At 41.0% G+C, this 144,179-nt stretch overlaps 7 protein-coding genes across 12 annotated transcripts; 3 read left to right on the top strand and 4 right to left on the bottom strand.

Moving 5' to 3' along the window:
* Positions 1–3,475: 3,475 nt before the first annotated feature.
* Positions 3,476–6,607, top strand: hmox2a (heme oxygenase 2a). Its single transcript, XM_026169272.1, has 7 exons — positions 3,476–3,589; positions 4,141–4,252; positions 4,370–4,487; positions 4,878–5,045; positions 5,192–5,515; positions 5,629–5,761; positions 6,061–6,607. Exons 2-7 carry the CDS (start codon positions 4,161–4,163, stop codon positions 6,186–6,188), a joined length of 963 nt encoding a protein of 320 aa, XP_026025057.1. The 5' UTR covers positions 3,476–3,589; positions 4,141–4,160; the 3' UTR covers positions 6,189–6,607.
* Positions 6,608–8,789: 2,182 nt separating this feature from the next.
* On the bottom strand, positions 8,790–10,850 carry tmem186 (transmembrane protein 186). Its single transcript, XM_026170312.1, has 2 exons — positions 10,753–10,850; positions 8,790–10,005 (listed from the first exon to the last, which is right to left on the bottom strand). Exons 1-2 carry the CDS (start codon positions 10,753–10,755, stop codon positions 9,340–9,342), a joined length of 669 nt encoding a protein of 222 aa, XP_026026097.1. The 5' UTR covers positions 10,756–10,850; the 3' UTR covers positions 8,790–9,339.
* A 47-nt stretch (positions 10,851–10,897) lies between these two features.
* On the top strand, positions 10,898–19,372 carry gde1 (glycerophosphodiester phosphodiesterase 1). 2 transcript variants are annotated; one of them, XM_026170311.1, is made up of 7 exons: positions 10,898–11,114; positions 11,232–11,551; positions 12,295–12,470; positions 14,109–14,214; positions 14,979–15,071; positions 17,243–17,454; positions 17,776–19,372. In XM_026170311.1, the coding sequence occupies exons 2-7, from the start codon at positions 11,282–11,284 to the stop codon at positions 17,921–17,923; spliced, it is 1,005 nt and encodes a 334-aa protein (XP_026026096.1). In that variant the 5' UTR covers positions 10,898–11,114; positions 11,232–11,281; the 3' UTR covers positions 17,924–19,372. The 2 variants fall into 2 exon arrangements, with proteins under 2 accessions (XP_026026096.1, XP_026026095.1); XM_026170310.1 differs by having other exon boundaries at positions 10,898–11,551.
* A 1,892-nt stretch (positions 19,373–21,264) lies between these two features.
* On the top strand, positions 21,265–26,281 carry mcrip2 (MAPK regulated corepressor interacting protein 2). Its single transcript, XM_026170308.1, has 5 exons — positions 21,265–21,856; positions 22,018–22,087; positions 22,888–23,021; positions 24,561–24,668; positions 25,354–26,281. The coding sequence occupies exons 1-5, from the start codon at positions 21,802–21,804 to the stop codon at positions 25,422–25,424; spliced, it is 438 nt and encodes a 145-aa protein (XP_026026093.1). The 5' UTR covers positions 21,265–21,801; the 3' UTR covers positions 25,425–26,281.
* Positions 26,282–26,508: 227 nt separating this feature from the next.
* Positions 26,509–40,294, bottom strand: slx4 (SLX4 structure-specific endonuclease subunit homolog (S. cerevisiae)). The gene is made up of 14 exons (XM_026170307.1): positions 40,108–40,294; positions 39,377–39,888; positions 38,051–38,258; positions 37,374–37,604; positions 37,074–37,300; positions 36,072–36,367; positions 35,558–35,804; positions 35,033–35,202; positions 33,874–34,020; positions 33,322–33,491; positions 30,264–32,539; positions 29,099–29,198; positions 28,569–28,871; positions 26,509–27,054 (listed from the first exon to the last, which is right to left on the bottom strand). The coding sequence occupies exons 2-14, from the start codon at positions 39,843–39,845 to the stop codon at positions 26,715–26,717; spliced, it is 5,184 nt and encodes a 1,727-aa protein (XP_026026092.1). The 5' UTR covers positions 39,846–39,888; positions 40,108–40,294; the 3' UTR covers positions 26,509–26,714.
* Positions 40,295–44,418: 4,124 nt separating this feature from the next.
* crebbpa (CREB binding lysine acetyltransferase a) lies at positions 44,419–90,425 on the bottom strand. Of its 4 annotated transcripts, none has more exons than XM_026170303.1 (31): positions 89,496–90,425; positions 76,792–77,510; positions 66,546–66,722; positions 66,091–66,361; positions 62,183–62,296; positions 60,670–60,939; positions 60,458–60,557; positions 60,133–60,270; positions 59,869–59,986; positions 59,514–59,685; positions 58,345–58,407; positions 57,937–58,058; positions 57,562–57,774; positions 56,948–57,256; positions 56,409–56,588; positions 55,833–56,004; positions 55,271–55,389; positions 54,881–55,120; positions 54,463–54,551; positions 53,527–53,607; positions 52,911–52,967; positions 51,886–51,963; positions 51,713–51,780; positions 51,208–51,358; positions 50,426–50,572; positions 50,201–50,314; positions 49,901–50,066; positions 48,269–48,436; positions 47,757–47,918; positions 47,308–47,589; positions 44,419–47,103 (listed from the first exon to the last, which is right to left on the bottom strand). In XM_026170303.1, the coding sequence occupies exons 1-31, from the start codon at positions 89,581–89,583 to the stop codon at positions 44,830–44,832; spliced, it is 7,422 nt and encodes a 2,473-aa protein (XP_026026088.1). In that variant the 5' UTR covers positions 89,584–90,425; the 3' UTR covers positions 44,419–44,829. The 4 variants fall into 4 exon arrangements, with proteins under 4 accessions (XP_026026088.1, XP_026026089.1, XP_026026090.1 ...); XM_026170304.1 differs by having other exon boundaries at positions 56,948–57,253; XM_026170305.1 differs by having other exon boundaries at positions 66,091–66,358.
* Positions 90,426–91,193: 768 nt separating this feature from the next.
* LOC113023877 (adenylate cyclase 9) lies at positions 91,194–140,952 on the bottom strand. 2 transcript variants are annotated; one of them, XM_026170301.1, is made up of 11 exons: positions 136,899–140,952; positions 113,258–113,457; positions 110,412–110,519; positions 109,970–110,208; positions 109,442–109,544; positions 108,154–108,362; positions 107,041–107,200; positions 101,960–102,111; positions 98,802–98,831; positions 96,412–96,679; positions 91,194–96,105 (listed from the first exon to the last, which is right to left on the bottom strand). In XM_026170301.1, the coding sequence occupies exons 1-11, from the start codon at positions 138,736–138,738 to the stop codon at positions 95,068–95,070; spliced, it is 4,347 nt and encodes a 1,448-aa protein (XP_026026086.1). In that variant the 5' UTR covers positions 138,739–140,952; the 3' UTR covers positions 91,194–95,067. The 2 variants fall into 2 exon arrangements, with proteins under 2 accessions (XP_026026086.1, XP_026026087.1); XM_026170302.1 differs by lacking the exon at positions 98,802–98,831.
* Positions 140,953–144,179: the final 3,227 nt, after the last annotated feature.

The following is a 144,179-nucleotide window of genomic DNA, read 5'->3' as shown; positions in this document are numbered from 1 at the left end:
GTTTCCATGCATGGTTAAATATATAATCCAATAAAGCATTGCACCTATTTCCAGTTTTCCTAGCGAGATATAAAGGTTGAGGGGTTACTCAAGACATTTGCACAGAATTGTATTTAGAGGAATGTCACAACAGCAGGAAGGAATGCCAGTTTGTGTTAGTCAGAAAATGTCAAGGGACTGTTGTTGTTGTTATCCCCAAACAGTATTTGAAATAAACAACATCTAAAATGTGATTCAAGCCAAAATGAATCCAGCTCTGGATTATTTTAGCTTGAGTCTTTTCATTATTCAAAATAAGAGGAAATCCTTCAGAGACAGGAAGGTTTCCCTTTTGTGTAATAAAGATCCAAAATGTTATGCCAAAAACAATCTGGAATGTGGTAAACAATATAGGGGCACGCACTACCCGCATGACACACGTGTGACTACGGGGTCTTGGCGTGGCTGGAAGTTCATCATAGTAGAGTCATGCAAACCCCAGGGAGCGATGGGCTTAGTTTAGCACCTACAGGGAGTTGTACAAACACGATAGTATCCAGGTTGCACTGTGGTAAATGCCTGCCTGGCACAACACAAGCCCCATTTGGCATACTCAGGCGTATTACACATCAGTTCAAAAAAGCTGTGCATGCCTTCCTATATATTGTTAATGACTAACGAATCAGAGAAAAGCAGCCAAAATATTCATAAACACAGGAAATTGTATTCAATCTAACAACAAAATCACTTGGGAGGCAATGGAGTCGAGGTCAGTGTAATATTGTTGATCATAGGAAGCTCGTCTCAGAGTGTTAACAATGACCAAACAAACAGAGGTGGGTCTGCAGTTGGACGCTTCGGATCAGGACAGCAACAAGTACAAGTGGGGCTTTCCTACAATCGAGTGGAGCTCCGGGGCCTGCTTCAAAACATGAAACAAGCGCTTCGAGCTGCCAGAATCCTTTTCAATACCCTGAGGTTTTTGCAAAGGAAAAAATTCCAATCGAGTATACCTTTGTTCCTTTGTTCATGTTCTCAAGTGTTCTTCTGGGAGCCCATAGGTGAACTGAGGGTGTTCTTTATCCAGGGTGTGACTGCAACCACAAAAGGTAGTTCCCATCTTAGACACATGTATAGATTATCAAAACAGCAAATTAACCCAGCCAGAAGAGGAATATGACAAAAGCATGTTAACAATACATTTCCCATGGAATGTCGGGTGATGCAAGAGATGTGTTTATGACTTTGCATCTCTCAAATCCTGAAGAAGCAATAAAATAAGTAAATAGAATATTAAATAGTATAAAGCATAAAACTAACACTGGGGTTAGATATACTAAATTGAATTATAGTGTTTACATTCATAGTTTTTCACTGATGGATTTCGACATATTGTGCTGTTTTAGGAGCGTCTTTTGGCATTCTCTAGTTTTTTCTTGATTAGCCGCCCAGAGACAATAGGACATTTATTTTAAATCATGTTCTTCTAAAGTGAATCTTAATCTTAATTGATTTATTTCAAAAGAACACAACTTGATTAAAAGATCACACCGAGCTGTTCTATCAGTACAGAGCTGCTTAATTCATTTCCGGGAACACCAGAGAGGCGTCACATGGAGTCTAGTGACACCTGGCGGTGTAGACAATACACTACACTACACAAAAGGCTAGTGGTAAGTGGAGTTACATGTGCTCTTAGCAGAGGGGTTATGCTATGAAGGAACCTTTGCACAGCCAGGTTTTCTTTGCCTAAACTGGCTCGACAAAACTTCGAAGTCCAGTTGGAGATACGGTATCACCGTTATGAACTTTCTCTGTTAAGAAAGACTTTCTGTTGCATTTTTTTTTTTCATTGGGGCAGAAAAAGATTAATGCTGCCTAAAATACTTAATCTTTGGATTTACCTAGGGGTAAAATAAACAGTTTAATTCAAATTATGTTATTCTCAATGCTGTTGTTTATTTTAAGGAGATTGCTGCACATTGCAGCTCTGAAACTTCAAATTTATACATTCAAACATCGCTGTTAATATAGTTTAATAAAGGAGATGTGGAAACTGCTTCAATTTGTCGCCATATGAAGATGAAATTGATTTTACTGATTGAACAGGTGTTCTTTGTGTGTTCTGTATTAACAAAGAAAAAGAAAGAGAGGAGGATGGATGGAGGACAGCTGGAGTCTGGAATCTGGAAGTACAGAGAATTACCACGGAGGAAATGAGGGCAGCTAAGAAGAGCTATGAGGATGAAGAGAGGAAAACTTGTTGGTACAGATGACAGAACTATAGAGGTATGGGAGATGTCTAGGAGAGAGGGCAGCTGGCTTTATAATGGAGTGAAGTGTGGTGCTGATTTTCAAGAACAAGGGTGATGTGCTGTAGGAATTACAAAGGGATAAAGTTGTTAAGGACTTTGCTGATAACAGAGGCTTGCAAAGAACACAACAGATGTGATGTTTGTTTAAGAGTGTTGATGGGGAAGTACAGGAGTTTGCTCCAAGTCAGGAGTTTCACTACAAATCTAGATATCAAAGATATTGTGACAAAGGAGGGATTGTGGTACTGTATGACAAAGTCAGGAGTGGCAGAGACATATTTGAGGGTGGTGCAGGCCATGTAAGAGAACAACAAGACACTAATGAGGTGTGTGGTAGGACTGAGAAATGGGTTCAAGGTGGGAGTGGGATTACTTGTCCACAAGTAAGGAGGAGAGTGCAACCACGGTGGTTTGGGTGGAAATAAATGTCAGGGCTGATATGTGACAAGGAAGATTTACAAGACGATGGATCATCTGCCTCGAGGCAGATGATGTTCTCCACAGCTTGTCCAGATGCTTTCACATCTTTCACAGGTGCTCAGGGTGTACCTGCTGTCATCTGTGAAAAGCACAGTGGTGCCAGTGGTGGATCTAACAATCCCACTGTTCTATGGCAAATTCCAATCAGGCTCAGGCTCTTGAGACTGCACTGGAAGACACAGCGAACCTTCTGGAACGTGTCATATTAATGTGTCATCCTGGAGGAGTTGGACTACCTGTGCAACCTTTGCAATTCCAAGTATCGCCTTATGCTACCAGTAGTTACAGATGAAGACGGTAAAGAAAAAAAATGTCAGTGACCTCCACTTGTCAAACCATTCCTGTTTTGGGCATTGTCTGTTTGTTGCTGCTCTAATGCATCTGCTTTGAATTTCATTAACACCAAAGCAGCTGAAACTGCTAGTCTGCTATTTAGCTGACCAGATGAGTATCACAGAGGTTTAATTGACTGTATGCATTTTTGAACAGTGTATAAGTAGGCTAGAGTGTAAGTGCCATCATATACACCTATCTTCAATTAAACCACAACCCACAGGAGCTAAACAAACAAATAACCGAAATACGTGACTAATACGTGACTAAATTTAAGCCGTTGTACATCAATAAGGATAAATACCAATCAAGAGTATCAAAACAACAAACGAACCTTTGATTGGTGTATAAGCTGAGGACTTAACCAATCAGAATGCACCTCAACTAAAGGGAACCCACCGATTGGTTTGTTGTCACGCGTGCCCCGTGAACGTTGAATCCTGCTGTTTGGGGACGAGCAGTGCAGGCGGTGTTGTGACAAGGTGAGTTAGCTTTTCATTGTCGTATCCCTAAAACATTGTAATAACACGCTGTTTGTGTTTGTGTTCACACACACAGAGCGGGTCTTTAACGTGTGAGCAGCACAGTGTAACTATAACGGTAGCTACTTACGAAACACACGTACGTGCAGCGTCAGTTTTGTAACTGTTCCCTTCAGATGTCAGCTGTGGCTATCGGCCTCTGTCTGTGAAATATTTCTCCCAAAACTAAGGTTTTTAAGAAGATGCGTTAAAGGGATAACACAGTAATTCCTTCACCTGGCGCTTGATCAGCTAACAGGGAAATGTGGTGCATTAAAGGACACAAACTGCTTTTGCTGTCACGTTAGAAAGTGATATTGTAACCTTGTAAACAGGCTGTTTAACCGTAACCGTATTAGGCTACACAAGCATATATATTTTTTACTTTAAATAAATAATTTTAACTGGTGACAAGTTGTTTATTTTGATGATTTAAATCTTTTCTTTTATTTCCTGCTCGTATTTGTTTTTCCTGTACATTTTTCTTTAAATATCTGCCTTTTCTTATTAAGGGCAAAATATAACCAGTATAATGGAAAACGAATTCCCACCAGAGCCCAACAGTGCCAAAAAAGGAAGGGCAATGATTGCTTTGGACGATGACAATGATGATGAAGTTCTCAGGTATGAAGAAAACAAAGTAAATAAGCAGCAATTTATCTTTGCTGCTATTTTGTCATTCAGATAAACGGCTAAGTGTTCTTTTGTGTTGCCCTTCCTGTCCGTTTCTGCTTCACCAAGTCCAACAGACCTGTCTGAGCTGTTGGCCGAGGGGACCAAGGAGGCCCACGACAGAGCAGAGAACTGCCAGTTTGTAAAAGATTTCCTCAGGGGACGCATTAAAAGAGAGCTGTTTAAGGTTTGATTTTTCACTATATAAAGGCAAGAATTAAGGCAGCTAAAGTTGTGAACCAGTGAAAGTAATGAACTACTGCACACAGGAGAGCGTCACACAAAGGTCTTCAGTTTGACCCTGTATATTGAAAGTGCTTAGAGACATAGGCCTACATTTGGTGTTGTCAGTGTGATAAAGTCTCGATCTATGCTTTGCCTTGGTTCTAAGGCATGATCAGAAAAATGCTGCCAAAGAAACTGGCAAAATGTGAGCTGTCTGGAACATCAGTTTATCAAATAAAATCATATTTCACCATTTAACTGTATATTATGTCTAACAGTTTCTGCTAGATGAAACACTTTATGTCTGACTCTGACCCACTTATTCTCCCCTCTTTCCTCCCTCTGCTGTCAGAGAGGCACAGCAGCTCTATATTTTGTCTACTCGGCTATGGAGGAGGAGATTGAGAAGAACAAAGACCATCATCATATCGCTCCAATCTATTTCCCCGTAGAGCTGCACCGGCGTGAGGCCCTGGCCCAGGACCTTGAGTATTTCTATGGAGAAGACTGGGAAAACCAGGTCAGTAGGAAGCATATGGAGGATAAATATGTCAGTCCCAGAGAATGCTGGTCTTTTCTGGCACTTAAGTTATGATTATACAGGTATCATCATCCCAAAAGCTGTATTTAATCAACTGGACTTTCACAGTTGTTCTCTCTCTTCAGATTAGCCTCTCTGCAGGCACCAAGCCTTATGTGGACCGCATCCATGAGGTGGGGGAGAAGGACCCAGTGTTGTTAGTGGCCCACTCCTACACCCGCTACATGGGTGATCTCTCAGGTGGACAGATCCTTAAGAAAGTGGCACAGAGGGCTTTAAAGCTCCCCTCAACAGGAGAAGGTCTCAATTTCTACCAGTTTGAGGGAATCCACAGTCACAAAGGCTTCAAGCAGCTTTACCGAAGCAGGATGAATGAGCTGGAACTGGACGCTGAGACCAAAGACAGGATTGTGGAAGAATCTAATCAGGCTTTTGGCTTCAACATGATGGTGAGGAAACTGCTTATAGGAATTATACAATGTACAGCAATTTGCAAAAAGGTGCATTGTTTGAAAGATAAATTTAAAGTTAATAAATATTTAATTTTATTATTTACAAAAAGGTATTCACAGAACTTGAAGAGCTTGGAAAGACTATCAAAGAGGAGGTCCAAGATGCAGGGTTTGGACACAGTCATGCAGAGATGATGGAGGGTGGAGATATCAACAAGTGTCCATATTATGCAGCTAAAATGGGTAAGAAATGCATCCCCTTTACTGTATTTATGAAATTTTGTTTCTTGCATTTCATTCTGCAGATAGAAAGTTAAAAATTTGGTGCTCAGTTTGATAATAGTTTATAGACTTGCCTTTAAAAGATTGGACAGTGTCATCATGGACTTCAGTTAAAAGGGATCCTTTTAACTGTGGGATGTCTGAGTGCAAAGTGTCAGACCATTCATAGCTACAAAGTTACATGAAGTACCTAATTCAATTATCCTGTTTTTTTTCCCTCCTTTTTTCTGTGTTCTCATCTTCATGTCTCCTCTGAACAGCTGTTAGTGGAAATCCTACGCATGCGTGCCAGTTAGCCATGACACTTCTCAGACATCCGCCCTGCCAGGTGGTTCTGGCTGCCTGGATGGCCGCCCTGGCTGGGTTTACTGCCTGGTACTTTATGTGACACAGCTTTCTACTTCAGAAACAGCTTATGTCGGTGAAAGAGCTTTTGCAGTGATGCAGTTGTTTGAAAAGCTATTTTATGATGCATGCACTTTGAGTTAAGCGACACTTTATGGATGTAGAAATATTAAATGCATACTCTTCTGTTATGTTATTAAAATGTTTTTGAACAGTTTTAGTGTTAAGGACTCTTATGAGAGTTGAACACTTGAGGCAAAGTAACCAACCAAGAGAGGACCTTGGTCAGGGAGGACTGTAAATATGCAATAGATTCTAAAAACATGTTTCCACTTTGTTATGGTGGAGTTTTTATTGTATACATTTAAAGATAAATACAGTAAGGTGTGCAAAGACAAAGGAAGAAAAATCTGTTTGAATTCCTTCTGAAGCAACTCAACATTAAAATATTTTGTGAACTAATTCTGTTCTTTGACTTTTTATTGGTCAATTGAAATGTTTAAAGATTTTTTTCTTTCTAATATAAATCGTTTCTTCAACATTTGCATCTGCTATGTTAAAATTCACCAATACTTTGTATGGATCAATTTCAAATCATGTTCTGTGACATGAAAAACATGAAGGAAGAGAAACAAACAAACAAACAAATGTATAAAAGCAAGAGAAAGCCAACAATCCACCCCAGAGGCACATACTGATGAGTCAGATTAAACTGAGTGAGTGCTTATAAATCACGTATTGCGAGTGTTTCTATTGAGTTGATAGGATTGCTGCTGATGTGTAGAATTCACTGGAAACATCTCTGCAGAGTTTTAGGCTGAGAAAGTTCTTACAAATGAGTGTAACTGAAGACATTTGGATTTGAAGTGGACACAAATTTTAATGTTCATGTTTTTTTTACCTGAAACACCTGTTGTCAAAACGATCTCTACACACTTAACAGCTTTTGTGGAGCGTTCACTAACTGTGTATCAGGTGCACAAGAAGCCTTCATTAAGCAGGATGTAACTAAGCTTTGAGCTCAATCGTCATGGTCAAACTGACGGGAATGTTTTTGGAGTTTTGAAGGTTTTTGATGCAAAAAGATCCCTAAAGTTCAAACAATTCATTTTGCACACACCATGAATTTTTAAACCGTTTTTGGAAATTTGTTTCCCCCTTACACAATGAGAAATGAATTCAGCATATGCATTATTTCAGTTTTCATTAAAGATCTTGAGTTCTTGCAAGCACGAGACACACTTCTCCAAACTTTTCTGAAGTCAGCGATTTTAAAGGATTGCATTTTTGTCATTTCATTTCACCCTGAGACTGAAGCAGATTGGTCTGCTTGCTTCAGTGCAAACATAGTGTCATAAATAGCACTTAAATAGACATGGAAAAAAATAAAAGTAGGGATAAGAATTAAAAGTGCTACGTGGAAAGATATGTGCATGAGATATACATGAGATATATACATGAGAATAAGAATTATGAGTGCTACGTAGAAAGATATATACATGAGTGCAGGTGGTGATCAGTGCCAAACATGGAATGATGCAGTGACACAGCGTAGGGTCATGTGTTAGTGGTGGGAACAGTCATATGGTTATTGTTCATGTGTCCAACAGCAGAGGGGAAGAAACTGTTCTTATGGCGAGAGGTTCTGGTGTGAATGGACCGGAGCCTCCTGCCTGAGGGGAGCAGGTCAAACAGACTGTGTCCAGGGTGAGAAGGGTCAGCTGAGATCCGAGCTGCACGCCCCAGTGTCCTGGAGGTGTACAGGTCCTGCAAAGATGGGAGTCTGCAGCCAATCACCTTCTCAGCAGAGCGCACAACACGCTGCAGTCTCTACCAATATCCATTTACTTTGTCTACATTTAGTCCTTCTGAAACACAAAACATGTCGTGTTTTTCATCCACCATCACATTCACCAGACAAACCGTGCCTCTCTTCTGCTCTGTTCTAATATTATGAATACAATCGTTATCCAAATGATTTGCAAATTTCATGATTGTTTAATTTTTGTCACAGTACAAAAAATAATCCAATCAATCTGGAACTGTCAAGATATGTCAGTCTGGACCGAAGTGGTTAACCAACGTTACATTCACAGACCTCCACATGTGGCTAGCTCTGTTAACGCTGCAATTTTGAACTTCTAGACAAACTAAAATCGGTCCAGGTCCATAATAACAGCGTGAAAGCTGTTCTTTCATGAGACACGTAGAGTCACATGTTTTTTGTTTTGTCTTTTTCAAAGAGGAAATAAAAAGCTTTGTGAAGCTGTGGCCATATGTGGCAATATGTCCATGATACATGTTTGTGCAGTGCTTTTCTACTGTTTCTGAGAACTCGGAAAACATTTATAAAAGCTCTTTATCTATGATACACACGCCTTCATATTTGCAAATCACTTTGACATGAGCCAAGAAACCTGGATCAAATCACCAGCTGGTAGTTAACCCGCTCTACTTCTATTTCTGGATGTCAGAAAACATCTTAACCAAGATAGAACTGAAAACTCACAGGTTCTTAAAAACTCAGCAAGAGAAACTGGTCCCAAAGTGACATTTCTTTGAACCAAACCTGAGGCAAAATGTGTGAATAATTCCCTGTTTCTACAGCCAGGATGCCCCAACCCTAGCCCAGTCAAAAACAATGTTGAAGAATACTTTCTTTAATGCATTTTACACAATAACAGAGTTTTTAGGTTTACACTTTAACCTAACACACAAAAAAAATCAACATCAGGAGGGGATAAATTCTTTGGAGCTTGCAGCAAAAAGGACATGTGGTGTCTGACCTGTGGAGCTATCCTATCATGGTCTGATGATGCAACATGACTATTCGGACAATGTTAGGCCAATCTCACCTGATCTTTTATTTCAGCTGCATACATAGTCACCATTTAGTAAACAACTGTTAACCTACCACAGACCAGATTTTTTTTTTTTAATGCAATCTTAGTTCTCAACCTTAATTAAGATTAAAAAAATAATAATAATAATAAACCAGTAATTTATCAACTGTGGATGATTCAGATCTATGTCAGCTAAAATATCTTAGATATAAAATATAACAGCAAGCGTCCTCCACTGTATAATGTGTTTTCATTTAGAATATTGTTCATGGACAATAGATGCATCTCTTAATATGTTATGTTTTCATAATACTATTCAGAATACCTCACATTTTTTTTCTAAACAAATAATCATTTTAAACTTCCAAACACCTTTTTAAAAGCCTGTTCATCCACCACACGTCCAAAATGAGTAGAGAAATACAGAGTCTCCTGACTGCTGTATCTCTTAAATTTCAGTATGGTCTCATTTACGGAGTCCCCTGTGTCTCCAATGGTCATGACATCTGACACCGGCAGGTACATATCGTGGCGCTTTCCCCAGAAAGTGAGGTGGGACACTTTGAGGGTGGTCTGAGACGGATCCAGATACATCATTCCCACCACCCTTCTGAAGAAGTAACTGGCAGTATACAGCATAGCACCAGCAAACAGAGCTATCCCTGTCGTGTAGCTGACAAGAAAGGTGGAGGCAGCTCCCTGAAAGTAGAGGACGTACACCGGGGGCAAGATGACCACAGTTATTGCAGTTTGGAGGAGTTTGAGCCTGGACACAGCTCTAAGGAGCTTAATGTATGGCAGGGTGTAAATCATAGTGTACTTCTCTGTGGACACATCCGAGTATTTAACAAAGGCTGTGATTTTGGGGATAACAGGTCCATGTAGGTGTTGCTGAATTGGCCTGAGACTTTGTGAACAAGGCTGCAAACTGGAAGGTGTTCGAGCTGCGGGCAGACTTGATCCTCTGGTGAAGGACAGGACGTGGGGAGTTAATCTGCACCGGAGAAGTGACCTGATCTGTAGATAGATAAATGACATCAAACAGATAAATTCAACATGACATGTTTGGAGACAAAACTGTTATTATGTTGATGATATAGAATATAGAATATTTGATTAGCTAACATCTATGAGAACAAACTGACTACACCACTTAATAAAATAACTCCTGGATCAGCCAACTGATGCATCAAAAATTAACTTTAACACAAACCAAGACAAAACGTACACAAACACCTTAGACTAGATCCCCGTTAACAAAATAACTTTAAAAAAACTGCAAATTCTCTGTCAGTATTTCCTAACATAGTTCATCAATACTGTACATATGGTCTTTAACAATAAAGCTGGCTTTGATCTTGCAAACCTTCCCCGTCACTCTTGCTGCTATCCTCCCGTCATATATCACCTCTGGCCTTCATCTCCACCCACTCCACCCTGTCTGTACTCTCTACTTCACTTATTTTGTGCACTGTACGTTGTTATTGCAGTAATATACAAAATATAATATTGTGCAGTTGCTTAAAAAAATACAAGTGGTATACCCAGACGAACACTTGCAGTATATGTACAGCAGCTGTTGTGTAGCCGCTGTGTGGAATAAAACAACCTGAAGGTGCACATGTCTTGACTGAGCTGTCACCAATGACTGTAGAAAACACACAGCCCTGGCACAGCACTAATGACCTTCTGTGGCTAAAAATTAATCTTACTGATAATAAAAGTCAATGCTGGATAAGAGTTTGGATATAAAACGAGGCTTACCATGATCAGAGACCGGCTAAATGAAAGAAAAATGCAAAAACAAGAAAGATGGATCACCAAATGATATGAATGGGAGCTAACAGGAAGCAGTTATGCGGTGCAACCCGGATGTGCTCACCTTTAACGTCTCGGGGGTTTTTTGTTAATGTTTATTTAACTTTTTTTTTTTATGTTGTTCCGAGACATCCTGTGAGAAAGCTGTCAATCATCGCTCTGTGACAGCTCAGTAAGAATAATAATTACAATTTTATTATAATTTTGAATACATCAAATTCATTTTGAGGATGTTAGCTTAAATGCGGAAGCATCCACCGGGAAGCGTAAATCAGCAGTTCTCTTCGAGTCACGGGGACTGTCTCTTGGTAATGAGTGTTTTATCGCTGGGCAAAACATGTTCTTATCTCATTTAGGTCGTTTAAAGAAACTAAAATTAGGACAGTAAACGTCCCACACCTTAAATGCGGAACATTTCCTGCCAGGTGCTATCTTCTGCTGTGGGACAGGTGGAGAAGACAAAAAGAGGACAACGATGCTCCAGCTAGGAGATGAAGCCACGCTGTACTCCCTTATCTTCGTGGGGATCCTGCTGGGGACCCGAAGCCCGGTGTGGACAGTGATCATCACCGCCTCCCTCTGTCTCTTTCTAGCAATGTTCCGCTTCCCACAGGTACCGTCCAGCCGAACCCAGAAGGTACTCCACCCAGTCAAGGGCACGGCGGGCACGGGCAAGGTGTCGGTGATCGCTCACCGGGGCGGCGGGCACGATGCACCGGAGAACACGATAGCATCTATCTTAGAGGTGAGAGAATGAGGTGGGGAGGGTTTTGGAGCGATTATCCTTCATTTGCCCTTTTTTTGTTATGGCCGTGGTTGCAAGGGGAACTACTGCGACGTCTTTAACTTCTGGTATTCACGCCCAGTTTGTATCTGGACAACTTACCAGCACAGAGAACATGCATTTTAAGGCCACCACTCTTCCAGCAGCACCTTGTATCACAATGTTATCAGCCAGTTCCCAACTAGCCAGCCTCGTTTAACTAATCTGCATGTTGAGATAAAGTAAAGATGTGTGAGTAATAATTAATCTAATAGCATCTGGATATGAGTAGTCCCATGTATTGGTTTTTAATTTATACAAATAAAGATACCGAATACAGACCACATGTTTATATCAGGTGTATATGAGGTGCGAGTGTTCTGAGCCAGAAATTTGCAAGTCAAAAATACACCTGCTAGTGCTTTTTAGTGTACAGACTTTGTTGCAATGGTGTACACTTTCGAAGAGTATTTCTTAACTGTGATATACCCCCATTTATAGGTCAACACATAGAGAACAGATATACTCAGTTTGCTAGTCAAGTAAAATTTTCTTCAGATGGATCATGGCTTTATGGCTAATTTTGTTGTATAGTAGTTGCAAATTAAGCTGCAAAGTTCATAAGGAAGGTAGGAATGACTTTTGGGTTTTAGGGCAGATTTGTGATCACCAACTCCATCTGAAAAAACATCAAGTGCAGACAAAAATTGTCTGTTCTGTTGTAGGCCAGTAAGAATGGGGCGACTGGTGTGGAATTGGACCTGGAGTTCTCAGCAGATGGCGTCCCAATACTGATGCATGATGAGACCGTGGACCGAACCACCAGTGGGTCAGGATTCCTCAGCAAGATGAAAATGTCAGAGCTGGCTAAACTGGATGCAGCTGCTAAACATCGACTCAGGTAAGAAAGAAGCGTATAGTCAGGAAGGCGCAAACAAAGCACACGGTAGTGAGGTGCTTTAATGTGATACAGGTTCTTCCACACTAATATACTAGCAGGTTTAAACATCCACTGAAATAAGGTAATTTTCCCCTCGAAGGGAGGACGTATGTAATCCGCTCAGTTTGTCTGTTTGTTAGCGGTCTAGCGTACACAGAAGCCACAACACAAGATTTAATTTTTAATTTTATTTTGATCAATTTGAGGTTACAAGGTTACACCAAATGTGAAATTCAGTAAAAACTTTGTTATCCACAATTTATAATCTGTCTTTAAACTTTAAAGCAATATACAAGGCATTGTTAGAAATGAGTACCTAGGTGGTCGAGCATTTCACCTTGGCCTTCACTGCGCATGGAGAGAGCTGTACAACACAGTTTTTTTTTTTCAATGTGACGCCATATGATGTCACAATGACGGCATAAAGTTTTGCAAAATCACACACTGGATGATTATATCTTATCTTAAAGTTGTTACAGCTTATCAATGCCAAAGCTTTCAGCCAGTTCTGCTCCAATCATATGGGTAAAGATAACAAAATACACAGATTCTAGTGTGTAATGTTTCAAGGTCAAAAGTCAGGGTCACACAAATAAGAAAATATTTCAGTTTCTACTGGATCATATCCAACGTTTAAAGTAATATATTAGTCACTGGGGGGCGTATGCATTTTTTAAACTTTAACTTAAATGACTTTACAATAACACAGAAATATAAAAATTATATACTACCATATTAACAATGCTCACTATTCCAACCAATTTGTGCACTGTACCACTGGCAGCAAAACACCCCCGGAGCATGATGCTACCTACCACCATGCTTGACAGATAGTACAGTGTTCTTAGGTTTGAAAGCTTCTCCGTCACTCCTACAAACACATCTCTTGGCATTGTAACCAAAGAGCTCAATCTTTGTCTAATCAGACCATAAAACTTTTGTTTTGAAGGCTTTTGGTTTATCCATGTGGACAGCTGCAAATTGCAGTTGAGCTTGAAGGTGTCAATTTTGGAGCAGTGTCTTCTTTCTTAGTCAGCTCCCTCTCAGTCTATGCTTCACTGTGACACTGGTATTCCAGCAGTTTCCAGTTCATGACAGGTTTGAGCCTCAGTGGTTCCTGGGTTATTTCCTCTCATCTAAGATGGACTGTGTGTGTCTTTGTCCAGACCTTGGCAAAGTGGTTACACATCTGAATAATTCATGCTTATGTATAAGCGTTTTAAACGAATAATTTCAGACTCTTAACAAGAAGTTCATAGGTTTTTGCTTACACAAACCCCAAATTAACCCATTTACACACATGTTCAAATAATACTTTCTCTATGACAGTTTGATTGTGCTGTGTTAGATAAACACTATTTTGCCCGAGGACGGCATGTAGATTGGATGTGCCAAGGATCAAATATCTAACTGAAAGATATAGCCCAGGGAAATATCGGAGCAGGTAAACGGCGGAGAACCGGAAACTTATGCTAGATAAGAGTGAACGAGTATATAAGTGACTTTGGCAAACTGTGTAGTGAGACGTATGAAAGATCACTGGCACAATATAAAAAGAAATCCAGTTAAAACGAGCCTTACTTGTTTTATTTCCACCAGGGACAAGTTTGCAGGAGAGAAGATCCCCACCCTGGAGGAGGCAGTGGAGGAATGCATCAAACTGCAGCTAACCATCTACTTTGATGTCAAAGGTCATCCAGATGAGGTAACGCCAACAAAACTGCCTGCATAACTGAGAGATTGCACATCATCATCGTCACAGTTTGCCCGTGTTGATTTTAGTGATGGCTTGATACAAACTGATCACAAGTCTGCCATTTCTACTTTTTTATTCATTACCAATAGAATGGCACTATAATACATGTCACCACTCTATTAGTTACACAAAACTAATCATTAAAATTAGTTGTGGCAAGCCAGAGTCATACCGGGGAATATCCAGAGAAGAGAAACACTACTAACGCTGACGCACTTTAAGACGTCCAGAACACATGTTCCAGGTTTGTCTGTACTCAAACAAATAACAAACCCCTAAAACGCACACGGACACACACACAGCTTCTCACAGATTGAGGACAGCACCACTGATAAGCAATGTTTTGTTTGTGTGGTAACATTGTGCATGCTGTTAGACGTTCCTTGTTTGTTTGCTCTTTAACAACCAAATGTAACTTTGTTTGTGTTGGCAACATAAAAACTGAGCCAGGGGCAGTAGTCTCTTAGCTTAAAGTTAGGGTATTCACTCAACTCCTTAAGTGCAGCATTTGCACGTTTTTAAGGAAGGGAAAGCTGCAGTTGTGGTTGGAGGCTCACGTACTGACATTTATGATTTGCGGGCCCGTATGCCTGTGCATACACAGCTGCTAGTTACCACCTAGTGGTCGGAGAGGAACACCCACAAGCAAAAACATTAAATCTGCAAACAGCTGAATGACCTACGATAACCATTTGTTTCTTCTTCCTACTCAGGCAGCCGCAGCTCTAAAGGAATTGTATAAGAAATATCCGGTCCTCTACAACAGCAGCATTGTCTGCTCCTTCGAGCCCAAAGTCATCTACAGGGTAAGACGGCTCATATCTGAAGAGTTTAAAGCTTAGTTCATGTCAGTAAACACACTATTTTTTCAGGGGGGATTTTTCTCTGTGGTTTTCTTCATACGATCTAGTCCAACTAGAGGAAAATTACAATTTAGAAGAAAATACACCGAGGTAAACTAATATGTAGTATAAAGAATCAAATTCCAGACATGAAGAGTTTCTGGTGACTGTCAGGTCACGTAGCACCGTTTGTTCCCAAAGGGGTAATTTCAACGCTGCAATTACACACCCTTAAAAAGTACAAAAGATAAAGATGCACAAAGTTCAGACAGTTTGGCTGCACACAGTGAAACAAAAAAAACACAAGAAGAAATGTAGAAACAAGTTTGTGTGGGTCAGCTTATCTTATTTATCCTACATTAATTAACTTCTGCTATAAACTAGAAGTTCAAAGTTCTCTATGCATGATTATGAACCCTGACCACTTTCAGAACTTTTTTTTTATTTTATTTTTTTTAAACTTGCAGCACATTGGCAACGTGGTTAACGCTGTTGCCTCATAGTATGAAGGTCCTGGGTCCAAATCAAGCATTTGGCCCGGGCCTTTCTGTGTGGAGTTGGCATTTTCTTCCCATGTCTCTGTGGGTTCTCTCTGAGTACTCTGGCTTCCTACCATAGTTTTTGGGGTAGGTTAATTGCTGATTCTAAATTGGCCGTAGGTGTGGATGTAAGTATTCCTCTGTGTTAGCAGTGCGACAGGCTGGAGACCTGTCCAGGGTGTGCAGGGTGGCAGCCGTTACAGGCTCCAGCCGCTCCGCAACCCTGAGTAGGATAAGCGGATATCTGTGTGTTACACTTTGCACCTCCTAGACACATTTAGGTGATGGATTTTTTTTTTTTTTTCTTTTATTAGTAATATAAACATACAAACAAAATGCACCATATATTACAGATTCAGAGAATAAACATTTCTTACATATTAGCAACTTTCATATATAGTGAAAATAAAATATAAAGATGGGGTCACATTTACCAGATTATTAACTCACTAAATCAAAATCTTCTACAAAGGAAACAAAAAAAGCAGCCTTTTTCTTTTTAACTAAAGTCAAAGATTTAACCAACAGGTTTAGGTCGTTTTTCCAGTGAGCCAGTGTTGGTTTAATCTTAAAAAAGCGACATTTATGTATAAAATACTTACACAAGATTAATAACACATTAACACCATAATTAGCTTTCTTTTCTTTCAAAAACACTCCAAACATTATCATATTTAAGGTAAATGGGGTAATTTGAATCCCACTGGAATAAAGCCAGGTATGAAAATCCAACCAAAATATTTGTATAAAATTGCACAAAAAGAATAGATGGTCCAAATCCTCCTCTTCTGTTTCACAAAATACACAATTACCCGTTTCTATTTTGAATCTATCACTAAGGAGTCTATTTGTCGGGTAAATTTTATTCAAGATTTTAAATTGGACTTCTTTCCCTTTAGGAGGGATAGGGAAGGTGATATAATCAGTTCTTATTTTTTCAATTTCTTCCCTTTGGAAATCTTTTAATATGTAATTACGTCTAAGTAAATTTGGAGAATAAAGACTCCTTAATGAAGATCTAAGAAACTTATTGTTGCATTTAACATCACAAAATCGAATACCATCTATATATAATTGCCTTAACTTGGGGGAGATGTCAGAATATATTATATCATTTACAACTATGTTTTTAAGTGACAATGGAATGGATTTTATAACCCGATTAAATTTACTTTTAGAACATTGGATATTAAACTTTTGGCAAAAATCTTGATGTCCTAGAACATGTCCTTCCTCATCTACAAAATGGGCAATTGCCCAAACACCTTTTGATAACCAATCTTGAATAAATTTAGGTGATGGATTACAAGACTAATTAAACAGTATGAGCACACAGCTCTTAGTGCCTTAGCTCTTGGTTCCTATTTTCATTCATTTGTTACCAATTAAAGTGAACGCTAAGATGACCTGACATCAGCTGACATGTGGCTCAAAGTAGTTTACAGTTTTAATTGTAGTTATTTTTGCACAGTCTAAGAGTTAAGTTAAAAACGTATTGTAATAAATAGTGTTGACTCAGAAAGAGTGGGGAAACAAATACACAAATTGCTTTCTAACAAAACAGCATGCTAATGTTCACCAACACTTTGTGTCTAGATGAGACAGAGTGACCCAGATGTGGTCACGGCACTGACCCACCGGCCTTGGAGCCTGAGCCGGTTCGGGGACGGTGCCCCACGTTTTTCATCGCTGTGGAAACATCACTGGATGACTGTCATGGACATCTTGTTGGACTGGGCACACCATAATGTTTTGTGGAAGCTCTGTGGCGTTTCGGCGTTCCTGATACAGAAGAACTTTGTCTCACAGTGAGTTTTGTAGCTGGAACATACAGTGATATATTCTATATATGCGTTAGATTTCATTAGAATACAGATGTGTTAGAGGTACATTTCAATGGCACTGCTAACTGTCTTATTCCATGCTCGGGTTTATTGTTGTGGATCATCAATAGGAGGAAATCTAAACATTACATATATTTGTATATATTAAGTATCTCACTTTTACATTTATTTTTTTTAAGTTATACCAAAAAAGTTATCGTTGCTTTGTACTCATCCTTAAAAAGTTCTTTTTGGGTCATTCAGACCAGATGAACATCACTCACCGATTGTGTGTCCTGTCTGCAGGGACTATGTGCAGTACTGGGCCCAGAGGGGTGTCGAGGTTGTAGCCTGGACCGTCAACACACAAGTAGAGAAGGAGTATTACCAGGAGGTGCTAAAAGTCAACTACATCACAGACAGCATGGTGGAAGACTGTGACCCTCATTACTGACGTACACATAAATCCACTCCACAAAATGTTGGCATTTATTAAAGATAAAAGAAACTGTCACCCATATGTAAGCTCAAGCAAGAGATCATATACTCCTTTTATTTCCAAGAAGACTGTTTTTCTATGGGTGTATGTTTCCTGAAGAATTTTAACTGGGCGCCATAACAAAATACAAAGTAACAGATTTTATTACGACTAAATCACTTTAATAATGAATAATGATGAACTCGCCTGTTATATTTACAGACTTGTTAATGCAAGGTGCTGGTAATATGTGTCTATAATAGACCTGCAGCAACATGATGTATTCATCCACTCAGGACTACATTGGGGGTTTTGGGGGGGGGGGTTTGTTTGTTTGTTTGTTTGTTTTTTGTATGTTTGTCATGTTAGTTGTGTTTATACAGTCTTTCAGATAATGCAGAGCACTGTGTGCACTTTTTACTCACTAAAATCTGAAGAAATCTACCTTGAGATGATTTTTTTTTTTTGTCATTTATGACATGTGAATACTACTTATTAAAGAAACATACATAAATGCTTTATAGAGCAGCATAGACAAACTAATAATAAGTAGGCTTGGTGATTACTTATGTTGTTAATGTATGGAGAAAACAAACTTTTGTACTGTACTGTATATGAAACCACAAGGACATTTATGAGGGATCAATTGTGGCACAAATACACGAATGGAGTTAATGCATGGCTTTGTGTAAGGCTCGAGTGTTACCAATAACACAGTGCCTGTTTTTAAAGAGTAAACCATTTTTTAGCAGTATGACAGTTTTGTAACTGCTTTACTTGAATGGGTAAAAACTAAAGTTAGACGTTGCTTGATGTTGCTGTTTGTCTGGAAAATCAACCTCGTGCTTTTGCATTTCATATATGCTGAATGTAAAGTAAGCTGGCTTTACTTTTTTTCATCCCTAAACTTGAGTGTAGAATTTCAAAATGTAAATTACACAATTTGGTGTTGCCGTAAGGCTTTAAATGACTTTAATAAGCCTGACTGATTCTAGATTTTTGGGGCTAATGACTGCCAGATTTTGGTGGTCACCACATTCTAGTATCTGATGATATCATTATATCTATACACTGTAGATATTACTTTACAACAGAGGTGGACAATTAATTTTCCTAGGTGGACATATTAGAAACTGGAACGGTTTTGGAGGTAAAATAGATATAAAATTTTTACTCAACCATAAAATCTATTTTTACTAATCAAATTGCTCCAAATAACAGGAAAATGCATCAACAGTTTAAAGTAAGGTGACACGGACTCTCTTGTGAATAACTACTTGATTTTTTATTTTTATTTCTTTGTAATAGTTGTGGGAATGTAGAGCTGCTTGGCAGACTGAAAATGTTGGTCTGTCATGTTCTGTGTCGTTATGTGACGGCTCTGGACACTAAAATGGATCAATAAAGGTGAACGGTTTGAGCTGATATCTTGCATCGCATCATTCAGTAAACACAAAAACCTGGACATACTGTCTCAGGAGAACATAAAACTGTTCAGGTGTAGTGTAAAAGCTCATGCATTCACTGTTTGGCCCTGCTGTTAATGCTAAGCTTGTGTAGTGGGGACTGTTGATTATTAGCTTTTGGGCCTGCAGAGTCAGACGATTGACCCAGATAGCGCAGATGAATGGGGGTTGAGTGAGAAGTGTAGTGTTGGATATCACCCTGGTTAAGCCTGTCTGAGCCGCTTCTTGTCCCGGCTGATCTTCAGTTGCTAAATGCAGAATTTCAGCTCAGGCAGTTTGGAGGCACTCAGCTAATTTTTATCTGAGCAAAAGAATCAGTTTACCTGCGTGTTTAAAAAAAAAGAAAAAGAAAGAAATGTTAGATTTCAGGTAGAAATTATCAAAGGATAACAATGACGATAAGTCCCCAGAGAGATTATGGTGAGTGCCAAAAGCTGATTTAAAAACTAAAGCCCTATCCTTGTTAATAGAGGTTTTTTTTAATGCTCACAATTGGTCAAACATTCGTAATAATTGTCTAATAAATATTTTTGAAGTGTGTAACCAAACCTTCAAACTGCACCAAAATGTAAGTTTCCTGTCAGCTTTCTTTATTACTGTCAAAGCGCCTGGAGATCTGCGAATTTGGTTTAATAGGTGAAAGGTGAGCGCTTCGCGGCTCCTAAAACCCGGCCTGAGGGGCGTTTAGTGACGTCACGCACAGGCGGACTAACCAGAAGTAAATAGAAACAACGCGACCGGAAACACAGCAGCTCCGACTTCAAAATAAAAGGCTTTTCAAAGTGTGGAAAAATTTTAAGATCCCTAGAAATAAATGCAATTAATTAATCGCAAGGTTAGGAAACAGTATGTAAATATTAAGTTTAACACAACAAAAATATACTTAAAATAGCATGAAGCTCAGTGAACTAGAAAACAATGAAAAAAAAATCTTAAAAAGGTCAAACCTAATCTGAAATAACTATACAATAAAGTAAAAGTATACTAAAGAATAAAGTATAAGTATAATAAGTATAGTAAAAGTCTAATATACATGTACATTTAAACTCTAAATTCACCATTAAATAATAATGGACTATGTAATAAAAAAGTGAATAATAAAAATAATGGAAAGGTGTTGTTGTGTGTAAATCTTAACTATGTATAATTTATGTTGTTATTATAACTAATTCCAACTTAATTAAAACTATTAATTAATTTAAACTATGATACGTTTTATTCATTTTGTTAAAGTAATACAAAAGAGAATAATTAAATGGAAAATCTAAAATAAAATACAGTGCTGTGCAAAACTTTATTTTACTTCCAAGGACCCAGGTTTTCTTGTAATTATTATTTACAATTTGTGTCTTTTTTCTTTTTCTTTTGTGGTCCTGAGCAATACTTCTCGGGGCTTTTTTAGATCTTTTCTTTGGATAGTGGCACCTCCTTGACTCATTTTCAGTGAATAACCAATTCTAGAGGGATGTTTGATGAGAAGAAGACAAAACGCAAACAGAAACACTTGAAAACAACTGCTTATGGAACATGACAAGAAGCCCAATGACCACAAGAAGTCAGACACTAGAGGAGTATATCCCTAGAAGTCCATGCTCTGTTTGGTCCAGATCTTTACAACATTAGGCTGGGTTTTTAATGTTGTGGCTAATCAGTGTTTAAGTGCATAGTATTTGTAGCTGCATGATAATCAATAGTATATAACTGTGTAGTTTTTAATGTGATATAAAAGTACATATGGTGTCACCTCAAGATTGTGCTTATCATATTTTAAATGGTGCTTCAGTTTAAAGTAGCTGTAGGCTTGTATACTCCAAAATTAGTTTTATTTTGAAATGTTCAGGCGGAAGCTCTGTTCTGCATTTGGACTTGCTTGACGCTAGCCCAGCATGCTCGCTTTCAGTCCTGAAGAGAATAAAGTGTGCAGTGCCCTTGTAACCTGTCAGAAATCAGAGGTGGTACAGTCGGTTCCGGAGCACCAGCAGATGAGAGAGGGTAGGAGTGTCCGGCTTAGAGTGTCACAATTCAGGGACGTCAGGAAGCTTGCCCCCGGCTCCCATTAATGATCCCCGGCATGTGGAACTGCGTTCTCCTTGAATGACCTACACACAACCTATTGCACGAGTCCTGGACGTCGTTTCATCTCAGTTGAACCACCTGCCGGAGAGGAGCTGCAGCGGGCGGTCTACACAGCGGGCAACAAGTCGAAGCGAGTCTCTGGCAGGCCTCGAGCTGACTGTGGAGCAGCTGACCTGGACAACAATCATTTCGGGGGGCAGCCTCAGAAGGACCGGACAAGAGCTACAAGTTTCAGAGTCAGCGTTCAATGCTTGAGGCCGACAATTAAGGAGAAGGGGCAGTGCAGAATTTCTCGAGGGTATCGGCGTTCACATGATGTACACAATCACCAGAGGTCCCAGCAAACTCGTTACACAACGGAGGACAGGTGAGTGAATGTGGCCATTACCTAACGCGTGATGCAATGTAACGTCAGGCTGCTTTTGGCTCAAGAAAGCGAAAGTTTCGGGGTTGTTTCGTAAGGTGACATGTTTGAGTGCTGGGTTACATCGAGTCTACAAACGCGTAATTTTTCCGTTTTTGCCCCAGGTAACACTCAGCAGGTCGAGAGCAAGTTCGGCGACTTGAAACTGAAGCCGACGTCCTGGATCACGTCAAAGTGAGTATGTTTACTTTGTGTTTTTATTTAATGTTTACCTTTTTTTTTTTTTTTTTTTTTTTTTTTTGAGGGTTGCTTTGGGCGTGCTGCTGTTTGAGCAGCGCGAGCTCAAAATACTTTCCACGTGGACCGCGAGCGCGATCATATAACACGTAGGCGTGGCTTGGTTCCATTATCGGACACAACTTCTCTGGCGGCCCGTCAGTTTCTCGGGCCAATCAGAGGCGCCATTAGTTGAGGTGTGACACTGCATGGTGTAGCCGAGAGCTCTGCTACCTGAGGGGCCAACCCACCTCGCCTGCTGTGATTTATTAAGGTGTAGAAATATAAAGAAAATAATATAAAGAAAATAATATAAAGAAAAGCCTAAATCTAGCCTTGATTGAAACTTACAAATGGCAAAACTAACTTAATGTACTGAGATAGTTAAGGTGGACTAACCAATACAAAGCTGCAGTCTCCAAAATGTCCAGGAAAAAATTGACCACTCTAAGAAAACCTTCTTGTGTGAAAGTGTGCAAGACTTAGATTTACACTTAGATTTGCACTAATATATAACACCCCACCTTCAAGAAAACACCAAGTAGGTAATGGATGCCCTTTTCAGCTCATGTTCACCCTGCCCATGAAGAACCAAGTCAGTCTGTCCTGTCATAATCAAAGTGGCCACACCTTCACCAAGTAATCCAAGCTGCTAAATGAACATAAGACTTTTACTCTCACTTTGTAACGTGACTCCTGTGACTGTCTTCATCCAAAAAGCCGCTCCTCTGCAATTAGCTCTTGTGTTTTCTCCTTAGCTCTCCTCCTCCAAAGATCGTGTTCAATCGCCTCAACGGGAAACGGTACCACAGTGCGGCCGCACAGAAGTCTGAAAGCCCAGTGGAGGGATTCACTCCTGCACACGAGGAGAATGTCCGATTTGTATACGAAGGTGAGGATAAGGGGACCAATAGATGGGTGGTGATGTAAGTCAGAGTGCAAAGTGAGCCCTCCAAGACAAAAAGTCAGATCTTTATCTGAAAGGGGAGGTGGTATTAGTTACTAGAGTAGCTTTACATGATTCATAGTTTATAATGAGCCTTTTCAACCTGTTCTGGGTACTAGTGTAGCCCTTCAGTTCATCTCTTAAACCATTGTAGCTCCAGTTCCTCTTCTTTTTAAGACCTCTTAATACTTCCTATTGGCAGCCTCTCACAAAAGTTTGCACAGCAAGTGGTGGACCTGCGGTGCTCAGAGGCAGAGCTGTCTGCCTGAGGGGATCATACTGGGGCTTTCCACTCTGTCTGAAACCAAGCAGTTTAGAGCCCAAGCTTTTTGGTACTTGTACAATCAGTGATCTCACTTTTTTGACACTTTGGTCATCTTTAATAAGCGTCTTTAATAGGCTGATGATAATTTGGAAATCAGATGATCTTCTGCAATACACGTCCTCCTCTGCATAAGAAGCTTTGGATATACAGATGTGCAAAATTGTAATATTTACTGTTTGTATTTTTACCGTGTTGGTAAATTTCTCTTCATATGCTTAGGTTCAGAATTTATATCCTTTTATATCCTAAGGTAGTTTTCAGTAATGTTGGGTGTTGTTTTGCAAACTAATAACCCTTTTTTTTTTTTTTTTTTTTTTTTTTTTAATGACAAATACCTGGACTACTGCAAAAAATTCAACTAGTTGTCAGTAGGTCTCAGACGAGTGCTGCTTCTAGTCAGTAAACCCTAACAATGAGTTAAGTCCAGGCCCTGCAACATTCACCCCCGTCTTGGAAGATTGTCCAGCATACCTCAGCGCCGGCCAGTATTTCATGCCGTGCTCGGATTGAATGATTTGTGGAGCTGAATCGGCATGAGCCAGCTATCTGTGTTACTCTTGGGCTGCTGCCAGTAAAGACTGCTCTGTGGCGTCCTTTTGTGACCACAAAGTTCAGCGCTTCACTTTTGTTCTCTGCTCAGACACAAGGAGGAACCGCTCTCACGCTCTGTCGAGTTGTTCGAAGAGAGAAAACCTCCTGCGGTTTATTCCAGTTGAACATGTTCACACAAAAAAGATAAAAATTGTAACAAATGTAACCTGCAGACATGATTAGAAAGCGTTTTACCCATCCTTAAAGCCGTTAGACATTAAATGTTTGGCTGACTATTGGAGCTCCAAGTAAGCAGAAGACATGTCCACAGAAACTAAACCTTGAGATTTATCTTGATTATTAAATGGAAAAACCTTCACCCTCAGCTGATAAACACAATCCGCCTACCAGACCAGTCCTCTCAAGGTTTGCAGCCTTCAAATGAATTTAGATAAATAGTGGTCAGAGCTGTGTAGATGTGCCCTTGAGCTCAGCTGCTGGTTGAAGATTTATTTTTATTTTTAGTGTCTTTTTGTATGAGTTCAAAGATTACAGGAAAAAATACACCAGTGTATCCATCCAACATCCAAATGGTAATTACAACTCCACGCGTGTGTGACTGTTTGCAGTGTGGCAGGAGGTGGAGCAGAAGCTGGAGGACGGCGGCAGAGGGGAGCTGGCTGGCAGCCAAGGGCCCGTTCAGTACTCCGAGAAGACCCCGAGTGCTGCGATGAAGAGTAAGTTCCCATGACTTTTAAAATGCCTCCAGTCATTTAGAAACTAACGTGACCACACTCATTTAATGTAATCTTACCGTATGTCTTTATGGCATCCTAACAGATAAACCTCTTCCTACTCATTAAGCTGCTCAGCTTTTGAACCTGTAATCTATGCATTTATTATGTCTGGGCCTTTAAACCCCTGAACCGATTGGCTATTTTCATCTCTCTGAATGAACAGCATGCAAGGCAGAGGGCAACTGTTGTAATAGTATTGCTTTAATTTTTAACCTCCTTTAATTTGAGAACCTGGCTATTCCAGATAAACCAGCCGTGACGACCAAATGTAGAGCACACACCTACCTGCCTCTTCCGCTTTCCTTTGTGTATCGCTACCCCGAAAAGCTTAAACCAAACCGGTTTCTAATCCTGAATTCTTTAGAATGTGAAGAAAAAAATATTATTATATATTTTTTATTTTTAAGAAGACCGAAAGCTTTTCAAATCTGAGAAATTAACAACATGACAAAAGGAGCTCTCCATTCAAGTGAAGGACAATGAATCGATTAAAGAGGCAGGCTGGAATTCTTCAGCTGTTAATGTAACATTTTGTTCACGTGTAGAAAACGTACTTGCTCATTTGATTCAATCTGAAGTTAAGCTTTCGTCTCTTGTCTCTCCTGCCGTCCTCCCCTCTGTGCAGACTTTGTGCCCATAGACCTGGAGGAGTGGTGGGCTCAGCGCTTCCTTGCCAACATTGCCAACCTCTCATGACTGTGATGAGGCATCGAGCCGGGACGAGGAGATGCACCGCGCTGATGCATCCAGAACTTGCCACACGGGTGGAAAGGAGGCGAGCCCGTCTTTGGGATCTGTAGCGTTGTGTCTAATTTGGAATGTGATTTGATGCCTCGTGCTTCACAACTGCTGTCGAGAAACCTGAGTGCACAACGATGCAAACACAGCGACCTGACTGGGAACTCTTGACAGCATTGACTTTATGTTGTGCTGCTCTAACGGATCTCTCTCTCTCTCTCCCCCCCTCTCTCTCTACTTGAATGATGTATCAGAAGCTATGAGATCTTCCCCTTGTTCAACAACCTGCTTCCTTTCTCAAGTGTGTTCAGCTCTGCGAGCATCTTGGTTAATCTTTGGATAAGGAAAAACAAAAAAAACCACACAAAATGCCTTTTCAACAACTTCTGTGAGATTGCATTTCTTTGCGCTTAACTGGCTCATATTTTGTTGTTGCAACACATAACACCTGACTGTTGTGCAATACAACACACTGAAGATTAACTTTGTATCACTGGGCGGACAAAGTGTAATATCAACTTTATTACATCAAGTGGTTTTGCTGTTTTGAAATTTTTAAATCAAAAGCCCTTTTCAGATATAACTTTACTGGCTGTTAAAGTGACAGTTTGGTCATTCAGACAGACATGTGACAGTATTGGAAAGACTGACTATAATCAGTATAAACTTAGTGGATGGCAACTTTTTAATGTTAGTGACAATGGAGAGGAGAACAAAGAGCAGGGTGTACGTGACATGTTGTGCTGTTCAGGCTGTTCTTCTTTGGGCTGATGTGTAAATGTTACTCTTTCTTAAAATTCCTGTCATGACTTTTATGGAAAAAGTGACCCAGGTGCTCATTTCGGACACCTTGTAAGGTGCAACAGGAGTGCATGTCTGAAGGGGGCTAAAGCAGCCATTTGTCAACCCCACACTACAGCCGTCATTAATCTGATTTATTTTCTTAATAAATGCAACATTGGGGGGGGGGGGAAACAAAAAAAAAAAACAGTTAAAATACACCCGGTCCTGGAAAAACGGTGTCAATAATTACATAGTTATAAACCTGTTTTTACTAAAGATTTTCTCACCTGGGAATAATCAGTCTTTGTCTTGATCACTTAGATTTTCTTGTGGCCTTTTCAGTTATCAGACAAACGTTCCAAGCACAGAAATAAAATCTGCTATCTTTAAGTTTCTACATAAAAACATTCTTGCAGTGAGTTTAAAAGTGCGACTGTAATGCCTCCTTCCTCGCTTGCCTCTCTTTCACCTACTTTTGCCCGCCTTGCCTGTCCTCTTGACCCGCCTGCGGCTCGGTGCGGCGCGGCCTGGCTTGGCTGTGGTGAAGGTGATGCACTGAGAGTCCAGGTAGTCCATGAGCTTGGCGGCCCCCAGGCGTATCCCCGCTGCTTTGAGTTGCTCCTGAAGCTGAGACAGAACCAGAGGCTTATACTGGAGGATCTGACTGTAAAGCTTGGAGTCGGACAAGATGAAGGAGCGCACGGCTTTGAGTCGATCCTGGAGCCGGGACGCTGCTTGAGAGGCAGAAATCCCGCCATCGCTGTCGGAGTCGCCGTCGGACGAGATGCATAATTCTGGATTGGACCTGATGAGAAGGAAGCGGTTAATTTTATAGACTCTACTAAGTGTCTGATTTTTAAAATGAGTGTCAGGTATCTAACTTGTATATCTGAGGGTCAAACGTGCACACACTAAGCAACAGCTGGAACTGGAAAGCTACTTCAATGGTTCCAAAATGTCTCCAATCAGCCACATGTCAGTAGTTGTGTGGTCGTGTGACCCCAGCCAGGCGTGTAAGGGGTCATGTTGGCACCAAATGATCAATCACAAAACATGAATGAAATCAAGTTTTAACCTCCCAAATATGAGGAATTGTACCTGTAAAATGGGCTAAAAGCAACTCCTGATATTGGCTAAATTATCTGATCCAGAAACTCAGTTGATGGATGTGTGCAGATTGTTTTCTCTCTCTGTCCTGCATTACTGGAGCTGCTGCTGTTCTTTCTGTGCAACACTGTAATTGTGTTAAAAGAAGCCAAAGGTCCCTGAATACTATTGCCCTGCTAATCCAACCACCAAGCGTCACTACAGTAATCCCATTTTCCAGGAGAACTGAGCGGGTGAGTAGTGGTGCTTTTCTACACACCGATCTGTTACCTGTTACAAAAACAGCATTCAGGCAAGTTACCTTAAATTCTAGTTCATATCAGCGCCATCAGCTCATGATACAGAATATCTGTGTGTGAATTTGAATTAATGCTTCATAGTATATAAAAGCAATTTACAGTAGCGTTCAACACATTTGCTGATAAAGTTTATATCACATATAATCAGCATCATTTTGAACTTTTTCCCCATTCTGTGCATTTTAAGCTCTTTCTCTCAGGAGCACTAACATCACAAGTCTTTGACTCATCGTTATATGGCTGTTATCTCCACTCTGTTAATGTAATTTTAGATAGTGGACATAATTAGATGAAGTATTTTAAATCACAAAATGGCATTTTTATACATTTCAAATTTCCCCCAAAGAATCTCATTCATAAAGGTTGTTTATCTTGACTTTATAGCTGTGCAGTCACTACTGACTAAATTCATTGTTGTTTTCCCAGGTAGGAACAAAAAACAACATTCTAGAGCTCAATTAATAAAAACACTAAAAATGTAAGCACCCTCTGTATAGCTGTGGGTTGTGATGTACACAGGTGAACACTTTGGTGTCATTCTGAGGCAACAGCACAGCAAATTACACACAATGACCATAGCAGGTTACAAACTGGTGCTATTCAGCTGTGAAGGAGGGCAATGGTGTCTAACATCCTCCTCTTCACAATCCTCATGCATTGTGTCGACTCTTGATGGACTTCACATCTTTAAACTAAGACATTATCTTCTGAATGTTCACGACTGCCAAGAGATGACTTGGTGTGAACCTTTGATGTCATTTGATTTGTTACCAACACTAGTACAGGTGCACACAGGCAAGCAACTCTGAATCCATCAGAAACATGGCTCCTGGAGAACACAGGCCACTGACTGAGTCTATAGTCAAGCGCTCTGTTATGTAACACCTAAGATGATCTACACGCTGCGGAGTACCTTTCCGATTCTTCACTGGCTCCAGCTGAGGAGGTGTTGGAGCCCTGTGAGTTGGACAGAGGCTCCGCCACCTCATCACCGTTGTGCTTCACAGGGCACACATCAGCAGGTGCTCGGGGTTCTTTAAACTTCACAGTCTGGGCGCAGGACACTGGCCTGCTGGCAGGGGGCTTCATCTGAGCTGTGGCTCCTGAGACTGAGGCCTCATCCTCAGAGTCTGAGCTGACCAGCTGGTGTGTGTATTGGTGGATCTCCTTCAGTTTTAGGATCATCTGGCGCTTCGGTAAAGGCCGAACGCCAAACCTGCACAGAGGCGAAAGTTAAAGGCATTTGCGAGGCACAGACGGACTAACAGATGGACAGAAGGAAAACAGCCTGACAGCGAGCAGAGCCAGACAGACTGCGTTGACAGTGACACCAGGGGAGCTAATCGGATAGATACCTCACTTAATCGCTGTGATTAGTTAGAAAAAAAAAAACTTGGCCTTGTATCTAATCTTTAACGAGAGGATGAGAGTGAACCAACTGACCTGTTGAGCTTGTTCTTGAGTTCCGGCGTGTCCATGTCAGAGTAGTGGGGCATGGGAGTGATGGGCACCAAGGTGCGCTGCCTTTTGCTGTGAGACGACACTGATGAAACACAAGAAGAAGACACTGTTTAGACACAAAGTCTAATTTCTACACTAGAAGTTCATAAATAGAAGACAAGTGCGTGCAGTCCTTTAAAAAATCCCAACTAATTATTTATTCAACAGAAATTAAGCAATATATCTGTAATAGCCCGCAATCATATCTTAAGTTATACTAATTGTAAAGCATTTGAATGAATTGGTGATATTAAACAATATAGATAAAATGAACCTGATAAAGCAATAAGCCCCCAAACAACACATTATTCCTTGTTTTCCACTTGAATTTAATCAATACTTCAAACTTTTACCAGTCAATTTGGTTTTAACCTTGAAATGAGGCTCAGATATAACATTCTTTCACAATTAACAAGTTCGTGCTTATTAAAGTTAACGAGCACAACATTAATTAATGTTGCAGAGTCTCGACTTTAAAATATAAAGTGCCTTGAGATGCCTATTTTTTTTGTTTGGTGCTTTTTAAATAAAAACAAACTGAATTAATTGTGGAGGCTGTTTGAGAACTTGTGGTCGATAATAATAATTATCTGTCTTTTTGTGATTTTATTGCTCTGGGATGTGTCGCTTGCTTATGTATATAGCACTACTTTGTCTATATTTCTCTTGCTATAAGAGCTGTGTAACACTAAAATTTCTAATTTTGGGGATAATAAAGGTTTATTCTATTCTATTCTATTCTATTCTTTCTGTCTTGGTGGAGAAGAGCATGTTTTTAAGCCTGTCACTCGATTTTTATAGTATGTGTAGCCCTGTGCAGGCTTGTCGTCCCAACCACAAAGGTACAGCATGTACAACCCTGTGAATACAAACAATAACTTTCTACTTCAGGCACAGGTTGTCTGGTAGAGTGAAGAATCTGATTAGATTTTGAAGCAACTCTAGTATAAATTATGTATTAGAGGAAAAATACTTCTTGATATTTAATAAAAATTAAGACCTGTTGATACATATTGGGATGGTTTTTATAATTTAGGCTAAAACAAATATTATTTAGTAATATGCAGTTTATATTTATGCTGGCAAATTACACAATAGAAATACTTACCTGGGGTCTTATGATAGGTTGAGGGGTTCACCCTCTTAGAGAGAGGAAGGTGTTCCTCCTCCTCTTCTTCTTCTTCCCAGCTGTCCCATATTTTGGAGTCCAGGAGGCCGTTGTCAATCTCTGGTGTGGTCAGCAATTTGGCTTTAGGTGGGGACGTGGTGATGGAGGGACCTGCGTGCACCTGAGAGCTGTGACATTTAGGTGTGGAAGGGGTAGTCACGCCACCACAGCGGTTTAAAGACTCGCTGCTGTGTCTGGACGATTCAGGTCGACTGGTGGGAGAGGTTAACGACTGGGCTGTTTCTCGCTGCCCGCTGTCCTCCAGCCTCAGACTGAAGCATCCTGGATCAGCGTCTACACACACATCGAGTCCCCATGAATCATTGAACGCTATGGGAGGCTCATCCATGGCCATGAAACTCTGCTGAAAACTAGATTCTTCAACATCTGCCTCTATTTTTATTTCTCCCTCCTGTCCTTCATTGAACATTTCTTCAGTATGATCGGAATCTGCCTCTCTTCCTTCCTTCTCATTCCTTAACCTCTTTTCATAAATGCTGGAATTAAGAGAACATCGACTCTGACTAGAAGACACGGTGAGCCTCGGTGAACTTTCTAAACTATGAGAAGACGAAGCGCGTGGGCCTGAAGGGTCAGACAAAGGGGAGAGGTGAAAGCTCCCCAGGTCTGTTTTCTCTGGGCTATCTGATGGTGCTCTCTCCCTTTTCTGACCCATTGAGTTCTGCTTACTGGGATGAGTGTGAAGCAGGGAGGAAGCAAGACGCATAGGGGAATGGTGGAGCTCCGTTTGTAAGGGAGTACTGCTGTAAGGTTGGGGGTGGCGCTGAAGAGGAATATCACGCTTTGAAGAAGCTTGGAGAGAATCAAGGTGAGTCGAGCTTGAGAGATTTGACAGTTTAGGCTGAGGCAGGGGAACTTTGAATCGCTCTCCATCGTTCCTTGAATCATCACTATTCTCTCTTTTTGGAGAAAAGCTGAAGTTCCTTTCTATCTTCAACCTGGAGACACTGCCCTTCATTTGGTCGGTGTCGGCAGAATCCTTGGTTTCACTGTTGGAGGGGTGAAGGGTGCTCTTAAGAGTAGGAGAAGAAAAAACAGAGGGTGATGATGGGGATGTTTGACTTCTCCGAAACAGCTGCGTCCTGCACATGCTGCTTCTGGTCTGAGTGGAGCTGCTCCTGGTGCTGCTGCCAGGACGGACAGGTGTGGACGGGATCAGCCAGGAAACTTCTGGAGAACAGTCTAATTGATCACCAGCACTGTGCCCCAAACTACTGGCCTCTTTATTCAAAGCTGGTTCATTGGGTGCTGAGTTGTGCCTGGATTTGATTTCTGTATAACCGGGAGAACGTGGTAAGGGGCTACGGGAACTAAGAACAGCAACATCCCCCTCAAGCTCCTCACTGGAGTCTGACAAAACTATGAGCTCAGGTTCGTCTTTTTTCTGGGCTGAATCAGGAGAATGAGGGGTGCAAATACTATAAGGACCTTGGCTTTCTCGCTTCATGTCTTCCAATAGATCTTTCTTGGGCATTTTCAATTCAACTGGATTTTTTCCCTTGTCTCCACTGCCACCCATGTCACCTACTTGTCCAGGGGACACACCTGGAACTGGCAAGTTGGATGTCCCTGGTGGAGGACTGATGGAAGGATCACTAACTACACTTGCTGAAGACTGAAGCAAAGCTCTCCCTGAAAATTCATATGATGGTTTACAAGGGGACTGCTGAGAAAGGTGCACCTTTGGCAGACCAGAGGTAGAAGCTAAGGAGGAAGGCTCTGCTTCCTCGTACACCCCCCACGAATCTGAAAAGAGACGGCTGTAGCTGCGATCCAGGCTGGGGTCGGGCTCACGTTGAAAGTCAGGTTGCAGCTTTTTGTCACTTAAGCTTTTTTTAGTTTCTCCATCTTCTTCTTCATCTAGCGCCTCCTCCTCCTCCTCCTCCCTCTTTCTCTGCGTGGACGCAAACTCATAGATCTCCTCCAACTCTTCCTCATTCACTTTCTCTTCGTGAATCTCTCTATCGCCTGACGTGACCTCATCAGCTTGATGATCCACTTCCAGGCCTTCATCTCTTCCTCTGTCTGAATCTTCCCCGTCGTCACCGTCAGCATCGTCTTCGTTCCACATGGAGCGGAGGAGCTCGATGAAGGCCTGGTCTGTTTCCTCCTCCTGGGTTAAGTAGTTGCCCTCGTCTCTCAGAGTCTCCTCTTGCCCAAGATGACAAAGCTGTTGTAGCTCCTGCAAGTCAAACCTGAAACAGGAAAGAGAAACGAAAGAAAGAAGCTTTCACAACAGCGTCAAATTTTAAGAGTTCTTACATGAAATTCAGAAAATATCAAAAAGAATAATACTTTTTTAAGTATTGTTTTTTATATGATTTTAATGTTTTATTTAAAAAAATGAAAACTCTTAACAGAAGTTCTTTTCACACATGCATTAGAGCCCTGAACCTTTCTCAGCTTATCTAAAGCAGCTGTATGAGAGAAGTCAATTATCTGACTCAGTCACATCACAGTCAAACCTGCCGTCTGTACGCCGTCTCCTCGTGTGTCCTACATGTGAGAAAGAATAACTGCGAACCACATCCTGACTGCATTCTCCAGATGTTTCCCATGTGTATATGTTTAAAAACATCTGGGCTTCTAATTTAAGTGCAATTACGAGAACCAGCTCTGTTTAATAAAGAACAAAGCTAGACAACAAACAAGATCCTGGTTTATAGGATGAAATATCGACTGTTTAAGGCATTTGAGCTTTTTGGTGGGAGCAGACATCCACTCTAGTTTTAGGTTTTGCCATTAAAACTTCCCTCTTTAATAAGACATACTGTAATTGCTGGTTCAGGTGACCCTGAACCGCCCCATCGTTGTGACACTATTGCCCCGGGCTACTAGGGGAACTCCGAGCGGCATTCTTTTTTTTGTTTTGTTTCTCTCTCATTTTCAGTCTGCATGTATTTATGCCACTGCTGCACGCATAAACTTTTGCTTTGTATTTTGTGCTTTGGACTTTACATCCTCCATCTCCTAGTACCTTTGTGCCAGCTCCAGCACATGAGGCTGCAGCGATGCCGGTAAGGAGAAGTGGGCTGTGTAGAGATACTGTAGAAGAGCAAACACTGCTTGGGCCGGGACGTCGCTGATCAACACCCTCTGAGCAGGAGGCACGCCTTCCTCCTGCACCCCAAAACCACTTTCATGCATCTGTGACGCGAGCAGAAGAGCAAATCGACTCTGAAAAAGCTGAATTAATTCATAAGAAACTAAAGAAACAACTTTAAACAAAACAAAATTCCCAATTTGTTTTTAAAGCATTGAAATAAAATCACATTCACACGGCTTATTCTTTCAAGCAAAATGAAATCTCAACCTGGAGCATCGCACACTACAGTATGCATCAGTGTAGATGCATACTGTACCTCTTACAATCATACTATTATTATTTATACTACTTGCGTCAATTTTTACACTAATTAGATTATATTTCATACTTGCAAAACATGACAGAACAATATGCATAATAATGCATCCCTGGTGTTGCACATCAGCAGAGCTTTGATGTGCAACACAGTAATAACTGATTTACCATTTCTGCCAGCAGGGGGCAGCGAGCATACACCATGAAGGAATGTGCAAAGAAGACTTCTCCACTGTCCACCTGGAGCTGGACATCACTGAGCTGAGGGTTGTTCACCATGCTGCTCAGGTCTGACGCCAATGTGGACAGCGCTAGCTACAGGGGGAAAACCATCATAATACAATGACGTATGTTAACATGTTATTTAGGTCCTGATATTTATTTTATTATAATTATTGCTTTAAAAGAACACAATGAATTAAGGTGATTTAGAAACTGTGTCATCACAAAGTTAGCCTGCAGCATGCAGAACGGTTTGCATCACAGCTGGGCAGATGGATGTTGAGCCAAACTGTGCATTGCTGGAAAGCTTATAAAAGATGACATCGTTTATAAACATGACATCATGAGTCATGTTATAGGACTCTGTGCAACCATATGAAAAAACGAATTACACCCCATGATTCAGTAGGCTGTAGAAGCATATCTACCAGTGATCAACTGAAATAATTCTTTTATATGTGTGACTGTATCAGTGTCTCTGTCTCGCATCACTGTGGAGGAATTTTGTCCCACTTTTCTTTACAACATTGCTTCTGTTCATTAAGGTTTGTGGGAATTAGTTGGCAAGTTCCCGCCACAGCACTTAAATCAGGTTGAGATTTGAATTTTGGGCCAACTGCAACACCTTGACTCTATTTTTTTTTTTTTTTTAGCAGATTTGCATCACTGTCCTGCTGCATGACCCAGTTTGAGCGAGAGAGGTGGGCTCAAATTTGACTCTACAAATACTTTGTTATTCAGATGAGTTTATGGTCAAATCAATGACTGCAAGGTGCCCAGGTCGTGTGGCTGCTCTTCACCAGCACAGCGGCTCGTACCAGCGTATGAGGTATCTTTATTGGACAACTTACTGACAAGTAGCCGTATGACTGTTCACTCAAATAAAATATCTGGAGGCGACTCTTTATATTTGGCAGCTTTTTACAACAAACCCTTGTTTATACTCCAGAACAAGAGGGCCAGATTAAACTTGGCCTGAAAACATCTAGGGACCTTACTACAGATCTAACTGAAAGAAAATAAAGCGGTCCTACAAAAATAGTACTTAAAAGATTTGGATAGATGAAATTAATGAACATAATGGAAATGTTAAGAAACATCTTACTGATAGGTGGCTGTCTCCAACTTTTTCCCTTGGTTGCTCAGCTGCTGTCATCGCTTGGCTATGTCTTTCCTCAGCATGAGTGTGGGCCCTTTCTGGCAGGAAGCCACTGGCACAGAGGTCAGCCTGCTCCTCTGATTCCTCCTGGATGAAGCCGCTCTCGCTGGCGTTGTCTGCAAAAAAAGGTTAAATAGTTTAGCCTCATGTTTAGCACGATGTTAAAATGTTTATAAAACTTATATAACCAACACCCACAGTTTTAGTTTTTCTTCAACATACACAGCAAGAACAGAAGACAGTGAACAAAGGTGTGTATGTGATGTGTTCACCATATTTTAGGCGCTTTGCCTTTTATTTAAATGTTCAAATTAAACTCTACAGGTAATAACATCATCATTTTATATCATATAAAATATCAAACTGTCAGTTAACTTATTGGTACAATTTTCACATTAGGTAAGGCTTTAATGCTGCTCCACTTTAAATAAAAAAATGTTTTAGGACATAATTTCTGTCCGCGTGTTTTACCTTTGGCTGTGTATCCATACTGTGTGAGTGTCATGCCTTCGTCAGCCAGGTCCATCAGGTCTTGAAGAACCTGACTGCTCACTGAGAGCTGCCCTGTACCGGGCGTGGAGGGAGCCGGGGAGCAGGAAGCCGTCTTGGCAGAGGATGGTAGGATGGAGGTCCTGAACCCAGTGGTGGGAGTTCCTTTGGCCACAGGTTGAACACAAGACTCGGGCTTGTCGCTGGAGCCTTCTGAGGCTGCATCAGTCTAGAAGTGGAGGAGTTTTTGGTCAGATATTGTAAGACATGCAAGATCACACTCTTCTCAGTATGAAGATCCACTGGGACCCATTAGTGATTCCAAAACACAACATTTTTCTCTCAACAGTTTTATCTGTGCTTAAAGTTGCATCTGATTAAAACAAATGATCAAAAGAGGTGCTTCCATTCAATCGAATTGATTAAATCCTCCATTTAGTTGAAAACTGACGCAATAACACAATAAAAAAATAAACATGTCTTAGGTCTCACTCACCATTGCTGATACCCAGGGTGAGAAGAACTCCCTGAGCTCCGGAACGTAGAAATCAGACAGACAGCTGGAGTCTCCGTCAAGCAGTCGGCTTTTCTCCCAGAGGGGGGCAGCACCGCTCCAGCTATGCAGAGTGCTGGGGCTGCGAGGCGGGGTTGGGGGACAGTCTGGAGGGCTGCGCAGGAGAAGAGCAGAAACACGTTCCTGCAACCTCCTCAGTGCCCCCTCAGCATCCTGAATGAGAAGTAATGGAGCAGGGCGAGGGGCGACTCCTTTTTTTCTCTTTCCACGCCCTTTACCTGCACGAGGGGAGCAGAGGATTTAGGTCCTGCCGATATTTGAAAACTTCCTCATTAAATTTGAGTAAAAAACAACTTAATGTAACCTTTTAGTTATTAAATATCTAATAGACAGTCACATATACACTGCTGCAGGGCTTTAAAACAGCAACAGGTATGCAAACCCACAATCTACCAACTGTACTGTTAAATATTTGTTACTCATTGACAAAAACAGGACGAAAACCTTCCTTGTTAAACCTTTTCTTTGCTCACGTTTGCTCTTGAGCTGTTACTGGTATTTATTCTGACTTGGTTTGATAACTGAGAAATGACCGGTCCTGATCAGCTATCATTATTAGAGACAAAGCTAAACCAAGATCAAAGGCAGGGTATCCTGGCTGCAGGGTGTGTTGATAATTAAATATTAAACTAAAGCTCAAATGTCAAATTAATAAACCACACCTAAGTTTCTGACTTTGAAAACTGAGTTGGGAATTCAGTAAATGTAAATGTGTTTTATCTCTTCTGTACTTTGGGCTTTTCCTCCTGTGACCTTGCTTAATGCAGGCATTTCTGTCTCTGGAGCTGCAGGTTTCTGAGGTGTGACAGAATAAGAAGCTGGAACAAGAAATTGTTGTAGGAGAAGATTTGAATTTGGTACTCGAGTTTTATCTATCTTTATTTATCTTCTCCCCTCTCCCTGCTTTTTGAAAAACACAGATACCTGCGTCTGGCCTCCACTTCAGATCTTGAGTCACTGACGTGTGAGAAGTGCCAGTCTTTGTGTGATACTGCCTCTCTTCCTCTTTCTTTTGTTCCAGCAGGGAGGAGGACAGAGCCAAAGCCACCATGGTCTCTTCATCCAGGGCTTCGGGCTTTTTCTTGGGCTTCTTCCGTGCCTGCAGGCCTGGCTTGGTTGGGCCTTTCCTTTTGGTGCCCACAGCTTGAATGCTGAAGAAGAAAATGGCTAGAGTTAGATGTCATCTATCTTTTAGTTATGCAACAAAGTTATCGTCTGACTTACAGTAAATTAGCAGTGGCAGCACTCTGGGTTTCCTCAGCTTGTCTCTGCAGAGCCTGTATCAGCACAGCCGGTGAGACGTCCATATCTGAAGAACAGCGCTTCAAGTGGACCGAGCGGCTCTTCTGGGACTTGAACTTCTTACCACAGATGGGACAATCAGGAACACCAGAAGGTGGTGGAGGAGGAGGTGCAGGAGCCGCAGGGCCACTCTTTTCACTCTCATCCAAACACCTGTACAGAGAGATTTTTGACAAAAATGAAAAAATATATATATTCTGATTATTCAGAGAGACACTTTAGATAAGAGTTCATGTATCTGCAAAGAAATCAAACATTTTGTAAAACACAGAAACTGAGGATGATTTTTTTTTATTTGTGGAAAACTCTTATAACCCCAGGATTTCATTATTTTAATCAGATGTTTGTCATTATACTTTATGAAGTTATGACCTGAAAATTAGAAAAGGTATTGTTTTATTTTCCAACAAATCATTTAAATGCAACTTGGTGCACTCAATGAGTGGAATCCTTGAACTCCACATGGAGGCTACTTGTCCAATAAACACTCTCTTACAGTGCTGTAACAGTGAAGACAAACTTTTTAATGTCATTTAGCCTCCCTGTGTGTCCACTAGTATGTAAAGCTATCATCTAAAATGCAATCAAAATCCTCAGACCTGTTAAGATGCTGTGTGCGACCCTCTGCTGTCATGTGTGTTAAGTCTCTGTGGCAAATCTGACAGAAGAAAAGCCCTCCATCCTCCAAGTCCACAATCTGGGCCTGCGCTGCCTCTCTGTCCAGCTCCTGCTGCAGCTGCAGAGCAAGAGCCTCATCGTTGTCTTGAGGCTCTGGAGGAAGAGCAGAGCTGAAGGTATCTGGAGTATCTGCGAACAGCCCGGAGACAGAAATATACGGGTTAAAGTGAGGGATAGCAAGAATAACACAGCAACATTTCAGAAAACAGGATTTCAAAATAAGGAAAAGGTATGGGCCACATTTCCTATTTTTCAACGATAGAACTCAGTCCCTGGGTAACAGGTTGTTAGTAGTTTGTCAACAGTCAAGGTAAATTCTATGTGGCATATACTGAAATATAATGATGCAAATTTAAAGTGTAAAATTTGGGAAAAAATATGTCTCGGATCAATACAGACACAGAAAACCCTACATAAAATATTACAGTGTTTATAAGGTCTACCTTTGTCTTCATAATGTTGCTGCTTTTGCCATGTTTAGACTGTCAGGCAGATTAATACTATCCTTGTGTCACAAATCACCCCTGACACTCACCATCAAACACTCCATCCTGTCAACACTGTCTTCTTCAGCTCTTTTGTGCACTGCTCATTGCTTTTAATGGTTGAACTCAGGTATTTAAACTCATTCACCATTACTACCTCTACTGTTCAAGGTGTAGCCCGTCTCTCACCCTATAACAGCTGGAAACAGCTTCAACCCTATAAACCTGAACTGGATAAGCATAAGAAAGAAGGTGTATGCTTATTATAGTTAAGTAAACTAAACTAAACTGAACTAAAAGCTAAAACTTGGTGTGCAAAAAAACTTTTAATTATGTAATATAAAAATAAAATCTAAACTAAGTAAAATAAAATAAGAATGTAAAGCAAATGTCTTTAGATTTTGTCAGTTTGATCAAATTTGTTATTGCAGTCAGTTTGATCAGACTCTTGTGCATCTGTTAATCCAGAGAGCAGAGATTCATATTTTTATATTGTTGTATTTCTCTACTGTGCAGTTCTGAGCCTGGCAATTCTTGCCCCTGACAAATACCACCCATTAGATAACAAAGGAAAACTGAATATAATAAAAACCAAAGCTAAACATTTTAACTATAAAAACTAAACCACTCTAAACTGCCTGAACCTAAATTGAACACAAACACAACACAAACAAAACTAATGAAAAAACAAAAACTGAGCAGGAAAAGAGAGCACATCAAAGTAAGGGAGGCAGTAGACTGGAGAGGATTCTGTCATCTCACCCTGATTTTTTTGCTGTGTAAAAGGAGTAGAGTTGTTCTCGTGGTTTGCTGGTTGGATGTGAGTTTTGTGCACCATCTTCTGTGGACTATCTCTCTTGAACTGCTTCATCCTCAGGAGCACTTTGTCTTTCGCTCTTAGGCCGCTTTGAGGACTTGGCCCTGCTTCCTTTAAAGGCTCAGCTGATGGCCAAGCAACCCCTGACTGATGTCCAGCCTCTCCATTGACCACACGCGTTTCTCCTCCACCATCATCGCCAGCACCAGCAGCAGAAGCAGGCTGCGTCCAAGATAGCCTTTTGATAGAGTTAAGAGCTTTTTTGTTATTTCTCCTTCTCTTATCCTCTTCGCTTGCTTGACTGGAGGTCTGCTTATCTGCTTTCCTCGCCTGTCTGGCTTCACCTGGTTTCTTGCGGACTCGTCTTAGATGCTTCGAGCTGAAATCTTCAAAATCCTGGTCCGAGTCATCCATTATAATGTATTTTTTTTCGCAATAAGAGGCTTTTACGATCACCCTGCAAAAAGACAACTAGTTTAAGCTGGATCCACTGATGTGAAACGATGGAGGGAAAAGGTTTAATTTGCATCTAAGTAAATTTTGCGCGGGTAATTCTGTATTCAAATAAAAACAGCGATGCTATAATTACATGCACACTGAGACAAATGGAAATAGTTATATGTGGCACAGATGTTTGACAACAGCTAGCTACTTATGCTAGCACCTCTATACTTACCCATATTTGAAGAATTAACTGTTTAATTTTCTGCCTCATTGTTTACAGAGGCCGCCGAAGAGTTTATTTTCATTCATTTAAAACCATATGTAATTCTATAGAGTTTTTTTATTAACTAAAAAGCGTAGAAGACAGCAAACAACACTTGTTTTCATTTCAAAGCTACGCCCCAAACCGCTTCATTTAAAACTTCCGGTCATGTGACGGTGAAAGCAACGAATAACTGGCTGCTGTCGAGGTCATGTGACTAAAGCGAGCGACTTTGGACGGAATCCGTAAATAACAGTTTAATATAATCATTTATAAACGCTTTATTAAAGATTTCCAACACTTTTTTAATTGTTTTAAACTAAATAATGATTTTTTAAAAACCAGTTTAAGACCCAGGCTTGATCAACATGTTCCTTAAAGCAATCACACTGCAGCAACTCAATGAATTTACACATGTCAACATGGTCAAGATGACCTGAAGCTCAAACCATACCACCACAATGGGAAAGAAAGGTGATTTTAAGTGACTTGGCATGCGACATGATTGCTAGCGCCAGACGGAATGGTCTGAGTATGTAGAAACGGCTGAGCTGCTGAGATTTTCCAAAACAACCATCTCTATGGTTTATAGAGAATGGGCCGAGAAAGAGAAAATATCCAGTTAGTGGTAGTTCTCTGGAACTTGTTGATGTCAGCGGAGGATGGCCAGACTGTTCCAGCTGATAGGAAGGCAACAATGACTCAAACAGCTGTTGCAACCGAGGGAAGTGGATCTCTGCACGCATGACACCTTGAAGCAGATTAGCTAATGGAGAAGTTCACAAAGCCTACCTGAGCACTGTTGCTGATCATGTCCATCACTTTATGACCACAGTGTAAAGATTTTATCCATATCGGATGGATAAGTTCTTTGTACTCAAATAGCCTCCACAGTCACCAGAGTTTGGGGATGTGGTGGAACAAGAAATTCACATCGTGGATGTGCAACCGATAAATCTGCGGCTACTGTGCGATGCTGTCATCATAAATATGGACCTAAATCTCGAAGGAAACTCTGCTGGGAAGAATTAAGGTAGTTCTGAAGGCATAGGGGTCAAAACAGGTACTAGCAAGGTATGACTTATAAAGCGACTGGTGAGTGGATAGGCTTTGATGAATACTGTTAGAATGTGAAGGCATGTAGGAAGCAAGCAAATTCAGATACATCTTATAAATCTGCAGTAAGATTTACTATACACAGAGGAGTTTATAGTTTACTTCTTTGTGTCTAAGTGTACTTCTGTGCCTGTAGTTTACACAGAGGGACAGACACCGACTCAGACATCATAGACTTTTTAAAGAAAAAGACTCCAGTAATACACACTTAAAAGATCTTTCCAAACCTCATGACTTGAATTTGAGACAGAGACTAAATGATGTTACCTGACTGAAAATTTCATTACACTTTCACTTCTTAATGCAATTTATATATTTTGTAAATGAACATTCAGATTCTAACTGGCTGCTATATGAGTGTGACTTCACCAACTGGGCATCACAGCATATTTCCCACAGCCATTCAAGTGGCAGAGACTCAGTGCAAGACTTTTGCAACCAGGATGATCTCCAGAAGATCAGAAACATTTGTATGGAGTGCCAAACAAGCTGTCTTTTAAGAGAAAGAACCAGAACTCATATTTGTGCAGCTGTGTGGATGTGATTATGCTGCACCGGCAGACACACAGACAACTGCTAAATCATTACCTGCTCTGATGAGTCTTGATGCTGCCACATTCAGATTGTAAGGTCACATCTGGGACTGAAAAATTAACCTAAACACGAAGTGCCAAAAATTGTAGTTCCTCCACCAGCCACAAGGCCATCTACACTGCAATCGTGCAATCGTGAGTCAGTTCCCCTTATATCAAAATCGCACCCTACAGATTTCTACACTCTTTCATAAGGACTGTTTTTTTTTTTTAATAACTTACTTTTTTAAAAAGTTTAACATCTAAAATTATGGGTGTAGCCACATACAGCTATATCCATTAAGTCTGACTCCTCCACTAATGATTACTTTGAGCCACTAAGCGGCACTGGCCTTTTAGGGTATTAATTTGCACCCACCTGCAATCCATCATTCCACCACTTCTGTTTCCAAAGAACAAATAAGGTGGTAGCCAAAACACAAACAAATGGGTAAAATCAGTGTCTGGATTCCCCTTTTATGGGCATTGTAACAACTCTCGATGCTGATGGTGGTTGAATGGTGTGGTGGATGTCTTATTGGACTGCTAAGCACCAATCACCCATTATTTATATGGTACAGCCAACCTGAACTACTGTTGCTCGTTATGTCCATGTCTTTATGACCAGTGTTTCCGTCTTCTAATGGCTATTTTAGCAGGTTAATGCACATTATAAAGCTCTTATAATTTGAGACTATTTTCTTCTAAATGACAATTACTTTAGTGCACTAAAATGTACTTAACAGGTTTCACAGACCATTGTGAATGTGCTGCACAATGCCGTCATGTACCAAATGTCTCTGAGGAATGTTTCCAGCAACTTGTTCAATCTAAAACACTAAAAAAATTAGCAAATGTGTACCTGACATAGTGGTTAAAATGAGTATTTTCTGTAATCGCACAGGTTCTCACTAGACTTTTTGTAGAGCCTAGCAGGTTACTTATTAATGCTTTGCACTTCGACTGAAAGAAGGGGGTCTTACATTCCTGCTAATAATAAAACCAAGTGCCAATTTTTGCTGACAATAGTCTGGCTTTGGTGGAAATGCATGAATCCGGTTCTAGCTCAGGCACCAGATTCACATGGGTGGAAAAGAGGCATCGGACGGTCACTATTTGTAAAGTGCTGCATTGATACATATCATTTTACTAAACACAACAATTCAACTCCATCTTTTTAAAAGTTCAGGATGAGGACTAAAGTTAAAATAAATGTTATTTTAGGTGACATGAAAACCGAACAGTCGTTGCTGGTAATGTAACACCGGAAACAAATGAATACACACCAACAGGAGGAAGTGATGCCTCATTATTTAGTCAACAGAGTACTGGAGTTCTTCTGTTGCACACAGTTTATTTAACAATATGGTATATAAGTAAGAAATGAGTCTTTTACCAGTTTATACAGTGATTTCATTTGCTCTTCCTTATATCTATAGTATTTTGCTTAACTTGATTTACAATAGGAGAAAAAGTAAATCCCCCTAATTCAAGTTTTTTTTTGTGAGAGGAATGAGGGTTGATGACATTTAGTTCTCCTCCAGGTGAATCTCAAATGTGCCCTTCATCCCCTGATAGCACACAACTTAGTGTAAAATTTGGAGAACTGGGCAGCATCAGAGACATTGCCTACAAACAACCACTGCTCATTCCACCTCAGCTTAGGGGGCTGGTCTCTTTCTCACAATCTCTTTACACTTTACAACATTTGTATGACAAAAAGTATGACAAATTCTTTTTAATGTCAAAGCAACAACTTTCTACACCTGCAAGACGTTTCCAAATTCCAGGCCACTGAGTTGTAGGCTGCAGTCCTTATTGGTGAACCAATCAGCTGTATATCTCTTAAGCCGCGTGTCCACCCAAAAGTACCCGGAAGTCGTAGTCACAGAAATTTTTGTTTCCAAGGAAATAAAAAAATGTTTAAAAGGCCCGTGAAAATTAAGCAAAAGAAAAAAATTTAAAGAAAAATCCGCTGACATAATAAAAAGAGACGGCTGCTTTTACACCCTGGAGTTGGTGGTAAAGACGGGTACTCCAATCAGAAATGTTCAGCGCTTCAAAACCACCCAAAGCAGGGACCTTTTTGGTGGGGGGTTAAATAATTACCCCAAACGTAACTGAAAGTATGGTCCCTAGTCCCTGGTAAAAGTTCCTGTGGTGGAAACGCGGCTTTAGTGACGGTGAGGGTTTGTGTCAGTGTCTTCATGTGCTCCTGCATACATGCCTGTTTACACAAACTGCTGCAGGCCATTTCCTACTTTAATACAAATAAGTGCTCTTCATACACACAAAAAGAATGGGAGCGGTCATTGTCCCTGAACGCATCTTCTTGCAGTAATAGTACAACACTAGATTACAATTGCCAGGAATGACAGCTTGTGAAGATAACAAAAACCTGGCCCAATTCAGAGACAAAATATTTTACAGTTTCCAAAAAAAGAGAAAAAAAAGAAAAAAAAATTCTCAAAAAGGTACAAAATAAAGATATGAATAATATAATGCAACTTTACATTTTTTGTAAAAAAAAAAAAAAAAAAAAAAAAGAAGAAAAAAGAAAGAAAGGCATGAACCCATAAACAAACAACCCCCCCCAAAAAACAAGAAATCAAACAAACAAAAATTTTTTTTTAAAAATGAGTACTGAACACATTTGGTCTCAACCAAAAAAATATATTCTTTGTGACTTTAATTTCATTTTAAGAAGCAACTTGCAAATCCCTCAACATCCCAAGGAAGAAATACCTACCATTTAGGGTTAGGAAACAATTACATTCCCTAAAGGTTTTGAATTTTTTATTTTTTATTTTAAATGAACCAAATTTTCTTGTTTTGTTGCAACGTTTGAAACTTTTTACATGTCAGTACAAAAACCGTTGTCAGCCTTACAAAGAACAAACAAAGCCCTCTAACGGAATAAAGAGTTTGAGGGAAAACGAGGAAGAGGAGTGGGAGGACAGGTCCGTGGGAGTGACAATATGTTCTTTAGTTCCCAGCAGAAATGCTACAATCCCTCCACAAACTTCTCCAGAGTGTCCCCTGTAGCATCTCCTACCATCCCCAAGTCATTGCTCAGCCCTCCTCTGTTGGGCGTATTAAGCTGCGGTAGCATGGCGCTTTGTTCTGGTGTCCCCAAGTGTCCTTGCTCCATCGACTGCAGTGGGCCCCCAAGCCCTGTGTGGGGTGAACCCGAGTGGGGTGGGTGCTGAGGTGAGGGTTGGGGCTGGTTCTGGACCTGCGGCGAAGGACTGGAATGTGGGGGCTGCTGCGAGGGTGGACAAGGGGACTGGACTGGTGCTGGGGAGCGGACCTGGTTGCTGAGGGCGTTGGCTAAAGCAGGTTGGCTGGGGAGGTGGGCTCCGCCTTGAGTCTGCCCAGCCAGGAGGTGGGTTTGAGGGCTCATGGGGCTTGGTTGGCCAGGGGAGCCCATCTGCTGCTTTAGGACAGCCTGCTGCTGGGGAAGTTGCTGCTGCTGCTGAAGCAGTCGTTGATGCAGTAAATTTTGGGTCGAGTCCATCCCCATGCCAGACTGGGCCATCTGAGCCATTGGTGGGAGCTGACCCATGGGGCCCCCAGGTGCCCCTGCCTGCATTTGCATTTGCTGCTGTTGTTGCTGTTGCATTCGGAGCTGGGAGTAGGTGGGTGTTGTACCCTGCGACTGAGCAGCAAACTGACCCGGGTGGCTCTGTGGTAACACTCCCTGCTGTTGCTGCTGCTGCTGCTGCTGTTGCTGCTGCTGCAATAAGAGTTGCCTGCGGAAAATCTCCTGGATCTGGGGGTTTGCATTGTGCGCGGTGTTCAGCTGCCCTTGAGTCCCTAATGCAGCCATGCCCTGCACTTGAGGCTGCTGTGGTTGCTGTGGTGGCATCCCCGTCCTTTGCACTGCCCCTCCAGACATAGCCATATTCTGCATTGCTGGCATGCCAGGCTGCTGTTGTTGGCCTGCTTGTTGCTGCTGTTGCGGTTGTTGCTGCTGCGGCTGGTTGGCATGGTACTTGGCTGTTCGCTGTTTAATGAACGCAGCCATTAGCTGAGGGTTTGATTTGAGGATGTTTAGAACTTGCTGCTGCTGCTGGGGTGAGCTGGGAGACTTTAGGGTGCGGAGGAGGTCCTGCAGAGCATTTGGAGGTATAGCTCCAGCTCTCTGGGGAGTCTGTGGCCGGGCACCGGGCTGCTGTGGTATCAGCATCCTCTGGCTTTGCTGGGGTTGCTGCCCTGGTGGCATCATGGCTCGCTGCATGGTCATGGGCTGCTGTGGGGACTGGCCTGGAACAAGACCTGGTTGTTGAGTTTGACCTGGCTGGATGGGGCCTGAAGCTCCACCCCACTGTCCAGTGGCCATACCAGGTTGCATGACTGGTGGTCCCCGGGGCCCAGGCACCATCTGCATTGCTGGCTGCATTGGTGCCGTCATGCGCTGTTGTGGCTGCTGGGGATTCATGGGCAAACCATTCACATTGACACGGTAGTTCCGTTGGTTCTGCTGGGCCTGCGCCATCATTTCGATGCGCTGTGCCATCTTGACTGCAGCGATGGGAGGTGGCTGCTGAGATAGCTGCTGTGATGGTTGGGGGGGCTGAGGGAGAGGGGACTGCTGCTGGTGTAGAGGGGAGGCCTGGGGCCCAGGTTTGCCCTGAGACACCGGTGCCTGAGCTTGGGCAGTGCGAGGTGCATTGGAGAAAGACGGCGACATGACGCCTGCTGAGTTGGGGGTCTGCGGCTGGTTGGAAAGAGGCTGCTGGGGTGTTTGGGGAGTGCTGGGCTGAGTGTGGGAAGTGGGAGTGCTAGGGGCAGCTGATGGCGGTGGGGATGGTAGCGGCATGGTTCTGCATTGCATGGTGGCCATTCTTCTCCTCATCAACTGGGCCTGCTGGAGCCTGTGCTGCAGCTGCTGCTGGCGAAGCTTGTGCTTGATGTTCAGGCAGAACGGGACAGGACACTTGTTCTCCTGGCAGTGCTTTGCGTGATAACAGCATAAAGCAATAAGCTGCTTACATACAGGACAGCCACCGTTGGTTTTGCGTTTGCAACCCTTGGTGTGCTGTACCACTCGCTTCATCTTCTGGCAGGACGGCAGAGAGCAGTTGGCATTGCGACACTGACAAGCATGGACCAGCGACTGAATGCACCGTTGAATACTTAAACGCCGGCTCTCCTGTGGGCTCTTGGAGGCCTCCCCACTCTGGCTGTTGTTATCATCATCCAGGCCAAGACCCCACTTGACCATCTGGTGCTCATGGCCCTTTGTGTTGTAGCAATTAATGCAAAGATCAAAGTCCTAAGAGGGAAAAAAGAAGAAAAGGGGACATAGTAATTAAAGTCCAACCAAAGATGGTAAACTAAAAAGTTTACTCAGTTCATGTACGTCATTCCACGTATCTGACAGATTTCCACTTCCAATCATCCTTTTTTTCCTCTCTCCCTAGTTCCAAACTGACACAAAATAATCGAGTGTAAAAACAACAGTGCAGTGGAAACTAACCTCGCACACAGTGCAATGGTAGCGTGTCTCCACGTGGTGCTTGCACTCGTTACAAGTATAGACAAAACGATCCTGTCCCTGGTTGTGCAGTTCAACGAGCATGCACATGGTGCTCCACTTGCACCTCCTGAGGGAGCTGAACTCCCAGTGCTTGTCCCTTGCCAGAGTCAGGAAGGCATCACGGCCATCCATCAGGTCACAGGAGAGCAATGGGTCGGGGTCCACGATGGGCGGCAAAGTGTTGACCATGGGCCCAGAATGAAGGTGAATCACGAAGAACACCTTAAGCAAAGGAGAGGGGGGAAAAAAATCAAAATAAAGTATGACTTACTTTCGTTATTCGGACTGTTTCCCACTAGTTAACCTTTTGATCACATCCATAAAATTATTGTTCATCACCTCCCAATTTTCACTACCACAAAAAAAAAAAAACAAGAAACAAGTCTGACCTCTTTATGCTTCTCCATGGTGGCGTACAACTTCTGAGACAAATCATTAGCTACATTTGGCATCCCAGGCTTCTTCTTATTGGCTCGGCTCACGCTGCTCTTGTTTTTATTGGTCTTCTTGTTGTTCTTCTTCTTAGCGTTTTTACTGTCACTTGGTGTTCCCTAAAAAATATATTAAAGAAAACATGTTATGTATGAATTATTCCATCATTATATATTCTCACTGTTTCCAGTGCTAAAACTTAGCACAGAGTGCACAAATTTTCACAGTTCATTAGTTACTCTCTGCCTTGGTTTGATGTCACCTTAATCTCATTAAATTCCACTGAAATTATTTTGATTCAAATATCCCTATGTTTAAGGTAGTAGTACATAAAAATACATTTTTTAATTCTTTAAACTCCTTATATCGAATCATTCACCTGCAATGGAAAGACAAAGATAGTAACACAATACAAGATAGTGGAGTTTCTGGTGCTCTACTACATCAAACCTTCATATAATAATCATACCTCTGGAGTTTCAGAGGCAGCTGTGTTCTCCTCCTTCTTCCGCTCTTCTTCCTCCTGCTCCAGCTCCTTGATGCTCTCTTCAAGCACATTAGGCCAGAAGTCACCTTCAAAGTAAGGCAGCTCATTGGCGCTGGTCAGTCGGTCTTCAGTTGCCTGTTTGAAGATATCCTGAGAGACGGATGGAAAACACTGGGTTAATCCCAACAACAGCTAGTGAGACATCTGATTAATATAACAAAGACCTCAGTAGTCAATAACATTATCATCTGCCCTTTACAATTTGGTCACTTTAGCTTTTATGTGGTAATAATTAGAGATGGACCGATCCGATACTACGTATCGGTCCGATACTGACGTAAATTACTGGATCGGATATCGGAGAGAAATAAAAAATGTAACCCGATCCATTAAATATCAAAAAAGCACCTCACAAAACTTGCAACATGGCGTAACTCGGCTCATAACCGTAGCACGTCGCAGCAGTATGCATCACGTGATAGAGCGGCTGTGTGTATTTGTAGCCTTGCTACCAAGCCAGCATTTCATCTCAGAGGAAGTTATCCCCGGGGAGAAGTAAAGCAAGTGTGTAAGTTCATCTCTGAATGTTTGTAAAGCATTCCCGCGTTAAGCTTAACAACCGATATATGGAGCGACTGCCTCTCTCCCTCTCCTGCTGCTACTTCAATCGTGAAACTGATCAATGATCAGCTGATCGGCTATTTTGTCGCGAGTCCGTCTCTCTTCTTTGTTTTTGGCCCACTTTGCACCAGAAAGAAGAAACCAGCGGCTGAACAACAGCAGCACGTTTAACCTTGATAAGCTGTTGTTAGAATTTATTTATTATTACTTTCTACACCAGGATCTTTTTCTACGCAGCTGACAGCTGGTAACTGTGCAGGGGCAGATCTAGCAAAGTTTAGCCAGGGGGGGCCGATAGGGCATTAACAGGGAAAAGGGGGCACAAAGACATACTTTTCTTTCTTATTCTCATTTAAAATGTCTAGCTTTTAATAAATAATTATCCGAATCTTACACCCAAAGTTTTAATCTGATGTAAAATGTATAGAAGTCCATTACTGTATATAGTAACTATTAAGTCTAATATACCCTAGTAAGCTATAGTACTTTTTCCTTTGGGAAGATACCATCTGTGCAGTCTGCAATTTTGTAGAAGAAAGATGTTGAATCTAGTTAATTATTCTTGAAAAATAATTTCTGGGCATTTTTTTCACACTGCATCAAATTGAAGTTGATTACGTCAATTAAGCATCATGAGGTGGGGAGTGGTTCCTTATTATTATTTTTGCTGGGAGTTTTAGAACTCTATTACTTAGGTTGCTTACTCTTTAAAATACCAGAATAGGGAGGATGGAGTAGGTTTAAGTTTAATAGATTGATCAGTGTTGCTGAACTATAAAATATTTTGGGTGCAGTGTAGTTTTTGTTTGGTTTGTTTTATTTATTTATATATATATATATATATATATATATATATATATATATATATATATATCTATATCTATCTATATCTATATCTATATCTATCTATATCTATATCTATCTATATCTATATATATATATATCTCTGACATCTCTAGTAATAATATGCAGTCCTTCATTCTGCCTTGTTACCTTGTAGTCATGCAGGATCCTCTCAGCAAAAGCCTTGTCCAACATCTTCCTGTACCACTCCTGCAGTCTTTTAGGCTTGGGGATCTTCTGGTCAGGAGGATGGCAGTGAAAGATATAGTCGTCACCTTCACTGGGAGGACATGCCCAGATGTGGGCCTGGGCATATCTGTGAACACACGTGAACAGTAAGTCAGGCCAAAGAGAAAGTGATGACGTTACCCCGAGACCTGGATCTACTGAGGCTTCTGCCAGTTGTGCAAGTCGTCAGGAAGAACAGACAAAGAATAGAGTGAGCCTTACCCAAGTTTCTTGACATATTCTAGATAGCCAATAAGGATCTCATGGTAAACGGCTGTTCGTAGAATCCGAGGTCTGAAGAAGTGAATACTGTCAAGGTATGATATGTAGACCCGTCTGCAAAGGTTAAAAAGAAAGAAGACAAGTTAAATCTTACGTGAACCACAGAAAACCGCAAAGAAAAGTTAATATTATTTATTGCTGTGTGACATAATTGAATGCACAGACCTAGTGTTGGGGAATGGGCACTCAGAGCCATACTCCTGTACGTGCATGCCGAAGAAGCACACGTCTACACCATCAATTTCCTCAAATGCGAAAAGTGCTTTGGTTCTATAAGGAAAGGCCTCTGGCATTTCACCTGTATCTACAAACCTGTTGAAACCAACAAAAGGAAATATTAAAATGTATAGCCATGAAAATATGACTTGAATCGTCCCACTGTGTTCTTCACATCTGCTAAAATCAGTGACAGACGTGGAAAGCCAGTAGCTTTCAGCAGATGTGAAGAACACAATGGGACGATTCAAGTCAAGTTGCCTTTAGTCAATAAAAAGCTAAAAGCCTTAAATCATTTAACTTTAAGATAACAGGCTCTTGGAGTAGGGACTCCTCCCTACAAAGATAGGACACGCATTGTTGACTTTGATCCCATGGTGAATCTAACAACACCGTAAGGCCTCCTAGGAGGGTGTGCACGACATCTCATCAAACAGGCATGTTTCACAATTACGCTGAGTGGGTGTAAAATCTTTATAGAGGACATTGCATTCTTTATGGCAATTAAAATAAGCTAGGGAAAAACACAAGCCTTGCCAGCTTATCTACAAATTAAGGAGGTTTGGCTACCCTCACCCAAACTGTTGACTCTTTGGTTGTTCATTTATTTGACTAAGGCAACCCTAGTAGACAAGTACAAAATATGTTACTTTCAATGGAAAACATTGTTTTTAAAATTCTAATATCCAAACATCCTATCCCACTTTCTCCTCTGTTAATGATGGTCTTACCTAGCTTTCATGCCTGGTTTAATCTCCACCGTTTTATCAGAGCTTGCCACCACTCGTACAAACACTTCCCCAGCCTCTGGGTGGTTTTGTCGCTTCAAGTATTTATTCACACGGTCCTCTATGTACGTTCCCAGTCGTGTTGCTTGCAGCCCTACAACAGACAAGCACAAGGCAGAAGTTTGAAAAGGGTCAAATCTGTTTCCTGAAGCAGGAGCTTCATTTTTCCAGGAAAAAGTACACAACCTGCAGCATGGAGAGAACAACAACATTAGGACACTATCGATGGTCTATGTTAGACTATAAAACTTCAGATCACCAATATGTCACCAACATATTCCATCAAAGTCAGATATGGTCCTCCAGGCCTAAACTGATAATTAAACTACAAGGCTAACACCACACTGAGATGTATGCAGACCATGGGCACATTCTGAAAAATCCACAAATAAATAGCCGTGAAAGATGAACCAAAGACTTCACATCTGAAACAGGAAGGAGTACTAACTTCTTGCTGAGAACTTGTTTTCCTTTCGTGTTTTTCCACTTTTCTTCAAACAGTTGTCACAGATAAATCTGAGGAAAAAACAACATATCATACAGAGGGAGGTTAAACACACTGTTAGCGGAAATACAAATTTGCAAAAATGTACAAAAAGCAATGGCGGTCAAAATTCTCACCCAGATGGCCAAATGACCTCGTAGTGTAAGACGCATATTTGGTGCATCTTCCGTCCACAATCTTTACATTCAACAAACCTTAAAAAAAGAAAACATACAAAAAAATCGTTAATATTCATCATCATCAGTGGGGCTGTAGCTTATTCCAGCTGTCACGGGGCACAAGGTGGGCTTAACGCTGGACACATCACTAGTCTGTTGCAGGGAATCACAAAGAGATGGAAAACCGTTTGTGGATTCTCATCGACAGCTAATTCTGAATCACCACTTTCACATCCCCAACGAACCCAACACATATCTTTGGACTTTGGGAGGAAGCCAGAGTACAGAGAGAGAACCCTCTGTGTGGAGTTAGCATGGGATGCTTTCACTTTTCAAATTTAAAACCAAAGAAAATGCAAATACAAAAAAAGAAACGCACACAAAATTTAACAGAACTAAAATATCACTCAGTTCTCACACATCGTTACAAAATACACACTATTCCAGTCGTGTTTCCCCGTGGTTATCATTTGTATGAATGTTGATATCTTTACTGCTCGGGCAGCAAGCAACAGAGATCGTCATTCACGTCAATGTTCCTCCAGTCGTTACGCTCGTGCAAGCCAGCCAATACAAGAGCGCCTTTGTGGGAGGTTTAGCATAACATTTGTGCAACATATCTAAAAATCACAGTGACCAATCTAAAAGACAGCTACTTTATGACCTGTGCTCTCTAATCCAAGCCCTCACTAGAAAGAGAGAACTTCGACATCAAGTTACACTCAGCAGGTGGTGCTGCTGAGCTGCCCTTGGGCTTCACTGAAACCAAAGAGATTGATCAGAGAGAAAATATGCAGACTGTGCAGAAAAAAAACACACCAAAACAAAGCCAGATGTGGGTGGCAGGGGAAAAAACTGTTTAAAGATGTGATCAGCAACACATGAACAGAAAAAGGCATCAGAGATTAACTCTGGGAAAAGAAGCAAAGACCGACCATTCTGAGTTCCTTTCACTGAAGGGTGTGTGGTTTGTGTTGACTTACGGTTCAGGGTCGAGGACATCGTTCTTCTTCCGCTCAAACTGGTCTTTCGATATCCTCCTAAAGTGTGGGCAAAACGACCAGAAAAAGTTAACCAAGTAATACCGTGACTATAAAATAGTAGATAAATAACACAGATATTGAATAGTAAAATCTTTTTTCAAGCAATGTGTTCACATTAAGATGGTTTTAAAGTTAGAGATGTCAATATTTCAGTGGATGTTCGCATCTTAACTATGAAGCAATTCTGCTGAAACAAATTGTTAACTTCACTTTTTTTTAATTTTGAGAGCAAAAATATTATGATCTTGGATTGCAGTTGTTTTCTGTGGTTTGACCAAGGTGTGTGCAACAAACTGGATGTATCCAAACAGGAAATATTGGAGTCTGGAAACATTATGTGGGATTACACTGTGCCGATTCCCAAGTTGGAAACACTGAACATCAGACAAAATCTCCCTCTTATGCATGTCTGGTACAGATTTCAACCATGAAGCAAAATCTTGATGTTGATTTAGTTTCTGTATTTTAAGAGACATTTTAAGGGATTGTTTTTCTATTAGAATGAATTTAGTGTTGTAGGATTTTAAAGATCTGCAGAAGCCAGTGTTTTACTTACGTCTGTGGTTGTGCAGGATCATCTCCTAACGTCACATTATCCCCCTGGATCTCATTGAAACATTTTTCACAGAAATGATACCTGCAAGAAAAAAAACCAAACAAACACAAATTCAGCACGTTAAAAATGATAAAGATACCAGGATACAAGATTATCGTTGTATTCAAATGTGAGTCATATTGCAAAAGTTGATGTTACGCTATAGGATTGAGTGTGCCCAGGCAAATTGTACAAAATAACACTAGATTTTTATATAGAGCGGGGATTCCCTGAACTCCTATTGAGAGTGTAAATGGACTGCGCTGCAGGAGTCTCATGCCGTGCTGCTGCGCTGCTCAAAAACGCTGCAGTTCCACAGTTTATACAGGAGGGGGTGCAAGGTACACTGTGTAAAGCAATGTGCTGAATTCTACTGAGAAGAGAAGTCAATGATGGGGAAGGCAGCTTGTGGCCTAAACTAAAGCGTTATATTTTCAGTCATCACGCAACACAGGGGGCAGCGACAATGAATTCACATAGTCCCCTTGACAGATGCCGAGAGAAAAAAAACAATTAACACATGGCTTGTTTTTCTTTTTGTCTGATGGTCATTTGGGTGTTTCTTCTAATGTATGACGCTGGAATCTAACAGTTAATAAATGCGAGCAAAACCATTTTGAAGTCTCATACTGTGCCAGGACTTGAAGGCAGAGCCATTAAAACCGTAACTGGTATGACAGCGATCCCACTACAGCTACAGATGAGCAGAACCCGGGCTCAAAGGGGATGCGCAACAGTTCAAATAGCTGCAATTTTGGTCCATCAAAACTGTGCATGCAAATGTGCAATGCAAATGAGATTCCTCGGTGAGATTAAGCATGTGCTCACCCAACATTTGTTTTTTGACCTAGTTGAACAAAACACACACTTTAAGTACATTTATTCATAAAAAGGTACCTGTTCTGGTAACTGTAGTATGTGCCTCCAGTAGGTATGGTGCAGAGCTGCTTGCCATAACAACAGAGGGTTTGAGGGGAGAACTCGTACTGTAAACACAAGTGAGACAACAAGAAAGGTCAAGAAGGTCCAAATAAAACTGTTCAAGAAAAAAGTGAGTCTGAAGATTAGAATTTAGAGTTTGGGCTTTGGTTTGGAAAATCTTTGCCAAATTTCAGTGAGAACTCAAAATGTGGGCAGGTAAAACTTGGGCTCATCCTAATGAAACATTAATTTAAACCGAGAGCAGAAGCAGAGTTTAACACTACATTTATAATATAAACAATATCCAAACAGTTATTTATAGAAGACAAAGAATATTATCCTGAAATAAAACTGCAGGCATTCAATAATCTATTGTCCACCCACTCGATCTCACCTTTCTCCCACAGCAGTAGCCCAGGCCCTGCATGACAGGGTCAATCTCGGACTCAAACACCTCAGCCAGCTTAGAGCAGTACTTGTAGACACGGGATGTTTTGCGGTTGTAGAGCCAGGCGTTGTTGAACATCAGCCAGACATCATCCACATATTGCCAGGGCTCCTGGTACTGGCCTGTGTCAAGCTTGCGCTTTATTGTGGACAAGTCTATTGGATTCTTCACAATGTCAAAGTAATCCTAAAGAGAGAAGAAAGAGGAAAGTTTTACACGATTAAGAGTTAAGATGGTGCATCTCAATTATCTGTTCACACCAGAAGTACAAGCAACACTTTGAAACACCTACAAGTGCTGCTGTGTTTAAGCAGCCAGCTGTTGTTTGCTACATACCGGGATACCCAAGAGCATAGGGTCTACTGGTTGTCTAAAGGGCAGGGACTCGGGGTCCTGCCTGTACAGACTCTCCAGAGTTGGCATCAGAGCCTGGCGCAACTCCTCGGGTTTAAAAACTGAAAAATATACAATGGAAAGCCAAGGTAAGGGGAAATTTTGGGTAAAGGTGAAGAGAAAAAAAGGAAACAAAAATGTTTCTATATTGTACGTTTAGTTACTTGACACTACCCCAAATTATTTGCCTGTAAGGGAAAACTACTTCTTTCCAAATTATAACCAATAGCATAACAATTTTCCCCCCACTGTACCAGAGTTCTACAATTTCATTTACATTTCCCAGCACTTCTGCTCTTTGTAGGTTTCTATATTACAAAGTTTATTATTAAAGTTCAAAGTATCGCAAAAGTATCTGGACATAATTCTGTCAGCGCAACTAATGATGGTATTTTGACTTTATCATTGTATACATTAACAGCAATAACTAAAACCCTCCCTGATTACTGAGGAAACCTCAGTCAGAGTTTACGCAGAGTTTTTCATTCCCTGGCCCTAGACTCACTTTTCCGCCGTGACTGAGATGGGGATGAGGTGGTTGTGCTGTTAGCTCCACCCTCTTCCTCTTCTTTGGGTTCCGTCTTAATTTCCAGCTTCTTCTCCTCCACCTCCATGGGCTCCGGCTTTTCCTCTGGCTCTTCCTTCTTGGCCAACATTGAAGCAGACTCATCTTCAGTCTATAAACATATAGGTAAAAGACATTTCATACCACAGTCATGTAAACAATAGAAATAGCCATCTACTCATGACAGTAATACTCTTTAGAATAATGATTTTCTTGTTTATAACCTCATGAGCTCAATTATTTGTGAATCCCTTGACTTTGTTATTCTAAGTTGACCAAATGCTTTATATGGCATTTTTTAATGCTGACAGCCAAGGACAGCTCACTAGCTTCAACCAGCCAATGGTGTAGGCGGCATGTTGTTTTCTTCACAAAAAAAAGTGAATCCAAATCAGGTCGTGATCTAATGAACAACTATCAGATAAGGTGTCTCTTAATTAAGATTAATTAAAATTATAAGCATAAATAAGTTATAGTTTAGGTCTTTACTCATTTTAAATTGCAGTCACAGCTCACCTCCATCTTGGGCTCAGTTTTTCCACCAGCAGCCTCAAATTCCTGTTGATCATGGTGCGTCTCTGTTTTGACCTCTTGGGTAGGCAGGTCTGCTCCAACATGCTGCGAGTGCAGGTCGGCGCTGGCGGCTGAGGCTGGTGTGGGCACCCGATTATCCAGACTGGCTCCTGGCTGAGACAGCTGAAACACAAAAGAGGGAAAAAAGGACAGGGAAGGACAGGGGCAAAGAGGGAGAAAAAATACAGTCATGTGTTTGCAACAACTTTTTTTTGTTTGTTTTGTTTTGCATGCAGGGCTCTGAGGCTATGACACGAATGCACACCTCCCCGTATACATATCATTGCTCCCTTACGATGAGAGGTGTAATATTCCCATTGTGATTGGGGGGGCTTACAAACAGTGGTGAAAATGAAGTTATTAGATAGAAAAGGTGGATGTGGATGGGATGGTTTGGTACATGGCAGGCAGAGGGATGGGAGTTTGCACGGGAGGGAGGAGGGAGTCAAAAGTGGAGGGCATGCGAAGAGACTCAGTCTCACCGGCGTGGTAGGGGGCTGAGGTGGGGGCTGCGTCTGTGCTGCTGCAGGGAGCTCCGTCTGGGGTTGGGACTGGGTGGGGCAGGGCGGGGTGGCACCCTGGGCTGGGGCTGGGGCAGGGAGGGTGGGGGTAGAGCTGCGGCTGGAGGGCTGGGGGAGCGGCAGGTTAGTGGCCCCCCCAGCCGTAGAGGCAGAGGAGGCAGCAGGCGGAGGCGTGGAGTGCAAGGGGGTTTGGGAAGAGGCTAGCTGTGGGCCCAGCGAGGGGCCAAGTGCATTCATGGGGATGTTAGCACTCTGCTGCTGTTGCTGCTGCTGGAGAGAAGGACACACAAAGAGCAGGCAGACACACACACACAACAAGCAGACAAACATACAGTCATAAGGTCAAACAGACAAACACAACATAGCACACAATTTGGGGTTTAGAAAGCACCTTGTGATTGGTAAAAACAATTTAAGAGTAATTAGTGTGTTGTATGAATGGTGAAGTAATTTGAGTTTAGTTCTTCAGCAACTAGTTGCAATTAGGCGAACTCTGAACAACTGTACCAAAATCAGCCAATCCAAAACCATTATGCGGCTCAGGTAACTACAGCGCCACCTCATTCGTGTCTCACCTGAGTGACAGCAGCCTGTGCCTGTGGCTGACCCATGCCTGGCACCACTGTGACATTCATCGCACCCGTTGCAGCAGCTGGAGCAGATCCTGGAGGAAACTGGTTCTGAGGCAAAAACTGACCCTGGTTGGCAGTCTGACCCACCATGTTTCCTCCACTGTGTCCAGTCATCATGCCCTGGGCCTGGGGCATCCTAGAGGGAGACATTCCCATCTACGAGGCAGGAAAGAAGATATTACTAGGTGCAGTAATCTTATTTGTACACCTAAGTTAGCTTATGCATTACTTGAGAGCGTGTAACTGGGTGCCAGCTCATGTTACACGCCTGCCCCATGTGTGGGTGTGATTTTTGTGGCCCGCGGTCTGCCCCCTTACCGCTGGGACTGAGTTTATGTTCATCTGTTGAGGGTGATTCATGGGTGAGGCAGCACGGGGTCCCATTGTTGCTTGAGACATCTGGGCATTGGGTAGAGTCATGTGGTTGAACTGGTTGATTCCTGTACAGAGGAGTAAATCAGACACTTTAGAAATTGGCACAACAAATAGGAATAAAGAAATATGCCCCAAAGCCAAGCTGGTAGAGAGAAATGTTTTCCTGATTAAGTTCAATTGTAACTTCCCCATTCTTCTTCTTGCCTCTCTTGTATGCAGCTCATTATTTCCTGTACCATACATTTTATGCAGTGTTAATAAGCATGTCTGGCTATCCTGTCTATTCTACCAGTTGTTTTATTTCACTTTTTGTGCACTCTGAAACTCCCATATGTATTATTAAAAATGTACCTTGTGAAGCCTGCATGCGACTCATGATCTGATTTGGCATGTTGGGAAGAGGAATAGGTCCATCTGCAAAAACAAAACAAACTTGTACAGTTAAAAGAAAACAACAATAACAATTAAAAATAAATACATTGCAACATCAGAGACAGATGCTGCTGTTGATAGGCTGCTCACTGAGCTCAGCTCATATATCCATTTTCAATTTTAGACTGGGGGGGAAACGACCTTTTGAAAGTGATTAGACCTGTTAAGGCACATATATAATAAGGTAGGGCTGTGCGATATGACCAAAATCTCATATCCCGATATAAAACATCTATCGTCCGATAACGATATAAATCACAAAAATTAACATTTTCTGTAAATTCTGTGAATCTCTGGTAGCTGAAGTGTTTCCAGCTGAGCGTCGTGTAGCTGGAGTCGAGTGTTTTACCGATGCATGAAACTACACATTTTTAGACATAAGTTGTAACGGCCGCCGTTTTCTTTGGGAGTATTTATTACCTGGCGTGCTGCGGGGAAAAGCCTGTTCTAACGTTTGAGTCTAAGGTTTTGGTTTTTTTTAAGCACCTGACGGCTCTTTTTTGCTTCTCATCCATAAATACTCTGCATACTCTTTCACGCGATTCAGTTTATTTTGAAAAGTCTCAACAGGATCTTGAGCTTTATTGTGAAAGGTATGTGGAAAATAAACAAGCGGACACGTGATAGTTTTACCGTCGTTGTTGCTAACGACAACAACGCATAAAAACAGGTGCTTGTCCATCCGTAGTGTGGTTATATTAAATATAAGAGAAAAAGAGAACTTTAAGAAATGAATATAGCCACTACAGTGACCATCAAAAAGATGAAAAAATATTGCTGTAAACAGTTTATTTTGCAACACCACGAAACAAACGATAGCGTAAAATGAAACGATAGACGTTTTTATATCGTCATCCGATATATATCGTTATATCGAACAGCCCTAATAATAGGGCAATATGGATAAAGCCTCTGGGCATACAAACATGACTAAAAGTACAATTTATAATTCTGCCATAAGCCTTTCAAATTGAGAGGGCTGTACAGGTGAACCACTGGTATTTTTATATAACCATAACTGGGTAATTAAATCAATTTGAAAACAATGTGATTTTACCCAAAACACGTTCATATAATCTTACACTTACTCTGTGGTCGTGGGCCCAAGGCATTGGGCTGGGCTAGGACTGGTTGCTGGGTTCCCTGGGCAGCCATAGGTGCCTGGTTGATGATCTGTTTCTGAAGCCTTGAACGCCTCTTCTCCTCCAACTCTTTTTGGATTTTGTATATTTTCTCAGCCAAAAAGTGATAGTACTCGTCCTAAAAGGAAGAAGGTTGGAGGGATGAAGAAAGGCAATATGAAACACTGAGGGAAAAGGCATGTTCTGTGAAATTTTGAACTATGGTAAAAGCCTTTGAAAAGCGTTTGATGTTGAATGTGTCAAGTTGAGCAATTCAAGTCAGTCAATTCAACAACCTGATGCGGTTTTTCAGGATACTTACCCGGCTGTTAGCTGACTCATACATATCACCTTCCACCTTTCTGGCGTAGGCCACTAAGTTCTCCATTCGTCTGTCCTTCAAAGCTGCCGGATCAGGGGTAGGGAATATGGCTTGTACTCTGTTGCAGGAAAGCACAAGATAAGCAAATAGAACTTCTGATAACTTCTATTTAATTTCAAACCATTGCCTTAAATATCCAGCCTTTCAAACAAAATCAAAAGGTGCCTAACAGGTAAGATCTCTCCAGATGAGGTATACACTTACAGTTTGTGTACGAGGTGATTGCGCAAGTCCTGAGTGACGTGCTCATGCCAGGCTTTCCTGGAGCCTGTGGCAGAGACAGGTGCTGCTGTGGGTAGGCTGCTCATTGAGCCCACAGCTGACCCATCTGACAGCAGCTGACTGCAGGTGCAAATGAAGAAAATTTAGAAATCCCACATCCATGGATATCTATTGCTGTGGTTACTCAATTTAAAAATATATAATTTAAAAAGAAACCTTAAAAAAAAAAAAAAACCAAACAAACAGGCCAACAAGTATTTTTAATAAATGAATGTAATTATTCTTATTATACTTGACAGAGACTGACTTGTTAGTGTTGAGTGTGTTGGGAAGGGAGTCTGTGTGCAGGTTTGTCTGTTCTGAAGTGGGCACACCCATTGCTGCATTTCCAAGAGCCATCTGGTTACCTGTGAATACAGAATACAGTGAGCAAACGGCACTCCCTTGATTTAAAAATCAAACTCAGTGAATAAAATATGGGTATGAACTGTCATTTTTAAGCATAAAAAATTAATTTACCAAGTGCACTGATGGGTCTCATCTGCTGTGGAAGTTGTTGTTGAGCCTGGGTGTTCGGTGCACCTGCTGTCTGTCCTGCGCCTGGAGCCTGCTGGGTTGGAGCCTGTCCAGTGGCCTGACTGCTGTAGGGCAGCCCAAGTGCCGCATAAGCTCTCTGCATTGAGCTGGGGTCTATGGGGGCTGAGGTACTAATGGTGGGAGTACTAGGCTGGCCCACGCCTACAGAGGACATGGAGTTCTGGAGGCCTGTATTCGGGGAGCTTAGCATGGCTGGGGAGGGATATCAAAAAGTCAGCCCACAACATCCACATGACATCATATTGTTTTATATTGGTAACAACCTGCAAACTGTCTCTACACTAATACTGCAACAAGTTAAGTCTGTACACAAAATGCACATGTGAATACTACTAGCCATTTTTTTGAATATAGAAATAATTCAAATGCAGTCATCATTTTAAAAAGAATACTTCAACAGATAAAAACAAAAACACACATACATCTGCATGCTTTGACTTCAGGCAAGATTAAGTCACAACACGGCAGCATGATACAATCAGAACATTAGTGTAAGGCTAAATGCTTTATAAAGCCAGGGACTGAATAAATCTATAAATCCCTTTAAGGGGAAGAGTGTTCACATATTTTTCCGGGTTCAGGTGTTGGTTGGGCTAAAAGACCAAATCTCTTAGTATGCGCAAAGACTCAAATCAAATGAGGCAGAACAAAGAAAAACTACACCGTCTGCATTGGCAGGAGCACAAGCCCCAACATCATGTTTTTTAACATTTAAGCCAAACTGGGGAAGACTAAGACTAAAATGCTTTAAGTGTTGAAATATGAGGTGCCAAAATAAAATAAAATAAATCCAAGTAATCTAGGCAGAAGAATGAGATGATAGGACCTAAAATACAGCAAACCAGCCAGATGATAGCAGGTACATGAGAGAATCAACACTAAACAGGAACAACAGAAGCTTCCAGTATGTGTTGGAAAGAGCATCAAACTCAGCTCTGTTCTGGTAGAGAGAAGAAGTAAATAACCCAACAGCCAATTGCTCTGTCGGACTCCATGAGCACACGCTCTCTGCATCCTCTCTCACCCTCGATCACACTGCTATACCTCCTGTGTGTCAGATTACAAGCCCAGCAGGACCACACTCTTATTCGCCGAGTGCTTTTAGTCATCACAGAGAAGCAAAGGCCTAGAAATAAATAGCCTGACTGACTCTGAATGCCAAGATATACATAATTCCAACACACACATTCCTGACTTTCGAAAGCGAGCCTTTCTAAAAACTACTACTGTGACCATTACAGCTCAATATACCAATCCTGTAATGACTGAGATACAAATTGAGGCCGTTGACAGAAAGCTCACCAGGTTTCAATATCTTGCTTACCAAAAACAATCTCTGAAAACAATTTCAGCCTAGTTTTTGATTTCTGCAGATATAAGTGTCCTGACAATGCTTAGGTGATGGTGGGCCAGAGATCGCTACTTAGCTACTTACGCTGTTGGGTGCGCTTGTCGCTGGCATTCTTCAGCGGCAGGCAGACGGGACAGTCGTGTCGAGTGCAATTTTTCCAGTGGGAGATGATCTGTCTGGACGACGCACAGTGAGCCACTGCAAGAAGAGAAGACGAGAGAGGAACAAGGTTGAAAACTGTGATACCATCTGTCATATTTGGTCACATCCAACCTGACTAACTTGAACTCATTATGGTTGTTGCATTTATTCCAGTAAGACGACATTAAATTTCATTTCATTTTATTCCACACTAGTCAACCTGTAACCAACATCGCTTCTTTCCTCCTCCTTTTTTATGTTTACCAAGAATCCCCAGCTGCAGTTTTTACTTCATCTGAATAACATCTATCACAGACAAGGCACTTGTGGTAGATTACATCACTTCAAAAGACCCAGGTTGAACAATTCAGACTGGACGTTCTTGATGGATCATTCATTTAACATATGATTCACAGTTGTTACTGGGTTCTGTAATGTACTGGCTAATTGCACATCTAACCTCAAGCTTGCCTCTTTTGGGAAAGTTTTTTTTTCTTCCTCAAACTGCATAACAACTGGTCATAAGAAAATTCTACACAGAACACTAACACACAAAAACTTGTTTACACTCTTGTTTACTTGTCCTCTGAGAAAAAAAGAAGAAAATCACAACATACTGACACAGTAAATGAGAGACACTCGAGAACAGTCCAAGAAGTTAGCTCACCATTTCAGCCCACTGCAGTAATTTTCCCTCTTGAAAGGCTGCTGGTTGAGCCTAGTGGAGAGGGGACCTACACTGCATTTGCTAATGGGAAACTGAACAAACCGGGGTACTTCATTTCATCTCTGGCCAGGCTAATGTAGTAGGAGCTAATCTGACAAGAAATCACAACCTGGCGCTTGCTTGCTCCTTGGCACTAAGTAAATGCTGGTCCACATTAAACTGCTACATGGATTCAAGGGCTAGGCAGAAATTAACATAATTATGTTTTATTATTTTTGTAAGAAAGCCAAAAGAGCTGGCGAAGACTCAAAGTACTGCTATCATACTGGTATCTTTTTATAAATTCAGTATGCAAAGAAAGGCTCTCATATTTAAGTCCACTGCCAATCCAAGCACGACTCGAACTGCTCACACTATAGACTCTGGGGTTTCTCACTCGAGAATAAATGGAGCCAACAGACTTCAGATAAATCTATAACGTTAGTGATAACTGTGTGTCGGGGAACAAAATCTCACTACACAGTTATTTCAGTGGTGCTGAGAGGCAAGGATCCAAACCAAAAGGAAATGAGCTGGTATGGAGAGAGCAGACACAGACTCCTTTACACTTAACACACCTTGGCCCCTTGAGTGTTTGGCTTGCAACTGAACTTGAGCATTCAAGCCCAAAAGCTGTGCAAAGGGCACAGAGCCAAATTTAAATGAGAGTAGCTTTGGGGGAATTTTTCATGGTAGGAATGCTGGGGCCGACACAGAAAGGAGCAGACAGAAACAAACAAGGAAAAATTCACCAACAGAGTGAAATCAACTTTTGGAAGGAGCAGGAGCAGACTTGGTCACAAACAACGATACGTGTGGGAGTTCCCCTTGTGCAAAGTCTGGTTAAGATAAATAGACCTGCAGCAACAATCAAACTTGCATATGATAAAAATGGACATAAATTGGACTTAAATATATCATAACTAATATATCATCTATGAATAACAAAAAACAAACAAACAAACAAACCACACAATAGAGATGTATGAAAATACTTATGAAGATATATTGAGTTAGGAGATGTTGTTACTGTTTGTTCCCCTGTGTTGCAAACTTGCAAAATTGATAAAGCTGACACGTCCATTAGTTTACCTCAAATAACCTAATCACAAAATATACATTTCAAACATATACAGAACAAAGAGGAAGAAAACCTAACCTGTAGGCGATTGTAGAATTTTTAAAATTCTAAAGTACCTGAGGCAAAGGGGGACAGGGTTGAGAAGCTCAATTTTATGTTCATGATCCAACAAATAACCCCACAAGCTGCATGTCTTTGGACAGTGGGAGGAAGCCGGAGTACCCGGAGGGAACCCACGCAAACACGGGGAGAACATGCAAATTCCACACAGAAAGACCCCGGCCTGATGTTGGAATTGAACTCAGGACCTTCTTGCTGTGCGGCAACAGTGCTAACCACCATGCCACTGTGCTGCCTTGTGGGGATAGGTTAATTGGATAATCCAAATTGTCACTAGGTGTGAATGTGCGAGTGAATGAGAGCGCGAATGGTTGTTTGTCCCTGTGTGTTGGCCCTGCGACAGACTGGCGACCTGTCCAGGGTGTACCCCGCCTCTCGCTCTATGACAGCTGGGATAGGCTCCAGCGCCCCCCGCGACCCTGAAAAGGATAAGCGGAAGCGAATGGATGGATGGATGGATCCAACAAATAGAGAGGACAAAAATCAAAACATCAAGTTCAGTGTCTCTCTTTAAAAATGATGGAGAGGCATGAACCATAAAACCTTTGGGTGTCTCTAGAAGCACACTAGCTTCAGAAACCATGAGATGCATGAAGGCAGGAATTTCTGAATTTCTAAATTTGGACAAAACAAGAACGGCTTTGGTAACCAAAAACCCACTTCTACTGTTCCATTCACCTTTCAGCACAACAATAACCCAAAGCATACTGCCAAGATGCAACTGGAGTAGCTTTGGGACAATTCTGTGAGTGTTCTTAGTTTAACTGCCAAGATCAAGGTGCACAGAGCTTGTGGAAACTTGGCCAAGAAGGATGTTCAAAGAAGCAGTTCCTACCAAAGGGGCTCCTACATGGAGATTTATACATCTGAAAATGTTTGTGAATGAAATCCGATTTTAAATTTATTCCATGAATCCTATCGCTGTTTCAGGATGATGACAGAAAGGCATACTTCTACCAAAAATAGCAACACAGATGGCCACAATACGAGAATAAATGAAAAGAAAGCTGCTGCTAAAAAAAACGTTATCATGCTCAAATGTCAGCAGTTTTCTTCTTGAGGCAGTTACTGATCAGGTTTGTGTGTAAAATAAGTAGAATTATCACTGTGTTTGTGTGTTCTCCCCGGGTACTCTGGCTTCCTCCCACAGTCCAAAGACATGCAATTTGTGAGGTTAGGTTAATTAATGATTCTAAATTGCCCATATGTGTGAATGTGAGTGTGAATCATCTGTCTCTATGCGTTAGCCCTGTGACAAATTGGCGACCCGCCCAGGCTGTACCCTGTCTCTCGCCCTATGACAGCTGGAATAGGCTCCAGCCCTCCCTGCGACCCTGATAAGGATAAGAGAAAGCACGGTGATCTGTCCAATCTATTCAAGAAACTATTTTTCCTTCAGAAATGGTAACACAGCAACTGAATCTGCAAATTCAGCTGTCAACACAACGCAACCTGAATTAAATAAACCTTAGATTCAGTTACCAATATTGGATCTTAGCAAAGAAATCTCACCCAGTGCAGATTCTTTCCCTGGGGAAAGTCCAGTCTATGTAGCTCAAATTCCTGTGGCTTAAAAAAGTGATGTTATGATGTTTTAATTTCTAGCTTGTATGTTGTTTTGTCATTTGTTTTACTACTCTTATGGGTAGGAGGGGTAAAAACAAGTTAATACTAAATAGACACAGTTATAGATAAAATAGACCATGTTTTTTGTTGTTAAGGGCAGTAGAGGCCTTAAAAAATGCAAAATAAACAAATAAAATAAAAAAATTTTTGTTAAAAGCAGCTTGAATAAAAAGCTGCGGGTGTTTACTAAGAGCTAAGCTATTTGTGTTCTGACCCTTTAATGTCTCAATCAGTGTAAAAAGGGGTCGACTTCCATGAACTGTCCATCTGGAAATTATCGTTCATTTCCTTCACTTCATTTCAAATGCTTCTACTCACCCTGGCAGGATTTTCCAGCCTGGCAGTGCGTCATGTGATTAAGGACGTTCTTCATAGTGCGGCAGTGAGGCAGGGCGCAGGCCCTCACTTCCCCATTAGCCTGTTCTCGTCGCTGGCATTTATGTGCGTGGAGCAGCAGGACCAGCTGCTGCTGGATCAGCTTGCGCTTCTCAGGGTCGGCTGTGGGGCCTGCCGAAGGCACTGCCACACCTCCGCCGCCAGCCAGCGGGAGCATCGCTGCCTGCTGCTGAGGCGGCTGCTGCTGGAGCTGCTGCACGGACAAAACAGGCAGATAAATGTCAAAGTTGTGATAAGTTATCAGCAATTCAACAGTGTGACTCAGAAATGGTGCCAAAAAGGAGATAATTTATTTGTAAATGGTATTTATAAAGAAAAACAAGAAAAATAAATGTTTTGTGTACAGTAATATCTGAATATGTCTAAAAAGTACTGACCATGTTTGGCACGCTAGTAACAGCAGCTCCTTTGAGCTCATTAGGGAAGGGTGGCAGGCTGTTGGCAAGGGCAGACTTGTTCTGGAGCTGCTGCTGAGGGTTTAGCTGCTGGCCAGGTCCTGTAGCTCCCTGACCATAGGACTGCGCCCCGAACGGACCATTACTACCCAGGCCCATCTGAAAATACGGACAAATGACCAATAAGTCAGCACAGTAATTGAGCAGTGTTGTTAGCTGCGGGGGGGGGGGGGACGACCCCAAAACAAAACTGCTTATAGTCCAGAATCCTGAAGGAACAGACTCAGATTGATTAAAGCATTCACAAGTTTAAAACATTTGATATAATGTGGTTAAATGTTTACCTGAGGGATTATGTTAGTTCCTCATTTACAGCCTTAACATGCCAAAAAAAGGTTCTGCCTCAATTTCAATGCCAATTTGTCATTACAAGACCCCCTCTGCCAAGACAAGCACTTGCGTAGCTGTGCCAGGATAATTGTGCCTGGTCCTGTTCTAAGCAGCACAGTGATGCTCTGGCATCCTGTCAACTCAGCATGACACAAGCTATTGCCAGGAAAGACTTCTTGACTACTGAGTCATTTTTCCTCCTGCTCCCTTCTTTACTTAAGCTAGTTAGTAGACATGGCACAACTGAAAACTTTACTAACAATGCAGCAATTAACATGAGTCACCAGAAAAATGCTCTTCTACTCTGGCTTTTTTCTTTAATTAGCCATTTCAACAGGTAGTTAATCATAAATTGTGTTCTCAAGATCCTTTTGGGTTGTAGGAGAAATTGTTACTAAGTTTTATTAAGAAAAGCTTGTATAATAACAAATCTGCACAAATTGTCAGGAACACAATTTATCTTAAGAGATTATGACCCAGTTTCGCAGTCTTACATATGCGACTCTTATCACATATGTGGGTGGGGGTTGTACACCTGTTATTTAAACTGGAGGTGTTCCTGTCAACTAATTTCCCTCAACAACTAAAACAAAACAATGCCACAGTCTAAAGGGCATGGTTAAGCACCATTTGAAATTGGAAATGTGTGGCATCAAACACAATTTCACATCAGTGTGCCCAATGGCAGCTTGTGTTAATGCCAACATATTTCACCTGCAGGTTAACATCCACACACCCTTGGAGAAGGTGGTTACGTGCCACTTTAACTCCGCAAACAGTCATTCCTCTTCCAAGTTTGCACAGGTTTTTAAGCACAGACAGTATAAAAGATGGACACTGCCGCTCTGACGCCATCTATTGGTTTTGGACTCTACAGTCTCAACTTTTGATGTGATACGGCATATTTGTTTTTCAAGCCTAAATGTACCATATATATCATACAACAAGCCATAACTTTAATCAGATGAACCATTAAAAATTCTCCAAGCGCTAGTGATAGCACCAGCTTCCTATTTGGGACAACCATCCAACAATGCAGCCAACTCCACTATCTAAGCATTTGAATTGTACAAAAAGTTCAGCTGACTCAGAGCCGTTAAGAGGAAGAAAATCCTTCATAGATGCCAAAACTTAGCTTGTACCAGACTGTAAATACACTTTTTTAATGCTGTAATATTGTGCATTTTAACATAGGAGTCTAAGGGGGATACCTTGCTTTTGGAGCCAGTCGCAAATGGTTACAAGAGAAACTGCAGTTTTTGACACTTCCATACTGCCATTATTTTACGCTCCAGAGATTGCTCTGTGGTTTTTAAGATTGTCTCACATTCCTTGTTTACCACTTCCCATCACAGAGACAGAGTTGCTGCCATTTACTGTCTGTGTAACATCTTAAAAGACATCCAAACAGGAAAACATTCTGGTTACAGCAACCGAAATGTTAATGACATTAAGCAACTTCAATGGGCACAAAAGTTTGGAATCAAATCAACTGCAACCATCATTGTATAGTTATAAAATACAAATAAGGGATTTAGTAAACATGTTCTTCTAGTGCACAATGAAGCAGGCAGCAAAGTTCAAACAACTACTGGTCTAATTGTGGGCTGCAGCTATCAATTATTTTAGTAATCGAATAATCTATTGATTAGTCGTCCGATTAATCGAGTAATTGGATAAGAGATAAAGTGGTTTCCATATTAGAAATTGCAATGTTGTAAGTTTAACTGCATATAACATCTGTCAAAAAAAACAAAAAAAAACCCCAACAAAAAACCCTTTGATTGTATTTACATGCCATATTAAATTTTATTTTTTAAAGAAAACATTGTCTTGAATGCAAAAATATATAAACACTCAAGTTCTCTCTGGCAGAGTTTTATATCCTGGATGAGGCAGATTTGTTGTGTGTCCATGTTTATGGGTTGTTGTGCATGTGTGTCCAAGTGTGAAGAAGTCAAGCGAAAAGTGAGTTTGCATCTATAAGCCTTCAAAGGAGAATGTGGTGGCTGCAATGAAGAAAAGCGAGCACATCAGCATTCTGAAGTTTGTCCAGCGCTCTGACGCAAAGTTTCTGTGCAGCTGAAAACAGATGCATAATGGTTTAGATGTTAATTAATATTAATAATAATTCAGCGTCCAGAGCTTTACTGGTCCATGTCCATTTTTATTGGCTTGTGAAAAATACTTTTATTTTTATGTTTTTACATATTATTACAATTTAATGAACACAATATCTTTGATTACTTCACTTTTAATCTGAAAAATGTTCCCAAAGCTTTTAAATTAATCTGGTCTAGTACACCACATGCCCCCCCTCACATTAAATGTTTTAATGGTGAGTACATCTTCGCGGTGTGTAAACAGTTCCACATTAAACTGTGCCAGTGTCATCATCACTGTTGCTGTTGTGTTATTGGTTTTTGTTTAAAATTGGGGGCTGCGTGGGCTTAATGTTGTCATAAATACATTTCTATTGCAGGTCTGTTTTCAGTCGCAAATGTGTGTGAAATAACACAGAGCCACGTGTTAAACGAAGCATCAAAGCAAAGAATGTTTGTCGAGAATTTTTTATTTTTTGGATTACTCGAATCGTTGGAGCTCTAGTGCATTCACAACTTAATCTACTTGAATGGGCTAGATAAACCAAACCGCTGTCAGCAGAGCCTAAAACAGAGAGCACAACAAACCAAATCAGCACAGCAGCCATGACTGTCGTAAGTTTCAAAGTTTGACTGAAGGGTTTATCCAACTACATCCAAACCAAAATAGCGCTCACGCTCAAGAAGTCTGAGTGCATACATTAAGATGTGTGCCGCTGGAGGGAATAAAATCCTTGTTAGTGCCTTGCATTATACACTGATTAACTTGCTGCTGCTCTCTCATCCAGAGAGCTGCTGGGAGACCAGACCAGACTCTGCCATGCCAGGCCAGGCTGTATCCCCCTCAGGCTGTTGACACCGCTCCAATAGACCAGATAAAAAAGACCCAGCTGAGACGACCAGACACTGGCAGGCTTTCAACACAGCTGAGCAGACGGACACACACCCACACCCACCCCCTTCGTTTCACTCTCTCCATTCAGTCCCCCGCTCTCTGACACACTCCACACATCGACAGGCAGGACAGTTGCCAACTATCATCTCACCACGTTGCTGCCAGGCGAGACTGTTCAGCTGAGCTAGCCTCCCTCCTTCATCCCAAGTGTACTCCGCCTCTGTCATTTCAACTTATTAAGTGGTTTACAATACCTGTCTTTCTTTGCATCACTGAAATGGTAAGCAGCCACCCAATAAGCTGGAGAAGGCTGGGCGAGTGCTCATGCGTATACAGTAACAAAAGGAGCATGTGGCGGTAAGGAGCTTCTCACCAACACAAATGCCCAGAAAGAGATTTACAACCTGCGATTAAAGGACAATAGAGGAAGCTGCATACAAAGAATGGGTCTGGTGGTTTTCTCCTTCAGAGCAGTTGGTGACATGATAATCACAGAGGACCAGCTGAGCCTAAAACATGCACACGGACAAGGTTTCTCCTGGCTCAGAACGGGCCTCGAGTGGGTGACTACGCATGGCCATAAATGCAATCAGCCCACCATGAGTCTGTGTTGTGTTGTGTTATTTGAATGAAAGCTATACATTTAGTTGTTAATAAGCAAATACTATAAGTAAATAGATTAACCCTTTAAGACCTACCATAGAACCAAGTCCGCCAGAGATTATCTTTATATTTTTACATGCTGTAGTGCCATTTGTGGGAGCATTTCAAATTGCTATACATCAATACAACAGGTATATCCCAAATTTTAATAATATGTATGCATTAAGTCCATAGTAACTACATAAATTGCAAAAAAAAAAGTGCAATAAACTACAAAAAACAAATTGAAAATCGTTTGGGGTTTTTTTTAAACATATATTTCTAGTTAGAGTAATGTAAGAGGCTTATCCCTCAAAACTGTAAATACAAAAAAGTTGCACAAAATAGTTTCCAATCATGCGGAATTTATTTTGAGTGTCTTCCTAGTTTTATTTTTGAGATACGCCAATTTTTATATACTGCAGGAAAAACAAATATAAATATTATAATGTAAATTTGCAAAAAAAAAAAAAAAAAAAAAAAAAAAAAAAAAAAAGCATGTGCATCAAAATAAATTATTTCCAGCAGTGCAATTTGAGTTCTAAGCATCCCAGAAACAATACAGAAAAGCATAAAAGTCAAATATAACTTTTAAAAACACCAGTACAGGCTTATAAGGCCCTGAAGGCAAAAAAAAACAAAAAAACCTACATTTTCCACGAAAATGACGTCACTTCCGGTTTCGGGCAGGTAATGGCGGACACGCGATAGTTCGCGCTGACATCTATTCCAATGTAGGAAGTGTTACGAACAGCTGATCGGATCAGCAAAGCATTTTTCTGGAATATTATATTTTTGTTCCTGCAAGTGCTTTTTATGCAATTTTTGGGAAGCTATATGTGGAAGGAAACTGTGACCTAGGACAAGCTAATGGCACAAGTTGTAAGTATAACTCCTCCGGTTTCATATGCGAAAAAAATTTTTTTATTGCGCTAGCTTACATGGTTCCAGTTCTACAGAGATTTAAAAATAGTTATGCAAAACGGAGTGTGCCCTCTCCAACCGGTTTTAAAGGGTTAAACACAAACCCTATATGATTAGACACGCTGAGCTATGATTCATATTTGCCCGTAAGTCATGGGGTAAAAATAAGGTTTTCCTTCTTTCTTTCTTTTTTAAATTAAAAGTCTTTATTTTCAACAAAAAATTTCAATTTTCACCAAGTAGGGGTCTGTAGTTTGACTTAAAGTGAATTGGCCCATAATTTAATTATGACGGGCAGCTAGAGCAAAAAAAAACAAAAAAACAAAAAAAAACCACCACCTTTTTGGGTTATATTTAAACCTGCAGAATATCCGTGGACTCTCCGTGTACACCACTCCACTTTAGCTCCTGTTTTCCCCTTCCAGAAAGTTGGCATTTGACAAATGAAGCAGTTAACTGTGTAACCTCAGCTCTTGACCTGAGGGCTACAAACTGTCAGTGTAGCTGCTAACGGGAAGCTTCAGCAACATGTAGCTTTATCTGTATTCTCATGCAAAATAATGATTCAGAACAAAATTATGAAATCAAAGATCATTCTAGGCTTTTTTTAACATGTGAATAGTGACTCTGTCAGATGACTTTAGTTATAAAACTGGGATACGCTAAACAGTTTCGAAAACAGCTTGGAAGCAACGCCCGGCTTACATTAGTCTCAATTGCTATCATTTAGACGCTTTTGGTTTTTCTTGGCATTAACTGGCTGTGGGAGGCACCAAAATCTGTGCAGGAAAAATCCCTGACAGAGGCATACACACAAAAAACAGGCCCGTTTCTGTAAATGCTGACAGCCCCGTCGCTGTTACTTCGACATCAGCTTTTAATTGTTTCTGTGGTTAAATCGTGTCTACAGACGCTGGGAATGACTCGACACACATTCACTATCTCAGTAAGTCTCTTCTCAGAAGACTGGAGCTTCTGTGTATGTGTGCTGTGGTTAAGAACAAATTTGGTGTCTTGGCTTTGACACAGCCAGTTAAATAGATGGCTTCCTAGTGATTTCCTGCAAAACCACATTGGTGACAAGTGTAAGTGTAAGCCGCAAATGACACTCTCCCATAGACACACACATAATTATGCATCCCTAGACTAATCTTAACAACAACTGAACAGTTGACAGCAGTGTACCAGTTCCCTGCCAACAGTGGAGTATGCATTTTTGAGTGCTATAAACAAGTGGACTGGAAGAAAGAACTGTTTAGATGAACCATAAACGTGACTTGCGAAGTGTATAGATACAGATGCACTCGTGCCTACCTTCATCACACAGAGTGTGTGTTGAGGAGGGGCTTCAATTAAGCTCCTAATCAATGATAACAAAAGCTTTGGTGTGTTGCTATAGTGAATGTAAAAAGTCATTTGAGATGAATCTCCATCTCATTACACAGCCAATTAAAAGCTATATATAAAGCTAAGCTCTAGTAATTTTTTCAGATGCACAAAAAGCATTTCAAAATAACTGTCTATGCAAATCAAACTGTGTCCTATATAATTTGAGAATAACTGCGAGCTAGGGCTGGGCCATATCATCCTGTTCACGGTAATACTGGTATAATGTTAGGCAATGATAAGAAAATGAAATATCACGATAGAATATGGGTAAAACGTGCATGCGCAGTGCCTTTGTTTTCATACACACATGGTGGAAAAAGCATGGCGGCGACGGAGAATAAGGGCGAAAGCGGATCGTTGAATGAAACAGATGAATCAGAATTGGTTTGTAAACATGATGTAACTTCAGTGGTGTGGAACTGGTTTGGCTTTTGTCCGGCAGATGCAGACCAAAGCACTTTTTTTGTTAGAGCATGCAAGCGGGCCGCCGTTATTACCGAACCGATTTTATGTGGTACGCGACGCTCAAAAATCTTTTATAAAAATAAAAAAATTAAAAAAAAGTTTTAGTACGACTTTGGTAAGCTACGAAGGCGCACCACTTGATGGATTGCTGGGGCATTACGGCTACCGTAGTCAGGAGCCTCGCAGAGTGATACGTACTGTGCTTCAACATAATATTACCGCATTGTGTGTGTTTATAAGGTTGATCTGATATCCTCGTGTTGGTGTTGTTCCCAGATCATCATACTAAATGTTGTTCCAGGATCAACATTGCAAGTGACCAATCAGATGTTGTGACGTCATACTTTTGCGACTTCGGGAAAAACCGGCGAATGGCTTGGCGCGCAAAGGAATAACGTCACAACAATGTGATTGGTCACTTGCAATGTTGAACCTGGAACAACATTTTCATGATGGTCTGGGAACAACACCAACACGAGGATATCAGATCATTCGTGTTTATAAGCTCTTTTGAAGTTTTGTGGATATTATACATGGTTATGCTGAGGATATGTCGGCCTTTTGGTTAAACTGTCAGCAAGGAATTTGCATTTGCACTGTTAAATTTTTACATAACTTTAATGCACATAAAAAAAACAGCTGCTTGTTTAAGTGAAAATACATTGATGGGGGGGTGTTGCACTAATAAAGTTGTGGAGTTGTTAAGTATTTTGTCTCGAGTCAATTATATCGTTATCGCAAATTTTCAAATATATATCGTTATGAATATTTTTGGCCATATTGCCCTGTCCTACTGCGAGTTGTTAATTCCACGAGTCTAGATTTGTAACTTTGCCATTTATGAAAGGTTGCTACACAAAGCAAAGTAAAACAACATTTATAATGGGATTGGGCAATAAGGAAAATGTAAGATGTCTTATATTAAAAATGAACTGAAATATAATGCAATAAAAACATGATTTCATAGACCTCGTTTAATGCTAGTTCCTTTTCAGTTAGGATCTGCCACAAATTTTAGGAAAGTTGAACAATTCTCCATATTTCACAAGATAAATTGTGAATGAGACTCTAAAAATAAAAATCACCCTAATTAGCACTGACAGGTCAAACTGATAACTAGCAAAAACATATAAAAAAGGAATTAAAGAAAAAAAAAAACCCAGCAATTTCAATTCAATTTAATTAAAGGTGTTTCAGGAGTTTTTAAATATGATTTCTATCCAAAAGGTTATTAATGAAAATTAACAGTATAGATCTTAAGTATGTGCCAAAAAAATTGAAGAGAAAGGCACAAACATGTAAAATGCTTTAAAACAGATGTTTTCTGAGGTAGCAGAACATTTAACATAGTTTTGTGGTGGATCTTTACATGTCATATTTAGGGAGAAACAAAACCTTTGTTTGTTTACAATATAAACTTCAAACAGCAGTTTTAATTTCTGCTGTGTCACTGTAGTGCTAAAAAAAAAAAAAAAAAAATTTTTTTACTCCATGAGCACAGTTTTAAAGCTGTGCCAGGTGATCACATAAAAGGACGTTGCTTTTAGGGCTGGGCCATATTATACCATTCACGGTAATACCGGTATAATGTTAGGCAACGATAGGAAAATGAAATATCGCGATAGAATATGAGTAAAACGCGCATGCGCAGTGCCTTTGTTTTCATACGCACATGGCCGATTGTTGAGTGAAACAGATGAACCAGAATTGGTTTGTAAAAATGGTGCAACTTCAGTGATGTGGAACTGGTTTGGTGTTTGTCCGTCAGATACACGACAAAGCACATTTTTTTGCAGAACATGCAAGCGGCCGTCGTTATTGTCGTATTTGTCGGACTAAGATGCTCTTAAATCTGGGAGTAATCTGGGTCCTAAACTCCGTATGCTTCAGTTCAAACGAACACTGCAGCATCACTGAGCGTTAAAAACTGTCTAAATTCTTTCATCTTTAATAAAACGATCAGCATTGCTGCTTTACCAGGTGTAACTATGAAGTTTAACTTTCAGGCATCCATTAAAACAAAATTTATTACATTTAACAGAGTTAGAAGTTAGCAGGAAGCTAGCGGAAGTTAGCTCGCTAGTTACCTAAGCATGATATAGCATGTTCTGACTGAGAGATTTCTGAAAAAAATCAAACGTACAGCTCTGCTATCACTTCCAACATAAATGAAGACAGAAAACTAAACAGCAGTGACGTTTGTAGGGTTACTGAAGTTGGGCTAGCTGGTATATAATGATGTGCTACGTAATCGCTAGCGACACAGCTATGTTAGCATAACATAAACAGGGAAGCTGGAGGACGAACACTAACACTTTTCCACTTATAAAAGTTAACGTTAAAGTTCCTGATAATTAGAGACAAATGCAATCGCATGGCAGGGTGCTGTAAACGGACCAAACTTCAGTCAGGAGAACAACTGAGATAATCCATCCACAATACGAGGTTAGTCATTAATATACTGCAACAACATGGGAATAGAGCAGCTGCCAGAGAATTCAACATTAATGAATCAATGGTACAGAAGTGGAGGAAGCAATAAGAATGAGTTTAATAAAGTTTGATTTATCTGACTGCTTTGTTTCGCTTAATGTGCGTTATAATCCCGTGCACCTTATGGTCCGAAAAATACGTACTGCACACTGCAGTTTAATGTTGCAAAGAACCTCTTTAACTTCAGTGGATATTATACATGGTTATGCTCAGGATATGTCAGCCCATTTCTACTGGAAATGCCTTTTGGTTAAACTTTCAGCAAGGAATTTGCATTTGCACTGTTACATTTTTATAAAGCTTTAATGTACATAAAAACCAGCTTCTTATTTAAGTGAAAATAAATGGAAGGTTGTCTTTTTGCGCTAGTAATGTTGTGGAGTTGTATTTTGTCTCGCATCAATTATATCGTCAGTTATATCGTTATCGCAAATTTTCAAATATATATCGTGATAAATATTTTTGGCCATATCGCCCTGCTCTAGTTGCTTTCCAATAATGTTGCTTTCACTCCCAAATAAGTGCGAACATTTGTGCATGGCTCAACAAATCCGGCCTCCGCATAGTTTAAAATTTTTACAAAATAATTTACTGGCTTAAATGTTAGCGTCAATTAATAGAGGATCACAGCATAAACTGGGCCCAGAATGACAAGATGCAAAAATGCCACATTAACAAGCTTTTCGACTTCGCCTATACAATGAGTGACCACCTAGTTTGTGTCCAGTGTTAAAGTTGTTCCAACACACCTTTTCTTTAATCAAAAATGAATACTTAAATGCAATTTAAAACAAAACAAAACAAACAAAAAAAAAATCAGTGCCAGAGAAATATCCCGTGTGTGCCAAAAAATACTTGGGGCTCACAATTTGCATGTGCCAACACTTGATATAAAACAAACAAAAATAATAAAATAAGTGTCACTCACCTTGTTCATGTTGCCTGCTTGCTGAGCAGTACTGAGGGTAGTGTGAGCTCCCATCTGTTGCCCTCCCTGTGTGAGCGTCTCTGCCAATGCACTACCTGATCCTCCTTGTCCTGTTGCAGTTCCCTGCATTGTCTGTCCCTGGTACTGCATGCCTGTTACCCCTGCCCCACGTCCTCTCCCAGCTCCAGGTACAAGGCCACCATTCATCACTTGCCCAGGCTGCGGCTGCCCTCCCTGGTTCAGGAGTCCAGTATGGCCCTGGTTGTTGTTAATCATGGCCTGACTGAACCCAGTTGTGTTTAAGCCCATAGTTGCAGTATTGTTGTTGTTGTTCTGTCCTGCTACTCCAGTTGGGGTTCCTGCTTTTTGGGCCTGAGGGGACGGGTGGTTGTTGGGGGAGCCCTGGCCAAGAGGGCTCTTACCCAGTGGTGCTCCTAACTGTGGCCCCATGCTGCCTGGCTGAGAGCTAACTGTGCCTATATTAGAAGTAGTACCAGCCCGAAGCAGCTCTGAGAGCTGCTTGTGCTTGGCCGCTGCATCTGGGACGGCAGAGGCACTGCCACCGCCAAGTCCTGACTGAGTGCCTCCTGGTCCGCCAGCTCCAGGTGCTGCTCCACCATTTGAAGGGATCCCGCCCATCAGGCTAATATCACCTCCATTGGGGATCAACTCATCTGGAAGGTCATTCTCCAAATCGTCCCAGGAGAGTGACCCAAGATCTATGAGAAGGGATAGAGAAGCAAAATGTCACAAAATGTTTTATACAACCATGTGTCTCAGTGCCAAGCATTCATTCTTCTCTGCTTCAAATAAGCCTGTACTCAAATCACTGAGTACCAGAGCATCTAGATCTTATCTACTGCTAGCAACTTATTCTACAATGCAACACATGACAGTGGGAAGATTTTTTTTCTACCTTTTAACAGTTTTGAGTCCCCACCATAAACATTCCAACCACAGCAGAAAAACAGCCAGCATGTAGGGCTGCTCGATTATGGCAAAAATGATAATCACGATTATTTTCACTGAAATTGAGATCTCGATTATTTGACGACATTTATTTAACAATAACAATGTATTGAATAATGACTTTAAAGATTGTCAAAAAATAATATAAAATAGTGTGCAAATACTGCTAAAAGTGCAAATGTTTGCAATATAAAAAATAAATGAAAAATGTAAACATCTATGTTTAGTGAACTTTGCAGTGTTGCTCTGTGGTACAGCTACGACACTGTAGCAAAGTTTACACACTATGTCTACTTGATCCACGTCCGACTCCGCAAACCCATAAAGTCACTCTCCTCTCCAGATAACTTCTAGGGCTGAACGATATATCGCATTTGCGATAATATCGCGACATGATCAAGTGCAATTTTCTAACCGCAAAGGCTGCGATTATACTCTGGACATGTCCAAATTCATGGGCTGCATCCTCCTGAGGCCGCATTTGTAGACCGATTACGTCACAGCGACGCGCCGAAGGCTGTCCAAATTCATAGACTCCTCCGAATGTAGCCAACAAATGCGTCCTCCTTTTCCCCGAATTTGAAGGATGGGTCGGGTGTGTCCTTCGTGGCCTACCATATCCCAGAATTCATAGCGCGGCCCAGCCAAACTCCAGTTTCCAGCAATGGCGGCCGCTACTAAGTTTTAAAATTACTCATACTAATCTTTCTGGGTCACAAAATAAACTTTTAACATATTTTCAGGCGAGAAAGTAGTTGTGTAAACATCAAATATCTGCTCGGTTTATCAAGATATCCCATATTTGCAAAAGTGCTTCGACGTTTTCAGAGGCGTCTGCTACCCACCAGCTCGACAGCTAGCCGGGAGCTCGAGGGTTACTGATGCGGCCGAGAACGGCACAACTCCCGGGACATCATTTTCAGATCACCGCGGAGTTTCGCTGCTCGGGTTAAACGTAATATATAAGTCACTTAGACAACCTAAAAATGTTATTGTTGGGCTTTTTTCAGTGTTTTGTTTGTTCGTGAGTAAATCGGTTTGGCTGAGATTAAAGTTATTAGATTAGATAAAATAAAACTTTATTAATCCCCCGGGTGGGTTCCTCCTTGGTTTTCACACAGCTGACTAAACGTCAAACAGAAAACTTATTAAACAGAAGTATGAGACAGTCGAGAATTTACACCAGTGTCTGGTTATATTTTAGATAGCAAGAAGCAGACGGCCGAGTTTATTAAACTCCACCGAGACAGCGGTGACGCTAATCAGAAGGCTAGACCGTCCAATTTCACGCCTTTAAATCGTTCAGCCCTAATAACTTCTGCTTAGCTTTCCGAGCTTCCCTCGGGTCCTCTTAATCAGTAGGCCCCCCAACCCCCGGGCCTCGGACCGGTACGTGAGTCGTTTGGTACCGGGCCGCGAGAGTTGAGGCTCAGGTGTGAAATGTAGTTTTCAGGGTTTTTATCGGTTTTCAGCGTTATTTTGTTATCGTTTTTATCGTTAACTCTGTTTTCTTTGGTCTTTTCACGTGTGTTATGAATAAAAAAAAATTTCCGGTACCGGTACTAGTTTTATTTTGTTGTATTTATCCGCGACACCTTAAAGGCCGGTCCATGAAAATATTGTCGGGCATAAACCGGTCCGTGGCGCAAAAAAAGTTGGGGACCGCTGCTCTTAATTGTTGTGACACGTGTTCGAAATGCAGAGAGGTGCGCTCGATTTGCCACATGGAGCAGCGCGAGAGTAAAGCACGAGGGAGGGGCTAATAATCGGCTCAGTCATTTTTAATGATCGCTGAAAGCCCAGATCGTAATCGAGATTAAAATTCGATTGAGCAACCCTACCAGCATGGTAATAAAACTTTGTAACCATTTTTGTCAGTTATAGTTTTCATTTTTATGAGAATTAGAGGCATTTGCTTATCAAATGATCAGAAAGGGGGGGGGGGGGGGGACGTGATTTTTATCAAATAACAGATTCAATACATTTAGTTAATGGACTGTAGTCACCACCCAAAGGCTGAGCCATGAAAAATCCTGCTGTGTTTGAAAAAAGAAAAAAAGGGCTCTTACTCCTCAGTTGACCCTTGGTCTCAGTCCAAGTGTTCACAAACATTCTAATTATGAAATATTAATGAGCCAACATGCTAAATGCTGCTGCCTTGGCCTTGTCCCACTGTGGCCTTGTCCCTTGCAGTGCAAGACAAAATAAGCATAAAGCGTGATAAAGCATCGCTACTGGCTGACAAACACAGTGTGACAAGAGAATCCAGCAGCACTTGGGGTTCCTGCTGGGTGGCGTAGGAATATTTGTGTCACACCATCCAGAGGTGTGAGCATAATGGTGAGAGCCTAGGGAGCCACGATTTGTTTGAGAATTAGTGATTAAGATGGTGACAAAAGCACAGGAGCTGTGCATGCCTTACAGCTTTGAATCACCAAGAAGAATCAACTCTCTGGACAAACTGAAACAAGATCACTTTCCACAGCTTTGATCACGAGTTCACCTAACGGCACAAAATCACCAAAGAAACAAGCTTTGAACACTGCAGCTCTCCCGTTTTCATTTCCCCTCTGTAAGTGACATTAACTTGCCTATTCAGTACAACGTGCCTGACGAGAGTAGAAATATTACCTGAAATCTTATTTGGCTAACTTGTTTCTTCAAAAGCATGTTGTGAAGCGGTTTGTTGGTCTTCTGTAAAGAGTGGAGGACATAACTGGGATGTATGCAACTGACAATTTCTTCCACAAAAGCGCAAATTTACTGAATTTGTGCAACTGAAAGTAATGAAGCCAAGAAATGTCACTGTATGAAAGGCGCTGTTAAGCAAATCACTTTTCAGTATAAGACGAACAAGACCTTAATGCTACAGGACTGAGCACTGCTGCTGGATGTCTTCATTGAGATTCAGTCAGGATCCCGACTTTAATGAGGGCACTTGGCCTACACACTTCCCTGAGTAAACACAGGCTTGCAGATCTCCCTTGCTAGCTCGCTGTCTGTCCCTAGCATCAGGCACGCAGGTGCTCCATGTGGAGGAAGCTTGTTTGAGGCTGAAGGGACAATCCATCTTTTCCTCTCTCACTCCTCTCAGCCCATGCCATCTATCAGGCAGGCACATGGATGCTCTTCAAGCAGCTGTATTCACTTCAACTACATACGCTAAGGCCTGGCATTGCATTTTTCATTTCAAAATGGAAATCTAAACACACCGTAACCTTGCCCTTAAGCGTGTTGGCTGGATACCAAAAATGCAAAGCAATGTTTTGGTTGGGTATGGCCACATGCAGTCTGGGGAACCCCAACCGTAAGGAGGGGGGAAGGTGGGCATTAACCGTTTTAACATATGCACTGCAGCCCTGAAGTTTTCTTCAGACATAATCCATGGAGCTGTATGTAGGAATGTGAAAGTTTAAATCGGACCTTACAATAAAAGCTCCCTTGGACAGAGTCTGCATAAAGTTGAACCAGTGTGCGAATTGATGTGATAACCATCCGGAGAATTCTCATCGAAAAATTCACATGGGAACGTCGATTACATTTCACTTTCCATATCATTTCACTGTCTCAAAGGCAGAAGAAAAACATCCACAGGTAAAGAAGGGTCACTTACATGAGTGCAAATATGAACACAAAAACACGTAACTCGGGAAACAATGTGTGATTTACTCAAAAGTGGATACACACAAATCAGTGTGTCAACTTTTCACATAGTCGTTCATAAAGCTCCTTTACACCCTCCCATAGCTGACTTTATCACTCTCTCCCCCGCCCCCCTTTGGCCACTGTCTTGAGGTGATGGCTATAAATATCTACAAAAGCAGCCCCAGCAGTGATCCCGCCTGGAGATTTCTGTCATCTTGCCCTAAAGCCATGTGCGTCTGCTCTCAGAGGGACAGGTGCAACATTGCTACTGGCATTCTTTTAATTGTTGCTCAATATAATATGGTGGATAGCAAAACAAATCCACTTAATAGTGGAAAGGGACTCTTATTTTAGGTTTCCTTTCTGCAGTAATAAATCCTCCAAGAAAGTATGCCATTGCAACAGTTGGAAAGAACAGCAGAGGAAAATTACTTCACTGAGTAAATAAATACTGATTGTGGCCAGAGACACTCAAAAAAAAATAGTCAAGAAAAGTTACAGACCTTCAGTTTAAAACATTTTTAAATCCAACAAGACTACTTCTATTACAGACAATAGTTAAACTGCAATAGCTTTGTTTACAGTCCACCTTGAGAGCCTGTGCCAAATCAAAAACAGAAAATATGAAAATAACTGTTTGCTGAATTTAGTACTCAGTAGTGGTGCAACAGATCACGGTTGATCCGTAATCTGAACCAATCCCACTCCACAGTTCGGCACGCACGTGATCCAAAGATTTGAAAAAGAAGGGGAAAAAAAAAGTATATGTATGGTGCGCGTGGTCAGTTTGTCAAGCGATAGTTATGGCCAGCGATAGTTATGGCCAGCGATAGTTATGGCCAGCGCTAGCGGTCCAAGTGGAGGAGCAGAGGAGTTTGCGGCATTTAAGCAGCCCTTTGTTCCCCAATCCGACCGGGCTAAAGCTATTTCAAAAGCTACTGGGGTGTTTAGCTGCAGACGGGAGGCCGTATTCCGTTGTGCAAAACAAGGGGTTTAAACTATGATGAACGTGCTTGAGCCACGCTATGATATCCCGTTGCGCGTCCACTTCAGTGACGAGATCGTACCCAGGCATGCATGAGCAGGAAAAGTTTAAAGTTATGGCTGAACTGTCCTACGCATCTTTTGTTGCTCAACTAAAAACGGGTGGACCTCCAGGTCAACGGAAAGCTACGTGACCGTGACCGCTCATTATATCACAGCGGAGTGGTAGATATAAAGCCCTGTACTGCCCTATATTGCACCTTAATTTGTTTTTATATAATTGCGTGGAATGAGTCTTGAGTTGAATGTTTTTAATAGGTAAAAAATACTTAAAAAGTTAATAAGTAAATGTTAAAATTTTGTCTTTTTTGCTGATCCGAAAATTGGTCCGATCCGTGAGTTAAAACTGTGATCCGATCCGAACCGTGAGATTTTTGATCCGTTGCACCACTAGTACTCAGCCATATCAGAATTGTCATTTAAAGCAAAATCTGACGTGTCTTTCCTCCTTTATATGAAAATGTGCTGGTAGCTGAAATCACCAGTTCTACATTGAAGGCAAGCACAAACATACTGAGAAAAGTAAAAAACAGCAGAGTACAGCCAAGACGATTTTAAGAGTAATAATGACACTTCATTTTATTAAATCAAATCCATTAACTAGCTAGCAAGTTATCCCAAGAGGCAGTAGCAATAAGTGTGCATGCAACTAGTCAACCAGACTTTTAATGTTGCTTCCCTTGCCAAATGGTGCCAGAAAAACTCTGAAATATATCATTTTATTTTTTGGCTTTTTAATATAGAGCGGCAGGTGATGATTGGTCAATGCTGAACTTCTATCTAAAGCACACTCAGCTTTGTCTCTGGTAGGGAGTGAATGTGGATCTGTAACAGGAAGACTTCTCTTCCCTCCCCATTTTAACAAATACCATCATCTCATCTATGGTGAACAGACCCTTTTTAAACAGACTAATTTAGCAACAGCAGTTAAGATCCATTTACACCTGCATGGAATCTGCAACTGGATACATGACATCTGACCCACAGGTTTGTTTCCTCTAGGCGGGTTGCTTTGGGGGAGATTTGATGACAACAGGGGAAACCAAGTTTTTGAAGTCTGCACCCAGTTTAGAAATGCATTCTCATTATTTCGTTTGTGGTTGCAACATGATCCAGTGATCTGTACTGTTTGTGTTCCTCATCGCATTAACACAGCTACATTCTTTAGTTTGGCTTGCTTGAATCAGCAGGAAGAGATGGTATTGTTCACCTTTAAACTTTGTGGATTTTGTTTTTCTTAAGAAAATACAACCAGAAACATCATCCATTGGTAAAATTATAGTCATGTGGAGCTCCTCAAGTACTCCTACTTCCTCTTGGGGATTTAGTTTAGTTTTCTAGGTTTTCTGCAAACACAAAACACATACTGAGCTTCAGTCTAACTCTTCTCTACCTCATGAAGCTAAAGTTGTTCCAAGTATAATGAGCAAAAATAGAACAGTCAAATGGTCTGTTTAAGCTTAAATACAAGCACAGACATGAGAAATGAGTGGCGTTTAAAATACCATGTCGCCCATTTTTTTGATGCTTATTAAGTCAGCTAAAAGCAGTAGGTTGGTGGTAATAAGTCCCTTCATCTGCCTTTAACCATTTTGCTGATCCTCGCCATCTTTCTCTCATGATTTCTCTGGTTGCCCCAAGGCACAGGCATAAATGCCTCAATCAGTGGCTGCATTGCAAGCTTACCGCCTGTCCTTTTAGATATTAGAAGTGCCATTTGTGCAGGAGTGAGCAAGAAACTGGACGTCTGGGGGTTGGGAGGTCCCTGACAAATCTTTGACTGACAACTGAAACAGAACTAAGACGCAAACGAGTACCAAATACTAATTTTTCTTAGGTTTCAGCGCAAATTTCAGGTTTTCTAACCTAAGACAGACACAGATATCCTGAGGCCCAACCTACCTACATATTTATAGAGAGAATGTGAGAGAATCCACAGGGCACAGTTAAAAAATTCAAACATGGTGACTATGAATCTTAAACAATGAAATTTAAAAAAAAAAAAAAAAAAAAACCCCTGCTCTTTCATTAAAAATAGTCAAAAGATTAGATCACATAAAGTGCATGCAAAACCACATTTTTTTGTGAATAAAAGGGGTAGAAGAGGAGGATAACAGATGGCCTTAATAGAAAGACAGGGGCTCATGTTTGTTCTGCCCCACCAATTTGAGAAAAAACAAAAACAAAACAAAAAAAAACACAACTCCCCAAGTGCACAAAAAAACTTGACTACTCGTAATGTTCTACCTCTCACTGAACTGCAAAAATGTTTTTCTTTATTAAAACCATTTTTAACTCATTTGTCTTTCTGACCTGTTATCTGCTGTGAAACAAAACTAAATCATACCATGTGATACTCTGGTCTTGTTTCCTTACCAGCTGCCGTTATTGAGGGTGTGGATAATGCCAATACAAATACCATTACTAATTCTGCTTATAGGCTGGACTTTTCATCTTAGCCAGTTTTTTTGCATGAGAGAGAGAGAAAGAGAAAAAAAAAAAAAAAAAAAAAAAAAAGACTACTACCATTCATCTTAGGTGTGGAAAAGCCTCATCACCATAACTGTGACATAATTTTACACTGTATGACAGAAAACATGCCAGCGGTGATTAAACACACACACACACACACACACACACACACACACACACACACACACTTGGCGTCATATAATTGCAATTAAGTGAACAATTTGGAATCTGATCTCAGCTGGAACTGGTTCTCAATTCCCATTGCTACAAAGGTTTAAATAGGACTGCTCACGCATACAGACATCACAAAGAGAACAACAACGTATGTTAATGCTTTCATTTCGTTTTAAAATTTGGCTATTTTTCTCATACAAAAAGCCAGGCTATATGTTAGGAAAAGGGAAAGAGGAAAGGCCAAATGTTAGGGCAGATGGGTGCTGCATATAAAGCTCCAGGCATGACTGTCATCAAAGAGGGAAAGCCAGCTCTTTATCTGCAGTAATTTACAGCTGATGTTACTGCTGCCCTGCGCTGTCCCATGGGGGTCCATTGAGTCCCAACTGCAACTGGCAAAAAGTATAAAGAGGGGGTGTGGCAGGTTTATTGATGGATTACAGACATGTGGTGGCTCTGTCATGTGTGATAGCTCTTGTAATTTATAATCACTGATGTTGTGACTGCCATTGTTCCTGAAAGGTCTTCTTGAAGACTTGACAAAATCAAACACAATGAGGCACATGTGCAAATGACAGACACAGGAAAACTATTTTTTCTGGCTACATGCAGACTGTGAGGCTGGGCTTAAAGTCAGCAAATAATAAATACCACAAATTTAGTAAGCCATACACCTTTTTTGGCAGTTTATATATGTAATGCCTTTAATGACAGTGTAAACAAATGTAGAATCAAAAGTAAACATACTTTTGTTGCTCAATGAGTATTTCCGCTTTGAACAAATCCCTATCATAGGAAATTTAAAATATCTTTTGCACTAGGGCTGTGCGATATGACCAAAATCTCATATGTCGATATAAAACATTTATCATCCCAACAACGATACATATCACAAAAATTTTACATTTTCTGTAAATTCTGTGAATTTCGGGCAACTCGACTTGCATGAAGTGCATGAAGTTGAACCAGCCGCAATTTTCTTTGGGAGTATTTATTACACAGTGTGCTGCGGGGAAAAGCCTGTTCTAAGGTTTATTTTTTTTAAGCACCTGACGGCTCTTTTTAGCTTCTCGTCCGTAAACACTCTGCATACTATTTCACGTGATTCAGTTTATTTTGAAAAATCTCAACAGGATCTTCAGCTTTATTGTGAAAGGTTTATGTGGAAAATAAACAAGCGGACGGTGGAGACACGCGATGGTTTTACCGTCGTTGTTGCTAACGGCAATGCATAAAAACAGTCGCTTGTCCATCCGTAGTGTGGTTATATTAAATAGAAGAAAAAAGAGAGAACTTTAAGAATTTCTACAGTGACCATCAAAACGATGAAAACAATATTGCCGAAAACAGTTTATTTTGCAACACCACGAAACAAACGATAGCGTAATATGAAATGATAGGCGTTTTCATATTGTCATCCGATATATATCGTTATATTGAACCTATTCTGCACTGTATATGGTTCTAAACTACTGTGATTATTGTTACTTGTGTTAGCAGCAGAAATGTGCAGCACTACTCAATGGCTAGACGGCATTTAACCCAGCTAATATTTCTGGAGCCAACTAGCAGTAGTAACCACATTTCAACATCTGTAGTCACACATGTCCCAACTTTAAACATTGCTGTCCTAGGTCTCGTTTCCCTAATCCACAGCTGGAAAAAAGAGCAACCGTGAGAGTAAAGCCAACACAAAAGTGCCTTGATTCTTTTTAATGGTTAGCAGGGACACCCCAAACTTGCAAAAGACGTCCACTTATATATGGCAGAAGAGAAAAAGGAAATCCCATGGCTTTCTTTCCCAGTGAACATACATTAGTGATCATTTTAAGGGCTCAGTCACTTCATTGTGTAAATTATGGTCACTCTAAGAGTCAGAAAGAAGGATTATCCAGGACATGCCCATTAGTTAGCAACTTATCAATCACATAGATTGACAGTTAAACTCGCTCCTTGCAAGTCAAGTCTGGTCTCGAAAACGCTAAAGGTGGTCAAAACAAAAATGCTCCGCTCAAGGCTTAACAGCAGCACTTCACTAACAGAGGGCCAACAGCTACCCTTAATAGCATCTACACTAAAAACAGCTTTCTTTTGTTTTCAAGACGTTAATGTGCCACACGCTGTAAACGATACAGTTGAAAAACACATTAGTTTAATGTTTCTTTTCTGGGCTCTAAAGTTTCAGTTCTTGGTTAAAAAGCAAACATACAAGACACCAGCTAAACAAATAGGACTTTTTACATCGGAACCTAATGTGCCTCGATTACAGCAAAAATCATAATAAAGATGACTTTGATTAATACAGTAAGCCAGAGTTTCTACCCACATCAAAAAGATTTTGGATGCAATGTATTTTCACAGAAGCCTTTCATATGTTTAAAATTAAAAAAATAAATAAAATCAAAACAATGGGTAAAGGGAGCAGAAAGGACACATGGGAGTCTGATAATACATTTTAGGTCCAGACTAATGGGTATTTTTGACTGTAAAGCCTGTAAATTTGTGGAAAATCCCCAGGGGATGTTTGGAAGTGCAATTGTTGCACAGAAAACAGACCAGATGAAGGACCTTGAGTGATACAGTGACAAAAGTAACTGCTAATGATCATTCAACAAGTTCACCAATGGAAACAATGAGATTTTTAACTACTCTAGAGAGATCTGGTTAACGCTGGACTCCAGCTAAAATGTCACTGTGGCGTGAAGTGAACCAAACAGCAAAAATATGCACTATAAATGAAAGGTCTGTGCTTGATGTACAGCACACAGGAGAAAGATAAGAGAGAGAGCTTTGCAGTCAAAATTAGTTTTATCCCTAACACTTTGTTTTCACTGAAATACAAAAACTGGAATTGAAATTATACTTGGTTAATTGCTGAGCCGTAGCTTAACTCTAATTGGGGGTGCTTCTGCAGGTAAAGCATACATTACTTTCCAATTATGGTGAAAATATGAAATCAACTCATTTTTGTATCTTCATACCAGGAGCAGCATTTTCCCATCACAGAAACAGCGAGCGCTGCAGAAATGCAGTTCAGCTACTCCACTTTTGCCACACAGTACAGCAGATGAGTTAAGAGTGCTGCAATAACTCAGGTTTTCACTGAGGGCTCACAAACCACCTCAACAAAAACAAGCAGGGACAACCTACCAGGTGAAAGAAAAAAGACATGTTACTCAAGGGATTTTTTTAAGTCTCCAGATGACTTTATAATTTCAGCTATAAAGTTTGGAAGAACAAGTCAAAAAGTTGATTTAAAATAAGCACTAGTCTTGTTTTATAATACAAATGAACTTTTTAAGGGCCAAGTGGGAACTTGCATCCCCAATCTTTGCTTTCCAATTACAAGAAATATGACAGACATTTCCTAATCACTCAGATTCCAATACTCAGAGCACACATACAGATTTCTATCTTGCATTTCTACACGTTTATTTTCAGCAGGGCACACGTCTGCTGAGATGTGTGACGTTATAACCCTATCTGCACTCTCTGCAAGAATTCAGTGAGTTAAAGGAAAATAGCACCATCGAGACTGAGTGTGGCTATGTAGGCTTGCTCAGGGATAGATGGAGTGGCCATTGAGACTAGGTTTTTGGGTTGTTGTTTTTTTGCCTATTAACACTTCGTTTTATAGCCACAAGCTGAACCAAGTGGGCACTACTAAATGTTAACATTTACCGTTTTCTCTGACTGGTGATTACACACACCAAAAATCGTACCTGAAATAAATGGAAATGGATGCAAACATTATCAGACTTAGAATTTACAGGTGTACAAACATTGGCATTAAGTCGTATGTGATTTGTGATTTTGAAGACAATATTATTTAAGCTAATTAGGGCCTAGGTTGCCTCTGTGAGTCTATCACGCCATGTGTACCTGCTGTTAATGCAGTATCAGGCTACCACAAAAGATACCACTTTGCACCTGATTCGAGAAATAATTATTATTTTAGTCTTTTGATTTTTAAACTATGACCCATCAAATTCTCTTTACTAACGAAAGCGTTACAGTAGACCAATGCAAAGCTAATGCAACACCTCTGAAGATAACAAAAGTTACAGTTATTGTAGCCATGACCATTTTAGACGCTCAAGTTAGTTATTCTGCTGATCGTATTGTGTTAAGGTTTGCTGCAGAAGTTAAGGAGAGTGTACCAAAAGACTGGCATTAGCGTATTAAGGGTAGGTGCAGTAAATGCTCACCTCAGAATGAAACCACAACACTGCGGTAAAACCACATTAACTGCTACCGAAAGAACAATCAACCGACTGGATAACGTGTAACGTTGCTACACGGGCATTGGTTGATTTAATGCCAAGTAGTAAAAGAGAAGTTTCAGTGCAAATGTTCATTACATTTGGGTTTGTGTGTGCCGACAGTGTCGAGGCCTTTACCTTGTCCATCAGACGTTGACAGTGCAGGTGAATTCAGCTTCGGCCGCTTAGAGAGTGGAGGTCCGGCGTCCAGCAGGTTTTCAGCCATAGTTGAAATCTTGCCTGGCCGGTCGCTTAAGTTGATGATTCTGATTAGCTTATTAGTAGAAAGTTGTTCAATCACCAAAAACCTTCCCGGTTAGCACGTTAGCAAGCTGACAGCCTGCTAACATTGGCTAACTGGCTAATAGCTAGCTAATTGCCTGCTACCAGCTAAAGTAACTGTTAGCGTTTAGCTACTCCTCGCCGTGAGAGTCAGTGTCTTTTAAAAGAGATGCAATAGCGCCCCGCTTCGCCACCGCCATTCACCCCATGATAATCCAACACCCAACACCCACATTATTATCGTTAAATACCCCAAAATAAAATATTCCCCATGTAAAAATCGAGCCTCACACTGACGATCCAGTTAAATCAGGTGGATTGCTGCATTCCGGGAGAAAAGTCGTAATTTCTAGATGTTCAAAGTACCCATTTTGCGTGACGTCAAATTTCTTCATGCAAAAATCGCGCGAAGCTCCACAAAAATGCACAATTGCATAAAAATGCCGTATTTTTGCAAATCTCTTCGAAAGTCACGATCTGCTCACCGCTTGCCCACGGTAAACAATACTGCTCCCGAACGGCGACAGGGGCTGAATCACCGCACTCTGAAGGGGAAATCAGATATACGGAGCTTTTCTGCCCGACGACCACCAATCCAATTCCCGTTTTTTCGCACAAAATGTCTCCGAAGCGATATTACGATTTCGTTTTCGGCAGAAGGCCGCTGTCATATCACGGGAAGGATGCTCGATTTCTACGTAAAACCCAGTGTTGGACCGAAATCCTAATTCCGAGCCACGACAAGATGGCGGCTGTTGATTCCTTCGGTACAAAAAAGTTTTTTTTTTCTTTTCCAGATCGGCTGTAGAGGGGGAGGGGCCGCGCATTCACGCCCTACGTGAAAACACCGTCACCGCTGACCGCTGGGGGCGCTACAGCACAACCAGTGATTCACACATGCACTTTACAACCCATTTGATCCCATCTTTTTTTTGTAAACTCGGGGCAAAATATATACATTAATGAATAAAAAATATCTTTTTTAAGATGTTAACTTAAATATTTTACCTTATTTTTACAAACTCACGTAATTTTTTCTGGAAAAAAGAAATTAGATATGAAATGTACATTTCAAGGATCTGAATTTCCTTTAATAACTGGAAAAATATGAATCTCTGCATCATATAGGAGTTTTTCCGTCTACAATAAAAAAAATACTTAAAAGTTGTCAGTTTCTAGCCACTTATTTGTCATTTTTGAAATCGTGTTTTACTAACCTTCTTTTAAATTTGTTAACAGTTTGCAACAAATTATTAAAACATACCTTCTTGCAGTTAAAATGCACTTGGTTAATATAAACTGCGCCCCAACTTCAGTCATCAGCTGGCTGCTGATGAAGATCACAACCCTGTCTCCAATTTTGAGACCTTTTAGGTTAGGCCTAATCCTCCCTAAAACCTGGCTAATTTGCATGTTGCCTTTTTGAGAATCTCTAAATTGCTTCCCTCACCTCTTATTTAGTTTTAATAATACAAAACTAAATGACAGTACAGTCTGTCATCACTCATTATATGCACAGAAATTCAACTCCACGTGACTTTACACGTTACAGTATGCTAGACAGTCCAAGCTTTCTGCTTGGAGATTTATTTCTCTCATACTGAAAAAAAAGAGGAATAAAGTCATATAACTCACACATAAGCAAACACACACACAAAAATCAATCTGATAATACGTGTCTCTTATTCATTGTTTTTGGACAGAATCTGACACATGCACATGTATAAAAAAAAATCATATGTGACAAAATAACTGCATATGTACAAACACTGAGTGCTTTGTGCAAATGTGTACAGATTACTATCACGTGTTGATAAATGATACATGGGTAATGTGCACAAAACGTACATTATACATCTCATTCATGAACATAAAACAAATACATTTCAAATCAAACAACACTGTTTAAAATCTGTCCCAGTGTAACTTAGAACACATACGGGTAGAATTTACTTGCAAATTATAATGAAAAGACGTGCAGCTGACATAATTTAAAATGAGTGACAATGTGATGCTTAAGTGCTGACACTCTATGCCTTTATGTATTTCCCTTATTTCTGTCATAAAGCAGAATCACACTTCTCCAAAAGGAAAAGAAAAAAAAAGAGATGACTGAATGCCATGAACTTATCCTTTTTTAAAACGGGAGAACTAGCTTCTGCCAAAACTGAAACAAATCATTTATAAATACACTGTCAAAGAAGGACAGTATTCAGGTAATGAGCAAAGCTTAGTGATTTGAATTTCCTGAATACTGGAAATATATGCATAATAATTAACATATATGTAGAATGACATTGAAATGAAATAGGATGACAGTATAGTACAGAATCAAACAAAAAATAGAGAGACTAGCAAAGAAGGAAACTACTCACATGCAAACAAGTCTCACTCACACACATCTCCCCCTACTGCACCCCAGATCACATAAGTCAGCAGCGTGTAATATTTTATTCATATGTGTGTGTACAGATTAGTGCTACTGGAGAGGATGTGTACCCACAAACCTGTGGAGTTCTTCCTACGCCACCTCAGATCTATGGCTAGTTAGTGTCACTGCTGTGCATGGTAGGGCTGCAGGCACATGGCCTGAAAATCCCATAGATCATCTAACAACGCAAGGCAACAAGACGGTGAACTTTCCTTCACAGCTGATACTCGATATTCTCCTTTATTTGTGTTACATTGTGTGCTATGCTTCATTAGATTTGGCAAACAAGAGCAAGTGGAGAAAATGTACAAGTAGTGTAAATCTTTCAAAAAGTAATGATTCTGGGCAACAAAAGCAGGACTCGTTTAACTATTTCAGCGTCTGCAGTGACGGCTTCTGGAGAAACCTCTTTTGATTTTCAGGGTATTAATGCTGCAACGATTATGAAAGTTGATGCTATGATTAAACATAGTCCACATTCAAAAGGCACAGGCTGTGTACGTCCAGAGAGCTTAGTGAAAGAGGTAAATAAACATGTTTTGCTACAGGTCCCGACAGCTACATAACTCATCCTTCTTGTCATTTTGGCATTTTTGCATGTGAACAGAGAAAGTCCATCTAACCCAACTGCTGACTAATTTTTTAAACATGTGGTGGTGAAAGCTGAAAATGAATAATCTATGGATAAGGCAATAGCAAACTGTCCCCATTTCGATCTTTTTTATATGATTGAGTTGACGTAAAACCTTATATTTCTCACACACTTAGGAAATATAAGAGAGAAACACGTACTTTCAGGAGAAAAGACAAAGCACGAAGTGAGGAAAGAGAAAAACGAGCAAGCGATTTAATGGGAGCACCACCACACTTTTCCAGATGGCTGGTCTGTGTCAGGAGGAAAGAACTGGAAAGAAGCACAAAAAAAGTATCTGGAATTTATCAAAAAAGAAACAAAACCTGCACACAATGACCATTAATTTTCTCAAATATACAATCACAATCTATCCTCTGCGTAATGACAGCTTGGTAAAAAAAAAATGAAAGAAAAAAAACTTTCTGGAAACCAAAAACTAAAAAAAAGAAAAAAATACAGTCATACTTTCAGGCACCACAAACAATCAGCTAGATTAGGCTGCACTGCACCTATAATCACTCAATTAAAGTGGCACAATTTTATTGATTCAGTAGAGGCCCTGATTGGTGAAAAGACTGACAGGATCAAGGTAATACGTCCCAATCTTTCAACAGCAAATCACAAAGATAAAGGCAGACGACAATGATCTGTTGGGTAATTTGCACGGATGGGCTGACCATTGTTTATATATATTTTTTCTTTTAGCAATGAAGGCAACGGAAATTCAAGAAAAGTCACAAGATTTGAGTCTGAGGTTTTACACACAGTACTGTGGAAACTGTCACTCATCTCTAAATTTAAACCCACGCCAACAGCCTGTGGACCACCCCATCACTGACCAAGAACTACGCAGTGACTGTCCCTCACAGTCGCATTTAAAGTTATACTTCACCTGAAATCCTTCGAGTATCAAGCGCTCACCTCATCAGAAGACAGGAATGGTGATATTCTGCATTTGACTTATTGACTCCAATGAAAACAACATTAAAGCTGCCAATAACTGCCAATACTTGCAAGTATCATACTACCTCCCAGCAATATTAGGACTCTCTTATAATTAATAATGAGTGAAATCTGTGTTGTTGGTGTGGATGTTAGTACGGTAAATGGGAGTACTCAATTTATGGTAGTTTGAATGAGTGATTCTTGTATTTTGGCTATTTATCAGGATTCCAGTAGGAGCAAATGGGAGAGTGGCTGTATTCGGAGACAGGCCAACACGCTGCTGACTTCCTCTTCACTCTTTTCATTTGGTCAAAACAAAAATACAAAATATCACCAGACAGATATTTGGTCTTCCAAGCAGGAGTGGTTCTGATCAAAGAAAAAGCTGAAATATCAGCTAGCTCGCATCGAGACAATTTTACACTACCTGTAAAATTGGACATGTGTGCGAGAGGTGAGCGTTTAATACCTGAAAGACAGATCCCACTATATTTAAAGTGCCTTCCTGCATTTGTGATGGTCTCACTTTTTCAAACCACCTTTCTTCCAGATCTATAGTCCCTTATCTGATTATTGTCCTTTTGATTCTCTCAGCTCTGTTTAAAGTTTCTTAAAAGCTATTTATTGGTAATAACTACTGAATACAAGTGGTCGAAAAAAAGAAAAACACTGTGCAAGACCTGTGCTTAAAATGTGCATTGAGCTGCTACACAAACTAAAATCTCTGCAGCCTGCATGTCCCTTGAAAGTGAGACTCTGGCACAAATGAATACTGTATTAAGCCCTGATGTCAAAGCACAATACATAAATTAACACTGCTTCATGTGATTCCCTCATTCTTCCCAAAGTTTCCTGCTCCGCCTGTCATTCTGCATTGGCACTTATATAAAATCTAAAATAATTTTCCCTTAAGTAAGGTCGGGACTTTGATCAAGTTAAAACAGTTGATATGGCGCGACAATAATGATTTCTGTAAGAAATACTTGCATTCAAAATAAAAGCATGAAAAAAGAAACCACAGCATATTCTGTAGTCTAACATTGTTAAAACTTGTTCAGTATTCATATTTTTGTTCACTGTTCTAATCCTGAAGGCACTTAATGACAAAAGCATCAACAACAACAACATCAACAGATCCCTCTTTCCCTTTTCAGCTTGTTCGCCATCATAAACTGCTGTGCTCAACACAGGTAAAACCCGCCCCAGGACTCAGGCAACACTCCCATGAAAGACATCAAGTACAATCTTATAGCCACTGCATCTACTGGTTTTGTTTTTGACGTGACCAGTCTGTCTTCCATGCCAAAGACACTTGCTTAAAGGAAAAGACATCCCGCCAACATCGGTAATCAGTCCTGGGGAGGCAGCAGCTGGGGGCAGTAAGAGGAATAGAAGACAGCGGGAGGAGACAGAAGGGATCAGAGGCGAGCATAAAACTCCTCATTGAGTTTAGTTAGCTCATTCGCTTCCTCATCTTCATCCTCCTCTTCTTGAAGCGCGAGAGGAGCTGGCTGCACCTGGGAGGGGCCTTGTGTACAACTGGGCTCTGGGCCTAGTTCAGAATGAGGAGGGGTGTGAACGTCTGTGGCAGGGGGCTGTCCAGCGTCCCTATATCCTTCCTCCCTCACTTCTGTGGGCTTAACTGAGACAGGCTCAGGGCCTACTTCTGGAGGCCTTACAGCATATTGGGGTTGAGTAGAGAGTGTGGAAAGAGAGGAGGAGGGAGGAGTGGAAGAGGTGGAAGGGGCAGCCACAGGCTGGGCAACTGAAGTCTCACTGGCAGGTAATACCACGGACGAGGGTCCAATTCTGACAGCCTGCTCCGCTTGATCCTGGTATATACTTTCCCCACTTTTTGGGTAAAGGAAAGTCCTCATTTGACCTTTGCCCTTAACATTCACAGTACCTCTATAGTCAAACTCTAAACCCATGGCACTGAGCACAGCATGGCTTTCCTCGCTCACTTGCACCCGACACTCCACGCCGGTGGAGTCCATGCGACTGGCAATGTTTACTGTGTCTCCCCAGATGTCATAGAGCAGCTTTGTGGTGCCGATGACCCCTGCCGTCAGGGGACCATGGTTAAATCCAATGCGGAGCTTGAACCCGAAGCCTAGCATGTTCTTGTTGAAATCATCCAGGACTCCCATCATCTCAAGGGCAAAGTTGAAAAGGGCCATGAGGTGAGCATGCGGAGAATCCGATTCATTCTCAGCCATCTGCTCGACGTTCAGTCCCGACGCAGCCATGTAGGTGGCCCCGATTGTCTTGATTTTTTCCACGCTTGAGAATTCAGGTTTGCGAAGGAGTTCGTCAAAGTCTCCAATCAGCTCATTCAGGACACGGTAGCACTCTTTTCCACCTTCGTAGCTCTCTTCATAAAACTCACTGAAGTTCACAATACTGGCAAAGATCACACCCACACTGTCGTGGTTCTTGGAGTAGCTCTGGGTCACCTGAAATATATGGAGAGAAGAGGCTCACGTTATAATGAACTCACAAGAGAGAACTATCTTCAACTGTAGTCAATAGTTTGAACGTGTGTATACATGAGATTCAGGGTGAATTTAGATTTCATTGTAAATGAACACAACTGCCATTTTTTGCTCATTAACTGATAAAACTACTACTGCTGTATTTAGCCAGAATTTGCTTAATAATGGTTGATTACAAAGAATAAAAAACAAGAAAATGTTTATTTATTGATCAGTATTTAGAGGATTAAGTTCAAGTTTAATAGTTCATTTAAATGGCAACAAAACCTTGAGCTGGTCAGCGACATGGATGGGGATGATGTTGCCGAGTAACCACTCAGCCTGATCTCGCATCATCTGGATCTTGGTGCGGTGCTTGTCAGCCTCGACGTTGCCATGGTAATGGAGACGGTAGCTGATCTCAAACTCGCGGTTGAGGAACCACACCAGGAGAAGAAGCAAGAAGAAGGCCAGGATGGCCTCTGAGATCAAAAGGTCAGAAAACATCTTAGGACCATTTTCTGAACTGCCGTCAATCAATGTTGAGGTGTTTGGTCTGTGGAAGAAAATGATGGGAGAATCAGAAAAGAATGAGGGACATATGGGAGAAATGATCAGATGAGAATTGAAAGACAAAAGATGGTAAGGCGATTTCTGCAGCCATTTCTTTGGAGAATCAACGACATAGCATCTTAATAAAGTTTTAACATATATCTTGCAGTTCTTAGCCCAGTTTTTAAGTTACATGTGCTTAATCCAGATAATGTGCAGTAATGCTGGGAAATTTTGGTTTAGCCTTAATCAAATTTGATTTAAGAATCTAAGAGTCCAAACGTTGCCAAAGAGCAAGAGTATAATTTTGGACTTGCACTAAAATTCTGATTTATTGCAGAGCAGCCAGTTATAACTTCCCAACCACTGTTTATCTGCAGTTTAATTAATTCTGGAAGATTTAGAAACTAGACTTGAGTTAAAGAAGATGAAGGCTGATTGAAAGTGATTTTCATCCAATCACTTTATGGATTTATGTGACAGATAAGAAAATTCAAGGAGTTATGCCTGGTAAATTTTATCTGATAATGCACTTTAGCTAAAAACTGTAATTAGCACTAGAATAAGAAAAGTTATCCTCAATGTAATATTATTTGAGGGGTTATTTATCATCATCACCTCAATGCAGAACATGTGAACTGATGATGTCGAGATGTTCTGATGTACAATTGAAATTCAGTTATTTTATCAAGACGAAAGAATGAGGGAAAAAATTTCTTGTGTGTGATCTGTGTCATATCTTACACAAACTCTGTGAATACATTGAATGTATAACGCATGGGAACAGTTTGTAGAGCAGGTGTGCAGCACAGTATTTGTTTTAAGTAACCACACCTGCAGAGATTGTTTTGCATAGGGCTATGTGAGTAACAGGCAAAACAAGAGGTGCTTTGTTTTCAGCTTTGCCTTCCTATGAGTCTCAATTTCTGCTGCAACATTCAGATTGTTGGTGTAATGGTGTGGGGAGCTCTTCTTCACACGGTACAAGTTTAGCACTGTTTAAATGCCACAGCCTACCTATTATTTTTGCTGACTGTGCCCATCCCTTTATCCAAGCTAGTACTATCAAAGTATACCCAATAAAGTGGCCAGTAAGTGCATAACTATTAACTATAATATCCTGGGGAAAATGCTTTTTAAAACCTTATTTTTGGGCAAAGTCATATACGTTTTTTAACATTTTTTTCATCTTTTTAACTCAGATTTGACTGGTGATTCTATACATGCAGTTTTATGTCCTGATGAAAATGTAAATTAAAGTGAATTTGCATAAAACTTCAAAGTAGCTGACCTAACAACGGTCTAGAGGTGTTTCTATCCCCACATCCCCAGACTTTTTTAATGTTAAGTTGCTAAGTAACAACCAGCTGCTGGGCTACTGGCAAAGGTGGATGCTGAAGTTTTTCTTGCATAAAACATACCAACGCTTTATGACCCATGTCTGTATACAATAACTGCATGCATCTCACACAAAGATTAAAAAAAAAAAAGAAGAAGATGATCTCCGTGCCACATACTCTCATGTCTGGTGTAGCCACTTCCATTGATTATAATAGAAGTAAAATGCATACTTTAGGCATTCAGTGTAACCACAGTAAAAGGCTGTGGCCCACACTTATCCATCACTGAAGGAGAGAGAAAAAATTACGGAGAATTTCTCTGTTTCAGTTTGTTTTTGTAATTCCCCTGATAAAACTAAAATAAAAAATGCAATGTTGAAGTTTACATATCCAACTGTAATATAAACAGGTGTATCGTGAATGCCCAGAAAAGGAGCCAACAAAGACCAAAGAATACAAAGAAACAGTTCTCTACTTTCATTTTTTTCTACTGCGGCCTTGATTAAGGCTTAGTTGTAGCCCTCATACAAGATTTAAGCCAGCATGAGCTGCATGAGTCATTTCCACCACTATTGGCATTTGCAGGCATTATTACTGCAGCACACAAAGAGGAAAACAGAGGAAGAGAGAGAGATGGATAGGAGAATAAAAAGCATGACCGTGTGAGCATAGGTTAAAGCTAGAGAGAGCTGTAGTTATGAGTAGAGAAAAAAAAGCAGTCACTCCTGTTAACCCTTCAAATGTCAGTCATCAATCAAACCCCTCTGTTTCCACGGAGACACTCACCCTTGAACTGGTAAGCTGTTATTACTCGAGCTGAAAGACACAAGAGTGGTGTCAGTCAGAAGACCAGTCAGGAGCAGTCACACACATGCACACAAACACAAACAATACGCATGCATGACAGCATATAATCAGGGGTTAAAGTGGGCAGAACAAGCCAAAATGGTGTTTCGATATCTTCAATTACAGAGTAATTAAATACGATAGGTGGCTTAATGCACCACAATATCAAGCAGGATCATGTTTCATTTGCTATAGTATGGGGTTCCTTCTAGCTGATGCCAGGAAGATACTCAAGAAATCAAAAAGTAACATCACCCCATCATTATTTGGCGAACTAGCGATATGCTAACTTATTTTCAAAATAGTAGATGGGTGGTTAAAAATCCCAAACTCTATAGCATCATCACAGGTCAGCTGATCACAGCCTTTCCAGAAAGAAAGCAAATGTACTTGAGCTCACAAAACAAATGAATTATAAATTATTCTGAGGAAAGACATTTTTCCTGATGAACTGCTTCACTGGATCTTGAGTGATATTTGAATTCCTGCATATGATGTAGATATTCTTATTTCTGTTGCAGAATCTGCTACAGGTAGCGTGCTTAAAAACTACCAATTGAAATCTGAGCCACAAACAAACCGGGCAGACTCTAGTGCACCAATGCAAACCTCTTTCTTTAGCATTAAAAAAAGGAATTATTATTATGTACTAAAGAAGTTCAGTGTTAATTTTGAGACTAAAAAGCAATAATTGCAATAATTTTTGTAGTTCTATTGGTTACATGATGGTTTGTTTTTTTTTAGAAATGTATTTTTTCCCAAAGTGCAAATTTTGCAGGTGAGTGCATTTAAAATTAACAATACAAATGCTATTTAAAAAGGTCAGCAGGAGGCAATTAACTGCAATAAAGTGCTAAAAAAAAAAAAACAAAGAAAGGAAAAAGCCTGCCTTCTTTTGTGCCTGGTGTGGAGGTGATAGTTGCAGCTCAAAGTGTTAATTTGGAATGCCAGGGGGAGATATTATCGGAGTGATAATTGGCACGAGAGAATGGTTGGCATGGAAGCGCCATGTAAAACTTTGGCTCGCTCCTGTAGCTCTTTACTGAGCGTTTGTCCTGAATGTTTAGATCTGAGTCCCACATCTTTCTGGTCCTCTGTAATAGTGGCATTTTATTAAAACTGAGAAGAAGTCATCTCACTGCAAATACAAAATGCATGCATGCTATGGATGTTTTAAAGGCAGCAAAGTTACGTTTTTACAGCGAGCAGAGCAGTTTGCGCCGTAGATTTTTAATCCTGTACACTGAGATCAGTTCATAATGGAGCACAAAAGCCTCTGCGGTGTCTCTCTGCATACACAGATGCCCACAATGTCACAAACTCCCTCATGTATTTTGCTTTTTTCCCTCCTCTCCATCAGATCAATCACATAATATAATGAAATGTGCAGCTATTAATGCGACTCGGATTGGAAGCATGCAGAAAAAAGCAAGAGCAATGTGTGCATTTACAGATGAGGCACAGCTGCAGTAGCTTCATTAAGGGTGGATTGCAAATAACCTTTTATGCTCTTCTCTACATCCTGCAGGTCAGCTGTTATTAGTGCTGGGCGATATGACAATATATATCGTGTCGATGATAGAAAAGTGTCTATTGTGCCATTTGTCTTCTATCATTTCTAACCTAATTTTATAAATTATTACATGAAATATACCATTAAAAAGCCTGTGGCAAATATATTAGTGTTGTCTTCTCACTATACATACTCTTAACTTTATGCAAGAGAAAATAAAGTATGAAAAAATGATATTTTTCGCAAAGAAACTCCGTCTTGTGGTTTTGCGACATGGTGCTGCTTTACGTGCACCCGGATTTGCGACATGCTTTACGGTAACTCAAAACGATGGATGTGCGACAGGTTGCAGTTTCATGCCCGGACATGCAACAGGCAGAGACAGCTACACAGGCAGCCCAAGAGGAAGCACTTTTACCGAAAAGAGGGGGTACATCTGTGATTTGGTTACATTTTGGGTTCAACAGCACCAACACGGAGCAGAAGACGCCCATTTGCAAGCTATACTATAAAACTATTCCTGCACCCGATGGCAACACAACAAATCTCTCCTATCACCTACAGAAGGTCCACGAAAAAGAATGCTCAAGAATCCAGAAAATCCGAGCTAAACCAAGTTGTGGAACGACAGGAGCAAGTTGGGAAAAGAAAAACTATAGCTAGCCAAAGATACAGCAGTCTTTCACACAAGGCCCTTATAAGAAAACGTCCCAGCGCCATAAACAAATCACAGGAGCCGTCTCGTGTTACATTTGTAAAGGCATGGCCCCTGTTTATGTAGTTGAGAAGGACAGCTTTCGTGACCTCATAAAAGTCCTTATAAGTCGAGTTGCCTCGCTTATATGACGCATGCCGGGCCAAAGTAGAGACGGATGTTTGCAGTGTCGTGCATTATGCCTTGACGACTGACCTATGGACGAGCAGAGATACGCAGCCCTACATGAGCGTAACCATCCATGTCATTAACAAAGACTGCACCCTCTGCGCTCGCTGTTTACAGACTGCGTACTTTCCAGATGACCACGGGTCAGGTGGTATATCGTGATATATATCGTCATCGTGATATAAAATAATTCATATCGTGATAAATATTTTTTCCATATCGCCCAGCACTAGCTGTTATACACATGTGCCGTGTTTGAAATAAAGCTGAATAATGCTTGAATAATCTCTGGATGACTCCTACACTTCACCCGAGCTCTCCGCTCTCCCCTCCGCAAAAGTCTCCATCGGTTTCTAACAGAAGACTTCTCCCTTTTCTATCAAAACACATTGATTATTCTCCCGCTGACTCTCACCGATCTGAACTGCTGTTTCTGGAGAGAAAATGTGGAATACCTCCACTTACACTGTGCCATTTCAGTCAGTACATTGTACATTGAGGATTATATGTAGTGAATATATGCAGAGATCTACAGACTAAACACAAAAGGTGCAAATTTGTTTTACAATAAGGGCTGGCTAGAAATCACTGCTCTACCCTACTCTAACCTTGACTACTTAAGTCTTTTATAGGGATTCATGATAGCATCCCACAGAGTACCCTGCACTTAGTGTTTGTGTGTATGTGCAGTTAGCGTCTCACCTTTCCCCAGCCAGAGGACTGCACAACAGCAGCAGCAGCAAAGCAACCCCTGTAGCAGTGGCTAGGATTGAGCGCATCCAGAAACTCAGCTGACAGAAGTTACAAAACTGGATGATGGCCAGGATGGTGGCACAGCACAGGAACGCGGTCACCTGAGGAAAAACAAAAGCTAGTTATTCGAATGTCTTAGCAAATACAACAGCAACAAAGAATTCTTGCACATTCAACTGAAGCGTGTGCTATAAAAACACCTACTAAGCACGTAGTGATGTAATGATGTAATACTGGCTACTCCTCAGCTGTAAAATCCAGGTTTTCTGTTTAAGCACTTAGTGGTTATGTTGTGTAACACAAGTGCATCATACTACATCTTTCACCACCAGAGCCAAAGCCAGCATGTTGTAGCCCAAAGACAATCCATAGGCTTATTGAATAAAATATGATAAAAGCTTGAAGGTTTTTGGATCAAAGTACTACAGTTCAGTTCAGATAACTGCAACCAGAAAGTGCCTTAAGATGATTACCCTTGTGAATTATTGCTACATAAATAAAATTGAATTAATTAGCTTCCCATTTCCCCCACAGCAAACGTTTTTCTCTACAGTTCTTGTTGCCATTTCCTTGGTATTTCCCTGGATTGTGTCAGCAAAACTGCAATATTATATCCTAAAATGTCAAGAGCAATTCAGGGAATAAGTGCACACACACTTTCAGTTTTCAGGACTAGCTCTATAATTTCATGGAACATTTTTTTTAAATTAATGAATCATTTTATTTGTTTATTGTCACAAATAGACCTTTACGACAATCAAAGGGATTCTATTTTGCTCATTTCCAATTTTCTCCGTACTTTGTTCTTGGACCTTACTATAGTATCTTTGCATGATTCTGATTTCAAAATGATCCTTATTCATCTTAACCTGGGCTGTGGTGCGACACCTCACTTCATGCACATTGTGAAGCAAGGTTTTTTTAGCACCTCTTCCTTTAAACTAGCTTTGTTCTCATTGGCTGGTCCTTGCAAACGATTAGAACAGCAGGCGGGTGGAGCTGTGGTGCTGCTGCATTCCCAGCCTAAGGTGGCATTATTAGGAATATCCTCTGTCACTGACTTCTTATAGAGCCAAGAGCAGGAAAAATTTTAAAATAAAATTTAAAAAAGCTTCCTGGTAGATGCACCTTAATTTGAAAATCCCAGGCGATTTTGAGAAAAGTTGACTCTGGTCTTGAACTCTAGGTCAGGGTCCTTGAGATTCAAACTTGTTTGAGATTTTTAGTAGGTCCACCCAAGGGATGAATTTAAAAATCCTACATCACCTCAACCTTGAGTTGTCATATTCACAAACTTGGGTATCAACAGTAACAATACCCCATGAACCTTTTAAGATTGAGGGGTAAAAACTGTCTACAACAGTGTTTAGTGCAGTCTGAAACCTGCACTTTGGCTTGAAGGGATTACTTCTATATATAGCATGAAAATAACTGGATGGATTTCAAAACAATGCTGTCAAAATGAGTTTTTCACCAATGTTGAAGATTTAGCACTGAACAAACTGTAGTGTATTCAATCTCAAATTGAAATCCACCACGTGAGCAAGTGTTGGGCCATCTACACTAAAGCAGAGTCATGCTGGAAGAGAAAACCTAAGCACAGTCCAAAATGTGTTGGTAAGCTGAGGCATTAAGAGTCCCCTTCGCTGGAACGTTCCAGACTCACTCGTCAGACAGAGTGCCAGATAGAGAAGCATGATTTGTCACCCTACAGAACATGTTTCCACTGCTCAGGAGTCCAGTGGTGGCTTTCTTTATGCCACTTGGTGCTGTAAAGCCTGCATGTAGCTGAACAGCCATGGAAACGCATGCAGTGAAACTCCCGGCACACAGTTTTTGTGCTGATGTTGATAAGTCTGCAGCACTCAGCAACCCTGCTCTTCAACTTTACATGGTCTGCCACTTCATGGCTGAGTTGCTGTGGTTCCTAAACACTTCCACTTCACAATAATAATACCACTTAAAGTTCATAATATAATATCTAAGAGGACATAAATTTCACAAACTGACTTGTTGCAACAGCAGCATGCTATTACAGTGCCACGCTTGAATTCAGGGAGCTTTTCACAGCAGCACAGTCTTTCACAAATGTTTGCCAAAGCAGGTTACATGGCCAGGGGGCTTGATTTTCTACACCTGTGGTAATGGGCCTGAAATAGCTGAAGCCAGTGATTAGGAGGTGTGGCCCAGTACTTTTGTCCATAAGGTTTAGCTTTGTAAAGGGATCCTTGACCCAATAAAGTGAGCTTTTTTGTCATAGTTTTGCGGAAATGTCTTAATGGTCTAAGCCTGAATTTCAAAAGCAACATAAATGAAATATAATGTGATTTGTAAAAGTCTAAAACATAGTGATTTAGGCTCTTAGAAACACGCAGAGCTCTTTTCATGCAAAAACATGCAGACAGCAAAATGAATTTGGGGACATTTTCACGCTGTTAACCAGAGGTGGGACCAAGTCATTGTTTTGCAAGTCTCAAGTAAGTCTCAAGTCTTTATCCTCAAGTCAAGTCTCAAGTAATGTCAGGCAAGTCAGAGTCGAGTCTCAAGTCACTGGTGTAAAAATCCGAGTCAAGTCACAAGTCTGAAACTTTGAATTTCAAGTCCTTTCGAGTCTTTAAAAAAAAAAAAACAACGAAAAAATAATGTTGCAGTTATGCTAAATGTAAATATTAGACCATGTAATTTTAAATCTGTGTTTTTCTCAACACATGACAAAATAGTGAACTTAGAAAATATACACAAATTGTGAAATTGCACCTCTTTAAAATGCAGCTCAATTAAACCTAGCTCCAAGAATAATTTTCACCGACAGTTCTGAGATAAGCTGCATGTTATTCTTGGATGCGGTTGTAGGACTGGCTTTAAAATCGCATGACAAAAATATCATACACATTAAAAAAAAACTGTATCACCAACGTAGCCTGGACAACATTTGCTAGTTAGATGAAGTCAGCTATCTCATTGTAGCATATTTATATGCATATTTATAATCATACGGTTCTTGGAGTGAGTGCATACACTCATGAAGTTTAGTAACTTCAGGTCACTGCAACAAGCCCAGGTACAGTTTACCGACGGATGGGTGCAGGACCTTGAAATGCACCGTGTAGAACGAAAGACCATCGTACGTATCATAAGTTTACCAGTCTCACAAATCGTCGTCATAAATACACATTCGTTAACCGTTTATTAATAGGACCTTTGAGCTCAACGGTAATTAATTAGCAGTGGAAATAATTTCTGGTACCCATCACAGAAATGTAGCAGTGACAATAATATTGTATGCTGTAATCGTACTGGGCAATTAGTGATACAAAAAACCTGTTTTATCCTGTGAATAAAAGTATATGTTTTTGTCAATGTACCATAATAACAGAAGCGAAACGCAATATTGTGTCAGGACAATTCACTATTTATGCACAATAAATAAAGGAGCATAGCGTGACAATTTCTGTTCAGCGCCAGACTTACTTGTAACCTATATCACTAATTATGTTATGAAAATGACGTATTAACTACTAAAAAATACTGACCTTCGTGTAAATGCTTGAAGCAGACTAACCTGTGAGCTGGAGTGTTCTGGGACGTTATATTTGCTCTTTGAATGGCTGCAATCCAGGCCATCCGTCGCCTCTTTGTTACTTCGGAAACATGGCTCGAACAATTTCTCTTCAACGACATAATCCGATAACAACCGATCTCTTTACCCGTCGGCTTCCCGTGGCTGTCATGCGACCGGCTATTGCAGTTAATAATACAACAGCTTCTTGACATTTTTGTGTTTCTTTTTATCGCTGTGTGACTGATTTCAATTGAAAGCCTGCGTGAGCTAGTACCGCTTGCCACGAGTTCCCAGAATCCTTTGCGGTTCTACCCGTGAATGACGTCACATTTTCAATCTCTATATAATATGCATGTTAAATTTTATATTTGGGGTAAAATATCAAGTCTTTTCAAGTAAACCGGTTCAAGTCCAATTCAAGTCCCAGGTCATTGGTGTAAAAGTCCAAGTCAAGCCACAAGTCTTAGAACATTTTTTCAAGTCAAGTCTAAAGTCATAAAATTAATGACTCGAGTCTGACTCGAGTCCAAGTCATGTGACTCGAGTCCACACCTCTGCTGTTAACGATTACATTGACAAGATAAGATCTTTTCCAAGCTCATCACTACACATGTCCTCCCCTCTCCCTGTCATGCCCTTCCACCCCACCCTAACACCCCACAACCCTCACTCAGCACTGTTATTGGGCCTTAACATCTTCAAAGGCATTAAAGTCCAGAAAACTGCATGTCTAATTAGCAACTCTCCCTGAGACTGTCGCTTTGATCTGCGAGCCCTGAAGCGATGGCGAGAGCTGAGGCGAGAGAGTGAGCAGGGTGGGAGAGAAATGGATAAAGACATCAGGTGTTGGAAAAACAAGATATGAAACCAATGCACATCTTGCAAGCAGCCGTTGGCTCCAACATGAAATACGAGACTCGTACGTATACAGAGCTGGAAATGCACTTGACTTAAAACACCGCAAAACAAGCGCAACTCAATCTTCACACATGCAGGACTCAAAGAAGAAAAGTCGACATTTCTGGTGCCAAAATCCATGCGTGTTCATTCTAGTGGTCCTATAACGGGTTAACACCAGCTAATGAGCTGTTTTAGACCATGATGAGTTTCAAATCAGCTTAGAGATAACAGTCAGAGTAAACCATTACAGCTACAAAGGATACTTCCAAAAGCAGGGACAACAGAGGCACAGTAGTTGCAGTTAAATCAGCAGCAATACAAGTACTATTAGTCCCAGCATGGCATCTTTAGTAGTAGTCCTGGCAGCAGCGTCAACTGCAATCTCTCTGAATGATACCAAGAAGCAGCAACTATGACGGTGCAAGTTTAGTAGGGTTACATTTTTACTTTAAACTTCTCCTTGAGATACTTTCAGATGAGAAATGTGTGAAATATTTTGAGGCTGTGAACCAAAAGATATTTGGGATGTTTAAGAAGTTTTGTTCAAGAGTTTAATTTTAGTGTTTACCTGAGGTTCCGGCTGGACGCCTGAAGTGAGGTGGGACAAGACAGAGATGGCAGGGAGAGAGACCAACACGGCGCCGATCACGTGACGAGAGACCCAGCCAGAAACTACCAGGAGGAGGGAGTGAGTACAGCTCATCACCTCCTCCAAGTAGAAGGCCATGCTGCACGAGAGGAGTGGAGAAGAGAAGGGGGAATCATTTATTGTCTTAATGAAAATCAGAATGAACAAAAACTTTAACCCATAACTGAAAAATATCAAAGTTAGACAGAAAATAAAGTAGAGAAAAACACGCCGCCTCTTCTCCTCTAACTTCCTCAATCCTTGCTCAGTCTGGGAAAAAACTGCAGCAGATTCTCATTACCCTTAATTATGATACATTATTAAAACAATAACACTGTCCAAGTCACAGCAAGAAGATGAAGATTTATTGCCCATTTAGGCAAGACAATAAGTGAAAATTAATTAATCTTTAAATACTCTCCATGCACAGTCATTAAAGTAAGTACCACAAGAAAACACATCCCGAGCACTACTCAGAGTATAGGAAAATCCAAGGATAAGTTGTTGTTTTTTTCTCTTTTAGCCTGGTATGAGTTTGTCATTGTGCCGGTTTCTAAGCCAGTAATTGACTGGGGAAATTTATCCGTGGTGTGGAAGCCAAATAAAACATAAAACAGTGTAAAACAATTCATGCTAGTCTCAGTGGAAAGTCACAGTCCTGCATGTTGGTCTATCAGTAGTTTCAGTTCCGTGGCACTGAAGCCCAAGAGATACAGATTTTTATTCGACTGTGACAGCACTCGACTTGAAAACAAACAATTGCGTATTCTTACGCCCAGCTGGAACCGCACCGAGAGCAACGGTATAAATAACACTTGAGCGATTTCGCTATCCCGCCAGGAAAAATAAAATCTGGGGAAAACACTGAGGCCTTGTCATTGTTTTGTAAAAAGGTCAAATGTTGAGACAATGAATGTGTTACGTTATAAAATATGTTATACAAATGTTTTTATTGTCATATCGGTCAAAACATTTTTGATATACAACATGTGTGCACACTCACTAACACCCACAAACACTCTCCATCTGCATCAGCTGCCTAAACATCCTCACCGTATGGAGAGCACCAAGGAGGCCAGCTCAAACAGACCAGCCAGGGGAGCCAAGGCCAGGGCAGCGGTAGCCAGAGTGGATGAGCTCATGAGAGGTGGAAGAAAGCAGGCCAGGGTGAGGGCCAGGAAGACAAAACAGCTGAGGAGGACATCCAATAAGGAGCTGAAGGTAGTGCTTGCAAACGTCTGCACCGGAACCATGTTTCTGACCTAAATGGGAAGAGTAATTGCAATTGCTCATTTTTACAGAAACTACACCCACACCTTGCAATGCACACATAAATGTATGGATGTTTTACAATCAGGTCTAAAATGTGTAAATATAAATGCAAAACAAAGTACAGACACAATGAAACCTCCAAAATATTTATTTTACCTTTTTTTAGCAGTCGTATCCAGATCTGCGTTGTTTTTACGTGGTTTCCTTATCTGATTTAACTTAAAAAAATGTTACTGCCTTCTGTAAACTGCCAGATTATTTTTAAATTAATCACACTTCTTCAGTGGGTGTTAAAACCCCCCAACTAAATCCTATTTTCGTCCTTAAAGGGGGGGTGCAAAACGACAGTAAAAGCGACAAATAGAAGCTTTTTTACAAATGCAAAAATCCCCTGAATTCTTCCAATCGTTTAACAATTCTTTCTAGACACGAATGCACAAACTAAAACTTGTGCTGCTTTAGCAAATAATAAATATTATATAAATGTTTACATACTGAATATATTTTCACAGCTAAACCCAAAAGTCATAGTCATATGCAAACTCTTATGATCACATACTGTAGACATTTTGCGTGAAGTGATCCTAGTGTTGTGGGGTTTTTGTTTTTTTGTAGTAACACTGGTTTAACACCAGGTGGCTACAAGACTTTGAGGTCAATGCAGGCCAACTGGAACTGGTCCTGTGTGTGTGTGCCTGTGTGAGAGAGCATGTGGTATAAAATTTCGGAAACAAGAGGGGTACAAGGAAAAACTTACAACAACTCCACCCCATCGGTCAAAGAGACAAGCACGCAGTGACACAGAGAGAATCAAACGCTCTGCCTCAGATTCAAAAGATGCATTAGGACACTACTGTTTGTCATTCGTCTCCTTATTGCCTTCTGCTTTTTAACAGTTCAGGTTTTTGGGTGGTTCTTTTTTTCTTATCCACGTAGGAAGCCCTCTCTTCTGCTGAGTGCTATTTTTAGTTAAGCCTCAAGTTAATCAGCGAAGAGTGTCAAAATCACAATCGCTGGTAGGATCATCAAACAGTTGAGTAGAAAAATGTGTTTGTGTACTTGTGTGTACCTCTTCCTTGTAGCTGCTCCGATAGGCTTTTTCCAGAGGGCTCTTTAGAAAGTTAAGACTGATCTTATTGATGGGTGGTTTGAAAAAGTAATCCTTCATTAGACTGGAGATCAGAGTAAGGAAAAAAAATACGACAAAAGGTCAGAAAAAGTCAAATGGTTCACTTATTATTTTATTGTGTGAAAAAAATGCAACAACTGTAACAACTCATCTGGTGATTCAGGACAAAACAAACAAACTGTAAGTCTGAAACAACTGCTCCGACATTAGCATTAAACCCTTGAGTCCTCAAGTAATCATACGATGTTTGCATTTCATCTTTAAGAGCATCCTGAGAACTCTGTGTGTGGAGTTTATGCGTTTATCTCTGTGATCTGGCGAGGCGAGCCCTCAGTACAAAGGTTTATTTTTAATAAACCTTTAGAAAATTATGAAAACATGGCATCATATTCAATGCCAAAGTGATAAGGGTGCATAATTAGTCACCCTTATCAGATCATAAATTCCACCTTTAACCACTTTGCTCACCTGTCCTCCCCTATAACATCCACGAAATGGGCGTCGCTCTTCTGTCTGTAGTTCTTGGCACGCAACTGTATCAAGGCAGAGTGATCCATGCCTGTACCTGCTGCCCCCGTGCCCCCAGCCATGCCGAGACTGGTGCCAGTTCCCATGTCACATAGAGAACTCTGACTGGCCCGCACTGGTTCCTCCAGCGGTGGACTCAGCAGGCCGTTGACTGCCCTGGGGCTGTGACCTGGGATAAACTGTGATGAGTAGATGAGATAAAGGCGATGACAAAGACAGAGGGACCAGAGTCAGAGGAGAGACGACGGAGGTGAAAAAGAAGAAAGGACACAAAAAGCGATAAGCACGGGGCATGACTGTCAAGTAGCTTTAGAGACAAATGCTTAATCGAGTGCTTGACAAGTGCACCGATGCTGTCGTTGCTCGTGTGTGCGTGTTGTACCTTGGCACTGCTAGTCTTGTGCTCTTCCTGGCAGCCATTCAGCACAGCCACATCATCACCCTGCTCTGCCACTGAAGACAGGACCGTGTTATGAAACACACAGGGAGGCTGGAGAGAGAAAAAGACAGCAGGGGGAGATTTTGACAAATTAAACATATCATACAGAAGCGGCTTGTGCAATAACAGCATCAGATTATATATGATGGAGCTGTGCGCACTGGTATGTTTTAAGTTTAAGTAAAAGTGAAATGATGAGCTGGAGTGTTTCAGTTTTATAATAAATCCCCCTAATAATTAAGACTTAGCAATGAATACGAGACAAAATAACTCTGTGTGAGTCACACAATGGTAAATGGCCTGTATTTGTATAGCGCTTTACTAGTCCCTAAGGACCCCAAAGCGCTTTACACATCCAGTCATCCACCCATTCACACACTGGTGATGGCAAGCTACATTGTAGCCACAGCCACCCTGGGGCGCACTGACAGAGGCGAGGCTGCTGGACGCTGGCACCACCGGGCCCTCTGACCACCACCAGTAGGCAACGGGTGAAGTGTCTTGCCCAAGGACACAACGACCGAGACTGTCCAAGCCGGGGCTCGAACCAGCAACCTTCCGATTACAAGGCAAACTCCCAACTCTTGAGCCACGATCGCCCCTGTTCAAAATGAGCTTCCCTTCATCACTGACTGGTTCAATAATGCACCAAAAGTACAGGGTCGGCCATTTATATGGATACATCGTAATAACATGGGAATGGTTGGTGATATTAAAGTCCTGTTTGTGGCACATTAGTATATGTGAGGGGGAAACTCCTCGAGATGGGTGGTGACCATGGTGGCCATTTAGAAGTCGGCCATCTTAGATACAACTTTTATTTTTTCAATAGGAAGAGGTCATGTGACACATCACACTTACTGGTAATGTCACAAGAAAAACAATGGTGTGCTTGGTTTCAACGTAACTTTATTCTTTCCTGAGTTATTTACAAGTTTCTCTTTGTTCACAGCCATTGACATGTCGAAGAGGTTAACACGTGAGGAGCGGACCGAAATTGTGTTGATATCTGGTGAACGCAGTAACCAGGTCATTGCAGCAGATTTCAATGCAAGACACCCTACGAGACCATCCATCTCCCATGCTACAGTTAGCAAACTGCTTGCTAAGTTTCGTGAAACTGGTTCAGTGTTGGATTTGCCAAAATGTGGATGCAAGAAAACTGTCACTAATGAAGAAACATCAGTGGCTGTCCTAGCTTCATTCAACAAGAGCCCACAGCATAGCACTCGCCGCATCCCATATGGAAAAGAAATAGTAAAAACTTACATGATTTACTCATGAAAGTGGCCACTTTCTCATTACTTTCATATATTGTTTTAGTAAGTATCCAAACCATACAAGTTTCATTTATATAATTTTTCAAGGGATCTTATATCTGTTTTCACTCTTGTATGCTTTCCATACAAGTTTCACACAAGACAGATGCAAACTTTATAAGATTTATATATATCTTTTCCATATGGGATGTCACTGGAGAGTGGCATTAGTCGAACATCCCTTCTGCCAATATTAGCTACTCACAAATGGCACCCTTACAAACTCCAGCTACTGCAGCATCTCAACGAGGATGACCCAGATCGGCGCACAGAATTTGCAGAATGGGCAAAACAAAAATTGGAGCAGGACCCTCAGTTCATGCAGAAGATTTTGTTCAGTGATGAGGCAAACTTTTATGTGAATGGTGAAGTTAACAAACAAAACCACCGCTATTGGTCTGACACTAACCCACATTGGATGGATCCCTCCAAGACTGTTGGAGCAACAAAAGTGATGGTTTGGTGTGGTATATGGGGTACAACGATAGTGGGTCCATTCTTCATCAATGGAAACCTCAAGGTCACTGGATATTTGAAATTGCTACATGATGATGTGTTTCCCTCTTTATGTACTGAAGCTGGCACGTTCCCTGAGCTTTTCCAGCAAGATGGTGCACCACCACATTATGGGTGCCAGGTCCGAGCATTCCTAGATGAACAGTTTCCTGGAAAGTGGATTGGTCGTCGTGGGCCAGTTGAAAAGCCCCCAAGGTCTCCCGATCTGACCCCCTTAGACTTTTATCTTTGGGGTCATCTGAAGGCCATTGTCTATGGTGTGAAGATACGAGATGTGCAGCACCTGAAACTACGGATACTGGATGCCTGTGCTGGCATTTCTCCTGCGGTGTTGCTATCAGTGTGTGAAGAGTGGGAGAAGAGGGTTGCATTGACAATCCAACACAATGGGCAGCACGCTGAACACATTTTATGAGTGGTCAGAAACTTGTAAATAACTCATGAAAGAATAAAGTTACGTTGAAACCAAGCACACCATTGTTTTTCTTGTGACATTACCAATAAGTTTGATGTGTCACATGACCCTCTTCCTATTGAAAAAACAAAAGTTGTATCCAAGATGGCCGACTTCTAAATGGCCACCATGGTCACCACCCATCTTGAGGAGTTTGCCCCTCACATATACTAATGTGCCACAAACAGGACTTTAATATCACCAACCATGCCCATATTATTATGGTGTATCCATATAAATGGCCCAGCCTGTACTTCAGTTTTGTATGTTACTATAGACAAGTGATTCTGACTGCTGGGGCACAGAGCTGGAAAAAAAAGGATTTGACCAAGGGAATCCTTTTTATTGTTAATGCCTGATTAAAACAATGCAGAGTGAGAAGTATTCTCCATTTCTTGATATGACAAGTATAAGAGCCACTGCTTTAAGTGAGGCATTCATCAGAAGGACAACAAGCATCAATGCCAGTTTGAGTTCCTCATATGTGGTTGTCCTCTTACCCCAATCCGGTCAGGTGGTTGGTGTGGCAGCAGAGGCTCAGCGGCTTTCGCCCCTCCAGGGATGAGGTCTGGTGTGTGGGTCGGAGGACAGGAGGAGCGGCTGACTCCTTCAAAATCCTCGCCTGGCAGTGCCATCTGAGAACAGCCACACTGCACATCATGATCCGGCTTCCTCCCTGATATCAGGTAGGTTTTCAGTTCTAACAAGAGAACAAAAAGCAATGCAGTTTAGAGGAGAGTAGCATAACTTTCACTTTACTGGTTGAGTGAGATTAAAAAGAAGTGAATTGCAGAGCACAACCGATGATAATTTCTTCAAAGCGGTGTCACTTAACACAATCCTAACAGCAGTGGCTTGCAATTGCTAAATTATTACTCGAGAATTTGTAAAGACCAGTCATCATGTGCCTCTGAATTCCCAAAGAAAGCAAATTTTCTTACTTACATATAAAAAATCAACTAAAATGGTGTAGTAACTTTTAAATTAGGGTCTATTTCCCTGAGAGGCACCACTGCACATGTTGCTGATAAAAAAAGGACTGGATTATGTTGAAAATATGGACTCTGGGCAAATTTCTTTCGCCATTATGAACAAACAGATGGTCATGTTCAGGAATATGAATATGAACTGCTGACATAAGTCATTTTTATAGTGGTATGTACTGAGATGATCCACCTGGGTTTTAAATGTTAACCACTGTTAGATGTAACCAAAAATCTGATGATTCAGGCAGGTCTGTAACTGATTTGTCAATAAACTAATTTAATAATGAAAGGGCAGAAAAAAAGTCATTTGTAGCTGTTTTAGGTGTGTGGGTACAACAAGGAAGCGCTAAGGACACACCCTCCCTTCCCCGATCAGCACAACGCTGACCGTTAGCCATTAATGGCATTTGAGGAGGAAATTTTATACTTGTAAAAATCATGGCTAGGTGTAGACACACACTCTTCAAGCACACATGATCCATGCTTAGTGGATTTACACAAATGCTGACAAGCCAACGGTAATGCAATATTGGGTGTTTCACAAACTGTGTTTGCATATCAGCCCACGGCTCAGGCCTATTCACCTCGCTGAAGAGCCAACAAGGAAATATACAAACAGTGGATTAGAGAGATGGCCCATAGCCAGCTACTATCAGCATGTCCAAACATACAGTAACCTGGCTAACTGGCCTCATTGTTCAAACAGCTAAAGACGCTAACCATATTAGCAAGGGGGGGTGACTGGAAGAGCATCTAAAGGGTTACAGTGACATGGTCTATAACAGGTCGTGTGCTCTCTACTGTAAACTGACTGATGAAGTTACTATCATTAAAATGTGAACTATTTACTAGTAAAATTGAACTTGATGGCCTGCAAAAAGATATGTTTTCAATAAACTATCATTTATTCTACATAAGTGCTATTCCAGGTATGCAAGATAAGAGCTCTTAGGACAAATACACATTATTATCAGCGCATGCCTAGCTCAGCTATGTATGAGACCTTTTCAGGGGTTCTGTGGTCCCTGCAGCTTCATGCATGTGCTATGTGCAAACACTTGCTTGCATGCTTCATACACATGTAGTAAAGATTTAATGTTTCCAAAAGTCATTTCAGGTGAAGACTGAACTGGATACATCACAGTAATGAAGTAATGAATCCCTGTCATAAAAATAGATGTTAGATTTTTTTCTGTTTTGTTCTTGAAAAAACAAAACAAACAAAACTGAGGTATGAACTGTAATTCTGGCCTAAGAATTGAGCTACGAACCAAGCTGTGGATCTGGAGAATCTGTACAGCCCTAAGAAATCACATTTCTGACAGATACTCTATTGTACAGTCAATTACTCTACTTGGGAGGAATGAAAGCATAATTCAAGAGTTCTGAAATAAAGATCTGAGTGCTCGTTCTATGAAATTCCTCGTGATCTGTCTGCATGCCAATGTACTGTTTTCATTTAACTGAAAAAAGAGGAAGATATGCAACCATGTGTCAGTCTGATATGTGTGACTGATGAGCATCCAGTTTATATGTGAAAGCTCGTGCGTCAGTCTGATGCTGAGTGGGAGTGTTTGTAAGTTGGTCTGTGTGCTACAGAAGATTATCAAACACACACACACACACACACACACACGCACGCACACACACACACACACACACACACACACACACACACACACACATTTCCATCCCTTTCAGTCCTCCTGCAGGGAGTTAACTCAACTCTCTCCAGTTTTTGTACTTTTATTAAATTAGTCTAATGGAGCGAAATGTGGATACGAAATTTTTACGTTCCTCTAAAAAGTCCAAGGGATGGTGTAAAGTAAAGCTAAATTATTCAAGTTTTTTATTTATAAATAATTAAAATGAAAGAGACGGACAAGCTGATAGCCAGTACTCTTAAAAAAACGAAACCCAGAAGTTGGCCAGCAAACAAAAGCCGCACACACACAGTTCACAAGCTGCACAAACTCTCTGGTACTAGAGCTCGCCTTTCTCTGGCCTTAAGTACTCTGGCCTAATTTCTGAGTAGAGTCAGCTGCACAAAAGCGTGGCACCTAAGGTGGGAGAGACGGTGGACACACCCACGCAGAGTCAAAATCACAGCAGGCCCAGCTGGGGCCGTAACAGATACTGTATTGGTACAACTGACACTAATACCTAGGTATCAATTTCTTTTTCTAACCTGTTGCTTTCGATAAAAGTCTAAGAAAACTTCCAACTGATAACGGTATTGGCTGAACTAATTTTATTATTAGATGTATAATAGCTTTATAGGGTTTTAATCCACTGTAAGATGCAAAAATTCTCTATTTAGAGATTCGAACCAACAGATGTGAGTTGCAGTTTCACCAAAACTTGTTATTAAGCTTCTTATCACCATAAAAATCATTCTGTTAAACTAATTTAATCATTCGAGTGTCCTGTGCTTTATTTTGGGCCCTTGAACCAGTCAGTGTCCTCACCCTGTGCTACTCAACTACAAGAATCGGTGTTACTTTATGTATGAATAATTTGTACAACAGTGACGTGGGACTTCAGCTACAGCAGATTATCAGGAAATATATCCAAGTAATTGTTTTAAATGGATCATTTAGACAACGAGCCTAAATCGGAACCAAATAATGGAAAAAATATTAAGAAACACAATGACTGATGGTTTCGTGGATTAAAATTATGTGAATTAAATGCTTTGCACTGCGCAATCAACATTTCGTAACCTGACCTCAACTAAAGAAGATTTCTGACTGCAATACTAGAAAGCACTCTTTGCATCAGAACACCAAATGAGGGAATGCCTTTTGGAAACATATCATTCATCACCCTAGTGAGGTTTTAAAAGCCTGTGCCCAGAATCTATGTCAATGAGGCTAAAAGCTCTTCTGGAGGCAGTTGGCCCACAAGCTTAGTAGCACACTTTCATTTTTCATAGATGAGAAGCCAAGAAATTCCTTAAGATGCATCAGTCTGACACCAAGAAAACTCCAACTGTACTGAATTGGCAGAGAAACCAGTCAGTAAATCTGATTACATAACCGGTAAACAAGAGTGGTCTCGGTGGAAACTTTGAAAATTTGTGTTCCATCTGCATCTATAAGTAGGAGACATTTTCACTTGTATTAATAGGAACTGCACCAGTGTTAATAACTGGTTAAGTTAAAGAGTTTAGATAGATAAACATCTATTTTGTGAATTTCCCTCTTACTCCAACATGCCTTCTTCATAACAAAAATGCTGACATGCTACAGACAAAGATACGGACAACTCAAAAACAGGCACTAGCAAGCGGCACACAGATTGTAAAGATGGTGAAATCGACCTAGAGTATTTTGAAGGCCATTGAGCCTCACAATGCCTGGCATAATCCACATTCCTTTTCTTCTTCCATTTCAGATTTCAAACGTTGTCAACAGCGTGCTTGAAAGTCTAAAACAAACCTTGAGGGAGTTAAACGCTTGATATAACAGACAGTGAAAAGATGAAGTTTTCCAGCAGTAAAGTGCACAGCAGGTTGATAGTTGTGCGCATGGATTCAAAGGTATGAGTATCTACTGCTTTCTAAGGGCAGCACACTACTACGTGTCTGTCTATTGATCTTCTACAGGCTCTGTAAAGGCAGCACTCTGGGAGAAACTGACACCAGTACTCTAAGCCTCAATGCAGCTCAACGGGCTTTATTGATTTATTCAGACCAGCTGCCTGGAGCAGAAAGGGTTCAGCTGGGGACAGCTACACATACTACAACCACACATACAAAAACACCACAATGCTCATGCTGTAAACACTTAGCCATATACCTAGACATCTAACAGAGTTAAGAACCTGACCAACCTAAATTACGTGGCAGGATATCTTAAAGTTTCTTCCTCTTTAGTCTCCTTTCGCATATCATTTTTCCAGACTAAGCCATCGTCAATGATTTTCATAACAAACATTTCAAACTCTGTGCGTGCATTGCTGCAAATGAAAATTACATCTGTCCAGCAACCACCCCCGCCCCCCAACTCCCAAGAATGTTGTCTGTTCTTTGTCAATTAACATCAAACAACATTTGATGTATGTTACAAGACTCAAAAGATATTTTTTTTTAATTATAGAGCCAGATAAGATAAGACGTGCTGGCACTGCATGTAGGATAAAACCCAGTTGTTGTTGTTTTCTGCACAAACTTCCAATTTATCGAAGCACGAACAAACGCACAGAGAAACGCGTGCACACATCAGAGATGCAACAACTCAGAGCTCGTCGTGATTACATCTTCCGTGATAGCCATGTGAAGCTGTGTTGCAATGTTTTCAGATCATTCAGGTAACAGAACTGGTAAATATATTGGGAATACATCAGAATATTCTAGTTTGTTTTCGCTTCATGTTCTAATTGCGATCAAATGTTCAGGCCTGTGGTTAAAAAAAGGACACAAACCGAACTGTGGGTTTCAATAATTATTACTTTATTATTATTCATCCTTTCGCAATCTGTCCATGCATCGTTTCATAATGTTTGTTTTTTTTATTTAATAGATCTGCATTAGATGACCTTAACACACGTTGAACCCACTTATTGAGGTTAAAGCCTGCTAAAGACTGCTAAATCATAAACTAACACACAAATAAATAAATCACAACACAGCAAATGAGATTTTACATTAGCCGCTCCGATGTTATCTCCTCCTGTATTAGCTGGACTAGCTTCTTTATGAATTCAATTATGTTTTGTAACAGTATAACGTGTCTCTTAAGCTCCTTGTGGCTTTTGTTTGGACCCTAAAATTATTTAAGAATGAATGGACATCCTAATGAGAAGGCCGAAATGTACCAGTGTGGTCAAGGAAAATATTTGCAACACGCAATGTCAAAACTAACCACATATGACAGTAGTGTTGACACATAAAGCAACAGCTACTTTCAGTTTGCTATCTGCTATGCCTTGTTTATGACAAGTTTCTTAGTTTTACAGCTGTATTAACACGCAACTTTAACTTAAAAATGACACAACTGACCAGATGACATAACATTTATAATAACCAAAAACAAAAACAACTTTATTTTTTTTGCATATCTTACCTCCTTAGCGTATACCGTATTCAGGAAATATGCAGCATCTCCATGTGGGAGACACATAAAGTGGATGAATCAAACTAACATGCACACACAAAAGTACCATTTTCTAAGCGTATGACTCATCGAAGGTAATGCAATGCGGTACGATTGCTCTTTTCCCTTATAGTCTCATACATTAGAAACCATCTCCCAACTTCTTAACACACGTGCACGGCTGGTTTTACCAGACCAGATCCGCACAGGCATGAATCAATTAATCAATCAGTGAGACACGAAGATGAATGGAGAGGAAGTAAAGCTGAGTCGTCACATTCCACATGCACACTTGAAGCCCATACACATCATGGCTACACATACTCACCTACACAAACACACACATGCTACACAAACACACACGTGCTACACAAACACACACGTGCTACACAAACACACACGTGCTACACAAACACACACATGCACACACAGAAAATTACTCTCCAGAAAACAGACTCCCAACTCCCTGACACTGACACACATATAAACGCGCTACTCTATCAACATTAAAGAGCACCTACTGCACTCTTTCATTATTTACACTATATATACTGTTACAATGGCGGATGCTCAATAGTTTGAATGTTGTGTTTATAAAGTCCTGTAGTATACCTTTGAAGAGAAGAGATTTCTATGACGTACTCCAGAAGTACTCCTGTGCAGTTAGTAGTACTTGGAAAAATGGCAAATTCCCCAGGAATTTAGTCCTTCTTTGAAAACACCTGGACCAGGAACCAATGCTTATCCCAGGGGAATTCTCCTATGATGTGACGCACAGTGTATTTAATTTAACAATTTAAATGACAAATAATTATATGGAATATAAATACAAATATTTTAGAGCCTAATTTTAAAGATACAGTGTGTAAAATACCACTGCTAGATGTCAGATTGCAGTCAAATGACTACTGTCTTCTTACCCCAACCAATTCAAGTGCACAATCCTACTAAGGTGATTTGTTGAAGATCTCCTGAACCTTTGTGTCGGTAAAAGTTGCTGCTTTGGCCTAACAGTACCTGACAAGCTGGTGACAGGAGGGTCAGATGTATAATCTTCTGACACTAAGTGATTGGGCCGATAAATAAGCATATTTGTGCAAATTTTTGCTTGTTAGAGCCTTGACTTCAGTTCAGGAGATGAGTGTTGAGGTGAGGAGGAAGAGGATGATGTGGAAGGAAGGAGAGGGGGACAGGAATGGAAGAGGAAGATGAGAAAGACGTAATTCAAAAGAGATAATACACATGTACAAATGTGAAATGGTTAGCTAGAGATATCTGTGATCTTTAAATTATTTTACGTGGCTGGTCTCGAGTCGCATACATAGAATGCAATCAGGCAGGATGGTGAAATAAACTGTTCAGACTACTTCCCTCAGGAAGGAGGTTCTGCAGCATCCGGTCCCGTAACAGCAGACTGAGAGACAGCTTCTCCCATCAGGCTATCAGACTGCTGAACACGTCATAGACACCTCACCTCCACTACTGGAACTTCAACATTATGCACTCCATACTGTACAGTAATGCCACTGTTTTGCACATGTCTCAACTCTGTATATTTTTATATATTTTATCTATTGTTTACTCTATTTAATTTGTAAAATATGTGTACACACACACACACACACGTAGAAAAATATTTAGTATACACATCCAGAAATGCATATACTATTATATATTGTACATATATTTATTAGTTTCAGATGTAGCCATTCTTGTATTTTGCTTGTTTACATTATTGTATTTTGCACAACTCTGTTGCTTGTGAAGCTCGCACACAAGAATTTCACTCACATGTGCTGTACCAATGTACCTGCACATGTGATGTGACAATAAAAGTGATTTGATTTGATTTGAAATCAGTTTCGGCCACTATTTTCAAAGTGGAGACCAACATGGCGACTTCCAAAAAACCAGCAGCTGCTCCTTTGCATATTTAATAGATTAAATCAAACTTTATAATGATGCATTCATCAATTTGTTGCAAGATTTAATAATCAATAGATATTTATGAGTGTAACATTCTTTTTTTAATTAAATAATATTAAAAATGACTTACTTTATCTTTAATATAAATGAATTTCAGATAATTTCGAAAGCTTTGATCAATTGTGATGGCCTTTTTCACTTTCCGATGTCATACAGCACAATGATTTGCTCGTACATACAGGCTGAATGATTTTGCAGCTTTGCATTGATACACACCCTTAGTACATTGTTACGGTTCGGCGTTGGCAGTGTATTGTTTTAGGCGTTTTGTTTTGGCGTGACTGTTATGTGTTTCCTGTTTTACTTTGAAAGTCTGTGTTATCTTAGTGTTCAGTTTACGTTTCCTTGTCTCGTCAGGTCTGATTTGCCCCAGCTGTGTTTCCCTCCTGTGGTCCATTCCCTAATTGCTCCTTCTATGTATTTAAGCCCTGTGTTTCTGTATGTCATGGTCGCGATCTTCCCCCCGTTGTAAATAGTTTGACGTCTTGTGTTTGGTGATGTAAATAAATGTCGTATCTTGCTTTAAATGTCGTTTTGGGATTATTTTTGTGGAAGCCCGTATTAGTTTTTTCTCGTGTGTTTTTGCCTTATTATAAAGATAAACTCCTGAAAGGTAGTTCTACAATTCGTAAGCACAAACGTAAACATGAATCGAGACAGACTTGATCCAAAAAATGTGTACAAGTGTGCAACAAGCATACCGAGACAAATGTCTGGGCAAATGTTTTAAAACTACATCTGACATTTCAGACCATCCCCAGAGAGATGGCTCATTCCCAACTCACTACTTCCTGACAAATGACCTTTGACTTTATGGCAACTTCCAACCACATGATCAAAACAGTGACCCAAAGGTCGCTGACTCCCCTCTGGTCCCACACACAGAGAAGTGAACGTATGTGAATACAAAAGAGGGATGGAGACACTTCAGCAGACTAATTAAAGAACTTCCATCGTTCTTTGTTTTCTCATTCTTTCATTTTGCTGCTTGAACAATCAGAAATAAATAAATCCAGAGCTAAAAATAGATTTAAACTTGCTTCCCCCTTTCATAGATTTATCCTCCAACTGTCCAATTTTATTCACGTTCACCTTCAACTTCTTCTCCTTTGTCTCGCCAGACCTTACATCTCGCAGCACCTCTCGCTACCTATTTTTATAGTTGATCTGCCTCGTCTCTGCTGTCTTGTTCTTTCCCTTTTTTTTCAGCTGTCTGCCTTCAACTTTCTCCCACCGCTCACTCTTCCCCTCTCCAGCCCTTCCCTTTCCTATCCTCCAGTTTTCTCCCTGGTCCGTGGCGGGTCTTGAGAACAGGGCTCGACAATAGCAGAAGCCTCCATATTTGGACACGCTGATGGAACCGAGGGATGAGGCTCTCACACGATCCTCCTTCAAATACCCTCCCATTCCTCCCTCTCATCCATCCCTCTATCCCTCCTCCCTTCCCTCTTTTGAGCCATCATTTTAGTCCAGGGAGTTCCTCACTCTCTCCCTCTGCTTCATCCATTTCTTTTCCTTTGCACCACCTCCTTGATCTTTTAAATGTCATTGCTGGGATTTAATAAAGCGTCTATAGGGACCCTGGTGGGTTTCTTCTCTGGTTTTGGTCAAACACGAGACCTTGGTCCCGTCGCCCAAGGGTTTGTTCGCATATTTCTAAATTGGTCTAATCAGGAAAAGTTGTAAAAGTCTGACAAACAACACAAAATGTTGACTTTGTTTTTTCATATACATATTTTGGAGTTGGCATTAACGGATTAAGGTTGGGGTCATGGGGATTTCCTATTAACATCGTGTTTTAAGAAAACATATTAGCATTTTCATCACCCGCAGTTTGTTTGCGCCACAATCAGGAGGTCCTACAAGTGTGTGAGTGCGCGGCATGCAGTACAGCGGGTTGACAGGAAAAGTGACGCACTCCAACTGCCACTGCGTCACTCTGATAAACATACAATCACGCACACACAGCTGTTAAAAGGCATTTAAGTGTCTCACTTCGCAGAGTCTCTTGAGTTTCGCCCGGGGAGGTTGCTATTCAGCGGCAGAGGAAAGTCCTTGAGGAAGAAATGACCAACCTTGGTCTTGCTCGGGAGAGCTGATGACGACTGATGCATCACTTTTTTGTGTGTGTTTTTTTAATGCATGCGCACACGGATGGGCACATACTAATCTTGACTCCATAGTGTGGTGGTTAAACCTAATGCAAAACACATGCAGTGCGGTGACAGATATTTATTGTCTCCGTGAGATCTTATCTGCTTCTGGTGCAAATGAACTTGATTTGCAACACTACAGAGAACAACTGTTGCACAGAGTGAATCATTCTGCTATCTGCCATAGATTCACAATGTCCAGTCACACAGTCACAAAGACACATACACACCTCCTTGCTGCCCAAAGCTAGTTTGTGGGAAATCCTTGGGAAAAGGTCATAACCACAGAATATGCTCCCTCTCTTCTTTTTCCCCTCCCTCTTTTTCTCTTTCCACTGATGTCACACAACTCTCTCTTTCCACAGACCACCAAGGGACGCCACTTTGCATTCCTATTATAGTATGATTTTACTGATACAGGTTTTTTGAAGGCTATTAAAAAGATATTTGGAAAAAGAACTTCTGCCATGTTGTTGTTCAGTGGCAAACCTCCACTAAAACAGCTCACTGTCTGGGCAGTATTTACTTCTAAGGAAAAAGAATTGTATTTTGTCTTCTTTGTTCTTTTTAAACATATTTGTAGGCTTTTGTTATTGGCTCAATAAAAACAATAGATAATTGTTTTTTTCATGATTTATGTGCATTTAATACATCTGTGGCATTCATTTCATTGTTCCTTATATAACATTATTATCACTTTGACATTCAGATATATCTATTGACACTAAAGGAAAGGTCAGAGGTCAAATGTGACATGATATTTTACATCTTTATATGGAGTCTCAAGTCACTGGTGTAAAAGTCCGAGTCAAGTCACAAGTCTGAAACTTTGAATTTCAAGTCCTTTCGAGTCTTTAAAAAAAACAAACGAAAAAATAATGTTGCAGTTATGCTAAATGTAAATATTAGACCATGTAATTTTAAAATCTGTGTTTTTCTCAACACATACAAAATAGTGAACTTAGAAAATATACACAAATTGTGAAATTGCACCTCTTTAAAATGCAGCTCAATTAAACCTAGCTCCAAGAATAATTTTCACCGACAGTTCTGAGATAAGCTGCATGTTATTCTTGGATGCGGTTGTAGGACCAGCTTTAAAATCGCATGACAAAAATATCATACACATTAAAAAAAACTGTATCACCAACGTAGCCTGGAAAACATTTGCTAGTTAGATGAAGTCAGCTATCTCATCTTAGCATATTTATATGCATATTTATAATTATACGGTTCTTGGAGTGAGTGCATACACTCATGAAGTTTAGTAACTTCCGGTCACTGCAACAAGCCCAGGTACAGTTTACCGACGGATGGGTGCAGGACCTTGAAATGCACCGTGTAGAACGAAAGACCATCGTACGTATCATAAGTTTACCAGTCTCACAAATCGTCTTCATAAATACACATTCCTTAACCGTTTATTAATAGGACCTTTGAGCTCAACGGTAATTAATTAGTAGTGGAAATAATTTCTGGTAGCATCACAGAAATGTAGCAGTGACAACAATATTGTATGCTGTAATCGTACTGGACAATTAGTGATACAAAAAACCTGTTTTATCCTGTGAATAAAAGTATGTGTTTTTGTCAATGTACCATAATAACAGAAGCGAAATGCAATATTGTGTCAGGACAATTCACTATTTATGCACAATAAATAAAGGAGCATAGCGCGACAATTTCTGTTCAGCGCCAGACTTGCTTGTAACCTATATCACCAATTATGTTAAGAAAAATGACGCATTAACTACAACAGCAGACTGACCTTTATGTAAATGCTTGGAGCAGACTAACCTGTGAGCTGGAGTGTTCTGGGACGTTATATTTGATCTTTGAATGGCTGCAATCCAGTCGCCTCTTTGTTACTTCGGAAACATGGCTCGAACAATTTCTCTTCCACGACGTAATCCGATAACAACCGATCTCTTTACCCGTCGGCTTCCCGTGGCTGTCATGCGACCGGCTATTGCAGTTAATAATACAACAGCTTCTTGACATTTTTGTGTTTCTTTTTATCGCTGTGTGACTGATTTTAATTGAAAGCCTGCGTGCGCTAGTACCGCTTGCCACGAGTTCCCAGAATCCTTTGCGGTTCTACCCGTGAATGACGTCACATTTTCAATCTCTATATAATATGCATGTTAAATTTTATATTTGGGGTGAAATATCAAGTCTTTTCAAGTAAACCGGTTCAAGTCCAATTCAAGTCCCAAGTCATTGGTGTAAAAGTCCAAGTCAAGTCACAAGTCTTAGAACATTTTTTCAAGTCAAGCTATATAGTTGACAACACACACCACACTTGTAAAATTCATAGTTTCTAAGTTATAATGATTTTTAATCCATTTTCTACCAATAGATCATTAGGTTTACCCTAAAGGCCTTGGTGGATATAAGCAGAAATGAAGGGGTTGTTAACATGACTCCACTCTATATTCGTACAAAGTTTCATCAGATTTCATTCAAAGCTTTTCGAGATCTCTTGTTTACAGACAGAAAGACATGCATGCAAAAACAGAACCTCCTTTGTGAAGGTAACCAGAAAGTGAAACTCTGAAAACTGAGAATCTCCTTTGTGGGAGTGTCCGGCACCGTTATACGTGGCATGAACGTGTTTTTAAATGGCAGGAGAAACCTGAGCAAAGCTGTAAACAAGGATGACATGTGAACGCCATACAGAAAGACCATGGCTGGGTTAGAAGCTAGGCCCATCTTTCTATGAACCACTGGCTATTTTGGGTACAACAAACAAGTGTTTTAAGAAAACACTCAGTAACTCATAACTTATGTAACTTATGTGTATGTATGCACTTCTCGCTTCTCCGTAATTGGATATGCTAATTCTCAAGGTCTCACACCTGCAGTCACGTCTTCTATGTGACCAAAGGGCATGTTGGGAAACAAAGGAAATTATTGACTGAACTTGGCAGGTTAGCGAAAAGTCGCCACACCCAGCAGATTAGATCCTTTGTTGAACAGATGGAAATCTTCTACAGATTGCCATTTTTTTACTTAACTGTAACTACTAATGCGAGTTTTCCTTCTTTTACTCAGTGAAATTATTCTGACTGTGGATACTGTGTTGTGGAGTGCTTGCACCGTGTCTCTATAATTATGCTTGCAGGTCATTTTGACCCACGTGCCATCAGAAACATATAAAACCCAGGCACGAAAAATCTGTTTTTGTTGTTAAAAATTACTTTATTTTCACTAATTACAACATTGAAAACATTGAAAACATTGAGTAACAGCGACTTATCCCAGTGGCTTTATAGCGCGGCAATGTCAGAGGCAGAATAAACTGAGACTCAAGCTTATAGATGCTTTTGTTTGTAGCCTAACCTTAAACAACTCATTTGCTATTTTTAACTGAGTTAGTGGCTCTGCATCCAGGGGTGTTTGCTATTTTTGTTTTTTAAACGAATGAATGATGTGTCTGTGACAACATCTCATAATATGTGATCGTTCAAATGACTCATTGCATACATAGGGAACACTATGTATGTAGCATACAGTGGAAAGTAAAACACAGCGGTCCTAATATGTCAAATCCAAAACTTCTTTGAATTCATTCAATTAAAACAGAAAACTGTAAAAGCCAGAATGTAATGCCTCCCTGTCTTTTTCCATTGCAGCTGTGATATTTAAAAAGAAAATTTTACACACTTAAAAAGGAAAAAAATACACATCTACACAAAACCTTGCCTGCAGTACAATGTGCCAGTCAAACATTTGAGCAAAGTGTTTGTCTTCCATTCTTTGCTCATGCCTTGACATATCTGGGATGTGACTGCCCAAATCTTATTCTGCCTGTTCCCCTCACAGGCTATAAACTCTTTTTCTCCAAGCACTTCGGCTTTTATAAACCAGTGCAACGGAAGCTCATGGATTTTTTAACAGGCTAGGGGCTGCGCTCCGTATCTATTATTCAGAACAGCCGTTTAACACAGCACCACCCCAGCAAACCATAGCCGGCACACACACACACAGACACACACACACACTCACAGGGCAGTAGAGGCAAACCACGATGCTGCCAAACTGACACGCGCAGCTGCTACGAATGTGGAATTTTAAACAGCTGTCAGATTACACAAACAGACATAAAGAGCAGAATAACTAGCAGGCAAATTAGACATATTATTGTGTCGTGTGCAAACCCTAAATGAAAGTCCGCAGATGTCCATGGCACAACCTTGAGCCACGCGCCAACGTGAACACGTTCAATTTTTGCGATTCTACCAGTCATAAAATCTCTTTGAGCTGGTCAATTAGTAACAGCGAGGCAGGAGTGTCAGGTAGGCCTTTGCCCCCAGAAAGTGAATTATTATGGCAATCTACCATTCAATGGTGAAAGGGATGACCATGACAAGGCAAAAACTCTCAGGGTCTGATGGCACGAACTGCATCTTACCACATAACCATGATATCAATGGCTTAAACCCGGTCACAGAACATAATAAATGTTATCATCTACTCTCCGAGTCCTCCCACATTTCTTGTGTGCCTCTGAACGAATTCATCGGAATTTCGTCCCCAAACACCCGGACTGATAAAGAGCGGGATTTTTATTGTGTTTTCACACGATTCTTGTGTTTACACAAGCCAGCTTTATCAATCTCTACCTAATGTTGACATTTTTAGTCTCCACTTTAAGCTGTGCTAGCTATTTCACTATATGCCAGCCTTTGTACTTCACACAAAGGGTGGCACCTTTGCATGAAGTAAAAAACCAACAAAAACAATCAACAAGTCATATTCTAGCACCGTCACATGGCTTCATGTGATCATGCTGAAGACTTCTGGATATGAGCTAAACGCAGGCAAACATACACCAAATGTAAAGACAGCGCAACGTGTGCCAACGCTGTTAGGTAAAGCTCCACTGAAGCTCAAATATGAACACGAGCATGTGCAAACACACAAATACATGATGGACTCACGATGGACAGAGCTATGCAGGTGACTCCTGAGTAAGGTGTAGGTCGTAGAAAAGACTAGTTATAGATTAAATGTAGTTGTGTGTGTCTCTGTGTGTAGTCTTCTTGAGGACCAGTTTGATTTTTAAAACACAGAGTGGAGGCAGTTTTGGCTACTTTCAAACATCTCGCTGTTGGGTTATAATGGTTCGAGTTAGAGTTAGATTTATTTACTTCTAATACAGGTTGACTTCATAATTTAATTTAAGTACATGTACATGTACAAATGCATGTTTGTGTTTGCTATACATCTGCAATCAGACTAGGACAGGGCCGGGCACGCTTATCAACACTGAACACACACACATACACATTTGAGTCATGTCATTCTTGGGCAATGGAAATGACAAACTTCTAGTGAAATAAGCCGGTTGTTTGAATAACAGCAAGTTGATTAGACAGCTGCCTGGGTGAGGGAAAACTAACTGTTACTACAGATCTATTTAAAGAAACAGATGCAGAGGATAACAGAGCGTTATTACAGGTCATTCAGACGTTAGAAGGAAGGGAAACTGTGTTTCTGTTAGAATCGAGACAAAGAAGACCATCTGTAGAAAGGTCCTGCTCCTATTATATTCTGCTGGTTCATTGGCTCCTGACAATCAGAGTTACATTATGATTTACTATCAGATCTACAACATCATTTCTCTCTCTGGGACACACAGAGCATTAATGGTAATGGAATTAGGATGTACTTAATATAATACTGCAGGAGACCATTTTGCAAGTCATTTCTGAGCAATTTGTGCATGTACAAGACTGGAGAGCAGAGCAGCGTCACGCTGGTTATGCTTTTCGGCTTTGAACGTCTTCACATTATGCTAAACTTCATCAGGTGTCAACTGAAAATCATTTTAAATTTAAAAAAGTAGTAATATGAACTAAAACACGCACACACAGCTTTATCAGGACAAACTGATTTGCTACGCCTACAAAAATCTCACTCGTTCAGCTTAGTTTCACTTGGATCATATTTTTCCCCATCCATGCCTGCAGTGTTGCTTCCATACTATATTTCAAGGATGTACATATTTGACTCCAGGTGTGAAAAATGAAGCCGATGGAGAAGATCAAATTCTTTTTAAAGGCCACCACAGGCTGCAAAAAGAACCCTGACTATACGGAAGTCTATGAGAAAATTGCTTTATTATTTCAGTAAACATCTTTAAAATGAATTTTAGAAGTTTAGTCTTCCTCAGTACAGTATGATCTCATTTTGCAGTTTATGATTCTAGTTACAGTAAAACAGGAGGGCTTCACTACTTTGTGACTGACTGTTGCTACCATATGAATTGAAGATATTTTCTTTCGGTTCTCAGTCAGATACACATCTCACAGTCATGTCCAGCTTCATGCGTCCATCCATTCATTTTCTTCTGCTTATACAATTAAAGCTACCATGGGGCAAGAGGCAGGGTGCACCCTGGACCGGTCGACAGCCTGTTGCATGGCCAATACAAAGAGACAGACAACCACTCATACTCGCATTCACACTTACAGCCAATTTAAAGTCACCGATTAACCTGACCCACTCACGGCATGGCTTTAGACTTTGGGAACAAGGTGTACTACCTGGAGAGAAGTCACGCAGCCACTGGGAGAACATCCAAACTGCACACAGAAAGGCCCCGGCCTGATGGTGGATTTGAACCACCAAAGTGCGGTCCAACGTGACGTAAAACATGACTATTTTGAGGTTAGATTATCCAGGAGGGACCGACCTCCTGCATGAGAGCCAATCAGCAAACAAAAGAGTTGATGAAATAGTTGGAAAATTATTTTTTAAGCAGTTTAGAACACGTGTCAGAAATCAATGTAAACTTCCTAAAATGAAAACATAACAAATAATCTGTAAAGTTTTTCAAAGGAAAAAAACATATCATAAGTGAAATGTTTGATATTTCCAATTAAAAGACTGATTTTGGAGCCTGTGTCTGAAAAAAAAAGGAGCTCTACATACAGAAACTACAAGTTTATCACTGCTTACATCCCGCTGTGGTCAAACACTACACCACACCTAACAAACAGTCCCAAATAACAAGAAGAAGCTACTTTTAGCTGCTTCATAAATGTGGTTACCACTGCAGGTAACTGATTTGATTTGGCAGACTTTTATGCCACATGTTCTTCCTCACATAACTCCAAAGGGATTTGTGGCTCCTCTCAGGATCAAACAGAGCATCTTTTCTCTTGTTAGGCGAATGTACAAATCCTATAAGTAATAATATAAGTATCAAAATAGTGCTGCTGCCAAGGATTTCAGTAGATTAGCATTTAAAGAAGCTAGAGGAATTAAATCAGAACTGTTTTTACTAGTATGTTACCACCATCAAGTCCCATAAAGTGTTTCATACTGCGCTTTATGGGACTTACAGGATTAGTGAGTGATAAGCATAAGCCCTGGTCCTCTTTAATTGCCTGCAATGTCTGTCACACCTCGAGTAAAAACATTAAGTAGTAAAAGTGGTTATATGCCCATACGTTTATTAAAATATATATAGACCTAGTTTTTCCTTTGTTTTCAGCTCTAACGTTACTGTACTTTTGTACTTATCACTTTCATCATACGCAGTGGATACCGAAAGACACGGAGCCGCTTGGAAGACCACCTAGAGAAGTGATTTCAAGTGACCTTTGAACCTTACAGTGAACGCATTCCTCCAAACAAACAGATCGAGGTGATGCATGTGACAATACCATGAGAGAGCCTTGCAAAAGCAGATGAAATGAGACAAAAAAAGATTTTCTAAGAGAAAGAGATGAACAAACACACAGCGTTTTAAAGCCACCCCGGCAACCTGAGTTCACCTGTGAGTGATAAACTGATGTGTACAGTAAAAGCACCTCTGTGTACATAAGACACAAAGACTTTGATCAGCCATTTCTTATCTTTACTGTAAAACACACACAGGCGGAAGCACAAGCCCACGTTTTGTTTGGCTAGCTAGCGCGGTGATGTAGCTCCCAATGAAGGGTGAAGATCTGAAGAGCAGAGCAAATTATAACGTGGCAGCGAGAGCACTGCTGTGTGTTTCTGTCTCTGTGTTACTGATCATCTCCTCCTGACAGGTTTTGTTAAAAATCAAAAAATCAGGATTAACAGCTGAGAAACTGCAGCTACTGAGCGAAAGCATGAAATACTCTTTGGCCTGTGCAGCTGTCGTGGTTCTTTTGTGCAAAGACTGGTTTCAATAATGATCCTTTTATCATACTGTCAATTTATAAAGCAGTTTTTAATGGTTAATTATCTACCACACCAGACATTTCATCAATACATGTGCGTGCCTGATAAATGTTCAGTGATGTTGTTTAGGGGGGTTTTAGTGTTGGTTGTTGTTGGGGTTTTTTGTGTGTTATTTTACTGATCAGCTAAATGATCAGCAAATCCAGAATATACTTCTTTATACTGGCAAAACTCTAACTAATTAAATCACTGTTCAAGTGTTCCAGTAAGGCTTGAAAACACCATGGTTTTAAACTGAAACAGCTCAAATGGAGTCCATATACATTACATGTAATTAATGAGCCAAGGAAAGCTTGTTTTGACATAGTGTGAAAGTCACTGTCTGGGCAGCTTTTGAATGTATTTGCATGAGATTTGGAACTTCTTTTGTCACTTGACCCATGAATACCCCGATCGTGTTGAGACAGATAGGAGGAACGTGCACGGTGGCTTTCACAGTAAATGATTTTGCTAGCATGTAAGATCTGAGATTAATAGAAATGCTGAAAATGAGCCAGTCACCTTTACCTCCAGAAAACAGTGGTTGACGCCAAATATAGTGAAAAGAATACAAACGGACAGCCCCGTGACACACTAGGGCTGGCCTGGTACGGCTAAGGATCTGCTGTTTGCAACTGCATATTTAGGTGACATGTTTGATTTAGCAAAGACTAATCAGCCTGAGGGCATGGACTTTCCACTGAAACTCCATGCAAGAGTAGGATGGACCAGTTTGTAAATATGTGTGCGAGCGTGTGTGGAAAAAAGCCAAATGCATGCAGCTTGCATGTATACACGTGCAAGCACACAAATATGTATACACACGGGCACCAAGTTTAGACGCAAATCGAAACTGAAAAGGCGCTAGTGCTACGCCATGATACCATGAGAACAGTTCAAGGCTGATACCTTGAGTCTAGCAGATGTATAACAGCCTGCTATATTGTACTGTAAAGGAAAAACATTGCGCATTAGCGCAAGAGGTAAAGCAGGGATAAAGAAACTGGCTAAACACGAATACGCGACAGAAATGTGCTTCCCTCACCACCTGCAGTGAAATCTGAGTGTGTTTGTGTGCTTGAAGCTAAAAGAGATATGGCAGGCCTGGATTAGAGAGGACGGAGGCGGCACGAGCATTTGAGCAGAGCAATCAGTGACACAAGCAGGATTTAAATACGAGGCGAAGCAGGAAAATTGAGAATGCAAAAATCATCTCGCTGGAAATAAACTGTGTGTAAAATCTGACAGCACGAACAATAACATCAAAAAGGTCAAGCAGAAAAAAACCACACATGCACAGGAAAGAAATACAGCAGCACACACAGGCCTAATGGGCTTTAATAAAAAGTTGCTGTAGATTTGGAGCTTTTCAGTCGTGGGTGTGAATAGATATGCATCAAATGAGCAAAGGTAAATGGAAATTGTCATGTACCACTGAGCTGGAGGGAGGATTTGGACCCAAAGTGCAGGATGCAGGACGCAGGACGTGAAAGCGCTTCAACTTTATTACTGGTAACTTAAGAAGCGCTGCTATAACTACCACATAGTTAAAAAATTATGACTTCTTCTTCTTCTTTCAAGTAAGGCAAGTTGTAAAGAAAACAGATTCCTCATGGCGCACTGAGATGTGATTTGCAGCTGCGTCATCCATTGCACAAAGTGCATTTCTGATACAGGCTGAGTATTTGTAAAGGAGAGAATGGCAAGTGGTGTTTCAGTGAGAGAGAATGAATGGAAGCATGACACCGGAGCCGGCTCATTCAGCCTAGCGAAGGATCTATAGCAAAGCTGTGACTAAAGACAGACAGCAGACAGCACTAAAGCACTGTTACACAACAGGACCACATGTACAGGCCTGGGTGACAGGTGGGAGACTGAGGCAATGAATGTGTTACACAGTGAGGATGAGGCAAAGCAGAGGGAGAGATGCGGTACATGAAAGGGAAGAAGACCCCGACATGGGGTGAAGAGGAGGGGGAAACGCAGCTTACAGACGGAGAACACCGAAGAAACGCACAGAATTAATCACTCGTGTCAGACAAGGAGAACGGACACCGTGAATCATAAAATCTCAGTTTCGCAACTGTCTGAGATTAAAGGTACCGGGGATTAATAACTACTCTGTAACCTATTCCATCCATCCATTCTCTTCCGCTTATCCTTTTTCAGGGTCGCGGGGGGCGCTGGAGCCTATCCCAGCTGTCATAGGGCGAGAGGCAGGGTACACCCTGGACAGGTCGCGAGTCTGTCGCAGGGCCAACACACAAGGACAGACAACCATTCACACTTACATTCACTCGCACATTCACACCTAGTGGCAATTTGTATTATCCAATTAACCTATCCCCACAAGCTGCATGTCTTTGGACAGTGGGAGGAAGCCGGAGTACCCGGAGAGAACCCACGCAAACACGGGGGAGAACATGCAAACTCCACACAGAAAGACCCCGGCCTGATGGTGGAATTGAACTCAGGACCTTCTTGCTGTGAGGCAACAGTGCTAACCACCGTGCCACCGTGCTGTAACTACTCTGTAACCTATTTTCAAACCCAATAACTGACTAGGGTTGTGTGTTTGAAATTGAGGCGTATGGATAACAAAGGGAACGTTGAGAAATGGGACAGCTCAGTTAGCATTTCACAGTAAGTCAATAAGCAGTATATCAGAAAAAGCTAGCTTGGAGACAGTGACCGAATGAAGATGAGAGAGGCCATAACTACACAATAAATTGAGAAAAATGTCCAAATGGGAACATTTGGCTACAGCAGTTGCAACAGTTTATCTTCAGAGTCAAAGATGTCTTAAAGAGCACAATATTCTGGCAGCTTTACAAATCTCTGGTTTAAGGTGAGAAAACTAACACTGGGAAAAGCTACAAAAGTTGGTTAGCTTGCCGATTCTTACCTTTCTCATTACCTGCCTTTTTCTCCAATCTAATATTCACACAATATTTCTCAATAAAAGTTTCTACATTGAGATTCTCTGAAACACAAACACGTCGATGTGCACCACTGCACAGAACAAAATGCATAAAAAGATGCTGGTGGGTAATTTACAAATAGTATCACTGCTCTGCAATCACACATGCACTGCAGCTCCAAACATGCAGATGAGAACAGAAATGTCAAATGTTGCCTGATTAGCTGGTCTTCATCTTGCCAGCTCTCAAGTCTAAGTGATTTAAAAGTGCAGAAGATGTGCAAAGGTGTGAATTTTGTTACATTTGCTGCTAGCGTGTGGGCGTTTCCTGCACGCTTTATCCAGGCAGCTCCCTTCCCTCCCTCCCTAAACCACATGGATTGTTTGCATTAATGTGACTGCATCTTAAGCAGACTACTTCCTGCTCTGTGCTACTCATGAGAAAGGATAACTGTGGAAATGATCCTGAACCGGACGTACCGGAAAACCGTGAAAATTGCTGTAATCTGAGTAGTTCCAAATGCATTTCACCTGGCACTGTCGGCAGCAGAGTATGCATCACAGCTGAGCAGATGATTCATTAAGCTGTTTGTAAAATACATAGCTGGGACGTTAATTAACGCATTTCCCTTTTTAAAATTACATATTGATTATGTACAAATGCAATTTCTGTCAGTTTATCCATATCAGCACAATCTCTAAAAATCCAGTCTGGATCTAGGCTCTCGTTTTTTGCTCTTTTAAAAACCAAAAACAAACAAAAAAACCCATCTCTTTCTCTATGCAACAGAAGCAAACTGTTATTCTCATCTCTCTCCCTGAAGGAAGGAAACGGTTTCTGTTTCAGAAGGAAACTAGATGTCATTCTCCACTTTTCTCTCCCTCAACAAAAGCTGCTTGTCAATATCTCATGTTGTCACTGTTCGCCAGTCTAGAAATAGAAAGTGATGGCACCATTTAGAGCCAAGTGTGAATACGCTCTGACATAAGGCCTGACAATAGAACAGACAGTCTCTTTTCACAAGCAACCCAAGATTAGACGGCCCACGAGGAATTCCCTGCTGGATAGATTAGTTCCACTGATGCCGCTTTCGGCAGACTATTGAGACACACTCTGTGTGTCTATAGGAAAAGATATGTCCGGTGGTTATGTGTCATATTATCACAATTTATCATTTTTTAATTATCAAAAATTATGAAAGAAGTCTGTCATGTTTTGTCTTAAGAGTCCTAACTTAATCAAACCACCACCAGCAGAGAAAAGGCTCGAGCATTGGTATTTGGGAGGCTGTGACAATCACTGTTTATTTTTCACATGATGAATGACTAAGCAATCTATTGCAACTAACTGGACTTAATAAAATATCCTGCTCTTTAATCCCGGTAACCCCACTGTATGAATTGCTGAGATTCCTAAACCACCAAGAACAAAAAAATTCCTATACATTTTTTTCCTCAGCAAACTTTATGAATCATTTACTCATGGACTCCAAACCCTGTAAATGCTGAACAGGTTGCATAAAGCTTCAATTTCGTCCCATACTTTTAACCCTTTCTCTGCTGTCTGTCTAGTCTTTCCAACCTATCGCCTCCTTTTCCTACAAATGGTGGTCACACGACGATGAACACCTGCTTAATCCAGAGGATTCCAACAGAATACCTGCCTCAGAACAGTAAAGCCAGCCAGTCCTGCTATTATCAACCGCTATCTCCAGCTCCTGCTGCCCGACCGCGACGACAAATCCCAAACACAGTCAGAAATATGCAGCAAACACAGCACTGACTGAGAGCGCTGAGAAAACAAAAGTCACGTATGGAGGTTCTTTACTTTGAGAAGCACAAAACAGATGGTTAGAAACTGGGTTTAAATAAAGAGTGCCTGATTTGTGCAGCCACGTTGACCTTGTTTGACTTCATGGGAACTGCTTGATCAAACATAAACTTTGTGTATCAGTCACGCTCACAAATCTAAGCCATCTCTGCTGTATATGCCAATACCTATCCTGTTACCCTTGTGCCACAAGCATCCATTTATGTCAATATTATGCAAGTTTCCTGCCTGTAGTGAGGACTTCAAATCCATTTGTTGTTTTGGGAAATTAAAAGGTTCTAATCACAATAACACAAGACTCTGTCTGCAGACTTGTGCTCCCAAATAGCACTTTTATCCCCACAAAACCATTACTGTCATAGGGTATTGATGGAGAGGGTGATATATGTCCTTGAGCAACAACGTGACATTATAAATATGCATTGAATGCTGTATAAGAGTTTAAATGTATTGCAGTGGTTTAGTCAAAAATCCCCCGTGCAGAGACAACATATTAACTGACTACTACTTGAATGACATCCAACTGATAGAAACCAAAACTTGTGTCTCTTCCTGGTGCTCTAATCTCTTAGTCTTTAAGGTTGATCTCCCACTTCTGCTGGTAGATTGTTTCAGCAGGAATAACTGGTCAGATAACATATTTTAGTGCTGTCTAGACATGCACTGACCCTACTCATTCGCAATGACCAAGTGCTAAGATTAGTTAGCTCTCAAGCTTCCACCTGTATGAATTTATTGAAATGTGATAGCCCGCTCTTCCTGCTGTTTAGCAGCTAATTAGCTCTTTATCCCAGTCCAGTGTTCAGTGCAAATGTTACAAACTCAAAGAACTTTGAAGATAAACCAACTGGTAATCTTTAATTTGTTAATATATCTTTTAAAATAATAATCCATGTCTAAGCAGAATTCAAAGGCAGCAACCCTCTCTGTGTGACTGTCATGCAAAGAAAGTTGAACAACCACTTACCCTTCAGTTTCTCCATCACGCTCGGCCCGGCTCTCTCTGCCACACGTCCATCTTCTCTCAGGTAACGGTCATCCAGGAATCCCACAGTGGCTCCTGATAGGTGAACCTTTCCTGCCACACCCAGTTGCTCCATCAAGTTAGCCAAATTGACATCATTTGACCATACGTCAAATTTAAAGCGTTTTATTCCAAGAATCCCACACAGGACGGTGCCTGTATGGACTCCAACGCGCATGCTGACCGTCTCACGTGTCTCCTGGCAGAACTGCTCGATGGCCTGGATCATGCCTAAGCCCATCTCTACACAGCAGTAGGCATGGTCCGGTCTGGGCTCAGGGCAGCCTGCTACGCAGTAATAGCAATCACCCAGAGTGCTGATCTTTTCACAACAGGTTAGCTCACAGAGCCTGTCGAAACGTCCAAAAAGGTCATTGAGAAGGCCCACCAAGGCCGGTGCCGACTTGTTGGCAGACATTTTGGTAAAACCCACAATGTCTGCGAAAAGGATGCTGACAGGGTCCATGCGTTTCATGTTGAAAGGCCTAAATATTATCTGCCCACTAGGGATTGAGGTCTTTTTGCGTTTGTGATTGTTGTGGGGGTTATTCTTGGAGTTTGTGACACTTTGGGATTGTGAAGCTCCACTGCCCCCTCCGCCACTCACTGAAACTGCTGAGGCTGAGCAGGCACCAGAGGAATATCTCTTTCCAGAGTTCTCACCACCGCCCTCGTCGTCCCCCTGCTTCATCAGCTCGTCTGCGACCGGTCGCGGCATGACTGAGTGGATCATGCGCTCCTTCAAGGCCTTCTCCACCTCTAAGTCCTTGCCATGCATGATAGCCTGGCCCACTTTGAGAAACGTGCTGCGAGAACGCACGTCTGACATAATGAACAAATGGATGCCAATCACATGGGCACACAAATGGAGCAGAGCTTTGGCGGGTCCCAGCCAACGGAGAGTGTCAGAAGTCTTTTGAAGGAACGGCAGCCATCCTAATGCCTCAAATAATATAGAATACAGCAGCCCCAACATCACAGAGGCATATAGGCGGACATGGAGGACACTATATAAAATCAACAGCACCTCCATGCACAAAGAAAAGGTTCCCACAGAGGAAATACAAGGGGATGAACATACTGGTGTGCTGTCCTGTGAGGGATGTGAGGCATTCCCACCACCGGCCCTCTCCAGCCCAGTGTAGCCATCGGTTTGTATCTGTGGAGCTAATGTGATGGCGAAGGTAAACGCTATCAGGAGCAAGGAGGTTTGGTTGTACAGCAACGTGTATGACTTTGTGAAAGTAAACAAAAAAAGGAGCACTAGTAAGACTAAAAAGAAGGCTGTAGGGGTTAGGAAGGTGACGGGGTTGCAGCAGTCACTTCTGACCCCAAAGTACACCCCCCAGACCACAGATGCTACTGCCAGGTAGAACAGCACATAACGGAACTGCCGCTGGGTCTGAGGAAAGCACCTCTCTTGGCACGCCTCCTCCAGGATGGGAGAGTCGAACTTGGGGTCCCAGCACTGAGCAGCAGAGCGTTCAAACAGTTGCGGTACTTTCCTGTGAACCCTGGATGTGGAGGTCACAGCCGGTCTGGAGTCTGCCGAGCTGCAGCTGGAGGAGATGCTGCATTTGTGGGTGTTAGGGTTCGTTTTATTCACAGCCCCACGGGCAGCAGCCCCTCCTCCCCCACTGTTGGCAGCCCTCAGGGGCTCATGTTGATGCACACGTGGCGCGCTGTTGGTAATCCGCACTGTCACGGCGCCGTCCCCGCTGGAGTCGCATGCCACCTCCGTGTCACGCATAAGAAGCTGCCGATGATGCTGTAGAGTGGCCATATTGACTGGTGTGACGCGGAGACGAGGTGTCAGATATTAATATTTTATGTTGATATCTCCCGATGATTGCTCAGGCAATTAGACGCGGTGCGTGGGCGCCGTGTGTGCACAAGTGGCACGCGGAGAAGGGAGGAGGCGGCGGTGATGGAGTGACAAACAGGCAGACAGAGGGGAAGCGAGAGCAAAGGTGTTTGTTGGAATAATCACACTGCATGAATGGTGAGCACGGGACAGACGTATTTGCTACGCACGCAGCAGCCCGCACACTCACTCACATAAGACGCGCCGTTCCAGTTTCTTGAGCAGTCCATTATCCGACCCCGGGTTTGCGTCAGTACTCACATTACATGTATCCTTCTCCAAAGAGGCTCTGGGTATGAGCCCGGCTTTCTCTCCAGCTGCGGTAAAAACACCGTCATCACTCTTTCTGCCTCCTGAATAGAACATCCTTCTCGGAAAGGAGCCTTTAGTGATGCATCTGTTTTTGTGCCTTTATCAAGTCGGCCCTGTCGTTACATGACTGGAAATGACCTCCTCTGAGTGTGCGCAATATTTCGGTACTACTGACATTACAGTTAGATGCCGTTAGGGAAAAAAAACCCTTACGAGTTCCCTCATTCCACAATAGCACTGTTTGTTTGGTAGGGGGGAAAGCATTCAAGGCGAATGTTTCATTGTGTGAGCAGATGCTAGATTTAGACTGTCAACAGGCGTCTGGCTACAAAAGTTACTCTGTCCCTTCTTATCTCCACAACATGCGGATAAATGATCCCTTTACACTCCTTGTTTAAAAACAACAACAAAAAACCCTAAAATCTGTGTTATGAACAAGTAGTGCTGACACAAAAACGCGTGGACACTTTAAATTCCCTCATTATAAAGGATCAAAAGAAGTAAACTGTTTTCAAAAAAGTAATGTATGAGCTTTATTCTCCCTTTACACAGAATGTATGTTTTTAAGTACTAAATATTTAAATTCTCGTTTGCCTAAAATAAGGGCAAACGTTTAATTCCCTTATTTCCTTTTTAAAGTTTGAGCTCTGTAATGAATGCGGCTTTACCTTCCACTACATCCACTGTCATTGCATGGCTCAGGCTGCTGAGGATTTGCATTTCTTATTCCCATATATTCCCCTTTTATCTTTACAGCGGGCCCTTGCAAATATTCCACACCGAGTTATTTCGCAGTCCTGTCCAGTCCAAACCCCAGATCATAAGAGGCCTGACAGGCAGGCCTATTCCCACGGATCCAGCCCCGTCCTTTCCTGAACTCCCTCTCCGGATCTCCACCGTTTGTTTCCCCTCTGCCTTCCAAAGAGGGGCTCGGGGAGGGGGTATGCGCTATTCAAAGACGCATGATCAGAACAGAGAAGAGCAGAAAATAGGCTACCATCCGCTGGCCCAAATTAGCGTAGGTTTGCCTCTGCTGGGAGTGTCTGCAACTTGTTGCGCGCAGTTGGCAAAACATACAGCTATGAGGAACACCCTCGGTCGGAACAGGCTGGTCTATAAATAGTGATGATCAAAACTGTTGCAAATAACAACACCGACAGCGTGTAACATCTTAATGCTTTTCTTCTACCTCCTCTGTAGAAAACCAGAAGCTCCAAAAGCAGAAAACGTTCCCGGTTTTAAAAAGTCGCAAAACGTGTGCAAGTCGTCAGCCACAAACCTCCTCCACTTTCCAAAAAGCTCCCAAACTTTTATCCCAGGCCGTATTTCCTGCGTTTGGAGAGGAGACCCAGTTAAGAGTCTCTAGATATTTGGAGCTGAGGCTGGATTTCCTCCCCTCGCGTTCCCTTAGAGCAAAGAAGGCGAAAATCCCCAGAGCAATACAGAAAACCCTTGGATCTCCTCGGTGGGATTAAAAAAAACCCACCCACCAAACAGCGGTGACTTCTAATCTCAAGCAATTCCTTAGGTCTGGATAGTGCTAGTTTTCGCTGGCATGTGTGTGTCCAACAAACACAACACTGTGCGCTCTGGCTGTGGTGCGTCCTCTTCCGTCCGTCGTTGGTGCCACCCTTTCTCTCCCCCCTCCTGATAAAGCTCTCTGCTGGAGTTGGTGTGGTGGATATAAACACATACAGGTTTGTGGCTGCTTTCGCGGTCTTATCCAGGCGAACGTGGTATCTCCTCTCCTGCAGCTTCCAGGGGTCTTCGCTGTGACTGAAATCCTCGCCCCAGCTGGTGTGCTGGTTGTGACCGAGGAGCCTGTAAAGCAAACCACAGTTTAAAAAACATAGTTTCCGGTCTTGCTTTTCAAGAAACGCAAAGACAGTAAAACATTTTTCACCCCCCCCCCTCCAAAAAAAACTTCACCTCGCTGCTCTGTAAAGGATAGTGACTCCGAAAAAAGCACGGGATAGAAACAGGATCACTTAAAAACGCACGAACAACATTTTGTAAGTTAAAGTAAAAAAAAAAAAAGAAGAAACGTTTAAAGCTGGGGAGGCGTGGAGGGGCAGCAGGTTTTCACAATAAAAGCAGCGCACCACTTACACCTAAATAAATATAGTACCTTAACGGTATTTTGTCCATGGCAGTGTTTGTGGCGGTTTCAGTTAAAAAACAAAACAAAAAACAATTTGCTTCTTCACAAACAGAAATATCATTTATCAAAAAAAAAAACCCAGAAAGGTATGCTGTTGTTGCCTGGCCTAGTTTGCAAGTTAAGCCAGTTTTAATGTTCTTCATTAAAAGGAACCATACAAAAATGTTATAAATGTAATAGATATATAGCTACAGTAACACTTTATTACAAGTACTTGGTTTTTATGTATTTAACTGGAAAATAAGTAACTCAAATAACTAATCAAATAACATAAGTTTTCCAATATTAGTCAGCACTCACCTTAAGCTAAAAGCTAAAGTATAATTAACCTCATATCAAGGTTACAGGCAGCAACAAACCTTTTAAAAGTGATCTTAATTTACCATAATAATACGACACAATTGCCAAACCAGATTGATCACTTTAAGCTAGACTCTACCTTCCTCGATCAGTGTTTGTTGATTGGTGGTTTCCATAAATAAGTACGAAGCTTCGCTGCGTCTGGTCAGAGGGAATAACTGAATGTTTTCTGAGTGATTATCTTCACGCCTCTTCACGCGCTTAACAAGCGCTGTTAAATTAACAGTTTGTGCTTATAAAGCATTAATTACAGTAACACCCACAGAAGAACAAGATATTAATCGGCGTGGTTCCTTTTTTGTTTTGCTTGAAATATCATTTCCTGACTGTGGATATCCTGCACCACACTCCGTCATATCTGATGTGTCTGTTGACTGGAACTTCAGATGAGTCAAGTTTTCAGGTTAGAAGATCAAATATGGCAGTCTTTCCTATAATTACCATTGATTAAACCGACAGTTAATTACTTCAATGCTGGCCTTAAATAGGGGGGAATGGGTTTGACATGACGGTATGCATGTGGGACACTAAAACCCGTATTCAGTATTGGGTTATACTATAAAATACAACATTTTTTGTTCTGGTTAGACCTTGTACATCCTGTCTGATAGTAGCAGAACGTCTTACTTTGTCTTTGAAACAAATGAACTGTTCTCAGTGCTTAACTTGTGCATCCTGATCCACATCTATATTTGTAGAGTCCAGCAACCAAACTCTTCAGATTAGTCTGATGTGTAGGAAAATATGAAATCTAGCACTTTTTCCAGTTGTAAATTACTAATGTTTGCAGTGCAATCAGATCAGATCAGAATCACATTACATTCGTCTTAAGTTAAGAAGTACAGTAATGCTAAATTTGAAACCATGCTGGGCAACTGTGTAACCACAGTAGCAGGGCTTAAATTCACACCAATCAAATTGACTACAATATGTATGAATTAGGGAATTAAGGACTTTTGCAAAAGTCATTGAAAAGTGGTTCCACAACTTTGACATTTGACACAATAGCAATTATCCACGGCAAGTTTGTGGATTAATATCAAATGTATTTTTCTTATGTCTAAGGTGTGTTGACTGTCAAGGATCAGTAACGTGTGCTTTGCTATTGTGCACCACACTGTGTTCACTGCAGCTGAATCAAATAAGTGTTGAGCCACACGTGAATAAGAATATGATAAACAAGGTAATAAATGTTTATTATGCTTATTTAATGTATTTGTGAATCTTTAAAGAAGCAATAACGTTTTAACTTTGAATTGAAGCAAGTTGCCCTCTGAAGTGTGTGTGTATGGCATGTGGGTGGCGTGTGCATGCTTGTGTTCAAGAGCTTACAAGAGAGGCCTGTTTGAAGAGCTGATAAAGCTACGCTGATAAGTCTGCGCTGACACTGTGCACGGTCCCGTCTGTCAACTCAGCAAACACAGATTATGCTCAAACACAGATGAGGATGTGGAGCACATGCATAGGTGAGTTTGCACTGTACCGTAAACATGGCTGCTTTTGCATATTGACCACAGCAGGGAAATTAAGCTCTTCTAAATAGAGCTCAGTGTGAGCAGTAGGCCTGGAAGGGTGAAAATACATTTTTGTTGTTGTGACTTTTCACAGCAAGGTGCTAAAACTGCGGTGACAATCAGCATGATGTAAACGTTTACCTTTAAATATATCCCACTTTTGAAAAGCCTAAAATAAAGACATTCTTAGCCTCGCTATTGTCATATGGCAAAGTCAGTCCATTAATCTGCGTCACCCCACCACACTGCTCGACTCGAAATATCTCAGCAACTGCTGGATAGATTATCCTGATATTTTATAAGGAAATGTGTGGTGCTGTTGCAGTGAAGTGCACACGCAGTGATCCCCTGATTTTTCACTTCATCATCATCAAACTGTGGTCTGTCTATGCTCCACTTTTCTGTCTTTTTTCCCCCTTACCCCAAAGAGCAGATGCCTGTCCCTCTCTGACTACAGTTCCACTGAGTTCAACTTCAAGTTCACTTTATTTGTCATTCCAGCTGTATTAAAACACACTGGGATAAATTTGTGTTTCTCCCAGTCTGAGTGCAAAATTGCTAAACTGAAAACCACTCCAAACAAGATAGACTTCTACAATAAAGAGACAGTACAAGGTCATACAGTGCAACCAATGCTGGAGGTCTTCCTGTTAAAATGGACATTTTGCTCCCCACTGTTGCCAAGTATTTGCTCATATACGATTGCCTGAGTGTTGGAGTTCTTCCTCTAATATTCTATGATCTATGAACTGGCACTATACAGATAAAAATGAAGTTAAATTGATAGATAACCGTAATTTGTGTGATTCTTTGGGCTAGTATCAAATATTCCATATGACTTACCATTTAGAGTGAATGAGCCAACTTAAACTAACATATTAAACATGACAAGCATGCTTTCTTTGCATTAGTATGGTAGCAATTCCATGTTGGAACAATCACACTCAGGCGCCTAGCACGAAAAATCATTTATTTGATCTAATTCAAACAAATAGTGGTAAAAATACACTGAA

The sequence above is a fragment of the Astatotilapia calliptera genome, chromosome 6, assembly GCF_900246225.1.
Source record: "Astatotilapia calliptera chromosome 6, fAstCal1.2, whole genome shotgun sequence".
Lineage (NCBI taxonomy): Eukaryota > Metazoa > Chordata > Actinopteri > Cichliformes > Cichlidae > Astatotilapia > Astatotilapia calliptera.
Note: the sequence above shows the minus strand (reverse complement) of the source record. Positions and strands in the feature narration are given on the sequence as shown.

Coding starts and splice junctions, on each gene's coding strand:
- hmox2a (XM_026169272.1), top strand. CDS start 4,161: ATGGAAAACGAATTCCCACCAGAGCCCAACAGTGCCAAAAAAGGAAGG. Junction 5,046..5,191: donor GAGAAGACTGGGAAAACCAG/GTCAGTAGGAAG, acceptor CTCTCTCTTCAG/ATTAGCCTCTCTGCAGGCAC. Junction 5,762..6,060: donor ATATTATGCAGCTAAAATGG/GTAAGAAATGCA, acceptor TCCTCTGAACAG/CTGTTAGTGGAAATCCTACG.
- gde1 (XM_026170311.1), top strand. CDS start 11,282: ATGCTCCAGCTAGGAGATGAAGCCACGCTGTACTCCCTTATCTTCGTG. Junction 12,471..14,108: donor GCTGCTAAACATCGACTCAG/GTAAGAAAGAAG, acceptor TATTTCCACCAG/GGACAAGTTTGCAGGAGAGA. Junction 14,215..14,978: donor TCAAAGGTCATCCAGATGAG/GTAACGCCAACA, acceptor CTTCCTACTCAG/GCAGCCGCAGCTCTAAAGGA.
- mcrip2 (XM_026170308.1), top strand. CDS start 21,802: ATGATGTACACAATCACCAGAGGTCCCAGCAAACTCGTTACACAACGG. Junction 23,022..24,560: donor TGTCCGATTTGTATACGAAG/GTGAGGATAAGG, acceptor GACTGTTTGCAG/TGTGGCAGGAGGTGGAGCAG. Junction 24,669..25,353: donor CCCGAGTGCTGCGATGAAGA/GTAAGTTCCCAT, acceptor CCCTCTGTGCAG/ACTTTGTGCCCATAGACCTG.
- slx4 (XM_026170307.1), bottom strand. CDS start 39,845: ATGGATGACTCGGACCAGGATTTTGAAGATTTCAGCTCGAAGCATCTA. Junction 38,259..39,376: donor TACACAGCAAAAAAATCAGG/GTGAGATGACAG, acceptor GGCTGTTCGCAG/ATACTCCAGATACCTTCAGC. Junction 27,055..28,568: donor GCCAGTGAAGAATCGGAAAG/GTACTCCGCAGC, acceptor CCTTCTCATCAG/GTCCAATCCAGAATTATGCA.
- crebbpa (XM_026170303.1), bottom strand. CDS start 89,583: ATGGCTGAAAACCTGCTGGACGCCGGACCTCCACTCTCTAAGCGGCCG. Junction 57,257..57,561: donor CACAGGCTGCTGTCACTCAG/GTGAGACACGAA, acceptor CCTTCTCTCCAG/CAGCAGCAACAGCAGCAGAG. Junction 56,005..56,408: donor AAACTGAGCCCAAGATGGAG/GTGAGCTGTGAC, acceptor ATATGTTTATAG/ACTGAAGATGAGTCTGCTTC.
- LOC113023877 (XM_026170301.1), bottom strand. CDS start 138,738: ATGGCCACTCTACAGCATCATCGGCAGCTTCTTATGCGTGACACGGAG. Junction 109,545..109,969: donor GATGTTATAGGGGAGGACAG/GTGAGCAAAGTG, acceptor TCTGATCTCCAG/TCTAATGAAGGATTACTTTT. Junction 102,112..107,040: donor GCGTCCAGCCGGAACCTCAG/GTAAACACTAAA, acceptor GTTTTTCCTCAG/GTGACCGCGTTCCTGTGCTG.